Source organism: Varanus komodoensis, unplaced genomic scaffold (assembly GCF_004798865.1).
Source record: "Varanus komodoensis strain SLA01 unplaced genomic scaffold, ASM479886v1 scaffold9, whole genome shotgun sequence".
In the NCBI taxonomy this organism is placed as follows: Eukaryota; Metazoa; Chordata; class Lepidosauria; order Squamata; family Varanidae; genus Varanus; species Varanus komodoensis.
The window spans coordinates 230,392-360,910 of NW_025336598.1; the positions used below are offsets into that span (position 1 = coordinate 230,392).

Sequence of the window (130,519 nt, forward strand, 5' to 3'; positions counted from 1 at the left end):
CTGGACATGCATATGGTAGGCATGTTGTGAGTGGAGCCGGGGGTCAGACTAGATGGCCCGGGAGACCCTTTCTGACTAGCTCTGTTTCTATGTTTCTGTGTCTCAGCCAGGATTATCATGAATAGGAAAAGAGGCAATTTCGCATGGACAAACCAAACAAGGAAGTGCTGAGTCTTTTCAAACAGTCAAGGAACTCCCAGCTCTGTGTCTAGACCACTAATTTAACCATAGTTATAGAGCTAGAATATGTGTGCATAATTACCACCGGACACCTCAGTGCCATGGATGGTTGGCAAATATCCAACTTCTTAAAATTCAAGCACAGTAATTTGTTTTTCTCAAATAAATGAATTGTGGATACTCATTTCAATGCAAGCAAATGAACTGCTTTGTGAGGGGATGACTCTAAAAAGTGGAATATAATCGTACTGAATATATACATAAATCTCTTTCCTCTTGATCCTAATGAATTAAAACCTAGTGAGATGCATGTCTACTCAGACGTAAACCACAATGCCTTCAATGGCACTTATTCCTTCAAAGTCAGTATGCGGGCAGGGGGTGCATAAAAAAAGCAAACATAACAAATGAAACATAAAGGGCCACTGCACACTGCACACACCTCTTTCCACCTCCTACATCTCCTGCTAATACAGATTGGCATCAACAAAGGTAGAACCTGAATGGATATCATGAGAAAACTGTGTGCATAGCAGGTATACATGAGGTGAGGGGTGCCACAAAGGTTACCACTACCCACCACTGAAATTGTATATCTTCCTCTTCACATGACAAATTTCTATGAAGAAATGTATATGTTCCACCCACAACAAGTGGATGTTTAGCAGCCAAAAGAATTATAATTCCTTCAACAAATGGCTAACCCACATATAACTGCAACCTCCTCCAAGCATTCATTGAATGCCAAGAGTGGGTTGTGAGCAGCCCTCTTGCAATGTGGTATTATTCATTCACATACCCACAGTAGCAAATATTTGATTAGCTTCTTATAAGGTTGCCAGGTCTTTTCTGGGTCTGTAACAGAATTACAGCAGGTGAAACTGCCCTCACAATTTAGTTTCACCTGCTAAATTTCTTCAGATCAGGCTGCCACTCAATGCATAGGATTACCCAGCACAGGCAGCTCCTAGCAAAACCCCTAGAAAAGGAGGAAGTAGAAAAGTTACTAAAAACATGAAAGCAGGAATGGCCCTAGCATTGACATTTTTCCAACCGAATGGTTCAAAACTGCTCTGAAATCCTTACACCCAGACTTTTGGACCCCTGCCAAGATGTCTTTAAACCAGCCACACTGCCACCCACTATGCAGAGCTCTAATATTTCAGTCATCCCCAAAGCTGGAAAAGACCAGAGATTCTGTGTGAATTATAGACCAATCTCTCTAAAGTAGATGCCAAGATCCTCACTTATGAGTGTTAGCCAAGAGATTTCAAGAAATAATAGGAACAATAATCCATCTTCACCAAGTGCAGTTTATCAGCACCAGGCAGAAAGCAGGAAACATGAGGCTGCCAGCAGATCTGGGGGCACTCAATGCCACTAAAACAACTCTGACTGCCGTCTTGTTACTAGATGCCGAAAAGGCCTTTGATGAGGTCTGTTGGTTCAAGGTCACAAGTGTGGACCAACAGAATCCTTTCCCTGCTGTTCCTACTAGAAAGAGGCAACTGCCAAGGGTGTTCATTCTTTCCTCTTATATTCAACATCCGTCTGGAACAACTGGCTTGTACCATCTGAATGGTCTCACCCACCACAGCACATAAGACCATTATCTAGGCAGATGACATGTTTTTGTTTATCAACCCTGAAAACTATACACCTGGACTCATCAGCTTGATAGACATATTTGAATCAATATCAAGACACACAATTAATTGGTCCAAATCAGAAATTCTGCCCCTTGGAGCAGACACCCTCTGTGCTCTGTTTTCTAGATAGCAGTTTAAACAATGCTCCAAAGCCATAGCCTCCTTGGGAATAAAATTCCCCAAAGATATTTCACAACTGATATAACTGAATCTGACACCCTTACTAATGCAAATTGCCTTGGATCTAGAAAGATGGGCCCCATTCACTCTCAGTGTGTGAAGTAAAATCAACACTTTAAAAAAGTATGTCCTGCATTGAATAGTATATGTTCTCCAAGGCATACCTCTGTGTATACCCAAATCATATTTTCAAAGTTTCAATGTGATATTCAGGAAATTTATTTGGGAGACTACCTGCCATGCCTATCACGTAAAAAACTACAACTACTCATGGAGGACGGAGGTTTTGACTTCTCTGTTGTGAATGTGTATCATAAATCATACCTACTCTCATGTATCATGGAAAGGTCCATTAGCCATTTGCCATAACAACCCCCTTGAGGAAGCCCAGAATCAGCATATCTGACACCAGTTACCCAATGGATGGTGCTGGGCTCCACTCATTTAAAGAGAGAGGGTCCTATTCCACCCAATATTCAGGCAGCCAGAAAGACATGGCTAACAATCTGGTGTAACCTAGATCTGAAGATTGCCAGATAATCAGTCCTCTGTACACAGTGGGCTGAGACAGGCATCCTCAGTTCGTAGGCAAAGATTGTGAATTCTTCTCCTTTGTGGAGAAGAAAGAGCATCAACTGCTCTAAAACACAGACTCACAACAGTTTCAAATAAGCCATATGTTCCATTCCCTATATGACCCAATAGCATTCACTGTCTTGGAACCCCCAACTTTATTGGAGGACTTTGTTAGCTCTACAAAGACAACAAGATATTTTTACAAAGAACTCTTAACATACAACCAACTTGACATCCAACCACACCAGTGAAAAAAGCTACATCTTCTGTACAATCCATATCGCCCTACCTGAAACTGAGCCTAGTACAACAAAAGATGCTCTTTTGGGCTTATTGGACACCACAGTGCCTGTTTCAGAAAAAAAATCACCTTCTAATACATGTTGGTGAGATGGAAAAGCAGAAGTATCATTAGTATACACAATGCAGAAATGCCCAGTGGTTAGAAGTTGTTAGACACATCAATTTTGTCCTAAATTTGCCATTCTTGTTTAAAGATGCTGATGTTTTACTAAATTGCACTGCTACATCCTGGAAGGTATCCTCTGGCCACCATAACTGGACTATATGAGTGCTCATGGTGGCCAAGAGACTCATACTATGGGGATGGAAAGACAAATAATCTCCCTCAACCACACAATGGGCTGAAGACCTCACAACACTGGCATCCTATACTACCAACAACAACTTCATCTCAACGCTTATTATTATTATTATTATTATTATTATTATTATTATTATTATTATGTCAACCAATGCTGGATCAGTTCATAAAATAAACCTCCACAAATTATGTCCTGATGCTACAGAACCCTAAAACATCTTTAACAGCTTCTGTTAAAGAAATCATGGAATATGAAGTGTCATGGATGGAAATTACTTATAGAAAGTCAGAAATAATTATCATTAACCTTGCCCACTCAGACCAATTATATATACATCAACAATCTAAATTTAGATTGTGTCCTAGACACATAAGATAGCTTGGTGTTACCAACACACACAGAAATGGAAACACCTCAAGAAAATTTATTTATCCCACCTTTGTTCCTTTTTCAAGAAACTCAAGGTGCATAATTCTTCTCCAGCACTTTCTCTTGTCTCCAAAACAACATCAGCAACAGCAACAACCTTTGAAGTAGGTTGGGCTGAGAGTCTGAGACTGACCCAAGGTCATCCAGTGAGCAGCATGGATGAGTGAGGACTAGAACCCAGATCCCCTACGTCCCAGTGCCATACTTTTAACAGCTACAACACTCTGGCTCTCAAAATGAACTTTGAGACCTCATTAAAATCTATTAGGTTTGATATATCTTGAAGATTAGAGTGGATCATCTTGTTTGATCCAGGGATCATCAGCTGCTTCTGGTGATCCATGTGGGAACAAATAACAAAGCCAGGCAGGGCATGGGCAGGATCACAAGGGACCTTGAGGCCTTGAAAAAGAAACTCAGGGACCTAAAGGCCCAAGTGACCTTTTTCTCTATCTTACCAGTCCAGGAATTTGAGCCAGGCAGGGAAAGGAGAATCACTGAGGTGAACGACTGGCTTCAGGTGAGGTGCCAGAAGGAACACTTCGGGTTCCTTGACCACAGCACCTGGTTTCTTGCCAATGGACTTCTGGCAAGGAATGGGTTGTACCACACGAGGATGGGGAAAAGCTCCTTTGGAAATGCTCTAGCAAGCTTTGTCTAGAAGACTTTAAACTGAGCTGGGGTGGGTGGGTTCAAGCCCCACAGAAACTTGTATGCATTGGACAAGTGTGGTGAGAGGATTGGGGCTCCGCGAGCAAGGTTTTAGAGGTACTGCAGGGACTGACAGGACTCCTACGGAGAGGGGGCTGGTATCAGGGGAGATGGGAGGAAGAAGGAGGCTGGGGATCCCAAAGAAAGGAAGCTGTGGGAAGGAGTTGAGGTGCATGTACACCAATGCTAGGAGCATGGGTAATAAGCTTAAAGCTCTTCTGGGGATAAGAGGGTATGACCTGGAGGGGATCACAGAAACTTGGTGGGATGAAAGGCAAGACTGGAATGTAAACATAGAGGAGTATCACTTGTTTAGAAAGGACAGGAAGGGAAAGAGGGGTGGGGGCGTGGCTTTATATGTCAGGGAAGGGATAGGATGCAGTGAGATAGAATGCAGTGCAGATGGGAATTTGGTAGAGGCAGTCTGGGTGAAACTTAGAGCTTTTGACAGGAAAGGGACCTGACAGTGGGGGTATGTTATCACCCTCCAGGTCAACTTGAGACCCTGGACAGTGTCCTGACAGAACAGATTCTAAGGATATCTCGGGGGAGGAACACAGTAATTATGGGAGATTTCAATCTTCCAGATATTAGTTGGGAGACCCATTCAGCGGTGACAGCCAGGTCATGTTGCTTCCATGACGCTATAGAGGGAGGGTTTTTCACACAGAGGGTCCGAAATACAACGTGGGGGGCGGGAGCATCCTTGACTTGGTCTTGACCAACAGGGAGGAGATGATAGATGAGGTTCAAATTAGGGGAGCTCTGGATGCAAATGATCATTTCATCCTTGTTTTGGGATCAGGGGACTGGGTATGTGCAGCAGGTCGAGCACTAGAAGCTGGGACTTCAAGCTTTGGCCAACTGAAGGCCAGAATTGGGAAAGTCACTCATTAAGAACAACAATTTAATGACTGGGAACAGAAAGTGCTCTACATGCTCAGACATCTTTATAGAGATATGAAACCGCTCACAGAAACACAACTGAAAAAGAAACTGGGAAATGTTGAAGTTTACTGCCTGACTATATGTCAAATGATCTATTTTATATGCAATTCCAGTTTTGTCTCATTTCAACAGATTCCAAAATCTAACAGAACAGCTAATTTTAACAAAACCTCTATGAAACAGCTGTTAAACCTTTAGAAGATTTTATGTGCCTCAGTGACCTGAACTCTTTAAGTCAGACCTGAAGTCTAATAGAAATGTCAGATGGAGAAAACTATGGGGAAAACAGTAATTCAAATTGGTGACAGCAAAAATACAGGAAAGCACCATAAAAACAGTACTTACATGGCACTATACAAGTATAAAAAATCACAGAATATGGAGAGGATGACAGCAAATGACATATTTTCATATGTGGTGAAACCATGATAAGGTTCCATCCTTCATCCAATTATGAATGAAATTTTGAGAGAATTGGCTCAGGTTAATGGGTAGTATAGAAATCAAATAAATAAATAAACAAATTACTGATGACATATTGATGAGGTTTATGTCAAATATGTAGACATTGAATAACTGTGATTTGAGGGGAGAGCTTGGAACTTACATTTCACTTTTATATACTTGTAATTATTTCTGTAATGTTTTCAAATCTGTTAAATAAAGATCTTTTAAAAAGCAAGCTCTGGGTTGTCAGGGTGACTTGCCACCTTCAGACTATCAACCATGCAAGAGATGGTCCAGGGACACCTAAGACTACTGTCCATCAGGGCTTGTCACCCATGCTGGCTTCTCATGTCATGTAAGCTTCGGCTTTCCTCAGTCAGCAATGGCCACTTTCCTATCTGTTTCCTGGGTATCCTGCTATGTCAAACACTTTAAGTTCTACTTGGTTTGGCACGCAGCAGCAGAAAACAGGTCTGTGGGCAGAACCCATTGAAGAAGCTAGAGTTTCCTCAAGTTCTGATTCAGATGTGAATGCTAAGCTCTGGGAGAAACTCCTCATTGCCACTTGCCAACACTATTTGGGAAAGCATTACAGGTTGAAGATGAATGAATGGTCTTTTATTCTGGAATGTTGAAGGTGGAGGGAGTGCTATTCCTGGCACATACAAGTGCATTGTTGACTCTGTTCTTGAACAAGTTTTGCAAGGGATCTGTGTGGTTTCAGAATCCAACTGACCAGATATGACACTGGCACAAATAAAACTGGTGTATATAGTATGGTAAGCAAAGACTTTGTTAACCCATCCTCAATTCTAGGTTAAAATCTATTATCTGAATCTATCCAAAGCATTAAAAAGTGTTCACAGGAATTGCCTAGAACCACACTAAAATGTTTTAAATGACTTAGAACTAACCTTTGAGAAACTACAAGAGGTAAGATGCCACTAGGTTGGCAGCCGCTATCCACGTGAATGGTCAATGGCTACATGGTTTCTAAATCTTGTAAATACAAGACAAGAGAACATGTAGAATTCATTTCTCATGGCATGAATGCCCTGGCTGGAGATTGCCTTTTTTAATATACATAACTATGCATGAATGAAGCTATTTTAATATTATAAATTGAAATACAGTGAAAATTACAATAATTGACATATTAAAAAAGAGTCGTCTCTCCCCTCTCTGTGGGCACCCCATAAGACTTTTGTGATTGCACAGACCTTATATGTACTTTCTGATGAAATGCTGCAGGTGTGGCTTGGTGGGGATGCTCTCTGGCATCTCCGCTCTTCACTGCTCATGGACCAGGAATTAGCAAAACTGTAGCTGTTTGCTTCCAGGGTCCCTGAAATGAAAGGAAGAACAGTAAGACTGTGTGTGAATCCAATGTGTTTATTTAGAGCTCTTGATTAAGAGAAATGAAGGAACCTCCTTCCTAAACAATAGAAAATTTTATGTGGGGAAGTGTTCCCATAAGTGTTCCAACACCCCTAAGTTGTTAGTTGGTAGGCTGGCAGGAACATTTTGCCAACCCTGATAAGAAAGAAATACTTTAAATTTGCTTAAATCATAGCATTTTCATGAGTACAGGAATAAAATGAAGTTAACTTCTGTTGCCCTGAGGATAGACATACAGTGGTACCTTGGCTCATGAACTTAATCCATTCCATGACTCTGGTTGCAACCCAAATTGGTCGTGAGCCAAGTCAAATTTCCCCATAAGGTTCAATGTAAATAAGGTTAATCTGTTCTGTAACCATATTTTTAAATCACAAAAATTTGAAACAAAGCGACAAAGAACAACACAGTAACAAAGAACAAAGATCGCAGCCATCTACCCCCTCTCCTGAGCACGACCACGATCGTGCTTATGCAGGGAAGATGGGCACAATTGTGATCGCTATCTGATGTGGAGTTTGTGACCTGAGGCAAAATTTTTCTGAAATTTCTGTTTGCGACCCAATCTGATTGTGAACTGAGGCATTCATGAGCCAAGGTACCACTGTATTTCTATGGGATAAGCACTATTTGGTGCTTTAAATAAGATATATTTAAAGTAGAAATAATAAAATAAGTATCTGGTTGGTCACCCTTCCCATAAAATGTATTTTAAAAAATGAAAACAGCATTACAGCGAGCAGTTCCTGTGGGCTTCAGCATGCCCAACTGCTGGCCCAGGCACTGCTGTAAGCTGCTTTGCCAAAGTCCCCATCACCTGCTACTCTCTGGGTGGACATTCAGTGGGCTGTAAGGCCCTAATCATTGGTTCCAAGGTCTCACCTTAGTGCAGCTACTGGCAAAGAGACTAACAAAGGGAGACATCTGATCACATGAAAAGGCAGAACTCATGAAATTGGCCCTACCCATGTAATTGTGGAACTCATCTACTCCTTCACATTCCACCCACAACTCTCCATCTTCAGACCACATACTGACTGTGTAAGGGAGGCAGATTATGTAGTCCTTTCCCACTAAATACTTACTTGCCTTACTCTCTGCAGGACAGTGATCCAGTGGGAAAAATCCACGTAATCAGTGACTATGGATTTCACAAATATGTTGCAATAAATCCAGACAAAAATGGATCCTGGCAACTGTGTGTGTGTGTGTGTGTGTGTGTGTGTAGGAGGGGAAAGAGTGCCTTACTATCATGCTATAAGAGGATTCTATTTTGAAGCTTCATCCAACCTGGCAGAGAGTTAGAAGGAGCCCTTGCAGATCATCTAGTAGCCCAAAAAACAAATAGCAGATTAACAGCTATTTAGCAAAACCTAAACAATCCAGTGGTTCAAGTTCATACATCACGTGCACAATAGGTTGTGCTATAAAGGAAAGGATAAGCAGTAAGCACAGTAAACAGGACACCAAGGCATACCCCAAAACCCAATAGGTTCTGCAGAAGGAAAATCTTTTCCTCCTACAATTCTGGTGGCAAAAAATTATTATGACCAAACTAGTTCACTAATTAGTACCTGCTTAGTGCAGTCACTCAAACAGCTATGGATTCAGTTAATTGTTTTATTGTCCAATCATATGATACCATCTTATCAGCAAGGTTATCATGGAAAACCTTGTCAAATGCTTTGCTGAAATAATAAAATACTAAATCCACATTATCCCCATGATCTACCAAGCTAGTAACACTGTCAAAAAAGGGAAATAATGTTAGTCTGACATGACTTATTCCTGACAAACTCACATTCTTTTAATTGGTACAGGATTTTCTAGATGCTCATAGACTGAATGCTTAACTGTCTAAGCATTTTGCCCATTACTGTTATTGAGGTGAATGGTATGTAATATCCCAGATCTCACTTTTCCCCTTCTTGAGGATAGCTATTATGTTTGCCTGTCTCCAATCTCCAATTTCACCTGTTCTCCAGATGTTCTCAAAACTTACAGAAAACATCTCTAAAATAACTCCCATAAGCATTTTTCCTGCATTACATCTATTGCACAATGACATACATCTGACAATAGATATTAGATATCTATTGGTTAAATGGAGACTCATGTTCAGAGGCAGTATACTTTTTGATAAAAGTTCCTGATGGACAAACAGTGGGGAAAGCATATTTACCACATCCCTTAATTGTGGGCTTCTCGGGTTCATCTGGATGGTCCCTTCTGGAAAGGAGATGCTGGACCAGATGATGCTTGATTTGATTCAGCAGGGCTTTTATGCTCTTATGATAATGCTACTGCCCTTCCACCCTTCCTTCTTTCCAGTAGACAGCATTGCATTGGCTGTCAATTTCTAGATTCCTAATCTGGAACAGGCAAGAGGCTACTAGGCCTTAATCCAAAAGCTTCCATTCCCTCCTTTGAGGGCTTTTATTGATAATGCATCAATTATCTTGATGTTTCTTGCTTCAGATTTCTACATGTAAGAGTCAACCCTAAGAATCCAAATACAAGAACATGGAGCTTAACCCATAAAAATACTTGTGTTGCTGATGGTTCCCCCCCCCCAAGTTTTTTTTAAAGTTACTTGTGTTATATAAGATGATAATTGCTGTATAATAACATAATATAATATAATATAATATAATATAATATAATATAATATAAATGATTGATCCATTCAGGAGGAGCCTACAATTTTTGTATTGGAAAACTTCCTGTCCCATGTACCTGCACAGATATAGGTAGTTTGACTATAAAATTTTCTGGTATTTGCAGAAAGTGCATCATCTCCTTTGGTTAGGGATTCAAATACTTGAGAAGAGGGAGAGAGGGCAAGAAATACATGTGCAGAGACAAGTATGGCAGCTCTGTCATCTGGCTCACCTGCTGCATACAGTCCTCGCCATTATGCACACTGGACTTTTTGGAAGACTGTGGAAGGAGTGCTGGGAGAAGGGCAGAGGCAGCTGCAGGGAGCAGAGTAGGCAAAGGGCTCTGCAGACCCTGGGACACAATCCAATTTCATGCAGGCTGTCAGCAGCAGCCAGGCTTAGGGCAGCCACAAAAAGGCTATATGTTCTTCTCATGCAGCATTGAAGCCTTAAAGTGTGCACAAAGGTTTCGTGACCCTGCATCCATTTTACTCTGAGCTGCCTCTAACCTTGTCATCTGTCTACAAAGGGTGGAATGTAAATGGAGAGGTGCAGGTAGGTAGGGCTGACTCACCACCTCCAGCTATTCTTAACTAGCAAAGCCAGAACTAAGGATGCACAGCAGCTGAAAAAGCAGAAATCTCCTGGGAAAATAAGGTAATTGCTGGAGATTTATGGGTGGGAATTTTTAAAAAAAGGTATTTCTGAAGGCACAATTACAAACAATTCCAACAAGGAAAAATGGTGCAGAAGAACAGAAGTCTATGTGGCTTCACCAAAAGTTTAGAGATGATCAGAAGTCAAAAAAGAAAATGTTTAGGAAGTGGGAGGAAGGTCAGGCTACAAAGGAAGAATACAAGCAGATAGCACAGAATTGCCGGGATGGTGTCTGGAAGGCTATAGCTGGAAAAAAACAGGCTAGAGAGGGATACTAAAAGCAACCAAAATGCCTTCTTCAGATACAACCATAGTAAAAGACGGAGGAAAGAAAGGGTTATTCAGATATGCAGTATGGATGACAAAATGGTAACAGGTGACAAAGAAAAGACAGAAGTGCTCAATTCCTCCTTTAGCTCAGTCTTCTCCCAGAAGATCTGTGACCTTCCTGGTACAAGCTGAAGGATGGCCATTCAAGATAGATAGGGAAATGGTCCAGGATTATCTAATTAGGTTGAATGAGTTCAAATCTCCAGGGCCCAATGACCTCTATATTACAGTATTAAAGGAGCTGGCAGAAGAATTCTCAGAACCACCAATAATTTGAGAAATCATGAGGACAGGAGAAGGGCTAATATTGCCCCATGTCCAAGAAAGGAAAAAGAAGAACCTGGGAACTATAGACCAGCCAGTCTGATATCGATCCCTGGAAATCTTCTGGAGTAGATTATAAAGAAGTCAGTCTGCAAACTTCCTCGAAAGCAATGCAGTGATTTCTAGAAGCCAACATGGATTCATCAAGAGCAAATCCTGCCAGATGAATCCATTTTTTGATTGGGCAATTTCCCTGGTGGAATGCTGTGGACATAATATATCTTAATTTCAGCAAAGTTTTTGACAAAGTGCTCCATGATAACCTCATTAGCAAATTAGCAAAAAGTGGGCTAGAGGGAACAATAATCAGGTGGATCCACACTTGGCTATAGAATTGGGACTCCAAGAGTGCTCACCAATGACACCTTCTCAAACTGAGGAAAGCTAACAAGTGGGGTAATGCAGGGTTCCGTCCTGGACCCAGTGCTCTTTAACATTTTTATTAATGACTTGAATGAGGAAGTGCAGAAAATGTTTATCAGATCTGCAGATAACAAAAGATTGGGTGGGATAACTAACACTCTGGAAGACAGAAACAAAATTCAGGATGATCCTCCTAGATTGGGATATTGGGCTGAAAAAAACAAAATGAAATTTAATTGAGACAAATGTCAAATTGTTCACCTAGAAAAAGGGATGGTGTAAGTTGGGTTGGATTGTGTGACTTGCTGTCCTGCAATAGCAGGGGGTTAGATCCGATGGCCTTCATGGCCCCTTCCAACTCTACTATTTTATGAAATACAATTTTACAAGATGAGGGATTCCTGGCTGAACAATACTGAAAATGAGAATGATCTGTTAGGAGTAAGAAGTATGGGAGTCTTGGGCAATTGTTCCCGTGGACTGCTTGGTACATTGCAAATTATTCAAAATCGGAAAGTGAAACATATTTTAGTGAGATTGGGGAGGATGCGTTAGGTCAAGATTCTGTGATGCAGAAGGGGAAAGTGATTACCTCAAGGCCAGTTGCTTCACTGAGACAGGAAGCTCCTAGGAGGAGGAAACTCTGAGGAAGAGAAATTCTCAGACACAGACCAGGACCACCACCACCCGCCCCATATTGACCCCATGGTGAGGTATTAGCAGAGACAGGAGGTTGAACTGAATGAACAGTGCATAGAGCAAAGGTGGGCTCCCCTTTGGAAATACCCTGCCAAGAGGATGAGGTCCAAGCATGTTCATATGGAGAGTTCCTGGAGGTAAACACTGGATTGGGTTCAACAAACTGCTATGTGCATGTTCAGAAATGTGTTCTGGGTGATTTGTACTTGGAAGAAATAAAGAAAGTTGCAAGAAAGAGTCTGTGACTGGTGATTGTTCAAAGGAGGTACCTCAGCTCAAGACAGGAACTTGAATCGTTGTAGATCACAAGCTGAATATGTGTTAACAATGTGATGTGGCTGCAAAAAAATCAAAATGCTATACTGGGCTGCATTAATAGAAGTATGGCTTCCAAATCATATAAGGTACTGACACCCCCCTATTCAACATTAGGTAAGTCTCAGTTTGAGTATTGCATCCAGTTCTGGGCACCACAGTTTGAGAAAAATACAGACAAGCTGGAAAGGGTTCAGAGGAGGCTAACAAGGCTATTCTGGGGACTGGAAACAAAGCACTGTGATGCTAGACTGAAAGAATTGGGCATATTTAGCCTGAAGAAGAGAAGACTGAGGGGAGATATGAAAGCACTCTACAAGTACTTGAAGTATGTTACAAAGAGGAAGGACAGGATCTTTTCTCAATCATCCCTGAGTGCAATAGTCAGAATAACAAGCTCAAGGTACAGGAACTGAGTTTCTGGCTGAGCATCAAGAAAAAATTCCTGACTGTTCAAGCAGTACAACAATGGAACCAATTACTTAGGGAGGTTTTGTGCTCTCCCACACTGGAGGCATTCAAGATGCAGCTGGAGAGCCATCTGAGAGAAATGGTTCAACTTGGGCTCCTGCAATGAGCAGGTGGTTGGACCTGATGGCATTCTTGGCTCCTTTCAAATCTACTATTCCATTATTTTACTCCATTTGTATAATTTGCACAAAATACAGAATTCAGCTTTTTGGATTACCTTTTTGTGAAATTTTAATACTTTTATTAATGTATTTTACATAGTATACACACTGCCCTGCCTCTAAGAAGTCACATCTCCATTGTTTCATAGATACAGAAATTGCTGGCTTAGAGAGAAAGTAGAAGCTACAAAAGTCTATCATTTAGAGCTGCATGTTGGTAGATTCCACCATTAGCCATAATGGGACATTCTTCATATTTTTCTGCACTGGAACTCTTTGGCCTGGTTCACATGGCACAACTACCTAGTTTTGTTTCCTTTTTTTAAACACTGAGTAGTCATGTGAACTCAGAAAAGATCAGCTTTCTATCAGATTGATATCAAACTTAGCATAGCAATAAAAGCAGATACAACATTTTAAGGCAGTAGGATGAGTTTCACAGTACCCTGACTGCGTTCAACTCATATGTACCTTTTCTGACCTAGGCTAAGCTCTGAAGATTGAGGAAAAAGCAGTTCTGAAAATTTTCCAGGAAGTCAGCTGTGAGAAATGCCAATGTTGTCACCAAGTTCAGCTTTATCCTTCAATAATGTTTTAAAAATCTGTTTGTAGATTTCTAAGTTTTTCTAGATGAAAAGTGGAGGGCCAAATGTACATGAGACACGCACGCACGCACAAAGTCCAGGCAGCATCAGTGGAGAGACAGATTGGAAGTTGACATCCCGGTATGCTCATACGTCCCATTCAAAAGATGAAGACAAGATCATGCCACATTTATTCAGTAAATGAATGTCCTCCTGAAAGTGTTGTCACTCTAGGGTACATACAGAAGAGGCTTCTGAGATGTAATTGCCCTGGGGTCCCAATGACATCATCTTCTGTTTGTAACCCACCTGTGTTTCCACATCACTTTATTCCATCTTGTTTTCTTTTCACAGAAAAGGGGTTGAGAAAACAGTGGAATTGCTGCAGAGTGTAATTCACTTTAGTAAAGCTAAGAGCCCTTCATGGAGAAGCAGCCCAGGTTATGAAAAGTGTGGCTGCTAGTTGTCAAGAAGTGGCTCACTGATGCCACTTCTCCTTGCCTTCACTGGGCTGGTAGGGTAAAAAGTGATTCATTAAACCCCCACATGGGATGGGATTTCTTCAGGCTGAGATGGGGGGAATAACTTATTATGTTTTAGAAGTTAAAAGCAAAGTAAAGCTGGGCTCTTGTCTCCAGAGAAGTGGCATCTCATATGTTTAATAGGACTCTGAAAAAGAACAACCTTTCAGGCAGTTCACAGATATCTATTAAGTGTCAACCAGATAACCCAATTGTATGACAGATTGTTTTCTTTATGAAAAAACAAATCAAAATGAACATTCAGTTCTATTTCTCTAAAACACAACTTACATGGAAAAACTAAATGAAACAAACAGCTTGGTCTTTAAATCTTTTCTTTAAGTTCCATGTCCTTCAACACTGCTTGCAATAGCTTGATACTATGAGTACTGGACAGATACGTCAAGGAGTTAACATTGACCAGGATGCAGCACAGAGTCTTCCTGGCTGCCAACTAGATCTGGAGGGAGTATGAAGTTGGACTGTTGACAACTTGAGCCAGAGCTAAACCTACATGCTTCACAGTTACAGTCCAGGTTTAGACAAAAGTAGCAGCATTCTCCCCCTGCATTTTTCGATCTTTTTGCAGACTTCCCAACACACAAACTCCTAAGCTGAGGCAGCATTCCTGGTTTTCAAAAGAAGGATGTTTTTCAGGTACAATGAATCAACAGTGCTAGAACAAGGTCAGTCAGAAACAATGGAAAGAGACCTTTGGAATTTGGCTATTCATTTTACAGCCTTTGGCTGTTAATTTCACAGCCTTTAATCAAGCCTTTATGAAAAATGCTTCACAGTGATTTGAAACTGTGTAACAGTTCATTTTAATCTCAGGAAATGTTTAAATGTAACTATCTGGGAATAAATCATTAAACTGCAAGCAATTGTGCCCAGAACTTATATGTTACAGGGGGAAGGACGGGAGAAGTTATGGGAGATTTCAGTCTCCCAGATATTGGTTGGGAGACTGAGTGGCAATGGCCAGGTCACATTACTTCCTAAATGCTACGGGGGGGGGGGGGGGTGCGGGCAAAGGGGGGGGGAAAAAGGGGGGGGGGGGGGATATCCTTGACTTGGTCCTGACCAATAGGGAGGAGCTGACAGATGGGGTGCAGATTAGGGAAGCTCTGCATGTGAGTGATCACTCCATCCTTTACTTTGAGATCAGGAGAATGGGAATGAGTGGCAGGTAAAGTATTAGAAGCTGGGACTTCATAAGGGACAACTTTGGTCAATTGAAGGCCGGACTGGGGAAAGGCTCCTGACAGAGGGTGCTGGAAGGCAAGGGAGTTCAGGAGGGGTGGATGGCACTAAAAAGGGATGTCTTGGAGACACAAGCCTTGATGATAGTGCTAGTTAGCGAGGTAGGGAGGTGAAGGAGAGTGCCCCCGTGGATGAGAGAAGTGGTAAGAGGCATTAAGAGGAACCTCCGTAGGAAATGGGCACTGGGGCAAGACAAAAGGGTATACCAGGGGAAGGAGACCTGTTGCAAAAGGATTATTCATAGGGCTAAGGCTGATTATGAGCTGAGACTTGCACAGAATATCAAGAGCAACAAAAAGGGCTTCTATTAACATATGAATAATAAGACAAAGGGGAGACAGGTGGTAGGACTGCTTAATAAGGAGGAAGGGGTTTGGTGAGTGATGTGAGGGAACAAGCACAGATGCTAAATGATTATATTGCTTCTGTGTTCTCCCAAAGCAGGATGGGGGAGATCTGCATGGGGGACTGAATGAGGCTGAGGATTTAGGGGCACAGGTTTGAATCACCTCACCCCCTAGAAGTCAAGGAGCTCCTCAGGGCACTGGACCTTACAGAGACACCAGGCCCTGATGGGTGACACTCTAGGGTAGTTCAGGAGTTGGAGGGGGTACTCTCATGTCCTCTGGCCTCCATTTTAGAGGCCTCATGTAGAATGAGTGAGGTTCCAATGGACTGGAGGGTGCTGTCAGTGGTCCCAGTCTTCAACAAGTGTAGCAGAGGGGACATGGGGAATTACAGGCCAGTTAGCCTTACATCCATTCTGGGAAAGGCAATGGAAAGGCTCATAATAGGAAAGGCTCTGGAGTCCTTAGCTAGGGAAGGGAGAATGGTAGTCCCACAACACAGCTAATGCAAAAATATGTCCTGCCAGATGAACCTCATGAAATTGTATGACAAGGTTTCAAAGTGGCTAGATGGAGGGGAGACGGTCAGTGTGGTTTACCTGGATTTCAGCAGGGCCTTTGACAAAGTGCTGCTTGATAACCTGGTTGAGAAATTGAGGAGTTTTGGGATAGACTGAAGCACTGTCCAAAGGATTAGGGCATGGTTGATGGACCAAAAGCAGGGGCTATTAGTGCATCATCGGGATGGTGGTCGGTGATGAGCAGGAACCCCCAGGGCTCTGTCCTGGAACTAATTCTGTTCAATCTTTTCATCAATGACCTGGAAGAGGGGGTGAAAAGTCTGCTGATCAAATTTGCAAGTGATACTAAAATGGGAGTGGTGGCTACAACCAAGGAGCAGGTACTCCAGATCCAAAAGGATCTGGACAGACTATGGAAGTAGGCCAGGGGCAACATGATGAAATTCAATATGGATAAGTGCAAGGTCTTGCACTTGGGACACAGGAATAGGTGTCACAAGTACAGGTTAGGGGACAAGGGGCTGGAAAGTGGCATTTGTGAAAAGGATCCTGGGGTACTGGTCATCAGCAGGCTAAACATGAGTCAGCAGTGTGATGTGGCAGTCAAGAGGGCAAACAACACCCTACAATGCATAGCCAGAAGTGTGGCTTCTGGACTAAGAGAGGTATTACTGTATATGACTCTAGTGTGCCTACAACCGAACTATTGTGTTCAGTTCTGGACCCCTTGTTACAAGAGGGTTATAGCAAGGTTGAAATTGGTGCAGCGAAGGGCCACAAGCATCATGGCTGGTTTGCAGGGTAGGCCATATGGGGAGAGACTGAGGGAACTGGGTCTCTTCAGCCTTGAGAAGAGAAGACTCAGAGGGGACCTGTTAGCGACATACAGGTATGTGAGGGGGTATCACATAGATGGGGTGTGATCTTTTTCCCCCTGTGGTGGAGGGAGGATGCATTTGGAGCAAAGCTCAGGGAACCAAGATTCAAGGTGAATGCTAGGAAGTACTTCCTGACAGTAGGACCCCAGGGCATGGAATAGGCTTCTACAGGAGGTGGTTGAAGCTCTATCAGTGAGAATGTTTAAGGATAGGCTGGGCATTCACATGATAGGCATGTCATGAGTGGAACTGGCTGACTCCATCAGACTAGATGGCCCAGGAGGCCAAGATTCATCCCCCTCTTCAGCAGTAGCAGTAAAATCAGCAGAAGAAAACAGATGTCCCTAATGGTGATGGAGGTAGCAAGAACCTGATGAGCAGCTATTGGGAATCAGCAGTAGCTTAAAGCAACCTTGGAGGATCTTTCAACAGCAGTGACACTTAAGCTAACTCTGGTTGGTTCTGCAACGGTATACCATTTCTGGATCTTCTTACCTTGAAATCCTTAGATTCCAAAATGAAACAAAAGATATTTCCAGAAGATGAGATCAGAAGGCATTCAGTCAGAGTAAAGGACAAACAGGAACAATGCTGTTGCCACTGATGCAACTAGATCAAAACCAAAGGGCTGTCTAGTGGCTTACTTCCACAGAAGCAAAAGGATAGTCCAGTGCTGCACAACTGGAACAAAAACAATTGCACATACAATTTGAGCATGGAACAAAAAACTATGAATGACGGCAAACTGGAAACCTAGAGATGGAATGGTTAAAAATCACAATAGTTGGTGTGAGTGAAATAAAGTAGACTGGAATGGAACATTTTCAGTCAGAAAACCACAAAATGTTTTACTTTGGGAATGACAAACTCAGAAGAAACAAACTCTAACAGTGAAGCATATCTCTGAATAGGAAATGATGAGTGCACAATGTGACGCTCACCCAAGCAGCAGTTTCACTAGATCTACACCATGCAGCTCCCCCCACCCCTGCCAAGACCCCAGGCTGAGTGACCTCCTAAGACTAAAAATAACAAAGTCAGCTGTTCCTACCACTAATATAATACACAATACCAACATAGCCTTCTCTCCCAGCAGAGTAGAGCAATAAATCTGGACAGAGCCTCCCACAGCAACAGGGAACCTCTCCAGAAAGAGGAACCCCTCTTTCCTTCAGCTCCCTATTTTTATGCAGTTGGGTCAAAAAGATGACTCACAGGGTGACATCTCCTGACAGTACCCAGGTGAAAATCATATAACCTTTAGGCCTGCGATCTAATGCCTTGAATGGCTCTGTCCTTGGAAGGCATTTAGAGCATTTTGCATTGCCATTGCTATCAAGTCCTCCACAGCCTTGGCCCCGGGTTTTCCATGAGGTGCCACCTGGCCAAGATGGCCTGGCTTTCATGCCAGAGTTAACCTTTCTGTTCTTGAAAGGCCTTTAACTGGTTCTTTGTTACACACAATAAATGCATTGCATACAAAAGTCCAGGAATGCATGCTTAAATAAATTCTTGGAAAAATGGTTACATGCAACACACATACATACATAGGCTATTATCATTGTGACTCACCCATGGATGCACACCTGAATGTGGTGCAGGGGTTTGAGGGGGTCAGAAACACAGGGAGAAATGCCACCAGGAGCTCAAATTCTATCACCAGGCTGGTCTTGCAGCATGGTCAACTGAGGCAGAATGGTCACAACTGATACACCAGACTGAGAGCCATCCACCCTCTTAAGGAGTAAAAGCCACACAAGCAGAAAAGGATGGATATCAGTAATGGTGATGTGGGGAGAGAACCTTCTGAGGAAGCTGCCTATGATCTATGGTAATGATAATCCAAAGTAAGACAAGAGATGGTGCCAGAAGATAAGATTCCTTTGTCAGAAGGCATTCAACCAGTTACTGGAGAAGAGCAAAGGGCAAGTATGAATAGCATTGCTGCTAATGAAGCAGCTAGATCAAAGCCAAAAGGAATAGAGTGGCTGACTTCCACAGAATCTGATACAGCTGGAACATGGAATGGAAGAAGTCTGAATGAAGGCAAACCAGAAACTTTAAAGCAAGAAATGGAACAGATAAACAGGAAAGTAGTTGGCAAACTCAGTAGACTGGAATGGGACATTTTCATTCAGACAACCACAAAGTGTTTTACTCTGGGAATGACAAATCCCGAAGAAATGGAGTGGCTCTAACACTGAGGCAAGATGTGGCACAGGCAATAAGGGGCTTTCACACAAGCCAACTGACAAAATACAACTTTACACCCTTGACAAATTTGAAGTCTACGTAAAGAATAGATCTGAATTATCGAACTCGATTTACCTTGAACCAGAAGAAATGTGGGCCAAAACCAAGGCATCCTTAGGGAAGAATGCAAAAGACAAATGCTATAGCAAAGGAAAAGAGAAGCCTAGATGGATGAAGGAAGAAAGACTCAGAGTTGGTAAGAAACATAGAAACAGAGTGAGTCAGAAGGGGTCACCTGGGCCATCTAGTCTGACCCCCGGCTCCAGCTGGCTCCACTCATGACATGTCCACCATGTGCATGTCCAGCCTATCTTTGAACACCTTCACCCATGGGGCCTCAACCACCTCCCGTGGAAGCCCATTCCACACCCTCGGGTTCCTAACTGTCAGGAAGTGCTGAGAAGCAAAGTAGGATGAGAAACATCCATCCAGGAAGTGCTGAGAAGCAAGAAGAGATGAGAAGCAAAAGCAAAAGGTGGAGAAAGAGGGTCAAACTCTTGAATGCAACTTTTCACTACTACCACAGAGAAATGAAAGGAACTATCACAATGGCCAGTGCACAGAAATAGAAGAGAACAACAAAAGAGGAAAAACAAGAGGCCTTTATGAGAACAAAGGAAGAGAAATTCAGACTTAGATTAGTACCATATTTTCTGGCCAGAATTAAATAAAGAGAAGTTGGAAACAATATATGGAGCAACTATATAGAAAAGAACAAAGGATGATACACTCCTACAAAGAGGAATCACTCCTATGAGGAAGAACCTACAGTTTTAGAACGTGAGGTGGTACCTGCTCTGAAAGCTCTTTGAAGGAATAAAGCACTCAAAATAGATTGGGTACCAATAGAAATATTTCAAACTACAGAGAATGAATTGGTCCAAATCCTAACAAGAATGTGCCAAAAAATATGGAAAACAGAACAATGGCCCATGGATTGGAAATATGCAATACATGTTCCAAATCCCAAGAAAGGAGATGCAGAAGAGTGCAGCAACTAACATGAGAAGCTGAGGACGGTCCTGAAGAAATGGTGGTGCCTCAAGACTTCACCATCCTGAAGTTTAACCTTTGTCATGGATGAGAAGCTACTGTTAGGGCAGAATATGGAGAAACAGAATCGTTTCTTATAGGCAACGGTGTCAGATGGGGCTGCATTTCATCACCCTTTCTGTTCAGTCTGTGCATGGAACGTGTGAGGAAGGAATAAAGAAAAAGAAGGAATAAAATTGGTTGATTACTGACAGAAAGCAGCAATGACTTGAAATGTGCTGGGATCTCAGCAGTAATGATAGAATCAACATGTGTAAGCGTGCTTCACTGGAGATCAAGGCCAAGATCATTCACATTATTGTATTCCTGATCACTATGGTCAGAGTGCTGGTCAGTGAAGAAAGCTGCCAAGAAGAAAATTATTTTCAAATCATTATGTTCAAAACATAGTGCTTCATGAATACCCTGGATGGAAATAGAGATAAACAAGTGAGTCCTAGATCAAATCATGTCAAAACTTGCAATGGAAGGAACATTCACTTTTATTTCATCATGACTATTTTAAAATGTGGTTTGCTTCTGTTTATTTGTTTTGTTCAGGAAAGCCACTTGTCAAGTTGGCTTTCCTAATTCCACTTTAGCCATCCAGGATCAGTCTCTTTAAGATTCTCCAGTAGACAGCGCTTCTGAGGCACCATTATGTTACCTTGGAAAGGTTGGCCCAAGCAGCAAAATTCTTTAAAAATCTTTTTTTTTCAAAATTAATTTTTACTAAAATTTTACTAATATAGTAAAATAGATTTTACTAAAATATAGTAAAATATTGCAATATTTTACTAATTGCAAAAATATTGCAGCCAATCCAATGGCAGGTGACTTTATGAAGATGTGAGTGACAGTGGAGGCTCTGTGGTGGGTGGCTAATGGCCAAATCCATCACGCATTCATGCTGCCCTTCTTGCCCATTGTCGTCTTAAGGGTCTAGGTAAGGATACTGAAAAGTGGGTAGCTCCACTCTTTTGAAGCATTTGACACCTGTCAAACTGATGTGCAAGATGCTTCAGAAGTCCTAAGAGATCCATGTTTGCAACAAAGGGGACTTAAGCACCTTTTGTATCAAAATCCCAGAATTTATTCAGGGAGCCCCTGTCTTCCATGTTTCCCTTCATTTTGTCACTGTTCTTGGGATGCTACTATCTTGGGAACATGCAAAATTAGGGAAGATCCCCTCCCCCCTCCAATGGTTGATTGTTTCCAATTACAACTGAACTGTTATTGGGGATAATAATGCCCCTTATCATCAGGAATTTCCCCTCATTTCACATTTCCTGGGGTGGTATCACCTTAGAAACAATTGTAAAATGTGAGGGCAGTAGGTAGAAATGGGTTATCTCTAAATCCTGTTTCCTGCTGCTAAAGGTGTTTTTGGGCCACCCCCTTTTGTCACCCACTCTGTTCAGCATGTTTTGGATGGGGCTACAAATTTTTTTTTTTTTTTGACAAGCATATGTAACTCAAGAAAGGTATAATTGTTAGATGAGACTACAGAAAGAGCCTCAACTTAGTCATTGAGCACCTGCTCTGTATGCGGCAAGCCTACCAATTATTCCTTGGCACCATTATTGGAGAGGGTCTCAAAAAGCTGAGCTCGGAGAGATGGCAGCAGTCATCTGACTCAGTACAAAGCACCTTTGAAGACTCAGATGATGTAAGCAAGTGAGCAGGTCAGGGTGCAAGATGTGAGCCAAAAGGTCTACCAAATTTTACCTCAGGTTGGTGAATACCTAGGGTGGGTTGAGTGAGGCATCATTCTCAGTACCATCATCTGCAGTCTGGAAATAATAATGCTGCCTTAGTCTGCAGGTTTCTAAGGATTAATGAGAAACTCCTTGACACCATAAAGAACTTTTCACCTGATGGATGGGTGGCCCTATACAATAGATATTACTGATGAGGGATACTTAGAGAATTTTTACACTGAAAATTTTAGTGCATTTCATGGGTGTTAATTACATATTGTATATTGAGACTCATCCTGGGATCATTTTGTGATGCGGGACAAGATATCAATTTCATAATTAAAAAGTGAATAAATAAATAGCTGCTCAAAGGAGACACCAGAATATGTTGTGCTAGCCAAGCCTCCCCAGCCAATATCATTTCTTACCTTCCTGGGTCATGAAATCATCTTCAGCAAAGTTATTGAAATTGCCACACAGTCCGCAGGTCTTATTATAGTGCTTGTCTGCAAGGATTAAATGAATGTTCCCACTGATGTCAACCTTTGCCACAAAGCCATGCTCTTCACTTGATAATTTAAAATAGCCCATCTCAATTTCTATAAAGACTCCATTGAAGGCATATGGTATTGAAATTCTGTTGGGAGAGAAAATAAAGATTCTTTACTGCCAGATGTCAAAAATAATACATTCATTTCAAGTCTAAGGTGATATCTTCAATCCTATGACCATTTTACCTTTTGTCACCCTGAGTCACAGTGCCGTTGAAAAATAAATGAACATCAAAATATCCCCCAAGGTATACAGAAAGACCATTTATTTTTCCATTCTGGTAGTCACCTGTAAAGAAACAAGAGGTTAAAGGATTTCTCCTAAAATCATCTGTTTGCTGATCTTTTAAAGAAGTTTAAGCAAATGTTCAGGTCACCTTACCCAGCACCTTCTTAGTGGTTGAGTTTGCATGTCATGCTAAGCCACTCTGTACATAACCCACCATGGCTTAACTATTTGCTGGTTTTCCTCCTCATTCTCCCTCAGTTCTCAGGCAAGCTCTCCCAGATATGTGACAGTGATCCTTATTGCCTTTATTCCTACATCAGCATCCCTTCTACACTTGGTAGGCTGGATTGGCTCACTACTGAAAGAAACTCCACTCCCTATCCCAACCCTCACCCTCTACATCAGCTCACCAAATAGAATTAATGATCCTTAGCATAAATGCAATAATGTGTTGGCCAGTTTTCCCCCCACCCCATGAACTTTTGCTGTTGTGCAAGAATGCAACTGTCTTTCTCTGCTGTTCAACCAAGCATTTGCTATAGTCCTACCTTCCACTTAAGCACTTCTACTTCTAGCTAGCAAAATAGATCTTTGTAATGTTTCACATTGCACTAAAGTAAGTACACTGCCTTCTAATGTAAGAATACCTGTTACTTTTAGCTCCTCTTCTCTCCCTGCCTGTCACTTCCCTCCACTGCTAGCTGTCACATTTCATAAGGGTTACAGACCAGGGAGCAGGATGGAGAAAGATATAGAAACATCACAGAAAAGCAGTAACAAGGGGAGGGAAGAGGATTCTGGAAATATCAAGGCAGGGTACCTGCCCCTTTAAAGGAGGCAGTAGTCCAACCAGTCCTAAAGAAGGCATCCCTGGATCCAGAAATGGCCACTAATTATAGACCGGTGGCCAACATCCCGTTTCTGGGCAAGGTGTTGGAGAGGGTGGTGGCGGGACAACTCCAAGCACTCTTGGATGAAACTGATTATCTGGACCCATTTCAGTCTGTCTTCAGACCCAGGTATGGTACTTCAATCCAGACAAGACAGAGGTCTTGTTGGTAGGCAGTTCGGGTTTGGGGAAGGGGACCTTGACCTGGTCCTGAATGGGGTTGCACTCCCTCTAAAGGACAAGGTCCACAGCTTGGGAGTGCTCCTCAATCCAGAGCTTTCGCTAGAGGCTACCCATTGAAGTCTGGGCCCAATTCAAGGTGTTGGTTATCACCTATAAAGCCCTTAACGACTTGGGTCCTGGTTACCTAAAGGAGCGCTTACGTTCATATGTGCCCTCCCACCCCTTGAAATTGGTGGCAGAGGCCCTTCTCTGCAAGCCCTCCGTGAAGGACATTAGGAGGGTGAGTACCCAGAGGAGGGTTTTCTCTGCGATGGTGCCCAACCTATGGAATGCACTCCCCAGAGAGGTCCGCCTGGCGCCATCGTTATTTGCTATTCGGCGCCAGGCCAAGACCTTTTTATTTAAATGGCATTTTAATTGTTGATTTTATGTATTGATTTTAACAACTTTGGCCAGGATGTCTCCAATTGCATTTTATTGTATTAATGATATTTATTTATTTGTAAGCCACCCCGAGGCTTAGGCGAATGGGGCAGCATATAAGTTTGCTAAATAAATAAATAAATAAATAAATAAGGCAGTTGTCATTTGTTCCTACACACTTCTGAAGGCCCCCAATATAATAATCATTTTTAAAATTTGCAGTTGCATACAATTCCCTTCTGTTATCCTTTCTTCATTATTTTTTAAGAATGGGGTAAAGGATACTGAGAAAAAAATGCAGCAGAGATGGAGGCAGAGTGAGTGAGCATGCAAGGAGGAGCAGAGGGTTTTGCTGCTCTGGGTAGGTGGCTCTCTAGCCATTTGCAGTAACTCATGATAAACTCGCCCTGCTAGGATTGGATGACAGCAAACCACAATGGCTATGAGCAATCATTAAGTAAGCTGTGGATTTTTCATGGCTCATGGAAAATAAGCCACTCTGCAGAAACCATGCTGGGTTTGCACAACACAACAACCCACCACAGCTAATCACTCCTGGAAGTTTGTCATAATGTGTGAACCAGGTCAGCATGTCAACACGTTTAATTTAAACTTGTCATTTCCTTGCAAGTTATAGTTACAGAATGACCAGTTTTATGAACAATGATACGGATATGAAAGAAAGTCTTCTGCTTTTGCCTGCTGTGTATATCATGGGTCTTTTAGCCCTTCAGAATCATGAAAAATGTCTGCCTTCTACAGGAAGGAAATACAGCTACGGCTCCTCTCATATTTAAAATATTATCCACATATCAGCAAAGACACAATGAGGTGCCTGAGACCACTCTTTGCAAGTGTTCTAATAGGTTTCACTTTATTTAATTCAATAAATACTTTAATTTATTTTAATAATTATTAAATCTTCATTAAATATTAATCATTTTAATATAGATTTAAAATAATCAATTGTACAGCGATTAACTATTGATATCTAAAACAAGTTAAATATGGTTTTCATAATTGTGTTACACAATGGAATGGTGTTTGGGGATCCATTATATCACTAAACCTGAGTAAATGGAATCATGTCATTGTCAGTAAGGCTTTATTATTTTGAAACACGTTTGCACTATTTAGACACCTTCTGTTGCCTCCATCTACTTCTACCACCACCTGCTTTCCCACTTCATGGTGCTACCTGAAACAAGTTGCTTCATAGCAACCATGCAACATCACAGTTCTGGCTTTTACCTGTATCGATGTACATTAATATTTTTTTTAAAAAAAATCCAGAGAATAAGGCACTAAGCTGTTACAAACATTAACATAAATTGATACCTGGTTATCCCTTTAAGTGGACAGTGGGCATTATTGCATTAAGGAAAGGTTGCAGATAATAGCTTAAACTTACCCAAGAGTGAGAAGGATCTCTTGTGACAATCTCCAGCAAGCAGGTAACTGCAGTCACCAGCAAAGTCATACAAAGATTCATCAAATGTTTTAATATGGCCATCTCCAAAAAAGCTACAGTGCACAGAAGACTGAGCAACTTCTTTTCCTTCTACAAGACAATGATTTGTTGATATAGAATGTCCAAAAACACACATCTAATCTAAAAATCAGGACATTTCTAGGTATTTCCATTTAACTGCTGTAAACTACATCTGCAGGAATAGAGCAGAAACCTGAAGCACTTTGGCACATGTCATATGCACATATGCAGCTAAAAATCTTTTTAAAGAGTCCAAATGTCTCCCTGTTAAGCAAAATGAAAAAAATCATTATGATGATTTTCATCTTGAAAATAAGTTGAAAGATATGAAAAGTTAACAAGAGAGAGTGCATAATGCTGGATTGTACAAGTAAATGGTCTCTGTGCCCTAGATTTCAGGTGCCATCTGTAATAAGGAACAGAAGGAGCAGAAACAACTTGCCATAGTTGCTTAAAGAGCGAAGTTGCTTTATGCATTCATACCAATGAATTCTATGCTAGGGAGAAAAGAATCCATGCTTAGGAAAAGGATAAAACTGTATATTTTTGCAAATGTGTGCTCTGAGTATTTGATGCCATAGACACTTCCCTCTTGTTTCAGATCAGCATCTGAAGCAAATCAGAAGAGATAGGGTAAGGAGGTCCATGAATGGCAGGGTCAGTTGATAAAACAGTGCAGAATGGGAATTACAGACTCTCATCCTTACCTGGTGTCAGGACAGCCAGGGTTAACAGAAATGCCAAGACTCTGCAGCCTATCATCTATGTAATAAACAAAGATACATTATTAGAACAATTTTTACTTGAATATGTTAACCTGCAGAGAATACAGTCAAAATAATTTTGTCTAACAATGCAAACCTTTTGTGTATTATAATGAGGTTGGGCAATGGAGAAGTTCAGCACAAGCATCAGCTGTTCCCATTGTAATTACTGATCATTTAGATAGATAGGCAATATAATTGTATGCATGTGAAGTAGAAGTTCCACTATTCTCTACACTAGTCAGACCTCACCTGGAGTATTGTGTCCAGTTCTGGGCACTTAAGCTTTAAAGAGATGCAGAAAAGTTATAAAGGGTGCAGAGCAGGGCAACAAGGATGATTCAGGGACTGAAGGTAAAGCCCTATGAGGAAAGACTGAGAGAGCCAGGTATGTTCAGCCTCAGGAAGAGAAGACTGAGGAGAGATATGATAGCACTCTACAAGCTCTTGAAAGGCTGTCACAAAGAGGAAGGACAACATCTCTTCTTGTTCATTCCAGAGTGCAGAATACGGAATAATGCACTTAAGTTGACCAGAAACCAGATCTAGACTAGACACCAGGAAGAATTTCCTGGCTGTCAGACCAGTACAACAATGAAACCTATTACCTGGGGAAGTTGTGGGCTCTCCCTGGCTGGAGACATTCAACAAGCATCTGGACCAGTCATCTGAATGGAATGGTGTAACTTAGTGTCCTGCAATAGCAGGTAGTTGGACCTGAAGGCCAATGGAATTTATTTATCCTCTTCAGTCCCCATCCCACTATGTTTACCTTACCTCTTAATTTAAGAGATTGGCATATTGATTTGTGCTAATTGTTTGGACCCTCATTCATAATGTCATGCATGAATTGGATTCTGTCCTTCAACCCCCAAACAATATTCCAGTTACATTTAGTGGGAGAAATAACCCATTTCAATGTGTTGAGGGACATGAGTTATAGAAGATGTGTATTTGCATATTTTTGCAGCACATGACCAGCCATCTTCAACACCACGGTGTCACACAAAACACATAAAACAAGTTTTTGAGTGTAACATCAAGTTACCTCATTATACTAGCTTCAACAGATTGATGGTCATATCTCCACAGGCGTCTATGGGCTCCACACAGATATTGTATTCCCTTGAAAAATGTTTTGTCTTGATTACACAGTCCCAGCCTATGCAACTTAGAGTATGCATGTGTCATCCCTTTTGTACATGGGACTTCCAACATATGAAGCTTGGACATGCTAAGGGACTGAGATCAGTGGCCATGATCCTGATCCCCATGCACATATGTGTACCTGCACAGGGCTTTTAAAACCAGATAATATGTCTATTCCAAAGAATATACCACAACAAAAATGGCAAGAAAAATGCTGCCTAATGGTCAAAGTAAACTCTAGAACTAATTTTCTAATATCAGAAATAAATGGAAATCATAGTCTTTATACACAAAAACCCACTGTTAGGTGCCCTCCTTTCCTGCCTGTCTTTATTTCAGAAGTATGGGGATGAGGGAATTACTGACTAGGTTCAGACAACCCACTGTCACTCATTGTGGTTATGATCGTGATGCCCATGGACACCAGACTGTATACAGAATCTTCACTTGGGAATTGTTGTACAGTGGTACCTCGGCTCACGAACACCTCAGTTCACGACCAAATCGGGTTGTGAACAAAAATTTCATAAAAATTTTGACTCAGGCCGCGAACTCCACATTGGGTGGCGACTGTGATTGTGCTGGAGGCGGCGGAGTGGGGAGGGGGGAGGTGGCCGAGATTGCACCCATCTTTCCTGCAGGAGTACAACCCCGATCTTGGCCATCTCCCACCCAGCACGATTGCACCCGTCTTCCCCCCCCCCCATGCCTGCATTCGTACTCATCTCTCCCCACCCCAGCGCACCCACAATTGCTTCCGTCTACCCCCGCCCCCCCCCCCCGTGCGCTGGGACGACAGGCACATGCAGAGATGACGGGTGTGATCGCGGTCATGCTGGGGTGGCAGGGAGACAGCTGCGCTTGTGCTTTGGGGGGTGGGGGGGACATGGCCTGGATCTTTTTTGTTCTTGGCACTTTGGAGGATTAACCTTATTTACATTGAACCTTATGGAGAAATTTAACTTGGCTCATTACCAATTTGGGTCACAGCCAGAGTCCTGGAATGGATTAAGATCGTGAGCCAAGGTACCACTGTATTATGCTAACCTGGTGAGCATGAGTTCTTAAACTCTTGCATAACCCTGAAACAGAGAATGGGTCATGTGAGCATTGTTTCATCCTTGCATATCTCATGCTCACTGGGTTAACATGATACAACCAACCCCTCAACTGGGGACTGCCTCTTTAAAATGGTGGACACATGTACCCTTCATGTACCACATGCTCAATGTAGGTTAAATAATCTACAGTCATAAAAATAGACCCAGTGTTCAAGCCAATTAAACATTAAATAAGCTGTTTAATGTTAGCTTAAAGATAATCCATGAAAGAATTCTGGAAAAAATATAAATCAATGTAGATTATGAGTTTCTTCATAGCAGGAAAATAATAAGACACAGATAATACTACACAGATATAAATCTTCGTGGCTTTGGATAAGGGAACCTAAACTATACATTTCAATGATTTCAGCCCTCAACTTTATAGAACAACTTCCCACAAGTCCAATTATGCAAGACTGAAAGATTGATCCAATTTACTGCATACATGGAAAGTAAAATGAGTATTTTCAACAGCATATATAATTCACTGATTACACACAAAATACACAGAAAAATGGCTAATAGCATCACAACCAGACCCTAAATGATAGGATACAACTGGACTTTGTTCCATGGATGTCATGAAGAGGAGTTGCCAGGAGACACACAAGAAGTTTTCAAAACCAGCCAGCACAAAGTTCTAAGAATGATTTAGCTTTGGAATACTGTTAATGAGTAGATCTCAAAAGGATCAATGAAATTTGATGGACAGGCCCCTATAGTCAATATTTTAGAAACTGGCATAGAAATATTTTTGGTGTCTAGTCTAATATAAAAGTCAAAATACAGTATAAAATGAGAACTAGAAATTAAGGGCATAATCAACTGGAGTATATCCTGTTTTGTGTCACATATCAGCACAACATATTCTGAACTCAGTGTATCCTCACAACCACCCCATGGGATATGGCAGGCGAAGAAGATGGAGATTTTTCCAAGACCTCTCAATTAACATCATTAACAGGTCTTTAACATCACAATACCTTATGGAGTTTGCAGTCACACTGGATTTCTTCACAGGTGCCCTATGGGAATGTATAGGAGATACTTTTTGCATCAGGGGCATTCTAGAATCCTTCCATCTTCACGCAATCATGCTCTACTTCATGTTTTAATCTGTACTTTCTTGTGGCTTTTGCCCAGTTTCCATTGACTGTCTATTTCAAATAAAATCTTAACAACTCAAATTACAGACAAATACAAGAGTTTTCCCCTTTGTTTGGCATCTGTCATAAATGCCTTCTTTACTTTTATAAAGGGTTCCTTTAAATAGTTCTAAACTACTGATCTGCATTTAAAGGAATAATACAGATACAGAGAGCTTTGGTTACAGGAGGTATTGAAATGAAATGTAGTAATAAATAATAATACCTTGACTTCTGTACAAACAGTTCAGTTGCCCATCAACAACCAGCTTCTGTAATGGTCAGAGCCAGTCCTGAAGGTTCTTCAGTGTCTTCTCCTTCAGAAGGCTATACTGGAATGGTCTGAGTTGCCTATTTCTTTCTGTTATATAAGCCAGGAATCCTTGTTTACTAAAGGGGCAAGATAATGGGTTAGAGTTGCTTCCGCCCAATTCTTCACACAATAGTGTGATCAGGAAAATCAGTTGCCTTAATGGATAAGAAGGAACAATTAAGGGAAGTCATACTAAATGCTTTTACGGGACAGATAAACCTTTGAAATGTTATGTGTATGTGTGCTTGCGTGCATAAAGTTTTAAGAGACAGGGAAATAAAGTTTGTTTATGTACAGCAAATAAGACATACATGCCAATTTTTAAAAGGGTAAGGGAGATAAGGAATTGGCTATACTGGGAAACAATACTGTCCTGAATTCTGTCAACAGTAATGTTGCATGCTCCGTGTAATAAAAGAAATACCCCTGATTTCTTTGCGGCCAACATTCTTCCTAGAAAATTAAAACAGAATTAAGTCTAATTGACATGATACTACTACAGCTTGCCAGTATTCTTTGTGCCATTGGCTAACAAAATACAAAATGTGCAACTTTTTTGTAGACATTAAGCTAATCCAGCACAATCTAGTCTTGTAGCAGCCCTTTAGAGTTTCTGGCAGAGCTCTTTCCCAGTTCTGCTGCCTGAGATCCTTTTAAATTGAAAAATTAGCAAAATCAGAGACTACCAAATGAACCAAGGACCTAAGTCACTTTTCCCTAACTGCTGAATCCCACCCCACCTGTTTCTGAGGAAGCTCTTGGAATTTCACCAATTCAGGCTGGCTTACCTGTGGTTAATTTTCATGCAATAAATGCATTGTGTACTCAGGCTTTTAGTGGCTTATCCAGAAAATCAATGAATTTCAGATCTGGGAGAAAAACCCAAATTTTTGGGACACTTTTCAAAAACTCTGAGCAGATTTTATTAGTACTACCAGTGATTGCATGCAATTGGTTTCCTCACTAGAAAAAGTGCTAGCCTGAATACACAGTTATCCCACAGGGATTCTACAGTCAGAAGTTGTGAAGAATGATCTTTTGGCACACAATTTTAAGTATAAGGATGGCTGGCTGCAGGGACATTGCTCTTTTAATGTCAACATGAAGTTGCTGGTGAAGCCATTAGGAGATTTGGGGCAAAGTGCCATCTGTTACTCTGTGACATCAGAATCAGGGGAAATTATGCTGGTTTTGAACCAATGTCTGGTTGCAGTGATGGGCTGGATGAGAACCAACAAACAGACTGAACTCTCAAAAGTTATGGATTCTTTCGGCAGGTGATTCCAAATTTGGAAAATACAATTTAATTTATTGAATACTGTTCTATACTATCCAACAGTCAAAACTTTATTGGGAGTTCACAAAGTAAATTTTTTAAAAAATTAAAAGCCAACTTCATTTTAAGATCTAAAGTTATAATAAAATGTTTAAAACAGCCAGGACTAAACTGGGGATTTTGCCTGTCCCAGATGGGGGTCCACTTTTTCAAAAGAACAAGTACATAGCCTGGTGATGGCCTGGACAAGGGGCTTCTGTGAAAAGGAGCACCCATTGCAAACTCAGGTTTCTATATCAGGTGTGCCATTTGCTGGAAAAGGATAACCTGGCCATTGTGTTCCATGCATTGGTAACCTCACATTTAGATTACCATAATGTGCTTTATGTGAGTCTACCCTTCTGCCTGGTCCAGAAACAGCAGCTGGTACTGAATGTGGTACCAGAATGTGGTGGCCAGAGTTGCACTCACTGCCTATTTGCTACTAAGACAGGTCCGACTTTTTATGTGTTTCTGTCATAGAAAGTTCCAAGCAACACCATGCAGGATACCTGGATAGCCTTCAACATAGACCATTCAAATGTTAAGGCTATTGAAGGAGGCCTTTTTGGTTGTCCCGAAATCTGAAGGATTACTAGTAGGTGGCAAACCAGAAACAGGCTTTCTCTGTAGTGGTACCCACTTTGTGGAATATCCCCCCTGCCCCTCCCCCCATTGCTGTGCTGTTTTCAAGAAGAGCCATGCTCAATCAGAGCGATGGCCCATCTAGCCCAGCATTCTGTTCCCACAATGGCCAACCAGCTGCCAGCAAGATCCTACAAAGAGGGCATGCATGCAATGGCCCCCTCCTGCCCAAATTTCCCAGCCAGTTAAATGCCTGTTTAAAACTTTTTGTTCCACCCAAGCCTTCCCTGACTGACTGACTACCCAAACTGATGGTCAGTGCTCAGATTTTAATGTTTTGACTGGAAGTGTGCTTTGGTTATGGGGTGGTATAGTAATGAAAATAATACGTTTGTTTTAAATGTTTGAATTAAACCAGTATTATATTTATTGTTTCCACATATGTTAAATGTGGATTCATTTGTATTTTAAACTTTGAGATATATTTTTAGATATGATCAAGTGCCCACTGAATCAGTTAAACAAATAAAATGAGGGCACCACTGCAGAGGAAGCCATTTGAGATATTCACACTACTAGCATGCTCTGTGATACGAGGTGTGTTCTTCAGACATCTCCTGACAGCCAGCTTAGGAAGGAGAACATGCTTACTTTCAGATCATTTCTTTCAGCTCATATGGTTGCAACTAATATTCCACTTCAGCCAGTGCTTTACTCGTTGGGCTGCTCTGAAGTAATACTGTCATAGCAATTAATGGGTGTGATATGGTTTCACATTTTTTTACTACTTGCTTTTCCTTCACAAAAATCACCCATGTGTTCTTAGATTGTTATTGTGCCAGTCATTCAGTACCTTTGAAAATGTTGCATTCAAGTGTGGGCATGTGGGCACTGATACTCACTGGCTGTGTTCACACATAATGGCAAGCCATGCTGAAAATGTGTGAATACAGCAATCATGGTGAAACATAGCACACTTGGTTACCGTGAATCCCCACTAAGAACCAATGGCCTGTTCTGAGGTCTCTGCACATCACTGTTTGTCATTATTTGTGAATTCAGTTGCCATGTTTTTCCAGTGGTTTCCCCATTTACACTAGTGAGTTTGATGGCAAGACTGGCCACAGGAGCAGCAGCTGCTCCAGCTGCCATTTTCAGCTGTCCTGTTCTGCCTAGTAACTGCTAAGTTTTATTTTATTTTTTTTAAGCTTTTGTAGACCGTCCCTCTACTGGCATCTCAGGATGATTTACAACAAGCAGCAAGGAACTGATTGGCTGAGTTGACAGCAGCAAGGAGCTGAGTGGCTGTCTCCACACTCCTTGCCTTCCCTGCTGTTGCATGCTTTCTGATGCCCATGTGTTTTGCTGCTGCCATACTTATCTCACCGCCATGCCACCATGATTCCCATTTTGCCACACTGTCATGGTCATCTCACTTCTCCACCATGCCCACTTTGCCTTGCCACATTGCCACCATGCCCACTTCACCTCACCACCATGTGCACTTCACCTTGCTGCCTCACTACCTTGCCTGTCTCACAAGGCACCTTGCTGTCCTACTGCCATGCCCACCTCACCACCTTGCCCACCATGACACCCACTTTGCCTTGCCACCAGGCACTTCTCACTTCACCTTTCTACCTTGTCCACCTCACTGCCTTTCTGTGCCCACTTCACCTCACTGACTCACCACCACGCCTGTCTTAAGCATTGCCTTGCCACTTCACTGCCATGACTGCCCTGCCTCACCACATCTCTGTGCCCCTTTCATGAGATGGGCATGGGAACAAGGCAGTGAATCAACAGAGGCTGGCTGAGGCCATGCCCAGGGGACTATGTGGACCAATGAGGAGAGGCAGAAGGGGCAGACAGAAGCAATGCACACTGGGATTGATTCCCAGCTGTGAGGGCTGATGGGATATATGCCCAGGGAAGATGGAGGCATGTGGAAACTTCTCATGAGTAGATGCCACACAAATGTTTGAACCACAGCATGGTTTAACATTATGTATGAACAGCCTAACTTAGTTAATTAGATCAACTGTTCTAAAAGTGGCTTTTAGAACCAAAGTGGCTTTGTAGTCCAAATTGCAGGAGTGCAGCTGAGGTATTTGAGCCTACAGCCAGAGGCCCGTAAGAGTTGGAGAGGACAAGTGTCTGTTAAGCACTTTGACTTGTCTTGTCCTTCTCTCTCCTCTCCTCTCCTGTCTAACTCTAAGTATCTACTTGAATGCTCCCACTTTTCTAAACATGGGGTAGGACAAAGTTATGTGGCCCCACACATCTTTACATAGCTGATCTGTGTTGTTCCCTGGCTGGCACTGTTCCCTGACTACAATATTTGCAACCCTATTCTATATTAATAGATCTCAGGGTGAAATACATTAAATCATTTAAAATAAAACTGCAACCCATTATATTAATCAATAGTATAAAATCAGCACTAATAATCCAAGCGAGAAAATCAAAACTTATATATAAGATTCCAAAGTATGGGTAAACACCCAGGTCTTAACATCTGCCTCGTGCCAGCCAGACTTTCCAGAGCTCATTCTAAAATGGTGACTAACTCCATCCTCTATGGCAGCCTTCCTCAACTGTGGTTTCCTAGAATTCTAAAGGTCAATGAATAAATAGCTATCGTGTTTTCACACACATGCACGTCCTGTTTATAATATAAACACACATTGCCTGCAGAGCCCTTCTGCTTGTCCGGTGCATAAGGGATGGAAGGAGACCAGGGAAAAACCCTGTCCACAAGGAAAAGGGCAGGGTGGCAAGTGCACCCACCTCAGGCTTGTGGAAGTGGCACAGTGGCAATTCCCTGTGCCTGGCATTAAATGACCTTATTTCACATCTTCTTACATTGCACTTACCCTCCAGGATTTACAGATGGGAACTGGCCACTGAAGTGAAGGGGTGAGTAGGGTTGGGATGAGCCCTTTTGGAATCTTCCCTCCAACATCCATGGACTGCCTTTCATGCTTGACCCACTTCTGCAAAGCAAGCTGAGCCAAGAGAAAGTCTGCAACACTTGCAAAGCCCAGTTGCACAACAGGAAACAGAAGCTGTAGGAAGCAGAAGGGGAGTGCTGGGTGCCATTCCTGGCAACTCCCTTAATTCCCACACTCAATCCCTCATGCTGCTAGCAGGTTACCTTGCATGAAAATTATTTCAAGTGCCCTTCCAAGGTATAGATAAGTTGAGAAATCCTGCTCTATGATTTTCAGGAACTAGATTAAGAGAGGAAAGAGGTCATGATGGTCATTTTGGTTGCTTTAGCAGATGTGCTTTATCTTAGGTCACCTTTTTCTGGCATAATACTATATCACCATTGAGGCAGTGTCCTTATCACCATTCTTTCCTCCATGACAGTGGCGGTATGCTATCGGTAATAAATAATGGTAGCAAAATGCCTGCAAGGCTATAGTCAGAGCTATGGCCTTGGAGAAAGGTACTCATTGTGGAATCCTCAGCAAAGCCTCTCCCAGCCATCAGTGAAAGCTCTTCAGCAGCATGGCCATAGACACAAAGCCTGGTGCAGTGGCACTAAAACTGATACTGGCTGCCAAGAGTGAAACAAACCCACTGTCCCCTGTTCCCAAGCTCTTAGCCAAGGATCTCATCAGGGTCTCTTTTGTTGGGCTTCTCTTCATCCGCCTTGTGTCCCTAGGGGAGCACAGCAAGGTCCAGGTTTTGCTCAGCACACTGCAATGCAATTTGGTTGTTATACTGTGACCAGTAGCATGGTCCACTCTCTTTCACTCCCAAACCACTCTGGGGTTTGATTTTAAAAAAAGGGTAAAAAACTATTAAAGATTGAGGAAATAATACAGAAAGGCAAGAGATTAGTCAGTTTCTGAGCACACAACAATATGCAGTCAAAGTGGTAAATCACAAAAAGGGGAAAATGCAGCCTTGCCTTACCTGATTTCCCCTTTGAGGAAAAACTACACCTCTGATGCCTGCCCAAGCTCCCCTACTCCCTGAGAGATCTGCTTATGGCACCTGTGAAAAGATCTCCAACTTCCTTTACTAGTGCAGGATATCTTCTCTGAACCCTCCCTGTTGCCTGGGTAGAGATTCCAGAACAATGTTTTGGTTCTTTTTCTGCTGATTATTCACTAATTGCTTACTCGTAGCTCAAGATAGGAGATTTCTTATTATTAGGCACTGGGACAGCATACTAGTTAATAAGTTTACTAAGCGAAGCACTTGGCCCTAAGATGAACTTAGCCAAGACATCTATATTGCAATCCAAATGGCCTGACAGAGACCTGCAACTTCTTAAAAAAGGGAGATTTCTGTCTTTTAGAGTTAGCATGGTCTGGCTGAGTGGGCCACACCAGGCTGATCATACCAGATGCAAAGGAGGGTGGGAAGGCAAAAATAACCTCTACTGCTCCTCCCACCCTGCCTGTAACAGCCTGACAGGACTTAGGGTGAACAAAGTGTTCCAGATTCAGAGCCCTCTATGCACTGGGCTCCATGCCCATAGGAGTGCATTCTAAACATAACAACGATTGAGCCAACAACCAGAGTGCAAAAGCAGTAGCCCTCCCCCACAAGCACAGCTGGATCAAATCAAGAGCCTATTTAGTGCATCATTTTGGTCACAGAGTGACCAGCCAGTGGCCCACAGGACATGATGGGACACCAGACTCCAGCCCAAATTCTCCAGCATACTGCCTCTGATAGCTTTTGTAGCTGGGTGGAAGAGGAAATCATGGCAGCTGCAACTTTCTTCAATACTGTGTGAGATGTTGCACCTCCCCAAATATCCTTTACTACACAACTCATCAAGGAGCAGACCTTGGAGGACATTTTTACTATCTGATTAGCCTAGACATTTTCTTAGTATTTCCCCTCTTCATGCTATGTATGTACAATCTCTGCATATGTTGTTCTTGTTATTAGACTCCAACCAGCCACTTTATTCTCTGCCATCCTCTTCCTTTGCCCTCAATTGTTCGCAGCATTAGGCTCTTCTCCAGTGAGTCCTTCCTTCTCATTAGGTGGCCAAAGTATTTGAGATTCATCTTCAGTATCTGGCCTTCTAAAGAGCAGTCAGGATTGATCTCCTCCAGGACTGACTGGTTTGATTTCCTTGCAGTCCAAGGGACTCGCAGGAGTCTTCTCCAGCACCACAATCCAAAGGTCTCAGTTTTTCGGCACTCAGCCTTCCTTATGGTCCAGCTTTCACAGCCATACATTGCAACTGGGAAAACCATAGCCTTGACTATATGCACTTTTGTTGGCAGGGTGATGTCTCTGCTTTTTAGTATGCTGTCTATATTTGCCATAGTTTTCCAGCCAAGGAGCAAGCATCTTTTAATTTATTGACTGCAGTCACTGTCTGCAGTGATCTTGGTCCCCAATAAATAAAATTTGTAACTACCTCCACTTCTTCCCCATCTATTTGCCAGGAAATTAGAGGATCGGATGCCATGATCTTAGTTTTCTTAATGTTGAGTTTCAAGCCAACTTTTCGCTCTCCTCTTTCACCCGCATCAAGAGGCTCTTTAGTTCCTCTTCACTTTCTGCCATTAGAGTGGTATCATCTGAGGTCATTGATATTTCTCCCGGCAATCTTAATTCCACCATCATCTAGCTCCACAATGTGCTCTGCATATAAGTTAAATAGGCAAGGCGACAGTATACAGCCTTGCCGAACTCCTTACTCAATTTTAAACCAATCAGTGGTTCCATGTTCAGTTCTCACTGTTGCTTCTTGACCCACATACAGGTTTCACAAGAGACAAGTAAGATGTTCTGATACTCCTTAAGAACTTGCCACAATTTGTTGTGATCTACACTATCAAAGGCTGTAGCATAGTCAATGAAGCAGAAGTAGGTGTATTTCTGGAACTCCCTAGCTTTCTCCATGATCCAACTTATGTTGGCAATTTGATCTCTAGTTCCTCTGCCTCTTCAAAACCCTGCCTGTACTTCTGGTAGTTCTCGGTCCACATACTGCTCAAGCCTAGCTTGTAGGATTTTGAGCATAACTTTGCTAGCATGTGTAATGAGTGCAATGGTGCAGTAGTTTGAACATTCTTTGGCATTGCCCTTCTTTGGAAATGGAATGTAAACTGACCTTTTCCAATCCTGTGGCCACTGTTGAGTTTTCCAAATTTGCTGGCATATTTTGAATAGCTCAGCTGGAATACATTCACCTCCACTAGCTTTGTTGTAGCTCAGACTTCCTAAGGCCCATTTGACTTCACATTCCAGCCTTGAGGTCAGTGACCACCCCATCATGGTTATCAGGGACGTTAAGCTCTTTCTTGTATAGTTCTTCTGTGTAATCTTGCCACCTCTTCTTAATCTCTTCTGCCTCTGTTCGATCCCTGCCATTTTGGCCCTTTATCATGCCCATCTTTGCATGCAACGTTCACTTATCTCCAATTTTCTATTGTTTTCTTCTATTTCTTTGCACTCCTCATTTAAGAAGCCATTCTTATCTCTTCCAGCTATTCTCTGGAATTCTGCATTCAGTTGGGTGTAGCTTTCTCTTTCTGCCTTGCCTTTCGCTTCCCTTCTTTCCTCAGCTATGTGTAAAGCTTCCTCAGACAGCCATTTTGCTTTCTTGCATTTCTTTTTCTTTGGGATGGTTTTAGTTGCTACCTCTTGTATAATGTTGCGAACCTCCATCCATAGCTCTTCAGGCACCTGTCTAGCAGATTAATCCTTAAATCTATTTGTCACCTCTACTGTATATTCATCAAGGATATGATTTATGTCATACCTGAGCGGCCTAGTGCTTTTCCCTACTTTCTTCAACTTAAGTGTAAATTTTGCAACAAGAAGCTTATGATCCGAGCCACAGTCATCCCCTGGTCTTGTTTTTACTGACTGTATAGAACTTCTCCATCTTTGGCTGCAGAGCACATAGTCAATCGGATTTCTGTGCTGACCGTCTGGTGATGTCCATGTGTAGAGTTGTCTCTTGGGTTGTTGGAAAAGAGTGTAGGCCTTCATAGAACCAGTCAACTTCAGCCTCTTCAACATCAGTGGCTGTGGCATAGACTTGGACTACTGTGATGTTGAACGGTTTGCCTTGGATTCTAACTGAGATCATTCTGTCATTTTGGAGATTGTATCCCAGTACTGTCGATGTTCAGTCTCATCATCTTTTGTTTGACCACATCCAGCTTACTTAGATTGATTGATCTTACATTCCAGGTTCCTATGGAGTAGAGATCTTTCCAGCATTGGACTTTCCTTTCACCCCCAGACACATCCGCAGCCGAGTGTCCTTTCGGCTTTGACCCAGTCGCTTCAATCTTTCTGGCGCTACTAGTACTAGCCCTCCACTCTTCCCCAGTAGCATATTGGACACCTTCCGTCCTGAGGGGCTCATCCTTCGGCGTCATATCTTTTTGCCTTTTGGTACTGTCCATGGTGTTTTCATGGCAAGGGTACTGGAGTGGGTTGCCATTTCCTTCTCCAGTGGATCACGTTTTGTCAGAGCTCTCTGCTTTGACCTGTCCATCTTGGGTGGCCCTGCACAATATAGCTCATAGCTTCATTGAGCTATACAAGCCTCTTCACCATGACAAGACAGTGATCCATGAAGGAGGTCTCTGCGTATATGAGTGTGCTTATATAATTTATGTTATAATGAGATTAAGACAGCCCAACAGCCATGTATGACCTACTTTATATTTATCCTTCTGCTCTACCCCTGACCTGTGCCATCTCCACTCCTGGTTTCAAGTCAAACTACATGCTACCCTAATCATTTAAATGAAGGCTAGCTTCTCCTTTGCTCTAGTGTAGGCAGTTGTGATAAAGGAGGCATGCAGTGGGATGCCTTTGTGCCTCCCCTTTTCTGGTTTGGGTGCAGCTGAAGGCTCACCACAGATGCTGCTCATTCATCTTTGAAAGAATTTGCTGAGCAAAATATCTGGCTGTTAACAGAACACATGATTTACATGGCATGGGGGGGGGGAATATAGTAAATATTGAAAGATGGTGTGGGTAGAAATGATGCCAATAATAGCAGATCTTGACTGGAGATACTGACTTGTGTTGGCCTTCAACACAACAATGACCTTCATAAAATGGATTAAAATATAGGAAAAGAACATCTTGACAGCTGCTGGAGATAGTGCCTGGTTGCAGCCCCTCATAGGGTGAGATCTTCACCTAAAGAAATTAGCCAAAAGCATTGCAGCTTTTACTCTTGGAGCTAAAAGACATGGGAAAGGGGCCAGTTAAAGGTGTCTACATCCTGCCACAAGTATGACATTAAGCATGAGTGTAGGGAGACAAAAAGAGAGAAATTAAGAGGAAAAAATAGCTCTCTGCTCTTGCCCCAATAATCAAGGGAAATGACAGTCTTCCTCAGGGAGGGCAAAATGCCAAAGTCCTGCTAATGGGGCAGGGACCAGCCAGCAGAACTTGCAGCAGCTGGAGAAAGCACCTGCTCATATGGTGCTTGAGACTCTAGCACACATAATTAGGCCCAGGTGTGAACTCCTCAAGGGCACCTGCGGGGTAAGCACAGCATGAACAGCCAGACTAGTTCCTTGGGTGCACTGAGAAAAGGGAATGACATCCTAGACACCCCATTTTTAGTTGTTTTCATTTACTCTAGTTGATTATAGTAAGTGCTTTCTCCTGTGTTGTTCCTAAATGGTATATGTGCTCCTTTAACTGCACTCCTTCAATGAGGGCAGTTGCCCTCCACGCATTTGGATTTTTATGTATATACTTTTTCAAGACTATTTCACTGTTTTTAGAGTGTAGTCCAGTGAGAAGCCTCCAGACTTGGAGGATTATAAGCATCCTCTGCATACCAGGAGGAACACGGAGGTGATCTTCCTTCCTTTATTGATTGATTGATTTATATCCTGCCTTTTTCCTACAAAGGGCTCAAGGCAGCTTACATCATTCTCCTCCTCCTCCATCTTATCCCCACAACAACAACCCTGTGAGGTGGGTTGGGCTGAGAGTCTTTGACTGGCCCAAAGTCACCCAGTTGGCTCCATGACCGAGCGGGGACTTGAACCCAGATCGCCTGAGTCCCAGTCCCATGCTCTTAACCACTGCACCACACTGGCTCTCCATGTTCCTTTGCTCTGCAATTCAGTCAAACCAGTTGACATCTAGCCGAAGTGTTTTCGATGGAAGAGAAAGAAATGGAAGCCCCACCAGAGTGTGTTACATCCAGCCATACCCAGTTTCCTCCCCTCCCCATTTCCCTCTTCACCTCTTCTCTGATGTCATTCTTATCACCATGAAAAAGCAACCAGTGTCATTTCCTTTTATGCCATCTTTGATCCCCAGATCCAAGGTCAGAACTCTTTCACGCCCATGGATCTGGGCATGCAAAGGATCCTGTGGTCCCCTGATGCTGTCCAACTGCTCTACCAGTTTTCATTTGTGTTTCTTTGTGGGTGTTTGCTTGTTTTTAGGTTTTACTTTTTTGAATAGTAGTATATAGCCTTGATAGCTCTTTATAAAAAAGGTAGTGTATAAAAGTGTTAAAAATTTAACAAACAAGCAAATATAATGGCACTATTCCATCTAATATTGGTATGTGAGTGTTTACTGAACTTGATTGTTCAGAATCAACAAGTGTAAGGATGTTTCACTTGTGTAAGGATGTAAGGATGTTTCACGAGGCCAAGAGCATCCACACTATTGTATTCCTGATCACTATGTAGAAGTGTGAGTGCTGAACAGTGAAGGGAGCTGCCAAGAAGAAAATTGATACATTCAAAACATGGTGCTGGACAGAGCTTTGTGAATGCCTGAAAAGACAGAAGGATGAACAAGTGGGTTTTAGCTAAAATGAAGCCAGATTGTTTCTTGGAAGTAAAAAATGACGAAACTGAAGCTTTTATACTTTGGGTACACCATGAGATAGAAAGACTCACAGAAGAAGACGTGCTATGGAAAATTGAAGACAGAACAATGAAGGGAAGCCTAATATGAGAAATACAAAGGAAGCCACAGCCTTGGATTTTTTAGAGGACAGTACATTCTGGTGGGCTTTTTTTCAAAGGATCATCATAAGGTGGAGATGACTCAACAGCACATAAAACCACTTTGAGTGCCCTAGGAACCTAAAGTATCCTAGGGTATGAAATGGGCTTCCACAGGAGGTGGTTGAAGCCCAATGGTGAGGGTGTTTAAGGATAGGCTGGACATGCACATGGTAGGCATGTCATGAATGGAGCCAGCTGGACCCAGGGGTCAGACTAGATGCAGCCCCATCTGACACCATTGCCTATAAGAAACGATTCTGTTTCTCCATATTCTGCCCTAACAGTAGCTTCTCATCCATGACAAAGGTTAAACTTCAGGACATTGAAGTCTTGAGGTGCCGCCACTTCTTCAGGACCATCCTCAGATTCTCATGTTAGTTGCTGCACTCTTTTGCATCTCCTTATTTGGGATTTGGAATGTGTATTGCATATTTCCAATCCATGGGCCATTGTTCTGTTTTCCATATTTGTTGACATTCTTGTTAGAATTTGGATCAATTCATTCTCTGTAGTTTGAAATACTTCTATTGGTCAACAGGTCATTGATGAAAATATTGAACAGGATCAGTCCCAGGACAGAGCCCTGGGGGTTCCTGCTCGTCACCGACCACCATCCCAATGATCCACTGTTAGCCCCTGCTTTTGGTCCATCAACCATGCCCTAATCCTTTGGACAGTGCTTCGGTCTATCCCAAAACTCCTCAATTTCTCAACCAGGTTATCATGCAGCACTTTGTCAAAGGCCCTGCTGAAATCCAGGTAAACCACACTGACCGTCTCCCCTCCATCTAGCCACTTTGAAACCTTGTCATACAATTTCACGAGGTTCATCTGGCAGGACATATTTTTGCATTAGTTGTGTTGTGGGACTTCCATTCTCCCTTCCCTAGCTAAGGACTCCAGAGCCTTTACTGTTATGAGCTTTTCCATTGCCTTTCCCAGAATGGATGTAAGGCTAACTGGCCTGTAATTCCCCATGTCCCCTCTGCTACACTTGAAGATTGGGACCACTGACAGCACCCTCCAGTCCATTGGAACCTCACTCATTCTACATTAGGCCTCAAAAATGGAGGCCAGAGGACATGAGAGTACCCCCTCCAACTCCTGAACTACCCTAGAGTGTCACCCATCAGGGCCTGGTGTCTCTGTAAGGTCCAGTGCCCTGAGGAGCTCCTTGACTTATAGGGGGTGAGGTGACTCAAACCTGTGTCCCTAAATCCCCAGCCTCATTCATTCCCCCATACAGATCTCCCCCATCCTGCTTTGGGAGAACACAGAAGCAATATAATCATTTAGCATCTGTGCTTGTTCCCTCACATTACTCATCAAATCCCCTTCCTCCTTATTAAGCAGTCCTACCACCTGTCTCCCCTTCTTCGTCTTTCTCCACTTCTGGTAAAATTATGAATGCAATTGGCAGACATTGTGATCAGCTAAAAAGGATCAAAAGTGTGTTGGGACAATCCAAATAAATCTTTATAGAGAAAGGTTGCTTATATGTGCCTTTGTGATATGAAATCAAACCTGCAATGTCCCTGCTCCGCTGTCGTGAGGCTGTAGGCGCTCTTCCTTAACACACACACAGGAACCAGCAGTTGGAACTTTAAATTCTTTATTCTAAGAAACTTCAAAGCTACGCAGACAAGAAACAACAAAGGATCTTATAATGATGCTGATAATGGCAAAGTTGTCCCCTCTTTCTGAGAGGGCTGAGATTATGAAACACTTTTTACCCACCTGGGACATCCCTCTTTGGGCAGTTCAGACAAGATTCTCTCCCTCTTCCTTTCTAATTCTCTTGACTCTAATTGCTCCAAACGGCGTGTTCTCCTATTTCAATTCTCACAGGAAGCTCTCTGCTCTCTCATGTGCGCCAATGACTCCTCTGAGTCAGTACACACGACACTACTCCCCCCCATGACTCCCCCACCCCCTCTGGGGCAAGGGGCGCTTCCCACCAGGCTTATGGGGAAAGGGAGTGTGAAACTGTCGCAAGAGAGCAGGTGTGTGTATGTATTCAACAGGTTTCGAACTGCAATCCTCAGGGGTTGGAGGTAACCCTTCCAGTGTATGAGGTACTGCAAGTGCCCCCTGTGGAACCTGGAGTCAAGAATTTCTTTGACTTCAAACTCTTCTTCCCTCCCACCAATATGGGGGGAGGTGGGGCCACTTCTGTGCGAAGGGGATGTGGGAGGGGAACAGGTGAAAGGAGAGTGTAGTGAAAAATGGGATGAACCTTCATGGACACCGGTAAAGCCAACTGGAAGGCAACCGGATTGATTTGGGCCACAATTCAAAAGGGCCCTGCACGCTTATGGGCCAACTTGCGAGACGGTGCCAAAAGAGGAAGGAAATCAGTGGACAACCAGACCCAGTCACCCCCATGGAGTGGGGCCCCTGGCTGCCTGTGCCTGTCAGCCACCTCTTTGTAGGTGGCTTTGGCACATTCCAATTGTTCCTTGAGTAAGGTCTGCACGGAAACCAAGTCGTGCAGGAAATCTCCAGCTGCAGAGACTGAGGCTGAGGAGAGTGCAGTGGGAAAAGTGTGGGGGTGATATCCAAGTTTGCAAAGAAGGGGGTTTGTTGGGTGGAGGCATGCATGGAATAGTTGTAAGCAAATTCTGCCAGGGGGAGGAAGGAGGACCAGTCATCATGTTCATAATTTATGTAGCAACCGAGGTACTGCTCTAGAGTTGCATTCAACCTTTCCATTTGGCCATTGGTTTGTGGGTGATGTACTGAAAACAGGCGCAAATCCACCTTGAGTAGGGCAAGGAGTTCCCTCCAGAACCAGGAGGTAAACTGGGCACGTCTGTCAGAAATTAATGCAAGAGGCCACCCATGCTGCTTATAAATATGGGCCACAAAGAGGGAGGCCGTGGTTTTGGATGAGGGGAGACCTGTAAAAGGAATAGAATGAGCCATCTTGGTGAACAAGCCCATGACTACCAAAATGGTGGTAAAACCTTTGGACGGGGGCAAATCAGTAATGAAATCCAAGGAAACAGTGTGCCAAGGACCAGGAGGGGTCACCAGAGGTTGCAACAACCCTGCTGGCCTGCCAGGCTGACGTTTGGCCAACTGACAGGTGTGGCATGACAGGACGTAAGATTTGACATCACTGTTAATGCAGGGCCACCAAAAGTCCCTGGTAACTGCATGTAATGTCTTATATACACTGAAATGACCAGCAGAGGGCGAATCATAGCACTGCTGCAATACATGTTCCCTAAGCGGTAATATGCCACACACAGCATGGTTATACAACAACAAACCATTCTCGAAATGGAATACAGAAGACAGAGTACCCATCTCCTGTTCCCCCAACTTGGCCCGGATGAATGAGTCAGTCCCAGAGGAGGTCGTCATGCCAAGTGGTGACAGTCGCGAGCACTTCTGGTGTAAAATTGGGGCGGGCTTGGTGTGAGCTTCACTGCTATCAAAATACTCTGGTTTCCTGGACAATGCATTCACCAGAAGGTTCTTGGAGGGCGGAATGTATTCTATGCGGAAACAAAAGCGTGCAAAAAATAATACCCAACGTGCCTGTGTCTGGTTGAAGATCTTGGCTGAAGCAAAGTGGACCAAGTTCTTATGATCAGTTTGAATGAGAATTGGGTTTGAGGCCCCTTCTAACAAATGCCTCCACTCTTCTAGGGCCATTTTTACTGCCATCAGTTTGGTGTAGTTCTGTTCGGAGGCTGTGAGCTTACGCGAGTAAAAAGCCAAGGGCCTGAGATCTCTGTGTGGCCCTGCTCTCCGTTGCAGAAGGACAGCCCCTAGAGCTTTGTCAGAGGCATTTGTTTGCAACACAAAAGGAGCAGATGTATCAGGGTGGACGAGTTGGTTCCCCGAAGCGAATTGGCATTTCAAGGCCGCAAAAGCCTCCTCTGCCTCAGCTAGCCAGGAGAGCTATCTCTTTTTTATTTTCTTTCAAGAGTTCAAAGGGGCCGTCAAGAGAGAGTAATGTGGGATAAATCAAAAGTTGAAATTGGGTAGTGTAATCAGCAGTCGAGCCCATTCCCTGCCGCAGGCATTTGACTTGGCACACTGCCATTTCCTTGTGTGCTCCCATGCCCAGAAAAATCCCAAGGCATTTAGAAAAGCTGCTGCATCGTTTAGGACAGGGCCTTAAGCCACCAACCTCACGGTTGCCCATTGTGCAGCTGCCCCTGAAAGCTGATTAAGAAGCCTACCTTGGTCTTTTCATCAGGGAAGTCACTGTGACGGAGTTACATGTATAACTCACATTGAGCCCAGAAAGCTGTAAATCCTTCTCTCTTTCCATCATACTTGGGAGGAGGCTGTTCTGGGCACTGCTTCAGCTTGAGCTCAGAAGCCTGCGGGGGTGTTGCTGCCGCTGCAGCTGCTGCTGCCTGGAGCGTAGCATTCTTGGCACACAAACAGTTCATCTTCTTTTCTAAAATGTTTTATTTGAAATTATAATCCTAAAAACAAAGAAAAATTAAAAACAACATCATTCATCAAAAACATCAGGCCTGCTGGGTCAGCCCCCACATTTTTTTCCATCTATTACAACTTAAAAACATAGTTAAATCTATACGAAGTCCCGTTTCTCTAGCCAATAATAAAAAGAGTCCCAAGTTTTCATAGAAGTCAGTATCTTCTTTCTCCTTCAATGATAAAGTCAATCTATCCATTTCTGCACAGTCCAAGATCTTTTTTAAAATCAGTTCGTCGGTGGGTAGTTCTTCACTTTTCCAGTGTTGAGCAAATGCAATCCTCACTGCAGTAATTACATGTGAAATCAGATACATTTCTTGTTTACTAATGTCCACAGGTATAATGCCTAATAAGAAGACTTCAGATTTAAAAACTAAAGGTTTTTGTAACATTTCCTCAAACCATTTATGTATTTTAATCCAATACTTTTTTGCGTTATCACAAGTCCACCACATATGATAAAAAGTACCCAATTTATGTTTACATTTCCAACATCCATTTGGCATATTTGGAAACATCTTAGCTAATCTATTTGGTGACAGATACCATCTATAAAACATTTTATACAAGTTGTCTTTATATGAAGTTGCTAATGTTACCTTAATATTTTTCTCCCATAGCTTCTGCCATTTTTCTAATTCAATATTATATCCAAAGTGTTATCATGGTTTCCCTAACCTGTTCGTCTTCCATTCTCCTATCAAGTAAGAAGTTATACAGTCTTTTAATCATTTTCTCATCTTTTAAGCATCACTTGAACAAACGCTGTTAAATCCTTATAAAAGCCCCACGCTTTATAGTCCTTAGTATATCTCGATTGTATCTGTACCTTGTGCCACCAAGAGATATTAGATCCCTGTTCTTGTGTTTCTTGATTCAATTTCAGTCCTCCATCCTTATCCAAAATGTCATCATATCTTATAATCCCTTCAAGATTCAATGCATTTGGATATACTAAAGTTTCCATGGGTGAAAGCCATCTTGGTAATTTATTATACAGTTTTATCTTTAACTTTTCCCACACCGACATTAATGATTAAGGTTCTTCCTTAAAAAAGAGCCATGTAACTTAGCCTTCTCATACCACATATAAGCATGCCAGCCTATTTGCAAATTATCCCTTCAAGATACAAGATTCTCTTATTTCTTAAAGTTATCCATTCTTTTAGGCCACGTTAAAACAGAAGCTTGATAATACAACACCCAGCCAGAGAGACCAAAGCTCCCATTCTCTTTAGCCTCCTGAGGTATTTTTAGTTTAATCCTTGGTTTCTTCTTTCTCCATATAAGTCTTGAAATTTGAAAATTTAAATCATAAAATTTTTTTTATCAATTTTTATGGGAATGATTTGGAATAAAAACAAAAGCTTTGGTAATATAGTCATTTTAACTAGTGCTATTCTTCCCAGCAACGATAACTGCAAATTAGCCCATTTTTCCAAATCACTCTTAATATCCTTCAATAGTTTATCATATTGTCTTCTTTCAGAGTAGTACACTTAGCTGTAAGGTAAGTTCCCAAATACTTAACCTTTTTAATATTCTGCAAATCTACTTGTTCCTGTAAAGTTTTTCTCTAGTCTTGTGTGAAATTTTTTACTAACAGTTTTGTCTTTTCTCTATTTATTTTCATCCCAGTAACCTCGCCATATTCTTCAATCCTTTGTAGGAATTTAGGCATTGTTGCAAAGGGTTCCTCCGTTATGAAAAACAGGTCATCTGCAAATGCTTGCAATTTGTAGCTTTCATCTCTAATTCTAGTACCTTTAATGTCAGCATCATCCCTGATATTTCTGTTTAACACTTCTAAAATCAATATAAACAACAGAGGTGATAACGGGCATCCCTGTTTTGTACCCTTTTGTATATCCATAATATTTGTAAATTCTCCATTAATTATAATCCTAGCCGACTGCTTTTGATAAATGCTTGATATCGCATTAATAAACTTTTCACCAAACTCCATTTGAGTCATCTGTTGCTTCATAAATTGCCAGTTGACATTATCAAAGGCCTTCTGTGTGTCCATGATATTAAAGCCATTGGTTTTTCCGTATGTATCTCATAATACTCTAGAATATCCAAGATAGTTATCAAGTTATTCCTCATTTGTCTTTTAGGTAAAAAACCATTTTGGTCTGAGTGAATAAAGTCTGTTAGGTACTTCTTTAATCTTTCTGCCATTATGGAGGCAAAAATTTTGTAATCCACGTTTAATAGTGATATAGGTCTATAATTTTGAATCTGCATCAAGTACGTATCTTCTTTTGGTATTAATGTGATATTTGCCTCTATCCAAGTATTTGGTATTTTAGCATTTAACAGAGCTGCATTACATATATCTTTAAGAAGCATAGCAAAGATTCCTTCAAAGGATTTATAAAACTCTGCTGGCAGCCCATCCGGGTCAGGAGTTTTATTGTTCTTTTGTCGCTTAATTGCCTCTATTACTTCCATGGTTGTTACTTCTTGATTCAATACTTTTTGGTATTTCTCTAGTAACTTTGGCAAACCTCCCTTTTGGATGTATTCTTTTACTTTCTCAGTTGAAATTTCATCATTCTGATATAGCTTTGCAAAGAAATCTTCTGCTATTTTCTTAATATGTATTCTTTGTACTTGCAGTCATCCTTCTCCATCCTTCAATTTAGAAATCAGTCTCTTCTCTCTCTCTTTCTTTACTTTAAAGGCTAAGCATCTCCCTGGTTTATTAGCATTTTCAAAGAAGTTGTTTGGCCAATTTCATTTGCTTAGTAAGTTCATTTGTGTCCAAGAGATTCAGTTTATGTTTTAGAATATTCATTTGGACCTTAAGATTTCTTTTGGATGGATCTTCTTGTAGTTCTTCTTCCCATTTCATCAGTTCTTCTACTATTTTTGCTCGTTCTTGCTTTTTCTTTTTATTTTTGCTGGTATGTTATTATCAGCCCCCTGACATAGGCTTTGGCTGTATCCCAGACATTTTGTAAAGAGGTTTCTTTAGTTTTATTTATTTGAAAGAATATTTGCATCTCCTTATTTATCTCTTCTGTGAATTTTTTATCCTTTAATAAGGCTTTGTTTAAGCTCCATCTGGGCATCACTGCTGTTCCTTTCAGTGATATAGCTACAGGGTAGTGATCTGCCCAGACATTTGCCTCTATTTTAGCTTCTACCAAGTCTGGTACTAAGTCTGGGGTTAACCAAACCATATCAATTCTAGACCACGACCTATGTCTATTTGAATAAAAAGTATATTTAGCAGAGGTTGTGTTTTTATGCCTCCAAACATCTATCAATCTGAATTCTTCAATCATATTAGAACAAGACTTTGGGAGTATCCTCCTGCCCTTTTTTCCCTTAATCTCACTCTTATGGTCCATTTTCTTATCCACAATTGCATTAAAGTCTCCCATTACACACACAGTCTGATAGTTTAGTTGTAAGAGTAAAGCATGTAATTTTTGGTAAAACATTTCCTGATGGTCATTTGGGGCATATATCTCCACTAAATCACCTTTTTAAGTTTCATTGTGATTTCAACCATCAGAATCCTACCATCCTCATCAGCTATTATGTATTTAGGGTCTAGTTTTTGCTTGATGTATAATGCTAAACCTCTATTTTGAGAAGCAGAAGATATAAATAGCTTTCCAAGCTTTGAACATTCCAAAAATTTAGTATATTGTTTCTTAATATGTGTTTCTTGTAGGCAAATTATATCTAATTTTCGTTTTTGAAGTTGAGAGAGAATCCTTCTCCTCTTAGAGGGTCCATTTAGTCCATTTACATTTAAAGAGAACAATTCAATTTTTCCTTCCCTTTTAAAGGCCATATTTAAGGAGTATATATTTATCTACTTATACTTCGCCTTTACACTTCTACCTTTTTTCTTTTCCTTTGGTTCCAGTGTCTATACCTCTTGTTGTGAGTCTGTATTCACTATTTCTCCTTCTTCAGAGTGATACGTTGTTTGTTCCATTGTTCAGCACCTTTCCCTCCTTCTTTTGGGGCACCCAATTCTTCCTCTTCAAATCTGAATTTTTCATAAAACTCTTGTGCCTTAAAGATCAAGTCCAGTTTGTATCTTGTAGGGTTCCAGGAGAAAAATATTCCTTCTGGTGTTAGCCACCTAAACATGATCTCTTTCTTAGTCAGTTTTGTAGTAAGGAATAAGTATTTCTTTCATCCTTCTCTAATTCTCCACAGTATTTGTTTCAGAACAGTCACCTCATGATGATCATCCACCTTTAAAAGTTTATCATGTATGGCCCTCAAAACATTGTTTCTTATAGACCTTTGAGCAAATTTAATATAGACTTCCCTCGGAAGTTTATTTCCTGGCATAAGTTGAATTCACTCTATGAACAAGGTCAATTCCTGTGCTCACCTCTTCATTTTCCAGCTCTAACGACTCTGCCAACATGTTAATCATTAAACTATAATCATATTCGAATCGATTTATAAAAATTTAAAAACATCTTTAAATCTAAGCCAAGTCCTGTTTCTCCAATCAATCATAAAAAAGGTCCCAAGTTTGATAAAAGTCAGTATCTTCTTTCTCCTTCAGTAATAGAGTCAATCTGTCCATTTCTGCACAATCCAGAATCTTTTTTAAAATCAGATCCTCTGTGGGTAGGTCCTCACTCTTCCAGTATTGAGCAAGCGCAATCCTCGCCACTGTGATTAAATGCAGCATCAAATACATTTCTTGTTTGCTGGTATTTTCCGTATGATGCTTAACAAGAAAATTTCAGGTTTAAAAGCTAAGAGTTTTTGTAGCATTTTCTCAAGCCATTTATGTATTTTAATCCAATACTTTTTCACATATTCACAGGTCCACCACATATGGTAAAAAATACCCACATTATGTTTACATTTCCAACATCCGTTTGACATATTTGGAAACATCTTAGCTAATCAACTTGGCGACAAATACCATCTATAAAACATTTTATATAAATTTTCTTTATACGAAGTTGCTAAAGTTACCTTAATATTTCTTCCCATAGCTTTTGCCACTTTTCTAATTCAATATTATATCCAAAATTTTGTGCCCATGTTATCATAGTTTTCTTAACCTGCTCCCCTTCCATTTTCCTGTCAAGTAAGAACTCATAAATTCTTTTAATCATTTTCTCATCTGTTTTTAGCATCACTTGATCAAAGGCTGTTAGGTCTTTATAAAACCCCCATATTTTACAATCTTTAGCATTTCTTGATTGCATCTGCACCTTATACCACCAAGACATATTGAGTCCCTTTTCTTGTATTTCTTGATCTAGTTTCAGGCCTCCATCCTTATCCAAAATATCATATCTTATGATCCCTTCAAAATTCAATACTTTTGGATACACAAAAGCTTCCATAGGTGAAAGCCATCTTGGTAATTTATTATGCAACTTTGACTGTAACTTTTCCCACACTGACATTAATGATCTTCTGATAAAGTAACTTAAAAAAGTCCCATGAGACTTAAACTTCTCGTACCACATATAAGCATGCCAACCCATTTGGGCATGCCAACCCATGACCTTCAAGATACAAAATTCTCTTATTTCGCAAGGTTATCCATTCTTTTAGCCATGTTAAAATAGATGCTTGATAGTACAACATCCAATCAGGAAGACCAAAACCCCTGTTCTTTTTGGTTTCCTGAAGCATTTTTAATTTAATCCTTGCTTTCTTTTTTCTCCAAATAAATCTCGAAATTTGAAAATTTAAATCCTCAAAAAAAAATTTATTAATTTTTACAGGAATCATTTGGAACAAAAAAAAGTTTTGGTAGTATATTCATTTTAACAAGTGCTATTCTTCCCATCAAAGACAATTGTAAATTGGCCCATTTTTCCAGATCACCTTTAATATCCTTCAATAATTTATCATAATTGTCTTCTTTCAAAGTTGTGCATTTAGCTGTAAGATAGATTCCCAAGTATTTAACCTTTTTAACAATCTGCAAGTCCACTTGTTCTTGGAGTCTTTTTTTCTGATCTTGCGTAAGATTTTTAACTAAAAGTTTTGTTTTTTCTTTAATTATTTTCATCCCCATAACCTCACCATATTCTTCTATCCATTGTAAAAGTTTAGGGATTGTTACAAAAGGTTTCTCTATTATAAAAACCAAATCATCTGCGAATGCTTGCAATTTATAATTTTCATCCCTAATTTTAGTACCTTTAATGTTCTTGTCATCCCTGACATTTCTATTCAAGACCTCTAAAGTCAGAATGAACAATAGGGGTGACAACGGGCATCCTTGCCTTGTACCCTTTGTATCTCTATAGCCCTTGTAAGTTCTCCATTAATTAAAATCCTGGCCAATTGTCTTTGATAGATGCTTGATATTGCATTCATGAATTTTCCCTCAAACTCCATTTGAGCCATCTGTTGCTTCATGAATTGCCAGTTAACATTATCAAAGGCTTTCTGGGCCTCCAAAATCAGTAGAGCCATTGATTTTTCCGTGTGTGTCTCAGTATTCTAGGATATCCAAGATAGTCCTCAGGTTGTTCTTCATTTGTCTTTTAGGCAGGAAACCATTTTGGTCTGGATAAATAAAGTCTATTAAAAACTTCTTCAACCTTTCTGCCAATACAGAGGCAAAAATTTTATAGTCCACATTTAGTAATGATATAGGTCTGTAATTCTGAATCTGTGTTAAGTCCATACCTTCTTTCGGCATTAATGTGATATTTGCCTCTGTCCCAGTGTCTGGTATTTTAGCATTTAACAATGCTTCATTACATATATCTTTAAGAAATGCAGCAAAAACTCCCTCAAAAGTTTTGTAAAATTCAGCTGGTAACCCATCTGGACCAGGGGTTTTATCGTTCTTTTGTCGCATGATTGCCTCTGTTATTTTCATAGTTGTTACTTGATTCAATAATTTTTGATACTTTTCTGGTAGTTTTGGTAAGTCTCCCTTTCAAATGTATTCTTTTACCTTCTCGATCAATATCTCCTCCTTCCGGTATAACCTTGCAAAAAGATCTTCAGCTATTGTGTATTTTGTACCTGTAGTCGTCCTTCTCCGTCTTTCAGTTTCAAAATCAGTCTCTTCTCTCTTTCTTTTTTTTACTTTATATGCTAGCCATCTCCCTGGTTTATTAGCATTTTCAAAAAAATTCTGTTTAGCCAGTTTCATTTGCTTAGTAAGTTCATTTGTATCCAAGAGATTCAATTTGTGCTTTAAAGTATTAATTTGGACCCTAAGATTTCTTTTTGTTGGATCCTCCTGCAGTTCTTGTTCCCGTTTCCTCAGTTCTTCTACTAATGTTGTTCGCTCTTGCTTTTTCTATTTATTTTTGCTGAGTAGGTTATTATCAGTCCCCTGACATAGGCTTTGGCTGTATCCCAGACATTCTGTAAAGAAGTTTCTTCCGCTTTGTTTGACCTATGTCTGTTTGAATAAAAAGAATAATTGGAAGAAGTTGGGTTTTTATGCCTCCAGGCATCTATCAATCTGAGTTCTTCAATCATGTTGGAACAAGACTTTGGAAGCATCCTCCTACCCCTTTTTCCCTTACTTTCACTCTTGTGATTGATTTCCTTATTCACAATTGCATTAAAATCACCCATTACACACATAGTCTGATAGTCCACTTGTAAGAGTAATGTATGTAGTTTTTGGTTAAAAGTTTCCTGATGGTCATATGGTGCATATATTGCCACTAAGAGCACCTTTTTAAGTTTAATTGTAATTTTTACCATCAAGATCCTACCATCCTCATCAGCAAGAATATATTTAGGGTCCAATTTTTCTTTAACATATAGTGCTAAACCTCTTTTCTTTTGTGATGCAGAAGATATGAACAATTTCCCCAGTTTTAAACATTCCAGAAGTTTAACACATTGTTTCTTAATATGTGTTTCTTGCAGACAAATTATATCTAACTTCCGTTTTTGAAGTTGAGCAAAAATCCGTCTTCTCTTAGATGGTCCATTTAGTCCATTAACAATTAAGGAGAACAATTCAATTTTCCCTTCCTTTTTAAGAGCCATATTTAATAAAATTATCTACTTATTCTTTGCCTTTACAGTTCTACCTTTTTTTTCTCCTTTGAGTCCAAAGTCTGTACTTCTTGTTGTGAATCAACCTTCAGTATTTCTCCTTCTTCAGAATGGTACGCTGTTATTTCCATTGCTTCGGCACCTTTTTCTCCTTCTTTAGAAACGACAGGGTCCTCCTCTTCCAACATGGCTCTAAATTTTTCATAGAACTCTTGTGCTTTAAGAATTGAATCCAATTTATATCTTACAGAGTTTCATGTGAAAAATATTCCTTCTGGTGTTAGCCACTTAAAGATAATCTCTTTCTTGATCAGTTTTGTAGTAAGGAATAGATCTTTCGTCCCTCTCTAATCCTCCATGGTATCTGTTTCAGGACCATCACCTCCTGACGATCATCTCTCTTTAACGGCTTCTCCCTTATGGCCTTCAAAACATTGTCTCTTATAGACAGAGCAAATTTGACATGAACTTCTCTCAGAAGTTTATTTTTTCTGGTATAAGAGGAATTGACCCTAAAAACAAGGTCAATTCCCATACCCATGACCTCATTCTCAATTTCTAAAAGCTCCGCCAACATGTCAGTTATAAGCTCTTGCAGATCCTCATTTTTCTCTTCAGGTATATTGTGAAATCTTAGATAGTAAGATGCCTTCTCCATCTCTAATGCAGCTGTTGAGTCCCATGTTGACTTATTTGTTTGCTTAAGTGTATTTATCTACTGTCTCCAATTTTTCACATACTTGTTGCATTTTTTGTGTATTCTGTTCTGCTTTAAGTCGAACATCAGATAATTGAGTTGTCACCTCTTTAATAGTGTTATCCAATTTGTCAAGTCGCTCTTTTTGCTCATTTAATAAGCTTTTCAGCCGTGCTGACATCGCCTCTTGAGATGCTTGCAAAGTTGTTAAAGCCGCCTGTATCGCCAAAGTCGTCATTTGCAACTCTTTTAAGCTTTTTGCAACATCTTCTGTCTTAGGCTGATGAATTGGACTCTGACCAGCTAAGGAGGGTGCTGAAGAGGGCTGTTTTCCTCATGATGAAAGTTGTTCACCAAAGAAGTTTCAATATAACAGCAAAAAAAAAAAAAAAAAAAGAAAAAAAAGAAAAAAGAAAAAAAGTAGAAAGGGAAGAAGAAGAAAAAAAGAAGCTGGACGCTGGTGACATTTTTTTCTTTTTTTAAAATAGCCTTTTGCTGCCACCGGTGGCTATTGGAATTATTGCAAACTACTTTCATGGTTTTTTCTCTTTTTTTCTAATATTTTATTCAATTTATACTTTTTTCTCCCTCCCCCTTTTTTTTCTTTTCTTTTCAGGAAGGTGTCTCCCTGTAGATCCAAGTGTACATTCTTGTGGCCACTAACCAAGATTCCCTGACAACTACATATACCGAATGAGAGTTTTCTCTGCTCAGTCCATCAGATTTGCTGTCTTTGAATACTCCTGAATGCTCCTGAGCCCCCCCTCCCCTTTTGTGCAAGACAGGATTTGTGTGCATTTGCCTCTGGTATGCCTGGTAGGAATTCAGCAGGTACTGTTTTCCCCAGACTGGGTAAGGCTTACTGCTGAAGACTCACCAGGAAAAACTGCAGCACCTAGAATTCAAGGTGGATGTGGTAGCCTGCAAGTAGGTTTGGCACTGTTTTGGTTGATGTATTTTTAAACATCAGTATGGAATACTGAAATTAAGCAAGTCAAGTGGAGGAGGGTACTTTCCACTGGGATAACTAGGTGAATAGGAGGATACAACCCATGTTCCATAGCCACTGTGTGGGAGAGGGAATTTTCAGCAAGACCAGTTTTTCTCAGTCCTGCATGACAATCACCTCTGCAGCTATTGCATTCCTTTGTACCTCATCATTCTAAAGCAACTTTGTTTCCCTTAAAATCCATTCATAAATAACATTATCCATCATTTGGAGATGTTCTCTTGACAAACTGCCTTTGTATCAATTTCCTCTAAGATACATAAATAATTATTCTTCCAACACAGACTTCCTGTTGATTTATTGCTCTTCACAAAAAGAAACACTTTCCCCAATCTTACAATTCACATGCCCCTTTTTCTGTGGATGTGATTTAGCCTAGTACAAAAAAGTGAATGTTACTCATTGGAAAGGACAATTATGTCTTGAGGTGGCCACTGGGCCTAGAAAGAACAATTGGAACAATTATGGGTTTTCCCCATTTGGTAATTTCAAAATACTAAGAAATCTTGTTTTTTAGCTTTGGAGTTTCCCTAATTCTTCAGTACTCTGTATTTCAGAAAGTATTTATAGAAATAAATTACATCATTTATAATGTATCACTACATTTTTATTTTCATTTAATTGGGACTGCAAACCACAAAGCATTTACCTCAGAGTAAAATAACTGGAGGAAAGCTCAAGGATCACTTCTGAGCTTGTAGACAGGATTGCCAACTTTTCAACCAACTTTACTCCTTCCTGTATTAATCTAAACAGGTTCCTTTAAAAACAAAGTCACACTTGCTGTATAATGAGATAACCTGGAGTCCTTTTCCGGTCTTTTCAAAGGCAAAAATCTTCAGCATTCATACATGCTTGCAAAGATTCTAGAAGGCAACCTGTAAAGTAATCATGATAGGACTGGCAGTGAAAAGCCCACATGTTTAAAGCAGCTACAAAGGGTGATGGAAGCAAAAGTCTTCTGCCTTGTGACTCAGGCAGGCCATTCTCTCTTCCCTTATACCTACTAGAGTTGAAAGAATGTTTAGGTTGTACCAAACAAAGAGGTACTTGGGGCAGGTAATACAACTAGAATGAGGGGAGGAGCTATGGAAGAAAGATGTATCTTTAAGAACTGCATGACAGCAAACAAAAGCTGTAACTTTTCTTGTCTAGGTGTGGATGCAGCTATTAATCTCAGGGAGAATATACACCCATCCCAGGAGGGAGTTATATTGAGAATCCTGTGCCCAGTTCTACAAAGCAAATGGACAAGTAGGAGTTAACCAACAGCATCCAAAGTTGGAGTTAAGTGCCTGGTGCCGAACCAGAAAGGTAGATGTAGTCCTTCTTGATCTGTCTTATCAGTGCATGGAGCTCACATGTATACAGAGTTGTGTAACCAAGGGGCAGCCCTTTCTGTACACCTACCATGTGCAGAAGTGAGGCAGTTCCAGACAGGTAGGTGCTAACAGAGAGAGGGCTCCTCATACTACCAAAGAAAAGGCATTGTAAACCTGTTCCATTATTTTTCATATTAACTTTCTTCTGGCAAGAAAAACATGGAAGTGGTGAGGGAACACAAAATGTTTTGCAAGTGAAAGATGGTATTTGCATGCACACATGCAAAATTCCAAGTATGAAGCAGGGCTGTGTAGCATACAAAAACTCTAATGGAAGAATCCATCAGCTGTTGGAGGTGTTCAGCTAAAACAGTTTTACTTAAGTAAAGGATTTCATTGAGAAGGTGTCTTGTGCTATTGAAAGAAGGGTGAAAAATGCCCAGGGCAAACATGGAGTGGTAATTTGGAAAATAACAACAAACAAATAAACCATAGTACACTTGTTATCCTAACATTTCTTCAACTAAAGCAGTTGTTTCAACTTGCCGCCAGTGAATTCACAATTATAGATTATGCAAGCTTCTTATGTCCATATGTACTTACTTTTTAAAAGATTTTGTTTTATCTGCCTCTGTTGCAGAATGAAGTATGTTTAATATTTAAATAAGACTATGTTTAATAGGAAGTTAAAATCCTTACAAAATCTAGGCAAAATCAATAACCTTGGATCTAAGTGCAAATCATACAATAATAAAAAGATGTTCCATGCATCTTCAGAAGAAAAATGAAGTAAAACTACTTGAGCTTGGAATACATAACAGCTGCAAAATTTACACTGCTAATTTCTTGCAAGACTGACCTGGCCTTTTGAGACAAGGTGTTTCTGGAGCTTACATTATTACTCGATTCAGAAGTCAGTACTTGCCAACATAAAGGCATGCCTACAACTGATGAAATAAGTCTTAATGTTAATACTCCCTGTATATGTGTATGATGGATTAACATTTCTATATTTCAAACCTGTCCATACTAATAATTTGACCCTGTACCAAAGCAAACTATACTTATGCGAATGAGTTGGAATCCCCCTTCCAGATGAAGGCTGCCTTTTTCCTCTATCCTTGTATTTTCCCTAATGAAAAATTAAAGAATTGTCAGGATGAATACTCTGTGCCATCCATTTCATACTCAAAGGAGCCTGTGCTTTTTAAAAATGCAAACAAAAATCCTCAGGAAGTTCCAAAACCGTGTGCAACAGGAGAAAACAAAGTGTTCTTGCTTTGAATGTTATAGCCTCCTGCCCCCCAGTATCTCAAGATGATTCTGATCCTTTACAATTTGCAACATTATACACTATTTATTATCAGTTTTGAAGGGTGCAATAGTTGCACCTGTAGATGTTCCACAATTTTTTCCATTTCATATTTGAACTCTGCTTTATGTGTTGGTTTACCCAATCTACAGTTGTCTGCAAAACTGATGCAGACCATTTTATGGCAGTAAGGTCATGTGCCACAGTTTTGGAAAGAAGCAAAATGCTTTGTGTCATGAGTACACTCCTATAATTTCTGTGGATATGGTGTGTCTTTAACTTTCTTGATATTTCCCTCTCTCTCAGTATGTAATGCTGCCACCAGGAATTTAACACCAATCCTATTAATTACCCTCTCCCTCAACATTGCACCCAAGCTATAAGTCTCCTTTGTTGGACTATGTAGTCCTGATTATGAGACACTGGTATTCAAACAGTCTGACTCTGAGTTAACAATGAACAAAATAAAATGTTATTTGTATAATAAGCATATTGGTTTCAAGTTGTTCAGTAACGTATTTCCTTACAGAGTAGAACAATGTATAACAACAACTTCTGACTCAGATATATCCCTCTTTCCCTTCACGAACACTCCTCACACACAGATCCTTTCACTCCTGCACTCAGGTTTTTGCCAGATTCTCTCTCTCACACTCTTCTAATCCTTGACAATATTAGGTTTTGACTCTCTGTAGTTACTAATATGTCCTTCAAGTATTTTACTTCCTTTCCTTTGTCCTTATGATTCCTAAATGCCTTCCACGGCACTATCTACGATTCTAAGGAAAAGGTGCCTCTTCAGATTCTGCAGACCACTGACTTATTTCAGCTAACAGTAACTGCTGAGAGACCGTAACTTTCTGCTTCCTCTCTCTCCTTGCACACTTCCAAGCTCTGCCCACACACTCTCAGTCACCAACCAATCATCTCACTCACTCATCTCCCTCTTTCCCCCCACACATTCTTCTGAAATTTATGAACATTAAAGGGAACAAAGTTCCATGAGACTTTAAATCACTTTGCTTCATCTGTCTAAAGAGGAAAAGAAGGGAGCATCAGTTTGCAGTGGTTAAGAGTGTTGCAGTGTGTCACATGGCCAAAAATTGTATAGGTGTCATTTAATAAAAGTCCCTTTCTACCCCACTTTTAAAAGAGGTCAGTAAAAATTACAACTGAAACTGGGAATAGATAGAGGTGAGGTGCTTGTAGCTCCCTCACTATTTTGATGGAAGAGTCAAGCAGCAGAATAACATAACCAGTTTAAAGTCATTTATCCATATCTAAAATAAGATTCCAATTCCAACCTCAATTTCAGACATTTCTGGTATATGTGAAAGATGTTAGCTCTGAGATTTTCACATCTTCAGCCAACACAGTCAGTTGGCCTGCACATCAGAGGCTGCAGATACAGTCAGATGGGTCCTTAGCATGATCATAGGGCATAGCAGACACTTAAGCATTCAAGGTCATCAGGATAGCATTATAGGTCATCAGGACCTTGAATACTGAGAAGCAGACTTTCACAAACACTGAGACCTTCCTTTACCCCACTAGCCTGCACCCTATTCTATAGCCTAACATTCCATCACCTCTCTGTCCACTCCTATTTTGTGTAATGCTTGTGCAGGTGAGCAGACAGTGGGGGCTGTGAGCTTCTGGATTCCTTAGGGCAATCTGGTTCAGGGGTACTTTCTTTTCAGAACCCTTACTCAACTAGCTCCTGGGTTAAAAGTTCTGACCACAGCTTGGTGCTGAAGCCTCTGTCTGGGTTCAGCAGCTCTGTCGCTTGCACTGCTGGCCTTCTGATACAAGCTGGTTTTTCCTTGGGTCAGAGCCCTGGCACAGGTTGAGGTTATAGCAGATACCACCAGAGCAAGTCTCTATAGAAACATAACCATTCTGCTTAATGGCTAAATATTGCAGTATAAGTTTTTACCCTTCTTTCCATTTCCTTCAATGGAAAGATGAGTCAAATTTAGAAATATGGAAAATTATAGTTTACACTAATTGTCTCTTTCTGATCATTTCTGGGATGGTTTAGAGAAATGTTATGTAAGCTTTGCTGCTCCATGAATACACTTCTTGCAATTGCCAATGACCAAGCTAGAACTACTGGTGCTATATCCTTGATTGAAACAGCTGCAATCAAGGATATAGCATCAGAGATATCAAAGAATTCAGCTCCACTGCAGAGACAACTGGGAGGGATTTTGTGGGAGTTGTTTGTGTGAACTAGCTCAGAAGCAGCAGTAGCAAGGTTAATGCTTACAAAGCGATTTCTGCCAAAGTCAGGGACTTGGGATGTATGTCTTCTGTACTGCTTTAATCAAAACTCTGTGTACTCTTGGCTTTCCCAAGTATTATATGTCAGTTCCAGAGTAACACACATTTGATACTGAGAAAGGACAACTATGGCAAACTGTATGGCAAGAAGCTACACAACTATAGAGCCCTCACCCATTTAACCACTGGTCACCTTACATATTACTTCCTCTAACTTATGAAGTATACTTTCAAAATATTTTCACAACTGTATTTGCTGTATTTTGTTTTGCCACCTATTTTTATCATTGCACCTGTGGTTATGAATTGCTGTAAAATGCCCAGAGAGCTTTGGCTTTTGGGTGATATGGAAGTGTAATAAATACAACCTTATGGAATGTATAATGGGCTAGACAAGGATGCACAAGCTGAACCTAGATAAGTCAAGGGTATTCCCTAAGCCTGCCTTTGGGAATGGGATTCAACTTGTTCTAGAAGAGGTTGGATTCCCACTGGAGGATCAAGTCCACAGTTTAGGAATGCTTCTGGATTCCAAGCTGTCCCTGGATCCTCAGGTGGCAACTGAGGCAATATATAAGAATGCCTTGAACATACTTCAACAATAATATAACTCCCAACTTTGAAGCTACTTGTCCCAGAAGTCCATGTCTTCTTGGGATTCCATCTGTTGGTCCGAATCCAGGCCCATCACTCCAATCAGGCATTGGTTCAAAACATGCACATCATCTCCTGATTTTGATGACGCAGAGCAACAGATGGCACAGTGCCCCAAATCTCCTAATGACTGCCCCACCAGGTTCAAATAGATGTTAAAGAGCAATGGGGACAAAAAGGCACTCCATGGCATAGCAGCCAGAGCACTAAGGTAAGCAGAAGAGGAACCCTTACCTCAGCCCATGATAATTTCTTAGAATGTTCCTTCTCCCTTGAATTGATTTTCATATCTTTTCTGTGACAATGTTCTGAGAGAATTTTCCAGCATAGTGTTGAGAAACGAGTTTCCTCGTTTGTTCTCTGACCATAAGAGAGACAGGTAACACCAGCAAATAATTTTATTTTTTAAAAAGATTCGTTGTTCCAGGTGCACACTAACAATAGCCCATCTCCAATTGAGACCAGCTACCATTTTATATGCTTTGCTTTTTGCAATTAATAGATGTGGAAAAACATCATGCAGAAAACTTTCCGTTACACTTGTACATGTTTATCTTAACTTACACTTCTGGTGTCAAAACAGCTGGCTTATCTTTTACACTTCTTAGCAGTTTATTTTCTATTTTTGACTCTCTTATAGCTCTCTGATAGAACCCTAAATAACTGACACATGTTTTGTCATTAGGAATATGTTACATTCCTCAATAGCATTAGTTTTAACCTTTAAGCCTAAGACCATCTCTCTTACTGTGGACCTGTCCAATTATTCATGTTTACAGGACAGGGGCTTCTGAGGGCACCAATACCTGCAGAACTGTTTGACAGGCACATGAGAGGGTGCTCTCCTTTATTACTCCCAAATCAAGGGATCCAGCACTCTTCCAGCATTAAGAAAGCAAAGTCACAACTTTTACAATGTGTGATTTAAAGAACAGTCCTATGGCTCTTATGAAGCATCAACAAGGCAACAGGAATTTTCAGATTCCCAGATCAGAAAAGAACTCTGACCCTCCTGGCTGCTGGTGGCTAGGAAAGAACTGCACTGGTCACTTCACTGAGGTCAGAAAAGGGATTTAAGGGACTTTCTGGGGGTGGGGAAGGAGACTGATCTCTTGCAGCTTTGCAGAGTGGGAGGAATGAGAGGTAATTTCAACTGCTAAGCTCTTCCCATTCTGCATAGGATGCCACAAGCTTCGAAGTGCAGAAGGCTCTGGGCATACCCACAGGGCAGCGCCCCTAATGTCACAGACACATAGAAACAGAGCGAGTCAGAAGGGGCCTCCCAGGCCATCTAGTCTGACCTCCGGCACCAGCCGGCTCCGCTCATGACATGCCCACCATGTGCATGTCCAGCCTATCCTTGAACACCCTCACCGATGGGGTCTCAACGACCTCTCGTGGAAGCCCATTCCACACCCTCAGTGCTTCCTGGCATCTAAATGGAACCTTGGTTCCCTGAGCTTTGCTCCACTGGAGTGTGTCCTGCCCTCCTCTGCAGGGGAGAACAGGTCTCCACCCATCTCCATGTGACATCCCCTCACATACCTGTATGTTGCCAATGTATCCCCTCTGAGTCTCCTTTTCTCCAGTTCCCTCAGTCTCACCTCATACCCCATCCCCTGCAAACCAGCCACCAACCTTGTGACCCTACGCTGCACTGACTCCAACCTGGCTGTATCCTTTCTGTAATGAGGGGCCCAAAACTGAGCACAATACTCCAGTTGCAGGCGCACCAGAGTTGTATAGAGTGGTAGTAATACCTCTCTCGATCTAGAAGCAACACTTCTGGCTATGCAACCAAGGATGGCATTCACCCTCTTGACCACCGCATCACACTGCTGATTCATGTTTAGCCTGTAGTCAACCAGCACGCCGAGGTCCCTTTCACAAGTGCTACTCTCCAGCCACTTGTCACCTAACCTGTATTTATGACACCTGTTCCTATGCCTTAAGTGCAAGAAATTGCACTTATCCACACTGAACATCCTGTTGTCTCCTGCCCACTTCCATAGTCTGTCCAGATCCTTTTGGATCTGGAGTACCTGCTCCTCAGTTGTGGCCACTGCTCCAGTTTTAGTATTGTCAGAGAATTTGATCAGCAGACTGTTCACCCCTTCTTCCATGTCATTTATGAAAAGAATAAACAGGATCGGCCCCAGGACAGAGCCCTGGGGGACCCCGCTTGTCACTGGCTGCCATCCCGATGATTCCCCACTAATGGTTACTTTCTGCTTTCGGTCAGTCAACGATGCCCTAATCCACCGGACAGTGCATTGGTGTATCCTAAAATTCCTCAGTTTCTCCACCAGGATATCATGGGGCACTTTGTCAAAGGCCTTGCTGAAATCCAGGTATACCACATCCACTGCATCCCCTCCATCTAGCCATCTCGAAACCTTGTCGTAGAATTCCACAAGGTGTGTCTGGCAGGACCTGTTTTTGTGGAAGCTGTGTTGTGTGGCTGTCAGCCTCCCTTCCCTATCTAGCATCACTAGATCTCTATTATGAGCCTTTCCACTGTTTTTCCTACAATGGATGTAAGGCTAACAGGTCTGTAATACCCCATGTCCCTTCTACTACCGTTTTTGAAAATTGGGACCACTGATCTCACCCTCCAGTCCTCTGGAACTTCACCTGTTCTCCACGAGGCATCAAAAATGGAGGCTAGCAGGCGTGAGAGAACCCCTGTGAACTCTCTAAGTATTCTCGGGTGTAACCCATCAGGGCCTGGCGCCTTTGTAATGTCCAATGCCCTGAGGAGCCCCTTGACTTCAAGGGGTGTGACTCTAATCTGTGCCCCTAAGGCCTCATCTAATCTCCTATGCGGATCTCTCCCGTCCAGCTTTGGGGAGAACACAGAGGCAAAATAGTCATTCAGCATCTGTGCCTGTTCCCTCATATCAGTCACTGGATCTCCTTATTTAGTGATCCCACCACTTGTCTCCCCTTCTTCTTCCTATTTACATGCTGGAAGAAGCCCTTTTTGTTGCTCTTGATATTCTTGGCAAGTCTCAGCTCATAATCAGTCTTAGCCTTGCGAAGAAGCCTTCTGCAACGGGCCTCCTCCCCCCGGTATACCCTTTTGTCTATTTGCCCCAGTACCCAGTTCCTACAGAGGTTCCTCTTTCGTCTAATCCAGGCGTGTCCAAAGTCCGGCCCGGGGGCCAATTGTGGCCCGTTTTCAAATTTCGAGTTACCTGCAGTCTCTTCTCCCCGCCAGCTCAGCCTGTCACTCATCCCCGCTGGCCGGCGTTTTTCCCTTTACTGCACAGCGGTTCCCACAGCTGTCCCCTGCTGCCTCCTGCTCCTTCAAGACTGGTGGTTATATTTCACCAGAAGATGGCAGTAGACCTGAATCAGCACTCTCGCTGCATGACCCTTGTGACACAAGGCTTGTGTGCCCATTTCTAAAATGGCGACTGTAACTAAAAAAAGGAAAGTTGACAGCGAGGGCCGCCGCTTCCAGGACAAGTGGAAATTGGGAGTATTTTTTCACTGAGATATGAAACAACTGTGTCTGCCTAATTTGCCAAGAGACTGTGGCTGTTTTCAAGGAATTCAATATCAAGAGGCACTACCAGATGAAACATGCTAACTACAACAAGCTAACTGGGAACGAACACAGCGAAAAATTGAAGGAACTGGAAGCTACTTTAATGGCACAGCAGCGCTTTTTCACAAGAGCCCGTGAGTCAAATGAAAATGCCACAAAGGTGAGCTATGAGGTGGCAATGCTGATTGCCAAGCACTGCAAACCTTTTATTGAGGGTGAATTTATTAAAGACTGCGTGATGAAAATGGTGGATAAAATTTGTCCTGAGAAGAAGCAAGAGTTTGCCAATGTTTGCCTGGCTCGTAACACTGTGGTACGGAGAACTGAAGACGTTCATCTGATATTAAGAGACGGTTAGAGGCAAAAGGAGTGGAGTTTGACTTTTTTTCGTTAGCCTGCGACGAAAGCACGGATGCATCTGACACTGCTCAGTTATGGATTTTTTTGAGAGGAGTGACAATGACATGAACATGAGTGAAGAGCTACTTGACCTCCAGAGCCTTAAGGACCAAAATAGAGGAACAGATTTGTTTCTGTTTGTTCCACCGTAGATTCCATGAAACTATCATGGAATAAAGTCACTGGGATTATTACGGATGGCGCACCTGTCATGGCTGGCGAGCAAAGTGGATTCTCAACCCTAGTTTGTAACAAAGTCAGCGAAGGAGAAGGCAAAGCTATTATTATTCACCAACAAGTTCTCTGTGCCAAACATCTAAAATATGATCATGTTATGAAACCGGTGATGAAAACTATTAATTATATTCGCTCCAAAGCCCTGTGCCACTGCCAGTTTCAACAGTTTCTACTCGACATCCAGGCTGAATACGGAGATGTTGTGTATCACAACGAGGTAAGATGGCTCAGTCGGGGGTCTGCACTGCAGCGCTTCTACTCTCTTAGGGAGGAAATTGGACAATTGTTGGCAAAAAAGGGACAACCGATGCCAGAGCTATCTGATCCTGTTTGGCTGGCTGATTTTGGATTTTTAGTTGACACAACACAACATCTGAACGTGCTGAACACCAGCCTTCAGGGGCAAAATGCAGTGGTAAGCCAAATGTATTCACATATCAAAGCCTTTGGGACCAAGCTGCTACTCTTCCAAAGGCACCTGTCACAAACGCAGCCCAATACCACACATTTCCCATCGCTGCAGGAAATAATGACCAGTTTTCCACAGAACAATATGAGTGCGCAAATAAGGAGGTATGAAGCAGACATCTCATCTCTGGCTGAGGAGTTTCAACAGCGCTTTCAGGATTGCAGCTATTGAAAAGGAGATCACGCTTTTTTCATCTCCTTTCTCTGTGGACCCTGATGATGCTCCAGACCACCTGCAGCTGGAGCTCACTGAGCTGCAGTGTGATGCCGAGTGTCACAGTCGGCACCAACAGCTCCCTCTTGTCAACTTTTACCGCCAGCTGGATAAAGACAGGTTCCAAGAGATTCGAACATTTGCTAAGAAAATGCTGAGCTTGTTTGGTTTGACATACTTGTGAGAGAAGACATTCTCAGTTATGAACATTAACAAGAACCGTGTGAGGATGAGACTAAGTGACTTTCACCTGCATGACATCTTGTTTTTGAGCCAGACCTGGCCTATATAATGCAGTCGAGATCTCAGTATCACCCTTCACATTAGTGCAGTTATTTGTTGTCTTTCATAAAATAGTTTATTTGCTTTTAATGTTAATGGTTCAAAGAATGTCAGGCTGAATGGTCGGACCCCACACATTTTCACCTCACCAAATCTGGCCCTCCTTGCAAAAAGTTTGGACACCCCTGGTCTAATCCCTCTAACCACCTCCTTTCGCATCCATGGCGGTGCTCTCCTCCACCTCCCCACCTTACTAACTAGAGGTATCGTCAAGGCTTGCACCTCCAACAATGTCATATTGCTTTACCATTTTTAACATACTTGACTTTTTTGTTTTACACCTTTCTCATTTGAAAACATTATATGATGCCTTGAACTCAAAATAAGGCAGTATAAATGCAGTATAAATGCAATTGTTGTTACATGCTAACATGCCATCCCATATATGCCCGCCCATCCCTTGAGATCTACGGGAGAGGCCCTTCTCTGGGAACCCTCCGTGAAGGAAATTAGGAGGGTGAGTATCGGAGGAGGGCTTTCTCTGCGGCAGTGCCCAATCTATGGAATGCGCTCCCCATAGAGGTCCGCCTGGCGCCGTCGTTATTTGTTTTTCGGCACCAGGCAAAGACCTTTTTATTCAAATGTTATTTTAATTGTTAATATTATTTATTCATTTTATTCTTTGGCCAGGGCGACTTAATTTATATCGTTAATTTATATTATTCTATTTTGAAGTTTATTTATGGTTGTGAGCCGCCCCGAGGCTTCGGTGAATGGGGCAGCATAGAAGTCTCCTAAATAAATAAATAATAAATAAATAAATAATACTTATGCAAATGCTATGAATGAACACCCTCCAAAATGTCATTACCTGCTCAGCTCCTGTAAACTCAAGACTGTGGCTTCCTTTATGGAACTGATGCATCCCAGTGGTGGTCTTCTTCCAACTTCAACTTTACCTAGCATGATTGTCTTCTTCACTGAGAGTTGTCATGATGTACCTGAAGCACAACAGTCTGTTTTATCATCTCTGCTTTCAGGGAAAGGTCTGGCTTGATTTGATCTAGGAGACATGTGCTTGTCTTTCTATCAGACCAGGCTATTCACAAAGTTCTCGTCCAGCAACATGTCTAGAATGCATCAATTTTCTTCCTGCCAGTTTTCTTTCCTGTCCATCTTTCACACCCATTCATAGTAATCAGGGTGCATGTTTGGCTAAATTGAGCTTCCGTTATTATTGAGAATTCAAGTAAGGCATGGTCACTTTCCCCCAGAGTTCCCATAGCTGTTACTTGGTCCACTATGTCTTCCCTGTTGATAAGAATCAGGTCGAGTAAAGCTGTACCTCTCTTTCCTACTTCTACTTTGTGTTGGAGCTGGTTATCAGTAACACGTTACGAATCTTCTAGAGGGGCCATGTTTGGCAGAGTTTGACTCCCGAGATATCGGGGAAATTGAAGTCCTCCATCATGACATCATGTCTTCATGAAATACTGGCAATTTTTATTTGAAAGTTTCATTGTTATCTTCACCTTACTTGGGTGGACTCCAACTACTATGCTCCTTTTATTCTTTTTTCCATTTATATTAATCCAGATACACTTGATAGGATTACTGGTCTCTTCTTCCTGTATTTCTTTGCAGCAATATGTATCTTTAACATGAAATGCAACTCTGTCTCCTTTTCTGTTACTTCTGCTCTTTTTGAACAGGTTAAATTTTGCAATTCTGGAATTCTATTCATGGGAGTTCTCCCACCAAATTTCAGTTATGCCTATCAGATCATATTTGCCCTCATGCACTAAGAGTTCAAGTTCATGTTGTTTGTTTCCAATACTTTGGGCATTGGTGTATAGACATCCAAGGCCACATGAATTCTTCCCTGGCTTCTTTCCTACATTTTTGACAGACTATTGTTAGGCTCAGCTGGAGTTTCTTTCACTGTTGCAGTACTTGATCCTTTGTCAGTTGAGGTTGCACCCAGAAGTACTTCCCCCTCCACTGTAGGATTCAGTTTAAAGCCCTCTTGATAAACTTCATCATACTGTGACCAAATACATCCTTTCTTTTCTTTGTAAAGTGCAATCCATCACTTGCCAGTAGTTCATCTTCCAGGAAGCTTAGCCCATAGTTTCAGAATTCAAATCTCATGGCTACACCACCATTGTACCCAAGAATTCACATGGAGGGTGGGTTCTTTGTTTGTTGCCCCTGTCTTTTCCTCTTCCATGAACTGGAAGGATTAAGGAGACTACCTGGGCCCCAGTGTTCTTAATTTGCTTTATTACTAACTGGTTAATTGGCAAAATACCAGCCCTGCAAGTCCCAGTATACCATGGGATCCTAAGCTGGGATAATGGCTTTCTCCTTCTTATGCTGAAAATCATTACTGGCTGCTTCACTCAACAAAACTAAGATTAATTTTTGGTTGCTGTACTTGATTGTAAAAATTCTGTTTACTATAAAACAATTTAAGCATGAGCCTACATAAGGATGCTCCCCTGTATGTCACTGTCCTGGAATAATTTTACTTTGAATGTGAAGAAAAATACGAGATCATTCTAACATCAACAAGGTGTTTTGTGGCACCTTAAAAACTAGGAAATTCATTGTGTCATAAGCTTTTCTGGGCTAAAAATGAATACTTCATCAGATACATCAAATTTCTGCAACTCAGTCATTTTTGGTAAACAGTGTGGCGAAGCAGGTCTCACCTGTTTAACTTCTGTTGCATGGTGCTTTGCTCCTGCACTAACTGAAAACCCCCGAGGACTGTCTCATCCTCTGGGTAAAGTGCCCAATGCAAAAAAGAACATTAAATACTATAGCTTTAAGTCTGTGTAGCAGAAGGAATTTCAGTTGGTACAGCTTCTAGAAAAGGAATGACAAAAGCTGTACCTCTTCTACCCAACTCTTCAAAGTGTGGGGATTGTGCTTACCTTGACATTTGGTCATCTGCAAATAAAAATGGTACATTTTAAGTTTTTAAGAAAGCTTTGTACAGTTGGGCTATTAAGGAACCCACTCCTTTGCTTTACATGAATATGTGTTGCAGCAAAGCTCTTGCAAATGTTGACAAGTATGAGCTTTTGCATGTTAGATGTTAAGCATTTATATTTTTTTCAACTTCAAAATCACATTGATCCAGGACAATATGGAATGCGGCATCCTTATCTTCTTATATTCTTATCTGTTCTTTAGGATTTATGATAGGGTTTGACAGCAGAGAATGGATTTATCTTGGGACATCAGTGCATAATTCTTCTTTCTCTAGTGTTAAAAAAACAGTTTTTGTGTGTCAAGGTACTTTTTCAATAGTATGCTAAAAAGATGTTCAACTGCGCTGGAGTACCAGTTAATTTGTGCTGGGTGTATTCCTTGTGGCCATGAAATGTATCAACTTGGTTGGGTGGAAGAAGTCCCATGAAAAACAAACTTTTCAGCCTAGTCCAATGTGTGGTTAGACAGAGTGATACTATTTGTGAGTGAGTTCAGGGTATCCCTGTTATGGCATGTTACAGGAAACTTTGCTAAAATTTTGTGGGGAAAATTTCTACCAGATGCCCAACTCTAGAAAGTTGGGTCATTACAATGAGTTCCAGATCTGATGGTTTATTCTTAATGAATTTCAATTTGCTATACATGATGCTGATCAGATGGTTCAGCTATTTCTTAGACAGTGTAACAGTCACAAATAACTTTTCACCTTCACTCTCTTAGAAATAATGTCCGACTATAGGCATTTGGTGCAAAAGGTGATATGTCTGTATCGGGGTAGTCATAAGACTAGTGGATTTCTAGTCCCTATGGCTAAATCTGGTGCCTTACATTGAACACTATTCAGGATAGGCATGCTCAAGTTAACGTTTCTCACATGCAACTGTGCATGCTTACTTAGGACTAAGCACCACTGAACAAACTGGGATTTAGTTTTGAATAACTATGCATCTGATTGCACCGTTGGTGACATGGTAGGGCAATCAAACCAAGACAATTACCTCCAGTCCTTTTTTTAAACAGATACACAGTCAAGCTGGTCTAACTGGACTAACAGCAAGAACAGTCATATGTTCTAGTATTGCAGAAGATCAGGAGCCTGTTAGCAAAGGTTGTGCTGGCACATCAGTTCCCAGGAGATTTCTCTATCATATATGATGAAGAAAGTGGTCCAGCAGTCACATTTGTAGCATGTGGAATTATCCTCCTTAATCTGAGGCTCTCCATAGTCCTCGGTGTATGTGAAGATTCCTGAAATAGAAACTTGTTATTTGAATAACATTTGAATAGCTTATGGTTTTATACACAGTTGAGTAGTACAGAAACATGGGAAAGTATCAACTGTGAGGCAATTTTTCCTGGAAGTGCCAATCCACGATAAAGCTTGTGAACTTATGTGACTTTGTATATCAGTGGTGGGCAGAAGGTGGATCTCCAGATATTAGATATTTTGGACTACAGGGATTTCTGCAGCATGGCTAATGGCCAGACACCTTTGGGAGTCCAAACATCTGCAGGTCAACCTTCTGTCCTCCCCTACTCCATGCTGTAATAATATGTTGAAGTACACAAAGACATTTGCAGTGAAACCCCATACATGTCTACTGAGAAGTCTCACTGCTGCACTATATAATCAATTGCATAAGAGAGCTGAGCATGAGAGTTCAGAATCACAAACAGATATGGCACTATCTGAGCTAAGCTTGACACACTCTTAGAAGTGGAGGAACTTCCATATGGGTTGTACGTGCCATTTGCATCAATAGAACACTGTCTTGCACCCATATTCTGTACCAATATAAAAATATTACGCAGTGTGTTCAAGTGAATGCTCAACAACCAGACTAAGGGTATATAAACCCTGAATTATTGACATAAGAGCAGTCAGAAGGTGATCTAGTTTGGGTGAGGGGTGTTGTGAGTTGCTCATCTGTTCTTGATCATCTTGCTAATGAGAGCAGAGAGAAGGAGCAGAAAGATCAGTATCTCCTGGTAGCATTCTAGGCAATGAAATCAATCAACAACAATTCCTGACTCCCAGCTGTTTACCAATAGCAACAATATGATGGCTCTCTCTCTCCTGCCTGCCCTAAATTGTACTGTTGATATGATAAGAGATGGGAAGATAACTAGCACTGGATTTTTATATGAAAGAAGCATGAGCTCCATCCACTCATGGTACTCAAAGCAAATTCCTGATCTCAGAATTTACTTTTCAGTGTATACATTTTGCACCAGGCTCTAGCTAAGGTTGTAGTATAAAAAGTACATAGAGAAAATTTTACATAGTAAAACATAAAATGGGCACTAAATATTACCTTTGCAAATGACCAGAACTCACCAAGAAAGTCCACCAGAAAGAGTTCTTAATCCGTTAGCTTCATTCAGCCAAAGCCTGCTTATGAGAAAATAAGACAATAATTCCCCAAATGTCTAAATTCTAAGAGTCACAACCAGTGCTTTTTTTGTAAGAAAAAAGGTGCCGGAACTCACATCTTGTTAATCTTTTATTTTATTTATATATATATATATATATATATATATATATATATATATATATATATATTCAGTTCTTAACCGAAATTTAATTTATTGTATTTAAGGCAAATGTTCATAGTAAATTCCAAAGTTTTGTCCAATTCTCATCCGACAAATCTTCTTGACTCCTTTCCCTGCTGTTAGTATCTATGTGTTCTGTCATTGTGTCTGTTAATATTCTGGCCTTTTTATTAGCAGGACCGGTGGTTGAGAAGTAATTAGTAATTTTTTTCATTTTTAAAATTGGGGTCACACTAGTGTAGTGGGGCTACACTAAAAATTAAAAAAAGATTTTCAATTCACCAATGTTTTTATAAAATAAATTATTTACCTTTTGCACGTAGTCAATCACTGTACACACACCCACATGCGTCAGTTGTGTAACGAAACATAACAGTCGCAGCCCACGGTAAGCACTCAGCGTGCAACCACACAAGCAATCACCAGCTGAGCAGCGCCACAAGCCAAGCAGCGCCATCACAACCAGCGCAGATGAAGTACACATGCATCGGACTCAACACACAAGCAGCCCGCATGCACTGTTTTAATGATTTTGCCGCCAACCTGCTATGCTCGACAGGGCGATTCAAATTCACGTGGACCAAACATCAAATTTTCAAAAGTTACTTTTAAAACTTGCAAAATCCATTGAAAAAAGGTGCTGGAACTCTGTTCCGGTGCATTCTATGACAAAAGAACCACTGGTCACAACTATATCACAGTGGAATTCCCAACATAATTTTCTTTTTCAAAAACAGCTGCAGAGAAGAGAGAGATTTGAATTAGGGCCTTTGAAGTATCCAATATTTTCCCCTGAATGGTATGGCTGTGATCCAGAGTTGCTATCAGCCTTAGAGGGTAAAGATTTTCCCTTGCATAAATAGTAGTAGCTTTAGGAAACTCTGCACCAGGACTGTAGTGCAGGGGAAAGAGTCTGATGACCCGATCTTTTCAGTCTGAATTGGGAGGGAGCAGTCACTTCTTCTAAGAAAAAGAAATTAAGTTGGAAGCTTTAAACAGAAAGGTGCACTTTAACATGTAGTTTAACCAAAGGTGTTTTGTTTTGTTTTTGGTTAGTATTAAAACAGAAGGAACACTCCACTCTTAGGTCTGAAAAGGTTAACTTCTGGAATGAATGCAAAAGATCTTGTTCAGTCCCATGTGCCTATTGACAGCACTTTAGCAGTGGTTTAGTAGTACATTTTGAAGAGGGGATGCCATAGCAAGGCTCCCATGGAGAGTCCAAAATGCCCAACAGCTCTGTTGATCTGCGTTTGTGAAAGAGGGAGGAATACCGTAAAAGGGGGCATTTCCAGATGAATTGATGATGTAGGCATGCCTTCTGCTTTGAAGCAGGCAAGCACAGGGCATTGGTTCATGTGGAAATGCAGTGGGACACCCAGTGCTTTTTTTGTAAAAAAAAAAAAAAAAAAGGTGCCGGAACTCACATCTTGTTAATCTTTTATTTAGGGTTTTTTTAGGATAATCTTTTATTAGCAGGACTGGTAGTTGAGAAGTAATTAGTTTTTTTTTTTTCATTTTTAAATATGGGGTCACACTTTTACACTAAAAATTAAAAAAAAAATTCAATTCACCAACTTTTTAAAAAATAAATTATTTACCTTTTGCATGTAGCCAGTCACTACACACACATAAACATAATGGTCACCGCCAGCAGTAAGCACTCAGTGCGCGACCATACAACCAATCCCAAGCCAAGCAGCGCCCTCACAATCAGCGCGGACACACAAGCAGCCTGCATGCACTATTTTAATGATTTTTGCCACCGACCTGCTACGCCCAACAGGGCAATACTAAATCCGTTGGAAAAATCTACCAAAAAAAGGTGCCAGAACGCTGTTCCGGTACGTTCTATGACAAAAAAAAAGCCCTGGGGACACCTCATTTGAACATCAACAGAAACAGTACGGCTTAGTTTCGACAGAATTAGCTGTTCATGGATACTGACTGGAAGAAGTCTATTGGCCTACCACATACAGATGTAGGCCAACAGCCTCTACTGGGACTGGAGACTTGGGATTAGAGGAAGTCTTTTGTTATTTAAATAATTTATTGTGAGTATCACAGCAGCAGTTATCTCATGGCACAGTTCAAGAATTAGAGAATAGAGAATAGATTTTATCTGGAGCACACCTGATGTTCAGTTAGCCCAAAACTGGCAAACCTTGGGCGCTAACTGCTATTGCTAAAGGAAATTCTCTTTCCCTCTTCCAAAGAATGTTTCCCTATGCAGAGGATTCCTTTCATTTTATTAATACTGCCACTACCAAAGTTTCTTTCCTGTACTTCGCAAGGCTGAACTTGTTTACCAGTTCCCACTTTATTTGAAGCACAGCTGCATGAGCAGCCTGATTGAGAAACTGAACCTTTGTGCTGTGTGCCCTAAAAGAAGATTTGAGCCACACCACCATACCTCACCATGACACCATCTCCTCTTTGCTTTTACACTCTATTTCTCCCAGCAGAAAGCTTGCCACACATTCATCATTGAAAAATGCTTCACAAACAAGGCTTTATCATGGTTCTCTAATTTCCAATGCCTGTACTCCAGCAATACTCACCTCCATCTTGCAGTCTCCTTAATGAATATGAAATATAGCAGAATAAATGAAAAATTCTCCAAAATGGAAAAGGAATGAGTGGAAAGAGGACAAGAAGAGAACCCAAAATATGATGTTCTGACAATCTTCTGACAAGCTACATCTGACGCCACACTGGAAATAAGAAGGGAATAAGAGAAATGTGGCAATGAGAGAGAAAGATCAGGGGACAGACATCAACAAAGAGATTGTGTTCCTCTAAATTTCAGACTTCCCTTCATATGCCCATGTGCAACCCCTGGGTAAGGTTCAGTATTTAGGGACTACTCATCATTTATATTAAGTTCTGGCTTGAACCCCCAACCAGGAAATCCTGATTGTTTCCCAATGCGAATGTTTGGGTAGTTTCATTCCCCCACCCCCACAACTCACACACTCATACAAGATATGAGGAAACAGTGTTGTGCAAGTTAACAAACAGTGCATCAGCAAAGCACTTCCTGAAACCCAAAACTTCTCACCTCCTCCTAAGAGCTGTATGGGACAACAGAAGTCTATACTCTTTGGCCTTATTCAGACTCATTTCAAGTAATAAGTAATAAATAGTGGTTCCTTATATACTCTGTGCACATGCAAAGATCCAAAACAACATAAACTGCAAAATAGATTCAAGCTGTTTCACCACTCTGAGACATTGTGAAGGGTGGGATATAAAAGCACTTGCTTCATGGGCTCTCCCACACTAGAGACTTTCAAGGCAAAGCTGGACCACCATCTGAGTGAGATGGTGTAAACTGGTGTCCTGCAACAGCAGGGGTTTGGACCCGATGGCCATTGTGACCATTTCCAACTCTACTATTCTATGATTCTATGGCAATATGAGAAACAATCCTGGACACCACCACAAAATGGCTGCCATGGGAAATGTGTCCAGCCACAAAGACTGCTCTAAAGACTGAGTGTACAGACACACAAGTGTCCTATGTGCCCATCGTGCATACACAGAGTCATCCCTTTGTTTTCCTTTTCCTAACTGCAAGGGCAGAAAAAATCGTACTCTTCTTTTTCAAGATCCTTCCAAAGTTACCTCTAAGTTCCTTCTCTCCCTCTCCCAGATGTATGCAGTCCCCATCCATACAGAACCCTCCCTTCCCCACTGTCCCCTACCAGGCTGTGTCCAGTGGGCTCTGCTGGCTTCCCCCTGCTTTCCTTGACCCCCTCACCCCCACATATCCCTTCCCTTCCCTTCCCGTTCCACCCCATCCCGTCCCGTCCCTTTTCCCTTTCCTTTTTTTGTAACAATATGTGGTAAAGATAAAAACATCAGCCTGCAGCTTTCTGCCATCTGTTTCCTAAGACTATATGAGCCCCAAGAGTGGTCCAAAGACATTCATGGAAAATAAAGATAGTAACTGCCAGCTTTTTAAAAAGTATGTTTTTCATATGTAATTGAACAGGGTGGAGTACCTTTCTGAGCTCTGAAAAAGTTGTCTGAAGGAATGCGCACCATACTGCCAACCCCAAAATTACAGCACAAGTTCTCTAAGGCAAAGCAAAAGATTCCCTATCTCAAGCATTCAGCATGAGAGTAGTTTGACTCTTATAGACTCTACAGTAATAATACCTAAAAGCAGCCAGTAGTTACTGTAAAGCTTTCTTTGCAATGTGTGAATTTCATCTAAGGCAAAATTTCTGAAAGCCTTTGTCTCAGCTACTGCTTTGTCCTAGAAGGCTGGCTGTGATCAACCACTAAAATCTACTAAGTGAGCATAGTCTTTTTCTATGTATGCTGATTTGTAAGCAACTGTCCTGACCTTGTGTCTTCAGTGACAATTTCCCATACAATATAATTGAATAGTGGAACTGGAAGGGACCAGAAAGCCATCAGGTCCAGCCACCTGCTTAGTGCAGAAACTTAAAGGGGATGAAGCTTTACCTGCTGTCCATCTCCATGCAAGATGGTACTTAATTTCTCTCACAACACCAATGAAAGCAACCAAAATCCAAATCTGACTGGAAACCACACCCTTGAATCTGGAAACTTTCATTTGCTTTTATCTCAGGTGTGCAAGGATTCTCTGTGGGGAGAGGATCAGGGCTCTGGGAGCAGGGTTTTAGAGGAATTGCAGGGACTGCCAGGACTCCAACATGGAGGGGACAGGTATCAGGGAGGATGGGAGGAAGGAGGAGGCTGGGAACTCCAAGGAAAGGAAGCAGTCGGAAGGAGTTGAGGTGCATGTACACCAATGCTAGGAGCATGGGTAATAAGCAGGAAGAGCTTGAAGCTCTCCTGGGAATAGGAGGGTATGACCTGGTGGGAATCACAGAAACTTGGTGGGATGAAAAGGCAAGTCTGGAATGTAAACATAGAAGGGTATCAACTTTTTAGAAAGGACAGGAAGGGAAAGAGAGGTGGGGGCATGGCTTTATACATCAGGGAAGGGACAGGATGCAGTGAGATAGAAGGCAGCACAGATGGGGATTCAGTAGAGATAGTCTGGGTGAAACTTAGGGGTTTTGACAGGGAAAGAGACCTGACAGTGGGGGTATGTTATCGCCCTCCAGGTCACCTTGAGACCCTGGATGATGTCCTGACAGACCAGATTCTAAGGATATCCTGGGGGAGAGACACAATAATTATGGGAGATTTCAATCTCCCGGATATTACTTGGGAGACTCACTAGGCGGTGACAGCCAGGTCACATTGCTTCCTAGAAGCTATAGAGGGAGGGTTTTTCACACAGAGGGTCCGAGAGGTGATGAGAGGGGGAAACATCCTTGACTTGGTCTTGACCAATAGGGAGAAGCTGATAGATGAAGTACAGATTAGGGGAGCTCTGGATGCGAGTGATCACTCCATTCTTTGCTTTGAGATCAGGGGACTGGAGACGTGCAGAAGGTCGAGCACTAGAAGCTGGGACTTCAAGAGGGCCAACTGAAGGCCAGACAGGAGGAAGTCTCCTGGGATAGGTTACTGGAAGGTAAGTGAGTTGAAGAGAGGTGGATGGCACTCAAAAGGGAGGTTTTGGAGGCGCAAGCCTTGATGATACCTCTAGTCAGTAAGGTGGGGAGGCGGAGGAGAGTGCCGCCATGGATGAGAAAGGAGGTGGTTAGAGGGATGAGACAAAAGAGGAACCTCCATAGGAAATGGGTACTGGGGCAAATAGACAAAAGGGTATACCGGGAGAAGGAGGCCCATTGCAGAAGGATTCTTCGCAAGGCTAAGGCTGATTACGAACTAAGACTTGCCAGGTATATCAAGAGCAACAACAAGGGCTTCTTTCAGCATGTAAATAGGAAGAGGAAGGGGAGACAAGTGGTGGGACCACTAAATAAGGAAGGAGATCCAGTGACTGATATGAAGGAACAGGCACAGATGCTAAATGATTATTTTGCCTCTGTTTTCTCCCCAAAGCAGGATGGGGGATATCCACATAGGAGATTAGATGAAGCGGGGGACTTAGGGGCACAGATTAGTCAGCCCCTTGAAGTCGAGGGGTAAACAGTCTGCTGATCAAATTCACAGACGACACTAAAACTGGAGCAGTGGCCACAACTGAGGAGCAGGTGCTCCAGATCGAAAAGGATCTGGACAGACTATGGAAGTGGACAGAAGACAACAGGATGGCGTTCAATGTGGACAAGTGCAAGGTCTTGCACTTGGGGCATAGGAATGGCTGTCATAAGAACAGGTTAGGTGACAAGTGGCTGGAGAGCAACACTTGTGAAAGGGACCTTGGGGTTGACTGCAGGCTATGCATGAGCCAGCAGTGTGATGCGGTGGTCAAGAGGGCAAATGCCACCCTTGGTTGCATAGCCAGAAGTGTGGCTTCTAGATCAAGAGAGGTATTACTACCACTCTACATGACTCTGGTGTGCCCGCAACTGCAGTATTGTGCTCAGTTTTGGGCCCCTCATTACAGAAAGGATATAGCCAGGTTAGAGTCAGTGCAGCGTAGGGCCACAAGGTTGGTGGCCGGTTTTCAGGAGATGGGGTATGACGTGAGTCTGAGGGAACTGGGTCTCTTCAGCCAGAAGAGGAGACTCAGAGGGGATATGTTGGCGACATACAGGTATGTGTGGGGATGTCACATGGAGATGAGTAGAGACCTGTTCTCCCCTGCAGAGGAAGGCAGGACACGCTCCAACGGAGCAAAGTCAGGGAACCAAGGTTCCGTTTAGATGCCAGGAAGCACTTCCTGACAGTTAAGACCCCGAGGGTGTGGAATGGGCTTCCACAAGAGGTCATTGAGGCCCCATCAGTGCGGGTGTTCAAGGATAGGCTGGACGTGCACATGGTGGGCATGTCGTGAGCGGAGCCGGCTGGTGCCAGAGGCCAGACTAGATGGCCCGAGAGGCCCCTTCTGACTCGCCCTGTTTCTATGTTTCTGTGACTACCCAGTGAAGAGAAGAATGCACTCTGTGCTCAAGGGAATAACAAATCCAAGGTCAAAAAGGCCCCATGACTGGCACATGCTAGGAAAAAGTGGGGGCAGGGGCATAATGAATTCTCAAAGTGGGCATAGATGACTTACTCTAACAAATTTCCATAATGCTTTGAGGGTTGTACTTCTAAGAGCCTTGAATTAGAGAAAATTCTTCATCCTCCAACTCTGAGGTCCTTAACAAGAAGGCCCTATTCAGTACTATACAGCAGACAATCCCAGAGAAGATGGCCTGTTTCATTTGTTTCACAAAGCTCACAGAGAGTGGAAGCACACCTCCTTAAATAATGTTTCAATTGCTGTTTCAATGGCTGGTTCTGGAGGGTGATGCTTGGAGAATATCGCCTGGTCATGTTATTTTCCAGCACGGAGTTCCTCAAGGGTTAGTCTTATCCCACATGGTATTTAACATCTTTGTGAATCTTCTGAGTGGGGCCATGCAGAGTTCTGGAGTGTACTGCCATCAGAACACTGATGACACACTGTTCTGTTTCTCCTTTTTATCCTTAATGGATGAAGCTTTGGATGTGTTAAACTGGTGCATGTCTAGAGTGGATGAGACCCAACAGCTTGATGTTCAACCCAGATAAGACTGAGAGGCTGAAAATAGGTGGTTCCTCTGACCAGTTAGAAAATGTTCCACCTGTTCTGGATGGGGTTGCCCTCCCCATGAAGGAACAAGTTTACAGTTTGGGGACACTCCTTGATCATTTTGTCACTTGAGGCTCTGGTGGCCTCAATAGCACAGAATGCCCTCTACCAGTTTCAGCAGGTAGCCTGACTATACCTGTCTGGACAGGGACAGCCCAGCCTCAGTAAACTATGCTCTGGTCATATCTAATTGGATTACTGTAATGTGTTCCATGTAGGGCTACCCTTGAGGACACTTCAGTGACTTGTGCAAAATGCAGTAACCAGACTATTAAACTGGAATCAGACAACTCAAACATATAACTCCCTTTCTGGCTTGCTTGCATTGGCTTGCCTATATGCTTCTAAGCTCGATTCAAGATCCTTGTTATGAAAGCCCGAATCAGCTTGGGATCACAAAACCCAGTGGAACACCTCTAGTATATAATGTGTCTGCAGAAATGGAACCCATTTTTGACAAACACAGCATTCCTTGTTAAAAAGCTGTGATACAGAATGTGACCTCAATGGAGAAGGAGAGAAGTTGGAATGTGGCTCAGAAATGTCAAAGTCAATGAGAGAGATTTGTCAGCTGCTGAGAACTGGTCCAACTCAGGTTCAGAGGAGACACTGTTAAACAGGGAGGGTCTGAGAAGGAGGGGTATGAATTTATTACTGCAGCGAGCCTTGTCAAGTCAAATGAGTGACCCATTTAAGTAATATCCAGTTACAGCCATCTGGCTCACAAGGAGTGTGAACCTCCCTGAATCAAGCCTTTTGGGAAAGGAAGGGATGAAGGGAATCTTCTGTTTGGTATCAATCTTCATATGGACCAGACTAAAATGGAGGAAATATTAATTCCATGTTACTTGTGAACAACCTTGTTATGGTGCACCAATCACAAAAACTTTATCTTAGTTCAAATGAAGGACTGCATTTCAAAAACCTTGTTTTGATCTTCTGGAAAGGGAAAAGTTTCATGACAGCAGCAAATAGGTTAATAGCCAGGACTGAGAGGTCTAAACATATAAGACTAATTCTGGACCACTTGCTTTGGCTGTCTTTATGCTTCCAAATCCAGTTAAAGGTGCTGGTTTTAACCTATGGAGCGCTACATAGATTGGAACTTGGACACCTGACAGAGCAATCTGCATCTCAGGCCTCCCTTGTACTGGGACTTCCAAAGGCGGTCCAGAAGGATGCCGGGGTGGGCTGGGAGGGCTTCTCAGTAGTAGCCTCCCAGTTATGGAATGATCTCCCCACTAATGTTCATCTGGCACCAGCATTATCTTTTTAGTACCAGGCTAACAATGTTATCTACTCCCAGGCATCTAACAGTATGGGATATCTATTCCAGGTTTTATTGAAATTGTTTTAGTAGTTTAAACTTTTTAAAATTTTACATCTTTATACTGGATTTTATTGCATTTTTATGTTTACTGTATCCATTTTACTATTGTAAAATGGATACAGCTTATAAGTTGTTAGGATTTTCTAGCCACTCCTGGCCATCCTGAGATCTTTGGCGATTAGGCAGTACAGAAATAAAACATTTAAAGTGCCATATTCATTTAACACTAAGAATGTACCAAGCTGCTGAATCTGACCACATTGGTTAAAAATCCCAAAAGCACCCAGACAGAAAGAAAAACGCTTCCTTCCAGTAGGCCCAGTCTCCCAGCATTTCTACCAACCTAGTTTGATTTCATGTTAAATTCACATTTAACCTGATGATGCCAAAGGAAGTCTGATAACAATCACATCACACCGAAATGCTTCCTTGGCTGCTGGATCACCACTCATATCAGTAGGAATCTAGATAAACCCAATCCTAAATCCCTTATCATGCAGTTGAAAATTTAGAACCCATTTCTCACTGACTGATACCAACTCACTTCCTGTACCACCCTAACCCCAACCCTGCCCTAATAAGAGACATATCCTAAAACAGTGTCCTTTAGCTCAACAAATCCTGTACAGAATTTCAGTGCACAGCTCTCATCCATAACTAGAAGCAGCAATGACTTAGAAATGAAAGGGCATGCACAAGACCTAGTAGGAACCCCAGTCTGCAATGAGTGAGTGACCGAGATAATACTTGCCTCACATTAGACACCCACCTAACAATGCACCCCTGTGGACCACCAAAGTCCCAACAAACATCACACAGAATATTTGCCTGGAAAATTGGCATATTCCTCAAACTATCACCATATATGCCAAGGAACAAGCTCAAATCCCCAGGGCATTGCAGGGAGCAACAACAAAGGTTCCACAAATAATGTGCAGAACTCTAGTCTACACATGGTCTATCTTCTGTGACAATGACTTAGAAGCAGAGGTATAAGCCGGGGACCTGCAATGTATTATAGGTCTAATACATGCATAGCAGTTCATCAACAGAGTTTTCCCCCCTATTCTCCAATGTGTCCGCAGTGAATGCAAGTTGAAAATGGATCTATACAGAAAAGTAGAACAAGTTGCCTCCAAACAAGCTTAGCCCGAAAAATTGCACTCCAAAACTTTGCTTTGTTTTGGACGTGTCTCTCATAAAAAGAACTCCCCGCCCCAATTTTCCCAGAATAGTATTCATGACTCTCTTTATCCTTCAAGTATATTCCCGGATTAAAACACTGGTATTTATCAAAGATAGCAGGACTAAGCCAAGCACAAAGCAACCCTCATCAGTTAAATTTGGGACGGCCGTTAAAAAGCGCAGGAGCAGCACTTCCGCAGGAGGATGGGAGGAATTTAAGAGGTTATCCAAACAGTGAGTTTTAAGACCGGTCAAGGTGAAACTTCGCCTAGCACTTTTTTGCTTTCCTTAGGTTGAACTGCCCATTAAAAGCGTAGAAGATTAATCTCGTTAGCTTGTGAAATTTTATAAAATCCTCGGAGCTATAAAATAATAGGAGTAATAATGCTAAATAAGTTTTGCAAGAAATAATACGTTTGGGAGGGTCAGCGAAGTTTCGAGTTCAACGGGACGTCGTTCAGCCGGGAGGCGTCCGCAGGAAAAATTCCTGGGGCAGGGCAGAAGACGATACAATTGCTAGGCAAAGAGGCGCTCCTCCGAACACACTGGTTTACCTCCGAGTAAACCTATGCAATTCGACTGCAAGGGAAGTTGTCGGCAGCTCTGCGGAGAAGGAATAAAAGACTCACCCGAAAAAGTAGGCAAGACGGGCACAAATCTTGAGAAAGACAAGGACGGGCTAAAGGAGAGACCGTCGAGTTTGGGTGGGGTTTGAGGGCAGAAGTAGGAGGGGAAGAAAAGATAAGTGGGCTGGGCTGCTGGAAGGAAAGCGAGCTGCACCAGGAAGAGCCAAACTAAGGAGTGGCACGACGCGAAAATCTCTTCGAGTGCGGACTGGTAAAACTTGTCTCGCCTTGCTGAGTGAAGAAGCTGCCGCCTCGCCCGGGGTTCTGCACAGTGAAGTTTCTCTCGACTTCAAAGATGCCTGTCAAGGGAGGCACCAAGTGCATCAAATACCTGCTTTTCGTCTTCAACTTCGTCTTTTGGGTAAGTAAAAAATAACACTTTGCTAGGTCCTGCGAGAAGAAGCAGGAGTTCATCACACGGCGCCCATTACACGGCAAGAGGCTGAGAAGTGGAATGGACTTCCTTCCGTTTCTGAATGGACAATTTTTTCTTTGGAAAGTTTCCACTCCTCAGCCAGGGCTTGATTGCAACTAGAAATTAGTCTCCTGAACCTCTCTAGGTGTTGAGGTTTTAAAGCCCTAAGACTTGTGGCAAGAAGGTTAGTGAGCCTCAAAACTGAGCTTCTGCTTTACCAGGCCTGGTAACATGATTTCCATTATTTTCTGAATTACTCAAAGGAAGTGGGGTTTCACCTGCTTGAATTCGTTGTCCTGCCCAGTGCTGGTCTCGCTTAACTTGTGTCTTTCGGCTGTTTCAACTGAATTTGTTAAGGTGTCAACAACAATCCCTGAAGCTAATCTGTAGAGATGAAAGGGGAAATTGGCACCTTGCCCTGGGGAAACTGGGGCACAGGACTTGCCCGTCTTTTATACGAAGGGAGGGTGGACATCAGAGTGTGTACGCTTTCTGCTGCCCAGAGATAGGGCTTAAATTCTGCCATATCTCAGCCCAAAGCAAGTACAGGGTGCAGTTTACCTCTGCTGAGCAGCTACAGAGGAGATGCTTGGAGTTCGTGGAAAGCACTATCAGACCAACAACTGTGTCCTCCACTCCAGCAGTTCTGAGGAGGGTCCCGCAAGCCTTGACGGTAAGGGAAGTTCTCTGGAGCCCTGATGCATCTGGCACAACCTCTAGCTCCTTGGCAGCAGATTTTTGTTTTTCCCAGGAAAGGAGGCATGTGTATGAAAGACTTTTTTTGGTAGCGTACAGGGCTTGCTCTCTAGTATGTGGAAGGTTATTTCAGCAGTAGGGTGTTGGTTGTTTTTTTCTTCTCCTGCAACTTCTGAGGTTAAGCTGAAGCTGTTCTTTCATGCCCGCTTTCCAAAGGCACAGTGTGACAGCCTGAACTGAGCAATTCATGAGGGCTGTGGCCTGAGGCTGCTTTCCACTTCTAGAACCTCCATCCTGGGAATATCTTAATCATAAGGCATTTCATGGTTAACAAAATAGCAGCCCCTCTCGCCTTAATCAGATTCAAATGGCCATTTCAATCAGATTGGCCCTTGCACTTCCCTCCTCAGAAATGAGCTATTCAAGTTACACTCCCTTGGTCACTTACTGGGATTAAGTCCTAATGAATTTAGTGGAGCCTATTTCTGTGTACATGTGCATTCTAAAAACCCTTTGCTGTGCATGTTTGCAGGAACCTTTGAAGCAAAAAAGCTAACGTTAATACAATCAGTACAGACTTGAATGAATTACAAATTAAGACAAAAAATGTCCAAATATGGATTGTGGAGTCCTCAGTGATTTACTATTTGGAAATCTGTGAAAGGTTTCGAAATTGTTTGGTTTAATCTGACTTTAAAACAAGATTGCCTGTGAAGGTGCTGCTTGTGAAGGTGTTATTTCACAGCTTTAAATTCTAGATGTAGAGATAATATTTTTAGACATGGGGTTTGGTGTTCAGTTTCTTTTCTGTTCTTGGCTTTGCCTTGAATCTGTATTTTTTTTCTTAAAAATAAAACATTTTTTGGAAAGACATATCCAGAATAAGCTTTTAAGAGTTCACATGGTACAGTTCTCCCTAGTTCTGTACTGGCTTAGAACACACTTTAAGGATTGTTGGCTTTGAATTACCTGCTTAAGAGGCCTTGTCATAATGGCTATGGCTGAGCTGCAAACCTGGAAGAACCCGCTTTGACTCTTATCTCTTAACCTTGCTTTGAAATTAAGTAAATTATTATTATTATTATTATTCACATCTCCATAACATCCATAGTCAAAACTCTTCTGGGTGGTTCACAACAGGATAGTAAAACAATAAAATACAGTGCATACAGTACAAAGAACTCTTGCAGTCAAGCTCTATCTGCAGCAGTGGGGATAATACTATCTTACCATTGACTTCCCCAGCCTGATGCATCTCTGTGGGCTTGTTGCTTTAGACAGCAACTCCCTAGACAGCTAGCAGAGATAATTGTCAAAGAAAATGGAAAAGGTAGTCCAAAACATCTGAAGACCATCAAGTTGTGGAAGATTGTCAAAATAATGCATCTAAGTGTTACTTGAAAGCAAAGATTAAGTATTATAATCATTAGCAGTAATAGTAACAATAATAAATCAACAAGGCTCTTTAAATTGGAGAGAATACTATTTTTTCATGTTGGAAATTTTGGGTAAGAATATGCAGATACATGGCCTGGAATGGCCTTCTGAGGTGAAGGGGAAATACAGATTGCCTTGAATGTACATACTTAAGCTTTCTGGTTTTGGTGCTGCTTCTCTGCTATTATTTCTTCATAATTACTAGGTGTGTTAGGGTGGGGTAGTTGTTGCTGTTTCTAGGTTGTGGTTGCTTGTTTGAATTGTGATAGGAGAACAGATACTAGATGAGACTGTAATGGGGCTTCGTGCGTAGATTAAATGGATAGAGCTTCCCCATTGCTAGTTCCCCATTGACCAGAGCCTTCTCGCTCCAAAGTCTAAATTGTGATGTTAACTCCTCCCCTGTCCCCTGTGTTTGGTGCATATGTAAAAAAGCAAGAAGGGAGAAAAAGTATGTATTTCAATCACCTATTCCAAACACAAATTGGACATCTGCTCAGTGAAAGGTTCATGTAGGGAGAAGTGCATGGGAGAGTACACCGAGAGAGTACACTGGGATCTTGACAACAAAACAAGCTTTGTTGCATTGTGTGAAACCAGTTGTGGCATTTCCCCATAATAAGTTTAGGCTTTAGAAACCATGAATAAAAAACCCTAGCAGTTTGTTCTATGCTTTCTCCATGCCACCATGACTTGTTGTGTTGTCTGAACTCAGGATAATGGTTTCCACATTTCTGGTATGGCACAAATGGCAACTGCAGAAGCTTCTTTAGCAAACCAGTTTCTGTGCATGGGCCAATGAGGAAGAGGCAGGCAACACAGGCACAGCTTAGTGCAACTTGAAATTGAATTCCAGGCATGGTAGCTGATGGGATATATGCCAGCAGCAGGACAAAGTGGGAGAATGGAAACCATGTGTGTCTGCCAGGTAGATCCTGGTAAAAAAAAACTGCTAACCATGGTAACCTGTTATTATAGGTCTTTTGTAGTTGTAGGGTTACAATGTGCCTTCTATTGGTCTGTGTTTAGGCCTCCCAGAGAGCTTATGGCTAGTGGGGTGGCATATGAATTGAGTAAACAAATACACATATAAACCAGGCAAAGTTGCTTGTTGTGCATGGAAGAGTACATATGCTGTGTTGTATGAATGCAGACACTCTAAGTTTTTGGTTACTCTTTGTAGATTGTTAATATATACCTGCTATGATATTTTAAAATGAAGTACCTGAATCTCACAGTAAGGATCTAAAAAGGAACTTTGGTATATAAAACTGTTCAGAGATATCTGTGCCAGATTTCAAAGGACTCTACTGTCCTTTGAGGATCGCTTCAAACCTGCTTGACCAGATTCACATTGAGTTGTGTTGGGGTTGTTGATATTTTTTTTTAAATCTTTGCTAAGGGGTGGGGGAGAAATTTAGTCTGTCTTTTAGCAGTGTGTGTATATTAGAGAATGAACAGGTTCATATTCCCATAGTTCAGATTTCCTATTGCAGTATCGATGCTTATACCTTACGAGAGATGTACAGTTTCTGAAATGTTTGAAGCCGTGGTTTTGTTTTGTTTTGTTTATTTATTTATTTATTTGGTGGGGGAAGTTTGGTTAAAATGGAAACTTGGGGAAGATGGGGAAAAATCATGCTTAGAGGAGGGGAGGGGGTTAGTGCTCCTTAAAGTCTAACAGCTTGTTGTACTTTAGGGCAGACTTCCCCAACCTGGTGCCCTCCAGCTGCTTTGGTCTGGCCAGTGGCATGCTGGGCACTGCCGTTCAGAACATCAGGAAGGCACCAGGTTGTTTAAGGATGACAATATGGTCCATATGTGCCTCAGGTTTGTGTAGCTTGGTTTGTGTGCACAACTATCTGCATATTTAAGAACTTTTTAAAAACTCAGTAAATTAATAGTCTGGATCTTCATTCTGTTTGAAAGCAAGTTTAATGAAAACCCTAAACCTATTCAGAGCTTAAGGAAATGGGTTTTGAAGGAAAAGCTTATGTAATATTTTAATTTAGCTGGGAAAGACACCTTAGTAATGGTAAGTAACCATATTTGATTGACAATAGCAAGCTAACATTTGAAGCATGATATTTTATTCACTTTTGTAAATAATTTCTATTAATGAAGATGATTTTTGTACATTTTGAAATGTTGCTCTTTTGGTAGCCATAGGAACCAGGTTACTGAGTTTCTATTAAGTACAGAAGCAGGTTACCACTTTACACCTTCCCACTCAGATGGCTGTCCAGTTTCTATTTGAGTCTTTCTAGTGTAGGAGAGCCTACTAGCTCTCTAGGCAGCTGGTTCCACTGTTGTATTGCTCTGACAGTGATGAAGCTTTTCCTGATATCTAGACTGATTCTAGGTTGTTGTAACTTGAGCTGAGACAAAGAGAAAGAACCTTTGCTTCATCTTTGTGAAAGACTTTTAGGTACTTATAAAGTGATACCATGCCCCCCTTCAGTCTTTTCTTCTCAATGCTGTACATACCTGGTTCCCTTAATCTGACCTTGGATCATTGCTGTTGCCCTCCCCTGAACCCTTTCTAGTTTTTCTGCATCTTTCTTAAATCTTGGTGTCCAGACCTTGACAGTATTCCAGATGAAGTCTGATTAGTGAGCATATAGGGGAACTGTTACTCGTGACTTGGAAGTAATACTTCTATTAATGCATCCCAAAATAGCATTTGCCCTTTTTGCAGCTGCATCACATTGTTGGTTCATATTTAGCCTGTTGTCCACAATAACTGCAAGGTCCTTCTCTCAGTTCTGTTGAGCCATGTATTCCCCATCTTGTATCAATGCATTTGGGGTTTTTTTCCCCCCTAGGTAGAGGACTTGACATTTGTCCCTATTGAATCTCATTTTGTTGCTTTCAGCCCAGTGTTTAAGATCATCAAGAGCACCCTGGATGCACATAGTAGTGATGTCTGGCTTCTTCTGTTGCAGTTTGTTCTTCTTGTGTGAATTAAATGACATTACAGCACTTCATCAACCACCTGTTGATTGGGTATTCCAGAGGCAAAGATCGGTCATGATTGAACAATGTGAAAAAAAAAACCCCTGCTGGATTCAATCACAGTTGTGCTTTCTGGGAAGAACCAGGAAGAAGTTAAGCACCCTGTGCTTCTGGCCTAAGGTGAATGGTTTCTGCCTGAAAGCATGTTATATGGAAGGTTTTGATTAAAACAGTTATGGAAATTTGCTTGTAAAGCAGAGTCTTCTGGCATCTGTAGGCTGCAGTCCACCAACTTTGAGACATTGGTGGCCAACATGTCTCTTGAAAAATCTTACCTGTCATGAAAAATTGCTTGATAAGTTTTCAAGCAATGTCAGGGTTTACTGGGACACAGTTAGGTCTTGTCTATAAAAACTGATGATGCCACACAATCTATCCATGGTCTCCACCCCATCTACTGCACATTCTGGTAGTCCCAGCCCTATCACCTTACTTCCAGGGTTCCTATCTCTTGGGTTCTTGAAGGGGGCTGTGGAAGGGCCCCCCAACATCACACTTGCCCCAGGTCCCTAAAACCTATGGACAAGCCCAGAAAGGCAGGTGAATGGGCGGAGCTGCCATGGAAGAAGGGATAGGCCAAAGCCCTCTAAGGGGTGCTAGGGTCTCTGGGCTGACATCTGACCTGAACCCCATGCAGCCTCAGTCTGCTTCCCCTATAGTGTTGGGAAGATATCTGGATCAGTGCTATGTCCATCCCTAAATAGAATTATAATGCATATGCCTAACCTACTTTGTTGAACTTCCTCATTCTGAAAATCTTCCTATTGTAAACAGTGATGTGGTTGCCAGGGAAAAAAAAATTTGAAGTAAGAAAATTCTGATACTTTAAATGGATTGGGATTTTGTTTGGTACGTTTAGCTTATATTTGGTGCACACAGCTAGAAGAAGTACATGGCAATATTAAATGCTCTATAAATATATAAAATAGTTTCCAATAGTATTTAAACTGAAATGATTAATTTGTTGTAAAATAAGAACAAGGTGGCTTAAATACTACCTTCAAAGATTTAGGTAGAATATTTTGGGACTACGTGTACATATTTCAATACATAACTTGATGGTATCATTTCATACATTGTTTAAATTTTGAGGAAAAAATGAAAGCTCTGAGAACAACTAGGGAAAAAGTTGTAGGTTTCCTTGGGAGAGTCATGTGAAAAAATACAATATTGAAACTGTGCAGTTTCAGAGATATTACGCTTTCTTATTTTGATACTTAATAGCTTTATGGCATGATACATTTTTAGTATGAAATACATTTCATGGAGAAATAGCAGTGGGAAGTTTTTTACTTTGCATCACTGGTTGTAAAGCTAAAAAGTAAAAAGCACAATCTTGCTGCTATTTGTCCATTTTACTTTCAGTTAAAACTTCCATGCATATAATCTTGACTCATAAATGTAGGCCTTACTGCCTCCTTTTCCTTACTAATACATTTATCTGTATCTTCCATCCATCAGCCTAGTTTTCAGCACACATATTGTTTACTACTGCAGTGCTATTCTAGCCCAAATGAAAGCAGAAAGTGACCACACATCTCATACAGCAGCATATTGCACACAACCACACAGAGTGGCATTTCACAAACACAGAAGTACAGCAGCTCCCTCCACACAAGCAGACTGTTGGGGAAATGTAAATCCGCCAAGCAGCTGCATGTTCCAATACCTGCCCTTAGTTAAATGGCTGATTAAAAAAGGAACTCACAAACCTCATAGCTTCAAAAATACCTGACAGATGTTTTCCAAAGTAGCCAAGACAATATTTGCCTGATCTAAACTGTCAAAAGGAAGCAGTATGTGGGAAGTCTTCAACCCTCCACAGGCAAGTAAACAAAATTTGGCTTTGTGCCAAATTTCATAAGTACAAGATAAAGTATCTGCCTTTTACAAAGTTCCAAAGAACCCCAAAGTTTCATTTTTTTTTCAATGAGTGGCTTCTTAATTTAACTATAGAATTGTCCATGTTTTTCAGCTGCATTCAAGGTGTCTCTACTCTGTCTCCCAATAAGATTTGCCCACTCACAATCCATAGTGCTTAGCATTTCTCTCATTTCTACTTGAGATTATTCAGATCTCCAGAGCCATCAGTTCCCTTCAGTTTGCTAATATCTCTAACCCTCTGCAGGTGTTCAGTCTGCACAAATGTGTGGCTACCTGGATCCAACCCACTGAATTTCACTTGGTACCCCAAGATTTACACTTGAAGAATCAATACCTGTCACCTTCTACTGAGTTAAGGAGCTTATTCTATATTATGGAGGAGAAAGATGGGGTACATTGAGAAAGGATTAACATTCTCTGAAAGGAAGGTTTCTAGTACTTTGGAACTAGATGGAGGAAAGAGGTTTTCCTCCGGTGAGCTCCAGGTGAGAGGGAACAGTTGATTAATCTTCCATGTCTAATACAGATAATGGACCCATGGTAAAGCAGAGAGCTGATATGGTGAAGTCCTGCCAGTACTGCAGCACTGCCAAGGCATTTGGGATGTGGATGGAGCAGTCAAAGTCTATCATTCTTCCCGAAATCAGTAGAAATGTGCAAAAGTACTTTGGGTTTGTTCTTTTGAAATGCCTTATGAAAATGCACAATTTAAAGAGTTAGAAACATATAAACAGAGCAAGTCAGAAGGGTCCTCCCGGACCATCTAGTCTGACCCCCAGCTCCAGCTGGCTCTGCACACGACATGCCCACCATGGGCATGTCTAGCCTATCCTTGAACACCCTCACCGATGGGGCCTCAACCACCTCCCGTGGAAGCCCATTCCATACCCTTGGGGTCCTAACTGTAAGGAAGTACTTACTGGCATCTAAATTGAACCTTGGTTCCCTGAGTTTTGCTCCATTGGAGCGCGTCCTGCCTTCCTCTGCAGGGGAGAACAGGTCTCTACCCACCTCTGTGTGACACCCCCTCACATACCTGTATGTTGCCAACATATCCCCTCTGAGTCCCCTCTTCTCCAGGCTGAAGAGACCCAGTTCCCTCAGTCTCCCCTCATATGGCATCCCCTACAAACTGGCCACCAACCCTGTGGCCCTATGCTGCACTGACTCTAACAAGTTCTCCAAGTCATTCCTGCAACAGCTGCACATTCTGGATTGTGGGCCAGGACGCATACATTTCCATTCTAGGTTGGCATAACTGAAAAGCCTCACCAAAATAGGAATTCATGTTTGCTACAGAATGACATCTCTGAATGTGCTTTTTGGATTTAAAACTTCTCAGTTAATGTTGTCACAGTGATGATCACACACAGTGCTCAAATGCACATATTACATGAAGCCAAATTAGTTTTTAGTAATGAATACTGTTCTCCAAAGGGAAGGAGGCTTATTTATTTATTTTTGAATTTGTATTCTGCCCACTAATCCAGAGGGATTCTCTAGGCAGCTTACAGTAAAACAAACAAAAAACCCCAATAAAGCTAAAAAACAATGATAAAACCAAATAAAATCACAATAAAAGGTTAAAAAAACACGAGTATACAAAGTAAGCAGAACAACAAATGTCAGAACAAATAACAAGTTTCAGGACTGTTCTTGGAAGTATACAGAGAAAAGAAGTATCTTCACCTGGTGCTGAAATGAAATCGTTGGCCCCAGGCAAATTTTTTTGGGGAGCCTTTTCCATAATTGAGGGGCAGCCACCAAAATGGCCCTTCTTCTATTTACTGTCTCCTTTATCCCCTTAAGGGATGACTCATTTAGAAGGACCTCTTGCCCAGATCTTAATGGGTTGGTAGGTATATATGGGAGCATGTGATCCTTTAGGTGGCCAGGTTCTAAGCCTTTTAAGGCATTATATGTCAAAAGAAGCACTTTGAATTGGACCTGGGCTACAACTGGCAACCAGTGCAGCTTATACCAAACTGGTGTTATATAGGCCTGCATGTTAACACCTGCCACCAACTGCACAGCCTGATTCTGGACCAGTAGAATTTGCCAGACTGTCTTCAAAGTGAACCCAATAAAAATGCATTACAGTAATCTCATTTGGATGTTACCAGTGCATGAATAACTGAGGCTAGGCTTTGTCTACCCAGGTAGGAGCAAAGTTGGTATACTCACTGCAGCTGAAAGAAGGCAACCCTGGCCACTGAGACCATCTGGGCCTCAAATGTTAGACCTGGATCCAGGAGCATCCCTCCCCCCACCAACCTGCGGAACCTGATTTTTAGGAAGAGTGTGATCCCATCTAGGACAGGGTAATGGCCCTTCAACCTGTCAGAACAGCTACCCACCAACAGCACTTCCATCTTGTCTGGACTGAGTTTCAGTTTATTGAGCTCAGGCACTGGTTTAAGATAGAGACTTCCTCACCTGGATCAGATATAAATGAGAGGAAGAGCTGAGTATCATCAGCATACTACTGATACCTCAACCCAAATGTCCTGATAACCTCTCCCAGTGCTTTCATGTAAATGTTGATCAGCATGGGGTATAGTATAGAGCCCTGTGGAACACCCTGATGTAACTGCCATGGGGCAGAGCAACTATCCCCCACCACCAACTTCGGGACAACATTTGTCCACACCATTAGGTCTCAATAACTGAAATTGTTCCATTAAAGAAGCAAAGAATGGCACACCGGACACATCCTTAGATTGAATTGTGTTAACTCTGGAGTCCAGCTGATGGTAGATCTGAGCAATATTTTCCTTCAAAGTGCTAAGAAAACTCATCACAAGGCACTGAGGGTCCCAGGTCTTATCTGACGAACCAGATTGTAGGAGGCCTCAGATCATTCAGAATAGCTCAACTGGATGGCACTGTGAGGAAGCAATACTATTTTGCCAACTTAATTGACATAAAATAGGCTTGTTAATGAGCTTTTAGTCATGTTTGGTTGGGATCATCGTAATGTTTCCTCCACTTGCATTAGCCATCTCCCTTCTTCCTTCATTGCCCTTCATTCTGGTGTATACCAAGGTGCTGGCTGGGCTCTGCCAGAAGGGAGAGGACACTAGGGCACAATTGTGTCAACCACCCAAGTCATTACCCTATTCCATACGGGGACCTAGGAGCGCCCATCGTATCAACCAGAAAATCTCCAAGAACACTCTGGAAGCCATCTGGATCCATCATTCCCCTGGGGCAGACCATCCTAATAGACCTCACCCCTGCAGAGGGAATAAGGGGCCAATAGTTCAAACATCACCAGGAAGTGATCTGACCATAACACCATAACAATGGATTCAGAGTTATCCCCTTCACATCCTAACTGCCATCTCCCTGTCCTGTTGAGTAAACCAGGTCAAGAGTGTAGCCTTTCTTATGCATTGGGCTGAAGACATGCTGAGACAGCCTCTTGGTTGTTATGGTGACCATGAAGTCCTGAGCTGCTCTGGTCAAGGCAACCTCGACATGGAGATTAAAGTCCCCAACACCAAGTCAGAGACCACCTCCATCAGCTCAGGCAGGGAGACTGTTGGTAAGCAGTGGGGTGGGGGGGTACACCAACAAAATCCCATATCTGTCTCAGGAGCCCAACAAAGAGTACAAACAAGGGGACCAGAAGCCTGGAGACTAAGGCCACCTCAGGAAGAGGCTGGTGCTGTACCAAGTACCCGGGTGGGAGAGAGGAATGCTGTCCTCTTCTTTCACCCAGGTCTCCGTAATGCATGCCAGGTCACCTCCCTCATCTCTGATTAAATTGTGGCTGAGACGAGTTTTATTTTGAACCAATCTGGTGTTCTGTAAAAGCACCAGCAGGCCTGAGGGTGAGCTGATATGGCTACCTGGCCCTGTTTGGCTGGGGGAGAAACCAGAAGGAAAGAAGAAGAAACCAGATATTAAGTATATGACATCCCTCACCTGGCATGTTAATCTCCTACTACCATATCTCCCCACTACCCAAAATAACTTAATCATTTATCTGCCTGCTTGGAAGAAAGCAACCAAAACAATCACATGGCTGCAGCAACTCCTATGTGTGGAAAGCTTACAATGTTTGGTGTACTTAGCTTGGGAAAAAAGTAAGCAGACAAGGTAAAAGTCTTAAATTGTGTGATGTGGAAGAAGTGTGTACTGATTTTGGAATCTAGGAACTTCCACTGAAGCTGAACTATGGGAAATGCAAAACATATACAAGAAATTCTCACCCAGCACATGGTTAAAATTTGTAACAAATTGTTGGTGTTGGCCAACAGCTTGGACAACTTTAGAAGAACTTAAATTCATGGAAGGTAAGATTACCAGCAACTATAAGTTCTGGTGGTTATTCATTATGTCCAGTTTGAGAGGTAGCATGTTTCTGTATGACTGCAGAAAGCAAGCCAAAACTATTGCACATGCATCCAGTGGGTCTCTGTGGAAACGGAATGGTACAGTAAATAGCTATTTGGTCTGATCCAGCTACATTCTTTCTTGGTTATTATAAAATAAATGTCTGTGAGGGCATTCCTGTCTTTTTCTGATATGTGATACATAAATTAACACTGTACCTAGAACTGAGTTAAAGTAGCCAGTGGTAACAAGGGTTTTTAATCCTCTTGCTGAGTGCCTTGCTTGGCTGCTGGACATTATCTACTGTGAGATTGTTGCCTGAGTTCAGACAACAGGACAATCCATTCTAGAACAGTCCAGGGGTTCTCAGGTTCATTTGTTGTCTGTGGTGGACTCTTGTGTTATACAAATAAAGTCAAAGAATGCTGCCCTGTGAAAATGGGGTCAACACCACTCACCTAGGTAGAGAAAACACGCATTGATGCCACTTTCATCTTATCTGGACTAAACCTCTCTTTGCTTGACTCTGATCCAGACTATTACCATGCTCAGACATTGGTTTATCAGTTCCACTGACCGCCCTGAATTAGTTAAAATAGAACTGCATTTCATCTGTATTTTGCTGGCACTGTGCCCAGTGGTTTCATGTGTATGTTAACAAGTACAGGGTACCTTGCCCCCATATCACGGAGTCAAGGCATGGCCCCACAGACCCATAATAAAACAGTGTCCCCTATCTAAACAGTCTCTCCAGAAGGCCATCTGTATCAGAAGCCACCAAGAAGTCAAAGTGTGTCAAAGCGCAATCGAAATAGATCCATAGTGCTCTGTCCAAGAGTGTTTGCAGTTGCAAAGCTATCACAAGTTTGAACATTTTGCTCAGGAGGTTGATAATATCAGATATTGTCTTGCAGGGCACCCTGAGGCGCAGCCCCTGATCTGATCCAGAGAGCAGGCAGCAGTGTAACACTGGAAAGCCAGGCAACAAAGCAGTCACAGGTTTTTCTCCTCCTGCCCAAGAGTGGTAGAAATCCCAGCTATTTGGCCCATTTAAGGCATTTTGCTGCAGTAAATGGCAACTATAAACTGTATTGAGACTGCTATATTGACCAATTATAGTAGCAGCAGTGCAAAGGGAATGATCTGGAAAAAATCAGCCGTATCATTTACTGCAGACCTTCCCCCTCTCTACTTTGCATAACAGCCAGAATTAATGCTCTTTATTTCTTCCACAATGAAAGCACTGCCTGTGTTCTCATACACACTGATCTGTTATTCATTGAAGTCATGGTGAAAACAAGTTTTAAGCCAGGAATGCTACCGCAATGTATGCCTGAGTGACTTGACATGATACTGTTTATCTGCTGCTTGAATGCAAAATAGGAAAAGCCTGTTTTGAGTCTAGTTGCTTACACAGAGTGATTGCATGCACTGCCTTTAGTTCGATAATTCATCATAAAATATTATAAAACTTAAATGCATTAGATGATGTAACCAGGATATTAGCAGAGATATCTTAGATCTTAAAGCCCAGTTTGGCATCACCAGACTTAAAATATACTTCAGGGTGTAATCCAATGGGCTGTGCCACCAGTTCTCATAATTTTCCAAACTCATTGGACTACTTTGGAGGAGGAGGGAAAGAGACTGGACTCTGCTCTTCCTCTCCATCCCCACATTTACCTGTTCTTTGTGGTTGTTCTTCCAACCCTAGTGAAGTATCTGATGCAGATCCAGTGACTATGAGGGTGTGGAGGGGAATCTGAGAGCAGATGCCCAGGTTAAAGTTTGGAGCTTTGGAGCTTCTGACCTTGATTCTGGAGATCTAAGGTATCCTATGGCATCTCAGGTGTTCTGTGGGGCCATAGGATAGCTCTGCCCATCTATCATTCTTAATGACGTTTAGCTGATTTTATGCAATTTAAATTGTGTATGGGTAAAAACTATGATTCTGGAAGAAAGAAGCATACTTTGCATATTGGCAAACGTCCCTTCAGTATGTCCATGGGGCAAGGGAAACAAGTCAGAAGCAAGTAAGATAAAGATTCTGGATTGGGAGGTGGGCATGGTATGCATTGGAATTTGCCAGCTGAAAAGATATGGAGGCCTCTGATCTGATTTAAGCTACACACACATCTATATACAAAGTGTGTATTCAAGATATGTACTAGTGAAGCTTATTTTGACCAAGATATGCTTATAGCCCAATCCAGTGTGTGTTTACTAAGGACAGTGCAGACTCTACTGTTAGGCAGAGTAAAGCACTCACCAAAGGTAGCAGATAGTGAGGGGCAAGAAGTGGTGCTGAGGTGTTGGAAAATTAAGTTGTATAATGCCACTCAGTTGAGTTAACTATGCGATGGGGGAAATTCTGTATAATGGAAGCATTACTAAGATATTTGTCATTCTCTTTGAATGAGAAAAGGTTGTATTCTCTCCTGGTGGGCTAACACTCTTTGATATCCATCACTGATGTCTGTTATCCTACTAGGGAAATATTTATCCTACTAGGGAAAGCTAGGGAAATATTTTCAGAGCCAACTTTTGCTTGTGCAAGGAAATCTTCCCACCTTTAATGTACTGTGCTTATGTATAGTTCTAGGATCTCAGCATCTGTTGAAGGTCGCTGCTCTTCTTTTCCATAGACTATTTTCACTTACAAAAAAGAGACCTATCCTGCTTCTTATACCTGTACAGTAGATGTCAGTTCAGGACTAGAAAAATAATTAGTTATCAGCAGAGACTGATAACTCACACATAACAGCTATTCCTATATGCTAGTCTCATTTTTTCTTTAGAAAGATTCTGAAGATGATTTGCTTGTACAAATGTATACTGATCTTGCCATCTTAGGGACTGTTCATCCCTCCTCTGCCCTCAGCTCAAAGTTAAATAGAACAAAACATTGTTTTTAATCATGGCATCTCAAGACCCAACTTAGTGTAGTGAAATACCATGACTGGAATCAGACAACACAACAGACCATCAATGGTAAAAGTCCACCATGGCTTGTCATGTTGATGGAGCCCTGCCAACCTCTCCCTGTCAAAAGGGTAAACTTTTTATTGAATATATTCTAGTTTCATCTATACCATGTTGTTTTATTGGGGTTTCAGTAATTAATGAAAATGTTTGTCTGTATGTGAGCAATGGAGGGAGGGTGGAAGAGAGAGAGAATAAAGATAAATTCTTAAACAGTCCATAGTTTAAAACCTGATATAAAACAGACTTTGCAGAATAACAAGGAGTACAGCAGATGAAAAGGTGCATCCAGCAGAGGTTTGCAAACCATGGCTTCCTTGTGTATGTACTCTGCCAGCCTTTCTCAGCAAGTCCTCTGCATGAGCCAAAGAATGGGGGTGGAGGTGGGTTTTCTGACAGAATACCGTTTGAAGATGCTGTTAAAGATCCTGTGCCACCTACATAGTGGTACAGTTTCCTGGGCAGAGAGGAATATCTGCTATCAATGTAACTATCGTAGAGATTGTGAGCAATAACCAATGTTGCACAGTTGCCATCTGGACACAGCACTTGCACAATGGGGACTGAGGACTTACCGTATTTTTCCTAGTATAAGATGCTACCTTTTAAAAAAAACATTTAGCTAAAAATGGAGGTGCATCTTCTACACAGGGGTTGAAGAGGAGAACCACGGGTGCGCTTGGGGGGGGGGAACTGACATGTGGGAGGGGCAGTGGAGCGGTGCGGAGCAAGACGGCGCGTGCAGGGGGCGGCGGGGCAGCCCGCACGCGCAGCAGCTTGTTCGCTGGCGATCGATAGGAAAAGTGGGGGGTGTCCTATACATGGGGGCGACTTATAGACAGAAAAATATGGTAACATAGTACCTACAAGTGAATGGAAATTGTTAATTTCCAGAATGGGGGCGATCAATGGAGCTCACATAACAAAGCTCCTCTGACCTTCCCTAATCAGGAAGGAAGTATTTCTGCTTGTTCTGAGCCTTGCTTTGTGAAATATTAAATTTCCATTGCATGAGCAGTAGGTACCACTTGCACGAAAGAATTGGTCCCCTTGGATACTACCCTATATATTTTATTAATTCTATTCACTCTACAAGGGCTTCCTTATGTTACATTTTGTCACTTACTTGTAGGATCTAGCCTTAGCTTACTGGTACTTTTTTGAAAGTAGCAACCAACTTTATTCAGCCAAGCAAATATAAATAGAGAGATGGGAGCAGTTGGCTTGTTTCATTGTTTTCCTTTGAATGTGCTTGAAAAGTCACTTGCATTGTTGTTCTCTGAAGAGAATGTCATCAGCACTTTCAACTAAATCTTGTGATAATTAAATGCTTTCCGAACCCCTAAAACATTGATGTGCGTTTTCCAGAAAAGGTAGGAAATGGTCAGATGCTCTAAATAATGAATTTACTCATTCATTTGAAATAGTTTCCTGTATGTATCTTACATTTCTTCAAGACAGTGTGTACATTTTGTTGAAGGCGTCTCATTACTGTTGCTTAGTTAGCATAAACATAATGCTGCTCATAATACTTACATTTACCAGCTGTCATACAATGGTCATCTTGTGTTTTGGCATTATAAATTTGCTCAAAGTAACCACAAGCACTAACAAATCTTAAGTAAATGCTTCTGAATTCCTGAGTTCAAGAAAAGAAATGAAGCACTTCTCTGAAGTTGTTGTAGTCTTAGTTTCAGTTTTAGCATTCTTTCAGTTTGTTATTGAAGAATTTAGTAATGGCCAACTGTCAATGTTTGCCTTAGAAGAAAAACTTACTTAAATTCATATTCTGTATTTAGTCCATCTAACATGAACTTGATTGATAGCCAGACAAAATTTTGATAAATATAGATATACATTGTATGGATTTTTTATTGAAAAATATAGTATTGGAAAATTTCCACCCCACAGTGCTGCCCCAAAGTCACCTGTATCCCTCAGAAAGTTGGGCAGATCATCTGCATAGCTAAAATATTGCTTCTTGCACAACCCGCTAAAGTTTTGTGTTCAACACCTACACTAACTTGTGAGGCAACATTCTCTGTGAGTGGGCAGACTTGTAAAAAAGGGAAATACATTTGTTGTCCCTTCTTTGACAGTCTGCTTGGTTTACACTGGGGCTAGCAAGCCTATCTTCCAACTCCATCCATTCTTTCCTAGCTCACCTTGAAGAAACTTTTGTTTTTTAAATGACCAGTTTCCCTGCTAGGTTTCACAGCAGCCTTACAGGCATTTACAAAAACCTGGTAGTCCTAGTTGAATATATGCCTACAAAAATATTCTTCTATGTTTACTTAGATGATATCTTAAGTCTCCTGTAGTCATGGAACATCTTGGATTTCCTTAGGAAATTTTGTAGTGTATCTGGAAGAGAGCCATGTACAATTGGCATGGTCTCTGGTTCACCTTGGTATTCAAATAGACTCCCATCAGTTCCAAATATGCCTATCAAAGAAGCAACAGATGAAGTTGTCATGTTTGACTTTGGAAGTGAACTACATGGCCTGAGCACTCTACATGTTACTTGTCCTCCTCCTGGGCATAATGGTATCAAGAGATTGTGACAGCTTCTTCTCTTGCCTTTTCAATATGACGTAGCTCAACAACAAGCACACAGGAGTTTCTGAATCCCAGTTAGATTGAGGGAATTCTTGGTTGAGGCAGGCTTATCAAAGGAGAGAATCTTGAGAATGACAACAGATTGTTAATATACACCAGCCTACATGGATTTGAACATATTAGAGAGTGTGTATGACACAAGACCATGTGAACACTCAGTGACACAAAGGAATGGCAGTCCATTAGCACTCAAAGGCTCCAAACTGGCACTGCCAGGATGTTCAAGAGATGGTATGAGGTCAGCATGTTATGATTCAAATTGACAACTTCTCAGCAAAACCCTACATAAACACATAGGGGAGCACTCATATCAGATATTGTGTGTGATTTTCAAGGTAGGTCGACCAGCACTTTCTATGTGTCAGTGCTGAACACCTGGTAGGAAGAGACAACCCTGCAACAGACTGGTGGAGTGGAACAGCAATTAGGAATGGACTCTACATAGACTGACCTTCCAGCAAGTTATCTAGTGTTTCAAGTGACATTGGTTCTGGTAGACATGCTTGCAGCAGCAGAATTGTTCAAGCCCTACTCATGACAAAGAAAAGGAGGAGAAATGCAGAAAGAAATGTCACACTGGTGGGAGACTGGCTGAGAACACTCCTTTATGCCACTTAACCTTTGATCTTTGTTTTACTTTCTGAGTGAAACCCTTGTGATTTTTTTGACTGCATTCCATGGGCCAAGGAAGAGTAATTGAGCATGTCCTTTTACAGTTACTGCCCTACTAAGGCAGTTGAACCTGATAACTTGCAGTCCAGTGCAGTATTTAAACACAGAGATATTCAATTGCACAGTCTAGATGCTAAATCAGAATGTCTAAAAATGCTTGGCTACTCATGAGGAAGCAAGCCCAAGTGGCTGGATGCTGCCTATTGCCACTACCACTGCTATGCAGAAGCAGTGGTGAAAGGTGGGAACAAGGAAAGCTGCAAGCAGCATTGGGAAGGAATGAACAACAGGCCTCAGTTACCTCCACCTTGATTGCTGGTGTGGCACTTATGGACCCTGTGCCATCTGAAAGCAGGGGCTACAGGCAAGGCCGGGCAGGGTGTTCAGCTGACCTCACTGTGGGAAGACCCAACCAAGGGCTCCTTCTCCCACAGAAATGCTCCTACTCCCAGCCTGACTCATTATGAGTAATGAGTTAATTGTTTCTGGGAAGTGATACATGTCAAAGCAATTGCAGCAGCTCTTCTGTTACTTCTCCCATGCCTAGGCAGCTTGCCTGTCTGATCTGTGTCATAGCTTTCCATTTGTGATCAAGCTTATCCAGCAATGGGGAACTTCCTGAAACAAACTTAGACAGTGGAAATAATGGAAATTTTTATATGGCTATTAGGAAAACAAAATCTGGTATGTGGAGCAAAGGTGAAATTATTTTGGCAAAACTGGAAAGTCTCTACAAAATGAGCTGTCAGTATTTGGGAAATTGGCTATTTCAAAAGTCACCTCTTGAGTGTTTTTTTTCCTAGAGTTAAAACCTCTTAGCTAATGTGTAACAGATTTTAACAGTTCATTTGTAATCTTGGTTTAATACTGCATTTTATTTTGTACAGCTGTTATACCTCTGCACTGATGGCAGTTGCTGTGATTTTACTGTTTTATTGTTTCATATGTTGTTTTCCTCCCTTTTTATGTTTTTTAACTTTTGTTAACCTCCCAAAGAGCCTTTGGCTAGGGCAGTATAAAAATGAAATAAATAAAAATGGGGTCACTTCCTTTAACAAACACTGTCCTTCCTCTAAGACAGGGGTCGGCAAGAACCATTTGGACCCACTTCCCACAGAAAAGAAAACAGTAGGAGCCGCAAAACCCTTTTGACATCTAAAATGAAGATCACACTGCATATATCATTTTTTACCTTTATGCTATGTATAAAAAAACTATATTGTGTTGCATTTATGAAATCAATGAACTGCTACAGAGAAAACAAATTTTTATTTCTGCATGCAGCAAAAACATTTTGAACTCCGAAAAAAAAGATGCTGGGTTGACAGTTACTTTCAAATAAAATACTCAATGTCTGTTTGAGACCTGGTGTCTGGTGAAATATTGAACAAACATCCCTCTCCCAATGCAATAATGTTGCTGGAATTTTTATAAGACTCTTCTTAAAACAAGGAAGTAGATCTATATCTTCATTATGATTTAGCTGCAGCTCTTGTTCAGTCACTAAAAACTGTTATTTTTAATCTTACATTATAAACTAGTAGGACTCCTTTCATATATTTTGAATAGGAGACCAGCTTCCTGCAGAGTCAAAGTCAGTGCTAAAGGGCTGCATGCATTAAACAGCAAACCCCGTAAGTTCATCAACAGTAAAAGCAAATTAATCTACCCACGTGCCATTAAATGTTCGGTTTTCTTCAGAAACTTTTCTTCAGTTCATTCATGGTTGGCATACCGGGGGGAAAAGCTCAGTAAATCAGCGTGGGTTGCAGATTGGCGGCCGTTCCAGCACAGGTCGCAGATCGGCGACTGTGCCAGCGTGTGTTTTGAGCGACAGAGCCACAGCAGAGGGATTCAAGAGCCACGTGCAGCTCTGGACCCCTGCTCTAAGAGAAGGAAGAAGAGGCTATCTATCTACTTGAAGGGGAAAGCCTTTGAAGACATTCATTCCTTTTTCTGGCATATGCTGAATAGTAGCAAATGGTAACTAGAACTGAGTGAAAACCTGCTAGCAGGGCTTATGAGTGTTTCGTTGTGTTCACAGCCTTGTTCTGATAAAAATAAAACTCAGGTGTTGAATACTTGAGGCAGGAGAGTAGGGATTCCCTTGCTAGGCCTAGCCCCTGATTACAAGGATCTGAAATTGTGTTGGGAGCCCTCTCATAGAGGCTCCTTGCTCTAGTTCACCCTGCTTCAGGACTGGACACAGCAGCACAACAGCTCATCTCTACTTGCATGTTATATGGAGTTGCTGCCATTGCACTACAGCTGCAATGTCTACAGCCTCTGCTTCTCTGTAGTTCAACTTCTGTACAGCAGGATGGGAGACCTCAGGCCCATGCACCAAATACAGCCCTCCTTGTACACCTGTCTGGCTCACCAAGGTTTTCCAGCTGGCCATGCCCCCTTTTCCCAAAGCCCCAGTCATTTTCTGGCTTTTCCCAGTTTTTTTCCCCATTCTAAAACACTGAAATGCCTCACCTGAGGTTTATTTATGGGCAGGGAGACATTTAAGCACTAAAGTTTTTAATATTTTATTTTTTGCCATCTCCACTACTGGAATATAGTCCTTGGGGGAGTGTCTCCAAAGATTGGAGTGTCTCCAAAATCAGACCTTCAAGCTGACAGATGTTCCCTAGCTCTGCTGTAGAATTTGAACTATAAAAGGCTTGGTACAAAGCCTCAAACATTAGGCAAAAATGGTCACTTAGATATTTGTAGATTCTGATAACAATTCACTTGTGGGAACATTAAACTCAGTCACTGGCTGACATGTGTTCTACATGGTATAACTCCTAGCATTGCTAACTGCACCATTTTATGGTAAATTAGGAGCAGTTACTTCCTGGAAAAATTTCCAAATTTGAGATAGGATGTGCCAACAGAGAAATGATGAACATGTCCTGTGAAACAAAGAAGGGTATGCCGGCACTGGCAATATTTTCTTGTTTTTTCCATATTCCACCATGCTGAAATTGTGGAATTGCCATAGAATTCTGCATTCTTATCACTACATCTCAAAAAGGTTTACAGACCTTAAATCTGTAATAACTTTAATAGAGTCCACGCAGCATAGTCATCTATCACCTTCATGCCCTTCTTGCCAGATTCTAGTGCAGCAGCACGTAAAACTATTATTTTCAGGGAATTTTATCTGATTGAGAAACTTCTATCAGCTTTCAAAGCACCACAAGGATCTTGGGAACAGAATTTGGAAGCCACTGACCACAAAACCAAGTCAATATCTGTATTGAAGGCTGAACAAAATGCACTTGATATGAAATATTAAAACACAGAATGCATAGTTTAAAATGTCTACCCTTTTCCTTCTCTTCACAGCTTGCAGGGACAGCTGTCCTTGCAATTGGATTATGGCTTCGGTTTGATTCGCAGACAAAAGATGTTTTTGACCATGATGAAAATCATACATCATTCTATACAGGTACATCATGTGAGAACTACAGAGTCATATAAGTTGTAAACAACTGCTGAAGTATGATGTTTTTGTGCAGGATGGGGCGTTTGTAGGTCTCTACCTTGAAACAGGGCACATGGAATATATCCCCAAAATGGTAAGAGTCAATAGAAAAAGTCAATATACTTCAGTGCCTCTTTTGCTACCCCAGTGGGAGCATCCACAAGTTATCATTCCAAGGAAACTCACAGTGGTTCCTTGGAGGAGCTACATGTAATAGTCTATTCTTTCAAAGAAAAAAAATAGACCAATTATGTATGCAAATAACTACACTCACAATTGCACAAACAGAGCAAGTCTTTAGTTTTGCAAGTGTCCTGATTCCTCTTATTTTTTTTAAATGCTGATAAAGTGGGTTTTGAAAGTACTACAAAGTTGGATTTATTTATTTATTTAGTGTGGGGAGTGCACACTTGCCTAAAAACTTTATGGGCATTTGAAAAAAAAACATGGAGAAGAAGCATCTTTTAGCAGCTGAATCTTTCAGTTTTCCAAGTGTGGATAACCTAGGGGCACACATATCCTGCTGCAAAAAATCCAGACAAAGGGAGTGTTTTAGAGGACACCCCTTTCTGGCAGGACCCCTGGGATTTTGGAGGAGTGATCAGATGTCCAGTGTGTTACTTCCATTTTGCCATGAACACCAGGTTGTAAACTCCACAGGCAAAATTTAGGGGAAAGACCAGTGGAGAGGTACACAGAATTAGCACATGCCAAAGTCATGCCTCCTTTGCATAAGCAGAGCAATTTGGGATTAAAAAAGTATAAATGCAGTTACTTGCACCAGTAATTGCTCTATTTTCTAAGGGGGGAGGCCATAGGCAGTGCCTCCAGGGCAGACTGGGTCCTTGGACAGGCACCTTATTGATGCCTCCACTGGGATAGCAAGAGAAGGCTTGACAGCCTACATTCAGCAATCTTAGAAAAAGCTGAGGGGTGCACAAAATGGTCTGTGGGACCTTCAGGGAGTGGGGAGAACCTTGGAGCTACCATGATTTCTCTTAAGGTACCTGTACAAGGTCTGATGAGGAAAGGTGGCTCCAGAGCCAATTGTCTGTTGGGCATATCATATTCCATGGGGCAAGCAAGCCACTGACTTCTGATGTGAAAACCCACCTATAGTCTGGGATCAGTCCAGGGCTGGTCACCCACTGACAGAAAGGAAACTCTTAGTGAAACAGATTTCCCCTCCCTTGTAGTCCCATCCCCCTGCCAAATCTGCATGGACAGATTTGAGGTGCATGGAGGCTGCAGGGCAGATAAAAAAATGGGAAAGTCCTGTTGTGCAGGTAGAAGTCCACTAACATGATGCTGAATCTAATCCTCTGCTTAAGAGAAAAGATTGAAAATTGATACTTTCATCCAACAGCTACTATTCACATGACTAGAGGCTAGAAGATAGCAGGCTTATTCATTTCTGTGGCTCAGTGTTGCACTACAAGAGATGAGTTTCTCCTTCAGGGCTTAAATGGATCAACCAGCCAGTCTTTATACCAGTAGTGGGAAACCATTTCTGCAGCTCCATGCCACCCCCCACAAGCCAAATTTATGAAGGCAGATAGAGAGCCATACTAACCAACAGCTAGACCAGTTGGTTGCTGAAAGTCAGTGACAAATCACTACAGAGTGCTACAATAGTCAAACTCATCTTCTGTTCAAGCTAAATCTAGCCATTGTAGAGTTCTGTAGTGGTCTGTTGCTGAAATCAACAAGAAATTGCTGGAGTGGAGGAGGGTGAGCTACCAACAGCCTGCAGAATTCCATCGAGTGGAGGAGCAAGAGTGTGTCTGGGGACATGGAACATAAAGAGCCACTGGACCACCTAAAATTGCCCAGATCTAGTCCAAATGTTTCCTGTTCCTGATCCGTGCAAAAGAATAAACTGACACACATCAAGTATTATAAAAGGCAATATTAGGGAAAGAGAGGACATTTTCAACTTGCAGGATACTCTATTACAGATCTATTACAAGTGGCAGTTCTTGAACAAAGGCAGTTCAAACAAATTTTGGCATGAAACCAGAGAATGTAGCTTTTCAAGAAGTGCAGCTCTATCACCCTTTTCCTCAATCCAGATAATAGTTTTTATCTCATTGTGTTAGTTGACTTACTAATGGTGGGCTGCTTGTTAATGAATGGTCACTGTAACAGTTTGACACATATATAAGCTTCAAAATGATTGCCACAGTCGTACTTTTTGCTTTTAATTTGTCTCCAAACGTACTGATTATAATAAAAATCATACCATGGCATATATCTATTAATAAAAAAAATCAAATCTAAGTTTTTCCTTGATGCATGCATTCAAGTGCTTGTTCTTAAACTCCAGGAGTTGTACAGTTGGGCTGCCAACTTGTGAATTTGTGGTAGTTATTTGGGTCAGGAGGGTAGTGTCTGTGTGGGCAAGTAGGTAAACACAGGTTCTTCTCAACTGAGCTTCTGGCTGAGAGGATTATGTGGCTTAGCAGCTAGCTTCATTTTCCTGCATTTGCACTGGTGACAGTGAACATACACAGTGGCATGGATTGTTGATGGAGAAATTGCACTAGCCTCCCAGATCTATACCCCTTATCATAGGAGCAAACCTCATGACCGTTTGATGCACTGTATGTTTGTGAGAGTTCAGGCACTGAAGGAGTGGAGCAAAAGCTCCCACCATATTGAAGTATCTCATGTTGCATGCTTACCATAATGCTGCACCTGTGTGTAGTCAGATGCCGTGGAGTGGGGAGACCTCCCCCCACCTTTTTTTTGTTCTTCACTAACAGAATCTGCCAGATTATAAAAGCTTGTTCTGAAACATTGCTTCTAGGTTTGGTTTTTGGTCTCAAGTGTTTTTATTAGGCCACATCAGGTGCCAGAAACAAGAAGAATCATATTAGCCACTGTGTAGCTGATAGCCTTTATGTTAACTCAACCTTCATAAAATGTGACACCTTATTAGCACAGAGTAAACTTTCATTCTTTTCTAACATCACTTCAGGGGTTTACATTCTAATTGGAGCTGGTGCACTCATAATGCTTGTTGGCTTCCTGGGATGTTGTGGAGCAATACAGGAATCTCAGTGCATGCTTGGCTTGGTAAGTATTGACTCTGAAGACCAGTTTCTAAAACAGGGATAATTAAGACTAGGGTGTGTCATTCTTTAATGTCTGCTTTATTCCACTTAGAGAACAAGGAATCAGAAAATATCTATTCCTTTAGAACTAGTCCTCAGTTGAAGAAGCTAGAATAACTTAACAATAAGCTTTTCATGTGTTTATCATGGAACTCATTCCTACATACATTGAAGCTCATTCTAATGTGTGAACTGTCCACAGGAGAAAGTGTAGTTTTTATTATATTGTATGATAATGACAACTTCCAAGGTGGTACAGCCATGGTAGTACTTTCTACTGGTACTTTCATAGCAAGTGCCTCTGTGGCATGTGTATTAAAGGGGAACATTTCCATATCCTTGCAGGAAAAAGGTGGGGTACAAATAAATACACAAAAATGTCAATTCCATCATTATAAACCTCAAAATTCTAATGCTTATAAAAAGATACTTCAGACACAGCATCTGTGATTTTGGTATCACGAGCTCTATAGTTATGCAAAACTGAAAACCGGTGTGGATAGGATTAGGCTGTATGAGTATCCTAGATGGGAAGCCATCCTTTGAGATAGCTACTTGAAGTTTCTAGGTGACCTTATATAACTTGCTATTGTTCTTGGCCCACCTGTGTGCAATATGAAGATGATAATATTGGTCTGCCTTACAGTGTGGTTCTTGCACAAATAACTGAGCTAAACTATACAAAACATGTTGAACATTTCAAAGCACTAACTATAGAACTATCATCTCATGTTTATAAAGTCATCTACATTTGTCAGGTGTGTTTATCTGTGACCTTTCTCTCAATCTTCTCTAGTTTTTTACCTTCCTTCTCTTGATCTTTGCACTTGAAGTAGCTGCTGCCATCTGGGGATTTGCAAACAGATCAAAAGTAGGTCAACTTTTGTAAATTTTGAAGTTACTTTCTAAAGTTGCCTTTAGTATGCCATAAAGAACTGTGACAGCTTGTCCACTGGGTTTCAGTCAAGCAAAGATGGGGAACATCTGTCAACTCAAGGGTCAGATTCAATTTTAGAAAAACACTTGGAGGCCATGCCCCATTAGTGGTCAGGACTGCAGACAAATGTGGTACGGCCAAAATTGCAAAGAAATGTCAGCACATTGGAGCATATAACTCCTGCTTCCAGCAGCTAAGCCTTAGGAGAGGAAATTTGTTAAAACCTGCACAAAAAGGGCTTAATTTTATCAAATTTGCTATTGATTGATTGAGTTTTAGCCTGCCCCTTTAGCCACGTGTCTCCCTGGGTGGGTTACAGGCACAAGTCTGGGCATAGCATTCTGGCCACTGAAATATCCAGATTCCTTTTCAAGAGATGAAAAGAGATGGTATTACAGTAACAAAACCTGGAAGTGACTAGGCCATGAATGATCAAGGCTAGTTGGAACTGTTAAAGACTCCCTGGCCAGTGCAGTCTTCATTACAGTTCAAAGTAGGAACATTTCCAAGCTAGAAAATCAGTTCAGAGAGAGAACAACCCCAACTTGGCAACCCCAACTTGGACAATTTGGTAGACTATGGTTCCAGCTTCTGACATGATCCCATCCTGGACTGTTTTAAGCTTACATAGAAGTTCTTGGACATTTAAACTCAAAGCTACTTTCCTAAAGAATGCATGCTGTTGAGTCAGCCCCACCAACCTTTTTTCTCAACCTTGTAGTTGAGAGGCTAGACAAGCAGGGTAATTGCTTTATCTATAGTTTGGTTCAAGACAGTTGTAACATTCAAAACAGATTAAACAACCCCAGTTGATACCACGGTTTCACATTCTTGTTCATGACCAGTCCTTAACCATAGGTTAAGTATTCTAATGTCATACTAAAGGGCCTGAGAAGCGTAGACATTTTTTTCCCATCAGAGATTATCCAAAAAACTTCACTTCCTTCCTGCATGCAAAGTATTTTATTCCTTCTCTCTCCTTTGTCACAAAGAGTGCAATCTGCTGCATGTTGAGACAGAAGACATCCTACAGCTTTGAGCAAACTAGTTGCAGAGTACTGGGAACGGCAGGACTTGGATGACTAGGAAATACTGGGAATTGTAGGAGTTTTTCTGTCTTAACAGGCATTGGCTCTCATCCTAAGTAACTAAAGCAAGTTTTTTGTCATTATTGGGCTGGATTATTATCTTTTATTTTGTTTAGATTGTTGATGACGTGAATAATTTCTATAAGGCCACTTACGAAAGAAGACATGAGCCTTCTGTCAAAGAAACTTTGAAAGCCATTCAGTTTGCAGTAAGTCAGCCCTTCTACTTTTGTGTCTTTATGTAACCTTTCAGGATTATTTATGTATTTATTTATGACTTTTTATAAACCACTCAATTAGCAACAGCTTTCAGAAAAGTGTTCAAATCGAAACAATCCAAAAACATACAGTATATTACAGGGTGGGTAACTTCATTGGAGCATAACAATGAATGGTAATAATAATACATAGTCCAAGAAAAAAGCCAAATATAGCACATCAATGACCATATAGATAAAAAAACTCATATAAAATTCAATAATATTATTTGACAATTAAAATGCCAGGAAAATAAAAGGTCTATTTAGCCATATGTGACTGTATTAGGAGGGAATGGGATGCTAAAGACACCTTGTTTCCTTATTTCTATGAGGAAAGCCACAAGGAAGCCATTGCACTCACCAGACCTCTTTATTGCCATTTACACTTTCCACGGCTGTGCATCCTGAAGCACCCAACCCTTGCCTGCTCTGGCCTTCTCTCCTGTTTCTATGGCAATGAATGGCATCGCCCCTGCAGCAATGGAGAGCTGTGTCTCTTCCTCACTAGGTTTCCCCTCGCTACTTGCATTTGCCTGTCTGCGAGTGGCAGCCAAGCCAGCCCGTCACAAACTCCCCACACCTCTCTTCCTTTGCACCTCTCTTCCATCTCTCTCTGCCTTTCTCCCTCTCTCTCCTCTCCCCCCTTCCCTTTCTCTGCTTCCTCTTCATACCCTCCTCTCACACACCGCTACACCCAACTCAGCTGTTCCTTCCCCGGCTGGCAATCTCGCACAGCTGGGCACTCACCCACATCTCCTGGCTGTTGCAGTCCTGTGTGTTCTGCCCAAGCAGATTCCCAGCCACGCCTTGTTGTCTTTGGCCCTGCTCCATTGAATGTCCCAGGAAAATGGGTGAGCACCTCTACCTCCTCACATACCCCCCCTTCAAGAGGGGTTCACCATCTCCATGTAAGGGGCAGGGACCCTGGTGGGAAATGAAATCAGCATTAGCATGTTGGGCACCATGTCTATGTTTGACTGTTAAGGCATACAGATGTAACACTAAATACCAATGGGTAAGGCGAGGATTGTCATCCTTCATCCTACTCAGCCATTGTAGCGGAGCATGGTCAGTGACCAACGTGAATGGGGCACCCCAGAGATAGTGTCTCAGGGCCAGAACAGCCCATTTGATGGCTAGAGCCTTTCTATCATGAAGTATTGGAGCTCTCATGGCTCCAGCTTACAGCTTAAGTAGAGTACTGGATGCTTGATCTCCCCTTCTCCATGTCAGAACTGCCCCCAAGCCCACAGTTGAAGCATTAGTTTGTAGAGTAAAAGGCTAGGAGAAATCTAGCGACCGTAAAACAGGCTGACTGAGGAGGCAGGTTCTCAAGTCTTCAAAAGCCTGCTCCATTTCCCTGGACCACACTAGGGTACGGCTCTGCCTTTTCTTAACTGCAGCTGTCAAGGGGGCTGCTTTGGAGGAGAAATGGGGAATGAATCACCGATAGTAACTGGCAAGCCCTAGAAACTGTTCATTTCCTTTTTTGTGCGAGGCCATGGCCACTGGCTTAATTTCTCCACCTTATCTACCATAGGCCGTATCTGACCGTGTCCTATGATGTACCCCAAATACTGCACCCCCTGTCGAGCTGTTCTACAGCTGGATTAGCTGTCTAATCCTTGCCTGGATTAGCTGTCAACCCAGCCCGTCTTAAAGCCTCTAATACTTGCTAGAGGTAGTCCTCTCAAGTGTGACTGAATATCACAATATCGTCGATATAGGCAGCTGCACAATGGGACAAATGCCCCAACACTTTGTCCATAAGCTACTGAAAGGTTGCTGCGGCCCCATGCAACCCAAAGGGCATATATTTAAATTGAAATAGCCCTACAGGGGTGGCAAAGGCTACGTTTTCCTTGGACTCTTTAGTTAATGGAATTTGCCAATATCCCTTGGTGAGATCTAAGGTGGAAAGGAAATGGGCCTGCCTCAAAGGATCCAGCCACCCATCTATTTGGGGCATGAGGTAGGCATCGAACTTTGATGTTGCACTGACTTTTCTGAAATTGATGCAGAAGTAGACACTCTGATAAGGCTTGGGGACTATGGCCAGCTGACTTCTCCAACTGCTCACCGATTTTTTGATGACCCCTAATTGAAGCATCCATCTTACCTCCTCTATTATCACTTGCTTCAGTTGAGGAGGATAGGACTGTGTTGGTACTCTGACAATGGCCCCAGGGACTGTTTGGATATGATGGGCTACGACTCTCGGGTGCCCTGGTCAGAATACCCCAGCAAATTCCACCTCCAAGGTCTGGATTTGTGCTACCTGAGCTAGTGTTAGTTGGGGATCAAGGGATAACTTTCCAGGGTAGATATAAAGAGTCTTGGGTCCCTTGGCTGTGCAATCTGCCTGGTAGCTGTAACTCTTTCTTTCCAGGCTTTGAGTAGATTTACATGGTAAATCTGGGTCAAGTGCTTCTTATCAGTGAGACTTATCTCATAGTCTACTGCCTCCACCCTTCTAATGACCTCATAGGGTCCCTGCCACTGTGCAAACAACTTGCCTCCTCCTGTGGGTAGGAGCAGGAGAACATGCTGGCCTGGTTGAAATGTCCGGGGTTGGACTTGCTGATCATAATAATAGCACTGCTCTCCTTGGGCCTGCCTCAAATTACTCTCAGCCTGCTGAGCTAGGTCAGTGAATTGCCTTCTCATATCCAGCACATACTGGAGGGTGGAAGTGAGCTCTGGGGTTGAGGCTTCCCAGTGCTCCTTGACCAGATCCAGAATTCCCCAGGGCTGCCGCCTGTATAGCAACTTGAAAGGTGAGAACCCTAAAGAGGCTTGAGGCACCTCCCTTATTGCAGACATCAAGGACCCCAACAGAACATGCCATTGGCATGGATAGGTTGACACAAACTTTTTAAGCAACTGCTTAAGAGCCTGATTAAACTGTTCCACTAGACCATTGGACTGTGGATGATATACCATTGTGTCTAGGGGTCTTATCTTCAACAGGGCCCACATCTGCCTCATCACCTGGCTCATGAAATTAGTGGCTTGATCTGTCAAAATCTTGGGGAAGCCCACCCTGGCAAAAAAAACCCATCAATTCCTAGGCTATAACCCAAGCTGAGGTACTTCTTAGAGGAACGGCTTCTGGGCATCAGGTCACATAGTCAATCACCACCAGTATATATTGGTGTCCTCAGGCTGACCTCTCCAAGGGCCTTACCAGGTCCACCCCAATCCTTTTGAAAGGCTCCCCTATGACTGGCACTGGTATCAAGGACCCTGCAGAGGCTCCTTTCCTCTGAGTCTTCTGGAATTCAGGACAGGACAAACAGTACTACTTGGCCTGGGCATATACCCCTGGCCCGTAGAACCTCTGGACTAGCCTGTCTGTGGTTTTCTCCACAGCTAGGTGGCTGGTGGTAGGCAGCTTGTGGGCCAGTTGTAGGACCGCTAACCTAAGGGGTTCGGGTATCACCAGCTGTCTCAGTTCTTCGTGGCCTTCCTGTGCAGGTACGACCCTGTACAACAACCCCCCTGTAATCTCAAAGTGGGGACCACATCTTGCACCCTCTCCTGTTTCTGAGTGGTCCTAGACTTGCGTCAGGGCATGGACAAGGGAGGCATCATTTTGCTGGAGGAGGACTAGTCACTTGTGAGAGGTACACAGAGCTGCAAGGCCTATGTCTTCTTCCTCCCCTGCCAAGACAACCTCCAAGCTCACCTCCCTTACCAGATCTTCAAAATGGGGCCAATCACTTCCAGTTATCAAGCCATAAACTAAACTAGGGACAACTCCTACTTTACATAGTTGTACCTTCCCCCTTACCTCCACCTTGGCCCACCTGGTTGAGTAAGGCTTAACATCCCCATGTATACACTTAACCTGTAGTATATTGGCCAAGGGGCTGCCCCGGGCTTGTCTAATCAGGGTGCGACCACAGCCTATGCCTACCAAGTCCTCAACCTCCTTCTTATCCACCCTGGCCTGAACCAGCCAAGCTTGCTGAGGGGCGGCACTCACCGGTGCAGACCACCAGGCTTCCACAAAGTCACACTCCCATCAATGGACAGTCCCACCGGAAATGCCCCTCCTTGCTACAAGTAAAACACACTGGCTTCAGTGGGACCCTCTTCCTTTCCCATTTGTAAGGTGTGGAGATGCTGGGGTAGGGGGGCAGGTGCATGCACTTCCAGTGGGGTGACATTCTTGCCCCTCATGCCCCTTCCAGTGGGTGCTGGTTCAGCTGCTCTTGACCTCTCTGGACTTCTGCCACCACAACCCACAGGTGCTCTCTGTCTCTGGCCTTTTTGCCAGGGTGGACCCAGCCTATCCCCTTCATCTGGCTCTTCAGCGGCCGCAAAGGTCTCCATAAGCATGATGGCATTTTCTAGGGTTTCAGATCTCTGACACCTAACCCAGTTTCTGGCTGGGGCAGGAAGGATGGTTACAAACTATTCCAGCAGAACCAGCTCAGCTACCTGCTCAGTGCTGTGGACTGCTGGCTTCAACCATCTCAGTCCATTAGCATTAATCTTCTGTCCCAAAGCCCTGGGAGATGTGCCAGTTGTAAATACAACCCCTCTCATCCACCGCCTATAGGTCTCTACAGAGACATTCAAGATCCCTTGAATGGTTGCCTTCACTAAATCATATTGGCCTGCAGCTTCTGGAGTAAGTGTGTCCACCGCTTCTTGGGCAGGACCTGTGAGACAAGGAGTTAGGATGAAGGCCCACTGGTCTTTGGGCCACTTGGCAGCCAGTGCAACCCTTTCAAATGTATTTAGAAAGGCTTCAGGGTCATCTTCTGCGGTCATCTTAGCGATCCGGATGTGACCTGGGCCTTTTCCTCCTGTCTGCCCTACTATGGTTTCATCTTGAAGACCTTGTTGTCCTCCCAGCACTTGCTGGAGCAAGAAACTTTCATTCTGGAGCTGTGTGTTGAAGACTTGCTCCATCAGTTGCATCTGTTGTGTAGCTAATTGCTGCAACAGGTGCTGCTGCTCCTGGGCCTGGAGCCTTTGCTGCTCAGCCCACCAAGCCATCCAGGAGCCAGCTGGGGCAGTGGGAATCACCTGTGTCCACCCCTGCTGCCCTGCCCACACTCTCCACCATTGTGACTGCATTAGGAGGGAGGGGCACAGTAAAGATGCCTTGTTCCCTTATTTCCATGAGGAAAGACACAAGGAAGCCATTGCACTCATCAGGCCTCTCTATTGCCGTTTACACCTTCCACGGCTGTGCATGCCCAGCCCTTGCCTGCTCTGGCCCTCTTCTCTCCTGGCCCTCTTCTTTCCCATCACAAACTCCATGCACCTTTCTTTCTTTGCGCCTCTCTTCTGTCTCTCTCTGCCTCTCTCTCTCTCTCTCTCCTCCCCTTCTGCTTCCTTTTTATACCCTCTCTTGCGCACCACTCCACCCAACCCAATTGTTCCTTCCTTGGCCGGCAATCTCGCACAGCTGCGCACTCGCCCACATCTCCCGGCCATTGCAGTCCCATGCATTGTTCTGCCTAAGCAGATTCCCAGCCATACCCTGTTGTCTTTGGCCCTGCTCTGTTGAATGTCCCAAGAAAATGGGTGAGCCCCTCTACCTCCTCACACCATAATTAAGAGATGGATTGTGCCCTGTTCCTCCTTTCATTTCCCCTTCTTAATACTGTCTACAGTTGATGCTAGTCTGTTCAGAGTTGCATAAAACATACTATGCTTATCATCCAAACTTAAACACAGTTTACAGTTAGGAAGGAAGGAAACATTCAAGTAAAATAAAAAGTGGGGAGGAAGAACTGTGTGAGTCTGTTGCAGTGGGGTTGCCTGATCTCCACTGATCCAGTGAGGACAGCAAAGACTAAAAGCCTTGATTTTAATTTTTAAATGGTTTGTGGGAACAACATGCATACCACAAAATATAGGGTACTTGATGTTTTAAAGGTGTGTCAACCAAAGTTTTTTGTACTAGCCAAAAACTATGGCGAACAAATCAAATATATGCACATAACAAATGCAAAATTTCAAACAGTGTAAAATATAAAAGGATTAAACTATACTATGAACATAAGTTCGCCTTTAGCTTAACACTGAATCCCCAATGCAGTTTATAGCAATTTTGTTTAATTCTCTCTCTTCCTGATCTTTTTTGCTGCCAGAGCAAACAGACCAACTGTATGTGGTTCTGCCAAGCATTCCTTTATCCATATGATAGAAAGGGTTTCAGGAATCTCTGGGGTCAGTATATAGAAGACAGATTAACATGTAATTAATGTTGTCTTCCACTTGATATAAACCACAAGCACATAATCCATGTTCAAAAGGCACCTTGTTATATCATCCATCCAAAACTATGGTTGGCATAACTTGAAACTGCAACTCAATAAATGTGTTTCTCAAAGAGAATAGTCTCAATCTGGACAGATAGCTAACTCTGTAATGTTCTGTTTTCAAAAGAGGAAACCACCAAGAAAATTTAGAGTTTTTAATTAATTGCAGGTCCTTCCTAAATTTTAGAGCCTCTGAGTCACAGTTAAGAGCACAAACTCACTAGGCCCTTTTTAGTATAGTTTTCTGGAACCTGGCAGACTGGGGGAACAAAATAGTGGACAGATAATTCTTCAGAACACCACAACAATATTATTTGCCTTCAAGTGACATGGTTGTATGAATACAGTCCACCATACCGTCAAGATTGTATATCATTTAGTCAGCCAGCTATAAAGGGTTAGCATCCTTTATCTCATTAGAATTAGCAAGAGACCCACAGTTAGTAGATGGTGGATCACAAAATTGTGTTTTAAAGAAGAATTGTCATCTTCCCTTCACTCCCTCCAGCTTCCCTTAGACCAAGATATATATCCCCAGTGAATGGTTAACCCTTGGAGTAGTGCCATGGAGAAGAGTGAGAGCATTAAATGGGACCTTAAGTTTGAACAAACTGTGATAAAATGAGGCAATTGGTGAGGCAGTTACAAGAATTGTGTTGGCTTATCACACTGCAAGCATCTGTCACAATGATCTAAGAGTACAAACCCATCCCTACCTCCCTGTTAGGAGTGACTTTTATCCTCTTGAATAGCTGCTACCCAAGATGAAGGGGCTTGGTTAATCATGAGTGGTTCTTTCAACCACTGCAGCCTGCCCACCCCCCATCTTTTTCTGGCTTTTACTTAAGTCCTGATAAGACAGTAGGGAACTTGTGAGGGGATAACCCCAAGCCAAGGATTGGAGGTAAGAATGGAAACCAGCAGGTTCAATGCTAGCTGGGCAATGGTATATGTTTCTAGGATGAACATGTCAGCATGAAAGTTGCATTTCAAAATATCTAATATTCTTTCTGCTGTAGCTAAACTGTTGTGGCTATGCGGGAACCCTAGAAGCAGCGTTGTCAGACACTTGTCCCAAACAGGCTGTGCAGGTATGTAGGAACTGTATTGTACTGAAAAGTGTAAATGAATATTTTGGTTTGAACTAATCTGATCATGGTGCTATCAGTAGTTTGCATGCCTCAAATTCATTTAGCCCTTGAGAAGATCCCCTTAGCTTGGAATCAGGATCTAGACCCCACTCAACTGGTGGTGAGTTGAGCCTGGTGGTGAGTTGAGCCTTCATGTGCCTGTTCCAGGGAATATTAGAGATTAACTGAGTTCATGCTCACAAGCTGTGTTTAGTACATATGGGTTAAGAGATAGAAGGTGGAAACCACAAAAAAAGTATTGTCTTCTTCCAGATGGCTTTCACCTTACAGTTATCCTAAAGAGGTGCTGGCTCAGTCCCCCTTGTATACCTATCCCTTAAATGGCTGTTGCCCACCTCTGACATTAAAGAAAGATTCTTCTGCTTCCCGAATTTGTTTCCCAACATCCACCTCAGAGAAGACACCATTACCCTGAAACTGCTGTTGCCTTACACTCATACCAAAGAAGGTGTTTACTCAATCTCACTCAGTTACTTCTGAGATTGCTTTTGCTTCATATTAAGAATTACTTTATATGAACTATAAAGGAAGCTCAAATGGCTAAGAAACCTATTTTATGTTTAAGGTAAAAGACATTTCTTCCAACATTGGAACATTCCAACAAGTGAGGAGTTGTGGACTTCTTTACACAAAGTAGACAGCTCTTTGAACCATTATATCTGAAAGCTGAAGAGGTGCAAATGTAAGCCTTAGCTGACCATATTAGTGAACAACTTTTCAGTAGGATGGATGAGGTGAAGAGAAGAAATGGCTATTCCATGAGAAAGGAAAATATGAGTTAAGACCTTCCTTCAGCTCTCATTGAAGCCTGGGGATATGGTACTTGAATGAACTTGGGGCACAATGTGACTGACTCTAAATTTAAGTCCCACTGGTTTGAGTGTAAGAAATTTAAGGAACAATCTGATAGTCCCTAGATAGTGTTTGATGCGCCAGAGGATATTCCAGATTCCCAGATCTGAGTGCTTTGATTCAGAGCTGAGAATCTGAGCTCTGTCCCCTCCCACTCATAGCTGGCATGGAGGGAACTATATCCGATGTACTTGAACGTCAGGAAAGTATTCTCAGATGGGGAGTGACAGGAAGGAGATGAGACTAGAGAGACCATGATGTGAGTTACTCTGATGCCTCTCCAGCCTTCTTTCTCCATCCAAAACACTCCAACTAGATGAGCAAAATAGCTCAGTGCACAAAAATTTCCATGTCTCCCACTCAGCACTGGATGACCATAAACATTCAAGTTCAAATATTTATGGATATCAAAATAGGAGTGTGCTCTCAAACCTAGTTCACTGGGCTTTGCCTTAAGCTTGCTTGTAGGATACCAAAGTCTTGAATGGAACTGCATCTTCAGCTTAACCTTCCTGTCTTGATCTAGGGTGGTTCACCCTTTTTGTGTAATATCTTTTTGGCTATATACCTCTGTAGTCATGATGAAGCAATAATAAGCCTCTGCCCTGACTTTCAGACTAAATTTCAACAGCCAGACAGAAGGGAAGAAGAGGGAAAGGGAGCCAGAATAATGAGGGACTGGAAATATGAACAAATGCAGTTTCTTCTTGTTGGAAATCTTAGTCAAAACCCTACATGAAAGGCATTGTTTTTGAGTTGGAGCTTGAAGGAGGAGGAGACTGTCACAATGTAGGTTTCACAGTCGTTCTTTGCTAACAGCACTGTGTAATAGTCTAACAGAACAAAATGTCTTCCTCATTCTCTGCTTCATCACCACTTACTCCCAAGATAAACACGTCTCTTAGGCAGTCAGATCTGGTGCTACAGAGCTGCCCAGGTTTTGCCTCCAGAATTTGTGGTTTCCACAAGCCCTGTCCATTTCCTGATTTGGAGAGGCGTCTTTTGAGGTGCTTCAGAGCTTCATATGATGTGAGGAATGAGCCTCTGCCTGTCTTTTGCGGTTAGGACAGGAACTCACTGAATCTGGAGTTAATCAGAAGCTAGCAATCTCTATCTCATTAGTGTTCCTGCATGCAGAAGTTCTGAAGATTAATTTCTCTTCCAGGCATGCCCTCAAGTTATTGAGGATTTCTTCACTACAAAGCTGAATGTGATTGGAGCAGTGGGCATTGGTGTTGGTGTAGTGATGGTAGGTTATGGCCCTTCCATAAGGATTGGTTTATGGATTCATGTTGCACAATGATGAATGTGACACTTTAATTTATACAAACATGTAAAATAGCGATCATATGCTACATTGCCTGACAAGTGGGTTGGCCCTGACTTGGTAATCTGTCCTCACTGTTCCTTTCTAGGCATTTAAATAAATAAAGCTTTTCTCATAAGGGCTAAGGATGCAATGCATTGTAATTAAATACAAATTAAAATTCATTATGAATGTTGATATGGAATGCTATGTGAAATTTTATGGTGGCATTAGTTACCATTGTATTGAATTAGAGCTATTTACTTGCTCCACTCCACTTTGCAAATGAGCCCTGCAGTATGAATCACTAAAGTTTTTCTGTATAAGCTGGGACTGAATAAATTCTAAAAATGCACTGGACTGATAACAAACCTTTACTGGCATGACTACATACAGTTTTAGGTCACAGCTACATCCAGAACTAAATATTGAATGTCATTTATAATTTTCATGAGGAAACTTTGCCAATTGTGTGTGTATGTTTCTTTTTCAGATTTTTGGTATGATTTTCAGCATGATCCTTTGCTGTGCTATTCGCAGAAACCAGGAAATGGTCTAAAGCAATTTCAGCCTGCTTCATCCCCTGCATTCAAGGACTCTCCCTTTATTAACGTCAGCATTCTGAAAGGCATTTCTGAAGTTATATATTTGTTTTTTAAATGCTTGGTTTAGTACTGATGTCATTCATTTTTATTTTTTATGTTTATAAAAGCTTAAACAGAATTTACTGTTGAAAAGGTTTAACTATATTTGTTAAGCTCAAGTCCAACAACTGTACATAAGGGGTTTGTCTCTAAACGTATGTCTTGCTTTCAGGCTTGCAATTGGAATATAATTTATGTTGGAGAAATATTTGATACTTAATAAAGATTTAAGACCACATATCTACTTGTTTTAAGAAATCCTTTCTTTTCATGGTGTGTCAATGATTAAGAAGGGTAATGGACCTGGATGGGGTGTCTTGCAAAGTCTATTCGTAAGATTACTGTAGCTCCCTTACTACCTGAGGTACTTCCTTCTAGTATTCTTGCTGGAAGAGAAAGACAACCCCCAGTTTTTTTCTCCATTGAGTATATCTCCTCTGGGGTCCTCTCTTTCTATGAAAAACAATCCTTCCTTCACTCATTTCTCTTCGACAACCCATCTTTTCAACTCTTTTAAAAAATCCACAGAAAGTTAGATTTTTATCCACTTTCATATCCACCACTCCTTGCCCCTCCCATGTTGCCTGTGATCTTCCCTATCTTTTTTCTTCTATGTCTTTCCTGCCTTGTTTTGCATCTGTGCAATTGCATTGGCAGTGGCTTTCAGGAGATATGCCTCCTGCAATAGGAGGTTGCCCCCATCTGATGCCCACTCCCTCTGTCTTCTTTGCCTGGGTGAGGGACATGTTGTAGAGACATGTGCACATCGCATCTAGCTTACTTTTAGCTAGGTTGCTTAATCAGGATATGCTTCTATCCTGCCTAAGATAGTGACTTTCATTTAAAATACACTGCCCACACACCCACTGTCCTGGATAACCCCAGGACTGTCCAATAGTCCATTCTCAAGCAAAGTAGTAGAGTGTATGGTGGCTACTCAGCTCCTGGGATTTCTGGATTAGTGAACCAGACTTTAGGCCTGGTTATGGGACAGGGACTGCTTTGGTGAGCCATCTTATGTTTGTTGTGCTAGATGTTTTTGTCGTTTTTAATGACATCAACCATGAGCTGCCTATGTGAAAAGTGGCTGTTATATGGTGGTTCTGGTACTTTTTGGAGGGATGATTTTAGAAGCTTGTACTGGAGGACTTATGCTCAACCAACACCTTGACCTTTGGCATGTGGTATCCCTCATGGTTCCAACTTTTCTCCTGTTTTAGAAGGAAAGGGCAGGGCAGGCGCCAGGAAGGCCATTGTGTTCAACTGCCTGCTGTTGCAGAACACCAAGTTATACCATCCCACTCAGGTGGCCTTCCAGTTTCTTTCTGAAGGTCTAGTGTAGGAGAGCCCACCACTTTTCTGGGCAGCTGGTTCCACTGTCATATTGCTCTGACAGTGAGGAACCTTTTCCTGATATCTAGACTGAATCTGGGTTGTCGCAGCTTGATTATTCCATGTCCTACACGCTTGTATCAGCAAGAACAAATCCTTACCTTCCTCTTTCTAAGAGCCTTTGAGGTGCTTATAGAGTGATATCATGTCCCCCCTCAGCCTTCTCTTCTCAAGGCTGAACATGCCCAGTTCTCTGACTCTCCTCATAGGGCAGTGTTTCCAAACCTTGGATCATTTTTGTTGCCCTCCGCTGGACCCTTTCTCATTTTTCTGCATCATTCTTATATCTTGGTGCCCAGAATTGGACACAGTATTCCAGGTGAGGTCTGACTAATGAGACCTACAGGGGGACTATTATTTCTCAGAATTTGGAAGTAATACTTCTGTTAATGCATCCCAAAATAGCATTTGCCCTTTTGGCTTCTGCATTGTATTGTTGGCTCATATTTAGCCTAAATTTCCAAATTTGTCCACAGATCTGAAATGATTGGGACTCCTGGCCTAACCCACACCCTGAGATGGGCCCTAGGGCAAAGGAGGTGCTAGTAATGTTCTCCTGAAACACTGTGCATGTACTCTGGTGCTGGGTACATGCTTGCTTGAACTAGGCATAGCTTTAACCTAGGCTTGTAGGTTTCTTTCTTTGTAATGTGGGAGATGCTTCTGGGATCCCCCACAACTACAAGGTGCATGTAATAAGCTACAGTATTCTTTGTTTCCTCCTTCAACTTCTATGTAAAAAGGAAGGGGGGAAAAACTGAAATATCTGGTTACAGCTAGCAGTATCTTGGGAACTAGAGGCTATATTGTGTGCTTTGTAACCAGATTGCAAAAACGGACAGATTTTTCCAGTACTGGGACACAAGCTGCTATATTCTAGTCTCACTGAAAATGAATCTACAAGGAAGCCATTCATTGGGTATGAATGCTCTACTTGACTGAGGGTCCTATTTGATGCTCAAAAGATCTTCAAAACTGAACTAACTGCTGGCCTTTTTATGTAGGTTTGTTGGTTGTGACATTTATCCCATACTCCCAGCTGATCAAGCTGTTTCAAAAATGCCCTTGGTATTTTTCCCAGAGGGTCTCAATTATCAGGAAAAAGGGAAGCAACGCCCAGTAGAAACTTAAACTGTTTATTTCGCATGCAAAAGAGATCAGCAGCATGGCTCATGCCCAAAAGCAGAGCTGACAAAAAGCAAAGGTGTGGGCATGGTCTTTATAGGTTATGGATGAGCAAGTAGCTTAAACCATGCATGTCCAGGTGCTCTCCTGTTCCAGATTGGCCATTTTTGGCCTCCCATGTCATGACACCTTTAGAAAGTCATCAGTGCAGTCCTGTGGGTAGGTGTTTTGCTGGTATTTTATAAGAATTGTTTCTTGTGAGATTTGGGGTCTTGTTAGATGTCTCCCAGACCTAGTTTGTGGTTAGAGTTAGTGAAGGTTTTCTGATAACTGCTTCCCCTTGACATTGGTGGCTATGCTAGGTGTTACTTTCCAAGCATCTAAGTGTCTTAATTTATCTTTAACTGACTAACTGATCTGCAGCCTTAGCCATGCAAAGCTTTCACTGATTAACTGATCTAAAGCTTTAAACACTCACAGCCTAAATCAGGAGCTGCTTTCAGCAGCCCCAAAGCTATTGCTAAGGCTACCCAGAGGCCTTTGGCCCATAGCCTGGCCACTGGGTCACAGAAATGCTCTGTGCATGGTCTTCTGGCAAGTTACAGAAAGGAAGCATCATTACATAATGGCTTGCCTTTTTCTAACCAGGCTTCTGTAGAGTTGGTGTTTCTAGATCCATTATTGGGAGGAATTCGTCTTCTTTAGGAATAACATTTTGAAGAAACTGGCATGAATACAAGATCATTTGTATTTAAACATACAAATTTAAATATCTTGTTTGCCAAGCTAACACAACTGGAGTAAGGGGGGGGTGCTTAACCCTTAAACTTCCTGGATGGGGTGATTCTCTTATTTCAGGCTTTTTGTAGGTCTGACAGGATGTTTTCCCCTTAATTCCAACTGTGTGGAGGCTAAGTCAAATGTGAGGGAAGGACATTGTGTAAATGCATAACAATTTTCTCTGAAAGTATATACTCTGCTTCATATTTTTAAACCTCACAGCAGATACTCCTGTGCAAACTCAAGCTGGGAAACTATGCCTTGGCAAGAAGAGAGAGCTGAACCCTTTTGCCCTGATCCCCACAGCAATCTTCTGCTTCGCCAGCTATTTTTCCTCCAATTCAGACTGGTGGTGATGATCACAGTAGGAATTAGAAGAGCAAAGCAAAGAACCAATCTTCTTCCTGCATGCCTATCATTTTTTCTGGAAACTTTATTCTGATTTGAAGAGGGGAAGACACAGCTAGACTTAAAGGTGCAAGGTGAACACTTAGATTCACAGAATCAAAGATTGCTATGCTGGTTTGGGAATGCTGAAAGCTCTCTCTAACCTTGCTTAAGATCATGCCCTTAAGTTAGCATCTTGCAGAGTGCCTAGCTTAACAGTGTTCTAGTTCTCAAAGCAGTGATTGCAGCATGTTCATTGTCCCATTCTGGTCCCTGACTCCTAACTGAGCAGAGCAAAAGATGTGGCGGCAGCTGGTGTAGGGACCAGCAAACTCCCAGAGGGTCAGCAAACAGAGCTAACAGGAGCTTGGCAGGGTAGGTCCCCAACTTTTGTTTCACTTCTCCCCCTTTTCTTTCTTTCCGTTTTCTTCTTGTAACCTACACTCATCCACTACTAGGGCACTGTTGTTAGCCTTGAGGGAAAATGGAAAAAGCACAGGCTATTATAACACATTCAGCAAGGTAGAAGTAGGAATTAGGTACCAAGACTGCCCTGTGGTGGTGACCTGCAACCTCTGCACAATGTTTGTTTTTTGCCTGAGGTCAGCAAGGCCATGCTGGAAGAAAAAGTGAGAGTGCTGGAGTGCTGATTGTCTACCCTCCAGGAAATAAGAGAAGACGAAGAACTTTTAGACAGAACGGTGGAACTGCAGCATCTACGAATAGTAAAGGAGCTAGAAGAGCAACAATGAGCTGAGGCAGAAGAGAAGCATCCTGAGGAAAGGGGAAATGAGGAGGAAACTCCCTGGAAAAGGGGGGCAGGAACAGAAGGACTAATAGGCAGTCAGCACCAGTGAAAGCCATGGAACTATGGAGCCAATTTCAGGTACTCAGGGATAGGTATCTTGGAGGGCAGCCTGCAGTGGAAAAAGTTCAAGGCATCCCATGCAACACTGAGCAATGGGCTGAAGGTCAACGAAGCAGTGTTATGAGGTGAGTTCTGCCTTGCAACAGTAACAGTCTCACCAGTGCTTCTTGCCAAATGTCTTTATTTTACATGTGAAATGCATCTAAGCATACATAAAAAATGTTGAACCCCTTCTGGCCCTTTTCACTCAAAGCTCTGCCTATGAACCCTGCTGTGCCTGTCCCTGCAAGGAGGAGTGCTGTGGAACCGGGTACGTCTTCACTCCCCACTCTGAGATCCCAATTGGGCACCCTTCCCCTGTGATGATGCACTTTTGGGCCCACAGCCTCAGGAGGCTGAGTTTCCCCATCTGATAGACTTCCATTCTTGCGAGCTGAGAACACCCTCCCTGGCGTAACAGGCACAGCAGCGCTTTTTGCTAAATGTCTTTCTTGTACATATAAGTCTCTGAGTATGCACAAAGCAAAAAGTTGAACCCTCTCTGGCCCCCTTCACCCAAAGCTTTGCTTATGAACCCTTCTGTGCCTGTCTTGGGGGGTAGGGAGGAGCACTATGGAAATGGGCAAACCTGTATTACTCCAGTCTCCCAATTGGGCCACCATATGACACTGACAACAGTCTTTTGGGTCCACCTCTTCAGGAGGCTGGAGTTCTCCATCCAATAGACTTCCCAATTCTAACCCCTCCCCCAGGATGTTGTTGTTCTTCTTCATTCCCATGGACAGGTTGACTAGGCCCCTCAACTTCCCTTGAACTGTTCTCCCCCATAGTAGGCACAGGTGGGTCCCTGGGACTTAGACTGCTGCTGGAGCTGGTTTCAACAATTATCTGAGTCTGAGCTGTCAACCTTGCTGGGATAGGCCAACTCCCCTGCACACATTGCATCCTTAGATTCTGAGTTGTCAGTCTCACCAAAATAGTCAGCATCTTGGGCACGCCCCTGATGTTTGCCAGAATGTGTATGCACAATAAGCAATGGTAACGATACCAAGGCCTACAAGAACAAGAAAAGAAGAGTGTTAGTTGTGGGAGACTTCCTGATGCAGGGGATGGAAACTCACGTAGCAATGAAGACCTGTGCAATTGTCAGGTATGTCTTCTCCCTGGAAGAAAGATTAGAGATGTAACTGAAGAGTTGTCAAGGCTTTAAAACGCAGTGATGCATATCCCTTCCTTCTTATACATGTAGGAACAAATAACATTCCCAAACGGAGCATTGAATAAATCATGTCAGACTTTGAAGCTTTGGGGAAGAAAGTCAACAACTTTGGGGCCCAGATAGTTTTTGCTTCAATCCTTCCATTTGTTGGAAGAAGAATAGGCAGGGAAAATAAAATACTCCAAGTGAATGCCTGACTGCAAAGGTGGTGCCATCATGAGATTTGGATTTTGGCACCACAGGCAACACTTCCTCAAAGATGGATTGGCACCAAGAGATGGGTTGCACCTTACAATGACTGGAAAGATGATGTTTGACCAAGGCATTAAAAAGTTTATCAACAGGGCTTTAAACTGAATCCTATGGGGGAAGGAGACATACAACTGGGCATAACAACAAGCAAAGGCTTGTGCATCACAACAGAGAGAGCAGCTCCAACAGTACCCAATAAGAGTCTTCCAAAAAATGTAGGAAGAAAGCTAAAGCACAAGATCTTTGATGCTGATGCTCTAAAAGCCAACTTTTGCGCTCTCCTCCTTCACACGCATCAAGAGGCTCTTTAGTTCTCCTTCACTTTCTGCCATTAGAGTGGTATCATCTGCATATCTGAGGTTGTTGATATTTCTCCTGGCAATCTTAATACCCACTAGTGATTCATCTAGCCCCGCCTTTCTCATGATGTGCTCTGCATAAATAGGCAAGACGACAGTATACAGCCTTGCCAAACTCCTTTCTCAATTTTGAACCAATCAGTGGTTCCATGTCCAGTTCTCATTGTTGCTTCTTGACCTGCATATAGGTTTCTCAAGAGACAAATAAGATGGTCTGGTACTCCCATCTCTTTAAGAACATGCCACAATTTGTTGTGATCCAACAATCAGAGGCTTTAGCATAGTCAATGAAGCAGAAGTAGATGTTTTTCTGGAACTCCCTAGCTTTCTCCATGACCCAGTGTATGTTGGCAATTTGATCTCTAGTTCCTCCCCCTCTTTGAAATCCTGCCTGTACTTCTGGTAGTTCTCGGTCCACATACTGGTGGAGTCTAGCTTATAGGATTTTGAGCCTAACTTTGCTAGCATGTGAAATGAGTGCGGTAGTTTGAACATTCTTTGACATTGCCCTTCTTTGGGATTGGAATGTAAACTGACCTTTTCCAATCCTGTGGCCACTGTTGAGTTTTCCAAATTTGCTGGCATATTGAGTGTAGCACTTTTACTGCATCGTCTTTTAGGATTTTGAATAGCTCAGCTGGATTACTGTCACCTCCACTAGCTTTCTTGTTGTTCAGACTTCCTAAGGTCCATTTGACTTCACATTCCAGGATGTCTGCCTCGAGGCCAGTGACCGCCCCATCATGCTTATCAGGGACATTAAACTCTTTCTTGTATAGTTCCTCTGTGTAATCTTGCCACCTCTTCTTAATCTATTCTGCCTCTGTTAGGTCCCTGCCATTTTGGTCCTTCATCATGCCCATCTTTGCATGAAACGTTCCCTTCCTATATCCAATTTTCTTGAAGAGATCTCTGGTCTTCCCTATTCTATTGTTTTCTTCTATTTCTTTGCACTGTTCATTTAAGAAGGCATTCTTATCTCTCCTAGCTATTCTCTGGAATTCTGCATTCAATTGGGTGTATATTTCTCTTTCTCCCTTGCCCTTTCACCACCCTTCTTTCCTCAGCTATTTGTAAAGCTTCCTCTGACAGCCATTTTGCTTTCTTGCATTTCTTTTTCTTTGCTACCTCTTGTACAATGTTGCAAACCTCTGTCCATAGTTCTTCAGGTACTCTGTCTATCAAATCTAATTCTTAAAACTATTTCTAACCTCTACTGTTTATTTCTTCTTCATGGATCACTGCCTTGTCATGGCGAAGGGGCTTGTGTAGCTCAATGAAGCTATGAGCTATGCCGTGCAGGGGCACCCAAGATGGACAGGTCATAGCAGAGAGCTCTGACAAAACGTGATCTACTGGAGAAGGAAATGGCAACCCGCTCCAGTATCTTTGCCATGAAAACTCCATGGACAGTACCAAAAGGCAAAAAGATATGACGCTGGAAGATGAGCCCCTCAGGTCAGAAGGTATCTAATATGCTACTGGGGAAGAGTAGAGGGCTAGTACTAGTAGCGCCAGAAAGAATCAAGCGACTGGGTCAAAGCCGAAAGGACACTCAGTTGCAGATGTATCTGGTGGTGAAAGGAGAGTCCGATGCTGTAAAGATCTCTACTCCATAGGAACCTGGAATGTAAGATCCATGAATCAAGGCAAGCTGGATGTGGTCAAATAAGAGATGACAAGACTGAACATCGACATCTTAGGAATCAGTGAACTAAAATGGACAGGAATGGGTGAATTTAATTCAGATGACCATCAGGTATACTACTGCAAGCAAGAATCCCTCAGAAGAAATGGAGTAGCCTTCATAGTCAATAAAAGAGTAGGAAAAGCAGTACTGGGATACAATCTCCAAAATGACAGAATGCTCTCAGTTCGAATCCAACATTCAAAATCACAGTAGTCCAAGTCTATGCCTCAACCACTGGTGCTGAAGAGGCTGAAGTTGACCAGTTCTAGAATTAACACCAAAAAATGATGCCCTTATCATCATGGGGGATTGGAATGCTTCTTCTGACGGATTCTTGCCCGCCGAATCGCCCTCTTAAGCACCCAATCACACTGCTGACTCATGTTTAGCCTGCAGTCAACCAGTACCCCGGGGTCCCTTTCACAAGTGCTGTTCTCCAGCCACTTGTCACCTAACCTATGACACCTATTCCTATGCCCCAGTTGCAAGACCTTGCACTTATCTACATTGAACGCCATCCTGTTGTCTCCTGCCCACTTCCATAGTCTGTCCAGATCCTTTTGGATCTGGAGTACCTGCTCCTCAGTTGTGGCCTCTGCTCCAGTTTTAGTATCGTCTGCAAATTTGATCAGCAGACTGTTCACCTCTTCTTCCATGTCGTTAATGAAAAGATTAAACAGGATCGGCCCCAGCACAGAGCCCTGGGGGACCCCCCCTTGTCACTGGCTGCCATCCCGATGATTCCCCACTAATGGTTACCTTCTGTTTTCGGTCAGTCAACCATGCCCTAATCCACTGGACAGTGCTTTGGTGCATCCCAAAACTCCTCAGTTTCTCCACCAGGATATCATGGGGCACTTTGTCAAAGGCCTTGCTGAAATCCAGGTAAACCACATCCACTACGTCCCCTCCATCTAGCCACCTTGAAACCTTGTCATAGAATTCCACAAGGTTTGTCTGGCAGGACCTGTTTTTGTGGAAGCCGTGTTGTTTGGTTGTCAGCCTCCCTTCCCTATCTAGCATCACTAGATCTCTCTCTATTATGAGCCTTTCCAGTGTTTTTCCTACAATGGATGTAAGGCTAACCGGTCTATAATTCCCCATGCCCTTTCTACTACCCTTTTTGAAAATTGGGACCACTGATGCCACCCTCCAATCCTCTGGAACTTCACCTGTTCTCCATGAGGTCTCAAAAATGGAGGCCAGTGGGCGTGAGAGAGAACCCCTGCCAACTCTCTAAGTACTCTCAGGTGTAGCCCGTCAGGTCCTGGTGCCTTTGTAATGTCCAATGCCTCTTTCGTCTAATCCCTTTAACCACCTCCTTTCGCATCCATGGCGGCACTCTCCTCTGCTTCCCCACCTTACTGACTAGAGGTATTATCAAGGCTTGAGCCTCCAAAACCTCTCTTTTGAGTGCCATCCACCCCTCCTCAACTCGCTTACCTTCCAGTAACCTATCCCAGGAGACTTTCCCCAGTCTGGCCTTCAGTTGGCCAGAGTTGGCCCTCTTGAAGTCCCAGCTTCTAGTGCTCGACCTGCTGTATGTCCCCAGTCCCCTGATCTCAAAGCAAAGGATGGAGTGATCACTCGCATCCAGAGCTCCCCTAATCTGTACTTCATCTATCAGCTCCTCCCTATTGGTCAAGACCAAGTCAAGGAAGTTCCCCCCCCCTTGTTGGACCGTCTGTGTGAAAAACCCTCCCTCTATAG

General features: G+C 42.1%; 2 protein-coding genes and 1 long non-coding RNA gene across 5 annotated transcripts in view; 1 reads left to right on the forward strand and 2 right to left on the reverse strand.

The window, feature by feature from the left end:
* Nucleotides 1–27,087, reverse strand: part of LOC123017098 (von Willebrand factor-like) — a 251,520-nt gene extending 224,433 nt beyond the window's left edge. Inside the window, exons 1-5 of the mRNA XM_044418233.1 lie at nucleotides 26,677–27,087; nucleotides 25,889–26,038; nucleotides 22,940–23,042; nucleotides 22,631–22,839; nucleotides 6,946–7,070 (exon numbers count right to left, since the gene is read on the reverse strand). Of these exons, the coding sequence (XP_044274168.1) occupies nucleotides 6,946–7,070; nucleotides 22,631–22,839; nucleotides 22,940–23,042; nucleotides 25,889–26,038; nucleotides 26,677–26,731 (642 nt within the window). The 5' untranslated portion in view covers nucleotides 26,732–27,087. The remainder of the gene's footprint in view (nucleotides 1–6,945; nucleotides 7,071–22,630; nucleotides 22,840–22,939; nucleotides 23,043–25,888; nucleotides 26,039–26,676) is intronic.
* Nucleotides 27,088–70,819: 43,732 nt separating this feature from the next.
* On the reverse strand, nucleotides 70,820–83,687 carry LOC123016991. 3 transcript variants are annotated; one of them, XR_006413519.1, is made up of 4 exons: nucleotides 83,564–83,687; nucleotides 75,345–75,497; nucleotides 72,543–72,619; nucleotides 70,820–71,475 (listed from the first exon to the last, which is right to left on the reverse strand). It is a non-coding gene; the product is annotated as an uncharacterized LOC123016991 (long non-coding RNA). The 3 variants fall into 3 exon arrangements; XR_006413518.1 differs by lacking the exon at nucleotides 83,564–83,687 and having other exon boundaries at nucleotides 75,345–75,522; XR_006413520.1 differs by lacking the exon at nucleotides 83,564–83,687 and having other exon boundaries at nucleotides 72,543–72,622; nucleotides 75,345–75,522.
* Nucleotides 83,688–83,700: 13 nt separating this feature from the next.
* On the forward strand, nucleotides 83,701–120,977 carry CD9 (CD9 molecule). Its single transcript, XM_044417920.1, has 8 exons — nucleotides 83,701–83,921; nucleotides 104,961–105,063; nucleotides 108,080–108,177; nucleotides 109,012–109,086; nucleotides 110,357–110,449; nucleotides 117,804–117,875; nucleotides 119,953–120,036; nucleotides 120,587–120,977. Exons 1-8 carry the CDS (start codon nucleotides 83,856–83,858, stop codon nucleotides 120,650–120,652), a joined length of 657 nt encoding a protein of 218 aa, XP_044273855.1. The 5' UTR covers nucleotides 83,701–83,855; the 3' UTR covers nucleotides 120,653–120,977.
* Nucleotides 120,978–130,519: the final 9,542 nt, after the last annotated feature.

Coding starts and splice junctions, on each gene's coding strand:
- CD9 (XM_044417920.1), top strand. CDS start 83,856: ATGCCTGTCAAGGGAGGCACCAAGTGCATCAAATACCTGCTTTTCGTC. Junction 83,922..104,960: donor TCTTCAACTTCGTCTTTTGG/GTAAGTAAAAAA, acceptor TTCTCTTCACAG/CTTGCAGGGACAGCTGTCCT. Junction 108,178..109,011: donor CTCAGTGCATGCTTGGCTTG/GTAAGTATTGAC, acceptor AATCTTCTCTAG/TTTTTTACCTTCCTTCTCTT.